General features: G+C 43.9%; 6 protein-coding genes and 3 long non-coding RNA genes across 12 annotated transcripts; 2 read left to right on the forward strand and 7 right to left on the reverse strand.

Annotated features, from left to right (window-relative positions):
* Positions 1-16009: 16009 nt before the first annotated feature.
* On the reverse strand, positions 16010-16728 carry LOC134071191 (uncharacterized). Its single transcript, XR_009937027.1, has 3 exons — positions 16551-16728; positions 16117-16258; positions 16010-16030 (listed from the first exon to the last, which is right to left on the reverse strand). It is a non-coding gene; the product is annotated as an uncharacterized LOC134071191 (long non-coding RNA).
* Positions 16729-30941: 14213 nt separating this feature from the next.
* Positions 30942-37266, reverse strand: si:dkey-1h24.6 (uncharacterized). Its single transcript, XM_062527784.1, has 4 exons — positions 36935-37266; positions 33869-34174; positions 33235-33392; positions 30942-32723 (listed from the first exon to the last, which is right to left on the reverse strand). Exons 1-4 carry the CDS (start codon positions 37035-37037, stop codon positions 32613-32615), a joined length of 678 nt encoding a protein of 225 aa, XP_062383768.1. The 5' UTR covers positions 37038-37266; the 3' UTR covers positions 30942-32612.
* A 7385-nt stretch (positions 37267-44651) lies between these two features.
* Positions 44652-60762, reverse strand: rcbtb1 (regulator of chromosome condensation (RCC1) and BTB (POZ) domain containing protein 1). Of its 3 annotated transcripts, none has more exons than XM_062527948.1 (13): positions 60370-60758; positions 60250-60282; positions 58725-59004; positions 57513-57663; positions 56838-57004; positions 54738-54896; positions 54205-54312; positions 52356-52498; positions 51222-51412; positions 50678-50804; positions 48967-49118; positions 47383-47513; positions 44652-44961 (listed from the first exon to the last, which is right to left on the reverse strand). In XM_062527948.1, exons 2-13 carry the CDS (start codon positions 60264-60266, stop codon positions 44821-44823), a joined length of 1767 nt encoding a protein of 588 aa, XP_062383932.1. In that variant the 5' UTR covers positions 60267-60282; positions 60370-60758; the 3' UTR covers positions 44652-44820. The 3 variants fall into 3 exon arrangements, with proteins under 3 accessions (XP_062383932.1, XP_062383934.1, XP_062383933.1); XM_062527949.1 differs by having other exon boundaries at positions 44900-45031; positions 60370-60762; XM_062527950.1 differs by lacking the exon at positions 60250-60282 and having other exon boundaries at positions 60339-60755.
* Positions 60763-61304: 542 nt separating this feature from the next.
* On the forward strand, positions 61305-62526 carry arl11 (ADP-ribosylation factor-like 11). Its single transcript, XM_062528310.1, has one exon. It carries the CDS (start codon positions 61330-61332, stop codon positions 62068-62070), a length of 741 nt encoding a protein of 246 aa, XP_062384294.1. The 5' UTR covers positions 61305-61329; the 3' UTR covers positions 62071-62526.
* On the reverse strand, positions 62520-64612 carry ebpl (EBP like). The gene is made up of 4 exons (XM_062528311.1): positions 64321-64612; positions 64166-64235; positions 63649-63787; positions 62520-63035 (listed from the first exon to the last, which is right to left on the reverse strand). The coding sequence occupies exons 1-4, from the start codon at positions 64507-64509 to the stop codon at positions 62795-62797; spliced, it is 639 nt and encodes a 212-aa protein (XP_062384295.1). The 5' UTR covers positions 64510-64612; the 3' UTR covers positions 62520-62794.
* A 1524-nt stretch (positions 64613-66136) lies between these two features.
* On the reverse strand, positions 66137-89723 carry kpna3 (karyopherin alpha 3 (importin alpha 4)). The gene is made up of 17 exons (XM_062527438.1): positions 89303-89723; positions 84737-84781; positions 80481-80570; positions 80183-80212; positions 79864-79916; positions 79468-79563; positions 76779-76864; positions 76104-76190; positions 74218-74387; positions 72299-72343; positions 71831-71962; positions 71296-71424; positions 71068-71172; positions 70206-70277; positions 69446-69608; positions 69079-69173; positions 66137-68716 (listed from the first exon to the last, which is right to left on the reverse strand). The coding sequence occupies exons 1-17, from the start codon at positions 89369-89371 to the stop codon at positions 68618-68620; spliced, it is 1566 nt and encodes a 521-aa protein (XP_062383422.1). The 5' UTR covers positions 89372-89723; the 3' UTR covers positions 66137-68617.
* Positions 89724-90359: 636 nt separating this feature from the next.
* spryd7a (SPRY domain containing 7a) lies at positions 90360-94256 on the reverse strand. The gene is made up of 5 exons (XM_062528269.1): positions 94002-94256; positions 93582-93698; positions 92691-92857; positions 92240-92342; positions 90360-91510 (listed from the first exon to the last, which is right to left on the reverse strand). Exons 1-5 carry the CDS (start codon positions 94105-94107, stop codon positions 91413-91415), a joined length of 591 nt encoding a protein of 196 aa, XP_062384253.1. The 5' UTR covers positions 94108-94256; the 3' UTR covers positions 90360-91412.
* Positions 94257-98080: 3824 nt separating this feature from the next.
* On the reverse strand, positions 98081-113983 carry LOC134071394 (uncharacterized). 2 transcript variants are annotated; one of them, XR_009937062.1, is made up of 3 exons: positions 108333-108992; positions 105237-105352; positions 98081-101839 (listed from the first exon to the last, which is right to left on the reverse strand). It is a non-coding gene; the product is annotated as an uncharacterized LOC134071394 (long non-coding RNA). The 2 variants fall into 2 exon arrangements; XR_009937063.1 differs by lacking the exons at positions 105237-105352; positions 108333-108992 and adding an exon at positions 113598-113983.
* On the forward strand, positions 113876-115610 carry LOC134071393 (uncharacterized). The gene is made up of 2 exons (XR_009937061.1): positions 113876-114420; positions 114540-115610. It is a non-coding gene; the product is annotated as an uncharacterized LOC134071393 (long non-coding RNA).
* The last annotated feature ends 10142 nt before the right edge of the window (positions 115611-125752 follow it).

Below are 125752 nucleotides of genomic sequence, written 5' to 3' on the forward strand. Positions count from 1 at the left end.
GGACAGTCACAAACAGATACAAGTTAAGACTTATGATGATGACTTGATGACTTATCAACCTATCATCCATTCTTCGTTGCATTCATAGATAGCATATTCAGAGGTGGAAAACAGCTTCAGAGAGTGAAAGTACTGCATATCTGTGTCAACCATTCACTCAAACAAGCTGATTCTAATTAGCACAACTCTTCAGCCAGAGCCATAGAAAGAGAAAGTTGCGATCAAAAGTTCCTTGAATCCTTGAGTCTTGAATGGCTGAATCGCAGGTGGGGTGTATTTCTGGACGCTGGAGAGTGTAATCAATTAGCTCATTCACTACTGACCAAGAGATTGGCTGTTTGAAAGTTCCAAAACTCCCATAACCCGGAAACTGGCATGGCAAAGCCCTGACATTTTCACCAGTCTCCTATGGGAGTGTCACCACTCTGTTTCCTCAACTGCTCTGTCTTCAGCCAGGTAGAGAACAGGTAGGCTAGCACAAGTAGAACCAATACATGATTGGACTTTTACTGTTTGAAGATGGAGTTTTGCACCTCTGGGTATAGTCCAGTGTTAAATGTGTGTTGGTACAGATTCATTGATTACACCTGGAAGCAGTAAAATAACTTAACCATTACATTAATTTAACAAAATGTGCTTAAGGCCCTTTAGAATACAGACCTTCACAAACTCCTTCAAACATGATAAAAATGCTGTTCACTTGACCACTGGAGCACTGGAGACCTTGGTCAAGTTCCACCAGCGATGCCGCCGCCACAATTCTCATTCTTCTGCTTGGCACAGGCAGTGCAACACCCACAGACGGCAGGCTCCTGATTTGATATATTTTACATTGTAATGCAGCTTCACATTAGTGTCACATAGCACTATGAGCATTGTCTGTTTGAATGAACATTTATGTACTTGCACACACAGGAATAACTGACCTTTGACCCTTTCTGAGTTGTGCTCAAAGCATACCCTGTACACTTGCTTAATATGCAACCATTAAGGGAACGGACAATGGTGGAAAGGCTGACACTGCTGATGCCTTCAAAATGTGCATCGTCTTCAGCAAATTTGAAGGACCATGTCAACTTTGACAGGCTCTTGCTGTTAAAGGAACATTGAGTCCTTCGGTTCTCATGTCTTGCGGCTGTCTTGCAATTCCACCTTGACTTTGAGAAACAACCTGAGTGAAGAACGGTGGACATTTTTCGTTGTCTGGCTATCACCATACTAAGCTCAATCTTTTAAGATTGAACATTAGTATGGGGAGGCTACGCTTTGTTTCTACTGCACAAGAGCAACGATCCAGTGTGTCTTTTGGATAAGCTAGTTTCTGATTGGAGCCAAAGGTTCTTCTGGCAGGGAACACAGGAGATAGATGTGCAGGTTTCCAGCCTGAGCTGCTGGGTGAAATCCAAATTCGCGGAAATTCAGGCAGGGTTCACCCAGCCAACATTTTTCGCCCTCAAAGGACGCCATCTTTGCAACATAGCGAAAGGGGAGAGAGCATTTTTCAAACTTGTGATAATCACAAGGAAGCTGGAGTTGGAGTTGGTTTTTGATTTGAGGCAATGCTATTCTGTTGAAATGTACACAATACACGAGTAGGAGCACAGTGCTTCTTGATATGCTTTTCCTCCTCTGCCTCTAGTCTCCATCCATAGGTAACACCTTTAACTCACTCAAAACACCAGTGCAGTCTGAAAAACTTGTATCGGCTTTGTCACAATCCTAAGGGCAGGCATGTGTGATGTCTTGGGTGGAGTGGTGGTGGAACAGTTAAAGGGGGGGGGGGGGGTGTTGTATGTATGTGGCTTAATAATGCTTAATGCTGGTAAGGGGCAGTGTGTGTGTGTGTGTTGGGGGGGGGGGGGGGGTTGGTGGGCTGTATGTTGTCTGTGAGTAGTGTGGCTTTCTATGATGCAGTGAAGTGGGGGAGTTAGGTTAAGGTCGGGTAGGAGGGCAGTCAGGTGTGTGTGTGTGTGTGTGTGTAATATCTGATGTGAGAAATAGGTGGAAACATTTAGATATTAAATTAACAGAATACATCCAATGTTCCATATAAACAAACGAAAATGTGAAGAAAACATATAGCTTTAATTTTAATTCAATTCAATTCAATTCAATTCAATTCAATTCAAATGTAATGAATCAAAATTTAAATGTAATCTCACTTATAGAGCGCCAAAACATTACACATTACACACGTGTTAAACATTCAAAGAGAGCCCATGAGTAACAGGGGCAAGGAAAAACTCTAGAATTGGAGATACATACAGCAGGAAGAAACCTCAGACAGATCCACGACTCAAGGGCCCAACCCATCTGCCTAGGGTCAGTTACATAGGACTTTAATAGGAATTATACATGGATCTAACCTCAAACTGGCACATTTTATAGTCATTTCATTATCTCATTAATATCTTCACTCATCACATATACCTTTTACATGTACTGTAAGAACTGTTATATTATATGACCCACAAATCCACTATAAGATGTTGTGCACCTTTTAGTATGAGAGTGACCATAGTCTCTTTCCTTTTTATTGTTTAACATGTATTGGTCTTATATGAAACATAGAATGTAATTTTTCCCAATTTAATTAAGGAAGACATAGGATCACTGTATACAAACCATGCATTTTCCTTCCACTGGCTCACACTTTATTAATTTAGTTTTTTTATTGTGTACAACAGAAGAAACAAACAGACAGTTTTAAATAGTTGGGAACAAGTTTACTCCTGATTGCTGGCTATGTAAAATTCCTAAAATTCCTAAAAAACCCCAAAACCCAAAGCCTCTGTAGGACTTCACGGGCTGTACACTCGTCTCAGACTCAGAGTGGTGGTGTTGGGTAGACCATTCCGGATAAGCTCTTCTTGAAACTGTTTAAAGAAGCGTTATGGAATTATCAAATGAAATGTGCAACAGATTATGATTTCTGACATCACACACTGTGCCGGTTCGATCCCCGACCAGTCCACGGCTGAAGTGCCGTTGAGCAAGGCATCTAACCCCTCACTGCTCCCCGAGCGCCGCTGGTTGGGCAGGCAGCTCACTGCTCTGGGTTGTGTGATTCACCTCACTGTGTGTTCACTGTGTGCTGTGTGTTCACTAATTTGGTTAAATTGGGTTAAATGCAGAGAACTGAATTTCCCTCACGGGATCAAAAAAGTATATATTCTATTCTTTTTTCTATTCCATCAGAAGGGCGGTACAGAGAATTTGAGTCGCCAGATGACTATGGCACTATGGTAACATATTGAGTCAGGTACGACCTGTTTTTTTCTCATGTTGTAGAGTGTGCGAAGCGGCATGACCAAGCAACTGAGGCAATATGATCAGAGAGGGTTAGTTGGTCGTCAGTTACTCTGGTAGGGGCAAGAGATCAATTTTGATGTTAAAGTCATGTTGTATAGTTGTTTATAGCTGAAGGACACAGTTTAGTTTTTGAAAGGTTCAGTTGAAGGTGACGTGCCTTCATCCATGAAGATATATGTCTGAGAGACATTCAAACATTTTGTAAAGACAGAGGGATCGAGTAGGAATGACATAGAGCTGTGTGTCATCTGCATAGCAGTGGTATGAGAAGCCATGTGAGAAGCCATAATCTGACCCAGTGAAGTGGTGTAAATAGCAAGGAGAGGTGGTCTCAGCATTGAGCCCTGGGGCACCCAGTTGTTCCGCATCTCACTACCTGCACGCCCGCATACTTCAGCGTTGAAGACCACCCCTTATGATTCAAACAACGAAAGTGTAGAGCCATAGATCAAACAATGATGGCCTAAACAGGTTTATCTGTTCGGCTTGCACCAGAACTATTATGGAACTGTAATTAATGCTCCTCACATTCACCCAGGGGCGTAGCGTGCGACGGTGCAGCCGGTGCAACGCACCGGGGCCCCTGAGCTTCGCAGGGCCCTTTGCATTTCGGAATTTGCCCCGCACCTCCTAGCTTTGCGACACAAAGTCAACTGTTGTCATCAATGACGCCATCTCTTCCTATAGAGGAAAGTCGGCGAACTGATTGCTATTTAAATCCTTCACTATCTCCTACAACTTGGTCTCATGGTGGCACCTATCCATTCCCCAATTCTTGTATTTTCTCCTACTTTCCATATCATTTTGATTTTACTAATGACATTTCAATGTTAGAATCAAAATTAATCAATAAAACTAATACCATTAATGATTATTTTATCGTCAACTTACAAGATGTTGTAACATGGCCTGCTGGGAAATCCGTTTGTCCAGTCATAACATTTTTACGTCATCTCTGATCATAGGCTGCTGCACATGCTAGCAAATGTAAACAGGTAGGCTATAGGCTACTACTCTTACTAAAGTCGTGGAAAGTCAGCAAATTAATAAAGACAAATCTGAGGAGTGCCATGGGTCTGGAGCGACTGAGTGGATTGGCCATAGGCTACTCTGCATCGAAAATGACAGGGCGAGGAAATTGGATTTCACCATAATAGTGAACGAGTTTGCTGAGCAGAAGACACGCAAAGTAGGCCTACACTTCTGACGGGTGAGTCCAAGGGTTTTTGCTTATACGGCAACTGATCGGCGAACAGGTTAGTTAAATGGCCGCTGTGCCATAATTTGTGTCTGTTTGTTCTTTGATGAGTTTGCAGAGAGAGGCGCGCTCAAACTCCAAGATATCTCCTTCTTCGGGTGCGAGTTAAATATCGTATTCCAATGTGCAAAAGAACCGCACTCACTAGCTAATTATCTTATACTTTATTGTAGCACCATGCCTATAAAACAAACGCGTTTCGGCGTCAAGCCGTCCTCAGTGTGTTCTTTGATGAGGCCATTGTTGTGCTGCAAGGGAACGTGGTGTGTTCAGTTGAATGAATTTGTATGCATTCTGTTTTTGATCGTAGGCTGTGTGCAAGTTACGCAAATAGTCGCTGTCCATGTAATAATGACCGTGCGTGCGTTCTTTCCCTCTGTGGTCGGTCGGTGTGTGTCTTGAGATATACAGGGATGGGTCGAGATAGCGGGGGGGGGGTCCAGCGCCAGACTTGCACCGGGGCCTTGCGCAACTACGCTACGCTACTGCATTCACCAATGTTCAGCAAACCTAATGTTCTGCACACAATCACCAAGAACTCTGCAGCTCATAGCGTCTTTTTTAAGTTGAAAAAACCTTCTCAGAAAAAATGTTTTTTTTTTTTTTTTTTTTAAGGTTTTTGCCCTTTTGTCTTTATTATGATAGGATAGTGAAGAGATACACAGGAAGTGTGTGAGTGTGTTTGTGTGTGTTCAGGCAAGAAGAAACACTCACCTTAATGACTTGTTCTTCAATTTCTGCCTCAGTTAGTGCATCTGTCGACTCAACTACCATCCTCAGGCCTACCACAGTTTCTGTCAATAGCAAAACACTCTTAGGGCCTGTTTACACGACAACGTTTTTCTTTAAATAAGTTTTTTTTTTTCATCAGTTAGGCCTTGCATTTACACGACGACGCCGTTTTGGAGGCTGAGAACGATGGTTTTTGAAAACTGCTTCCAAGGTGGAGGTTTTTGAAAACCCCGTTTTCGTTTTGCCGTGTAAAGGCACCTCTGGGGTTTTTATGACGACATAGCCCCACCTCGAACCTCTAGTCCAGCCCCCGCGCTTGACCTCACCTGACTAGACCCTTGGCAGAACAACAACAATGCTGGATCGCGGAGCCATGTGTGTGCTGCTGCACTGCTGCACTTGATGACAATGCTGGAACAAAACGTTGCAATCTGCATGATTTCGACGACCAGCGACAACGCATTAACAATAACCTGTGCCAAAATAGTCCAGTCTACTTTTAAATCCACCACCTCCCCCTGCTAGAACTAGAAGAGTTAATGAACACATAGCCTACTGTAATCAACTTAATGCAGAACTACTCGCACACATTTTTTTTAGTTATAGTCTAATACGCACACAGCAACTATAACCTACTTGTGGCAATTAACTCCGTTTAATTCAGCACAGAGCATGTTCACCGAATTCTCTCACAAACAGCGGGTGGAAATCCCGACATGAAACTTAATAGTGAACCATCAAATATCCCCCAGATTTCAGTGTTCATCAGTCCCAACATTTAGCGATATAATCAGACCGTCTAAAAGTAGGCTAAATTAAATCCCAAACCATACCGATTTTTTTTGTATAGCCATTCCAAGCGAAACGTTTCACAAATGCCTCGAAATACACTGCCCCACAGACTGCCCTGTGCTTTGCGTAGCCCAAGTAAATAAAATAGCCTACCCTAAATCATTTGTAGTGTCTGATACCACAGCTACTGGCACGCTGGCCTCCTTTACATTTCAGTAAATAATGTAGGCGAATGTCCGTCGCCTATATTAACCGTGCATGCGAAATACAGGGTTGCCAACTTCAGGTGTTTGGCGGCGGGCAGTTCTGATAGACATTCGATATTATACTAGGGGGCCATATACAATAACATTACAAGACAGAAACTGAAAAGCAATACTGTGCATTAGCTCTCAATGGTTGTGCAAACATCCACGATGTAGAGTGTGCTTGACAAATCTTACATTGCTGCTTAGATTTTAAGCGCGCTCATTGACGAGGAAAGGCATTTGCATAGCTACTGTCGGGAACACCCACTGGCATGCTTCTTCTGGGCAACTTGGCGTTTTCACCTGTGTGTGTAAACGCAAATGTTTTTTTTGAAGACAAAAAACACCCAGCGTTGTCATGTAAACGGGGCCTTACTGCTGAGCTATAAAAACACATTGGTTATTTTAAGCTATTACAATTACAGTATATACCGCACCGTGGTCAGTTTTCAGAAAATAAATGATTATTTGGCATGAAATAGCTGAAGTGGTCTATATGACAAACATAACCTATAGCTTTCCGCTCTTTTCCTTACTACGACTACAAAGCAACCTATAGCTTTCCGCTCTTTTCCTTACTACGACTACAAAGCATAACCTATAGCTTTTCCTACCTTCCTTACTACTACTACAAAGCATAACCTATAGCTTTCCGCTCTTTTCCTTACTACAACTACAAAGCATAACCTATAGCTTTTCCTACCTTCCTTACTACTACTACTACTACTACTACTACTACTACTACTATTACTACTACTACTACTACAACTACTACTACTACTACTACTATACTACTACTCTACTACTACTACTACTACTACTACACATAGTCTCTCCAGTTAGACCAGGACCTGTGGGTGAAGGAGAGTGTTACTGAATATGAAGTAAGGAAACTGTAATACTCAAATACTATTTCTAAACCAGTGGAATATACAAGTACAATCCTGACTCCCTAATTGTACATGTATATGTGGCACTTGGGTCACTATTATTGATGGCCACTAGAGGGGATGAGCGCTCATTATGGCCCTTCCCTATATAAAGTGGGGAAGGGAAGGAATAGGGAGTGCCACTGATTGTCAGCACCTGTGTGCTGCTGCTCCTCAGACCAGGTGTGTAACCAGCCAAAGGAGGTTGTGAGTTTTCTCCACGCTGGGAGGTATGTACTAGGCCTCTTTTGTTCTCTGTTTGGAGGGGTTGTGACTGTTCTTAAAAGTTGTTTTATCTTGTAACAGATGTAAGCAGATGTACTTTGTCCGGTGGTATGTATGAGTAATTTCAGCGTCTGCAGGTAATGAGAATTTCTTTTATTTAGTTTCTACATATTAACCTTTGTAAGAATATGCTGGTGATGCTACTTTTGTCTGTTGTAGAGACTACGGGGATCTTTGGCCATTGCTTCTGGGAGGAAGGCCGCATAGAGGCTTGGGTGTGGCAATCGCTGTTCCTTTTGGTTTTTTTGTCTTTTCTTTTGATTATGTGTAACTGTGTGTTTATGCTTGTATTTTCCTTTCTGCTAGCCAGCAGCCGTGGTAATTGCTGATCCATGAATCAGCTCGTGTGTATTACGTGAATGAATTGCTGTGCTGGTTAGCAGGTTTATTTTGTTTGTTTGTTTGTTTGTTTTGTTTTGTCCAACCATTCCCTATAAGTGTCTGTGTCTAACCCAGCGACTAGTGAATGTATGGGGTTGTTGGGAGGAGGAGCAGGGCTTATGTTTGTGACACATGTGCTTGAGTTTGGAATCTTTTGTTTGGCACTGTGAGGCCTGGAGTGTATTTGATCTTTTGGTTTGATGTGAGTGTTGTTTGGTTGTAAACCCCTGCTCTGTCTCAGAAAGTGGACGATTAGAAGCTGTGGTGGATCTAGCTAACTGTGGGGAAGGCTTACTAAGTGTTGCATGTGCTCTCAAACTGTTCTCCATGAAATACATGTAAAATAAATTATATTTTTATATTTCCAACCGCTATCTACCTCTGTGGTATTATTTCTAGGATGTTAATAATTCTCATTTAACACTGGTCAGACTACAATTGGCGTAATCGGCAGCACGGTTTGAGAGCAACATTTAGTTTTTGGGGAATGGTTTTGATATTGTTTTAAAAAGGAACAGCGGTTGTTGCAAACGACAACACCTGCGAGGTGAAGCGAAGTGGATCTATAACCTGCTCTGCTCTACTCTGTTCAGTTAAGCTTCCTGGTGAGACAACAAAGAGAAACCATGACTGAAGAGCTACAGGACCTTCGGGAGCAACTACAGAGGTTAAGAACTGAGAACGAAAGACTGAAAGGTAATGAACCTGGCCCTTCAGACCCCTCTGATCCTAGTCAACCTGCAAGACCGGGACAAAGACATTTGCAAGCTGTTTATATTCCAAGAGAGCGAAAATGTTCCATGTTCTCTGGTAAAGCCAGTCCTACATCTCTGTCAATAGATGACTGGGTAGAGGAAGTAGAAAGCTGTATTAGAGGTAGACACATGACTGACGTGGATAAAGCAATGTTTGTGTATGACCACCTTGAGGGGGAGGCACGTGCTGAAATACGGTTTAGACCTAGTAGGGTGAAGGAAGATGCAGAGGAGATTTTTAAGGTATTGCGGGAAATGTATAGGCCCTCCCATTCTTACGTAACATTACAACAAAAGTTCTTTGACAGAAAGCAGAAGGAGGGCGAATCACTGCAAGAGTTTTCTCATGCTCTGTTAGATTTGATGGACAAAGTGAAAAAGGCTAATGCAAATGCTGTACCTAATGCTGAAAATGTATTACGTGACCAATTTTGTGAAAATGTTAATGATCACACACTTCGTCGTGAGCTTAAGAGGGTGGTGAGGGATCATCCAGAACGGAGTTTATTAGAGCTACGGAAGGAGGCCATACGTTGGGTGGAGGAGGGGCTTCCCCATAAAAGTAGATCAGTCCGCCCCCCCTCCCTTGCTTGTGAGGCTCAAACGGTCTTTACCTGTGAAGAAAACACTGTAATTAAATCAGAGGTTGCAGAGTTGAAGGATATAATAATGAAACAACAAGCTCAATTAGACATGGTTCTTAAAACCTTAAGACCAGATGGCTCCCAAGCGATGGCGCCTAGGCAGGCACGCTATAGTAGATTCCGTCGGGCACCAGATGGACAGCCTATATGCATTAAGTGTAATAAGAGTGGTCACATCGCACGCTATTGTACATCAAACACCCACCCACCTAGCCTCAGGTCTCAAATGCCAGAGGAGACAAATAATCATTCGGGAAACTAGGTCCCCCCAGTGAGCAGAGCCACTCATTGGAGGTGGGGCCTCGAGGCTCAACACGGGTTGCAAAACCAATTGATAATTTGATAGGGTCTTGTCCTGTTTTATCAATAAAGATGGCTAATGTTGATGTTCCATGTTTACTTGATACAGGATCAATGGTCACAACCATTACGGAAAGTTTTTTTAAACAACACCTGGGTCTTTGCAGTGGTGGGGTTCAATCTTGCGGGTGGTTGGGTCTCAAAGCTGCAAATGGTTTGGATATTCCTTGTGTGGGATATGTAGACATTAATGTCACTGTATTTGATGTGTGTCTTCCTAACTGTGGAGTACTGGTGGTTAAAGATTCCATCCTTGCCTTACGAGAGCAGAAGATTAAAGTACCAGGTGTTTTAGGTATGAATGTAATTAAAAATTGTTATTCTGTTTTGTTTGGGAAGTATGGGTTAGAGTTGTTTCAGGCCCCTCAGGTGTTATCGGCGACCCCGGCCTGGAAAAAAGCCCTCCGCTGTTGCCAAAAAACAGAAGCCATCTTGCAGTCCCAAAAAGCACATAAGGTGAGGGTGCAGGGCAAGCGTTCCGTTAAGATTACAGCTGGTACACTCACTATGGTTCCTGTTACCTGCCCGCAGGGTTCCACACATCCAGTGGAGTTCCTCTTGGAACCCTTAGGACCAGAGGAGAACCCCCTTCCTGAGGGGTTGTTGTTGTCTCCTTGTTTAGTGTATGCAGAGAAAGGACTGGTGCATGCTCCCATCACTAATGTGGGTACTGAGGATGTATGGTTAACGCACCGCCGGGTTGTAGGGACAGTCCAGACCGTTAAGTCTTTGACAAAAACAGGGCCACAGTTAGAACTTTGTCCCGAAGATACTTTTACAGCATATGTGTCTGCTCAGACAGTGGCGTATACCCCCCCAAATGAAGGTCAGATGTCCTTTCCAGAGTTGTCAGGTCTTCCCATGTCCGAGAGGGAACAGGCACTAAGTCTCTTACGCAAGTATCAGTCTTTATTTTCTAAGCATGACGGAGACTTGGGCTGTTCCAGCCTAGTGCAGCATGAAATTCCTTTAACTAATGAAGTGCCTGTGCGACAACCCTATCGGAGGATTCCCCCCTCTCAGTATGATGCAGTAAGAGCCCACATCCAACAGCTCCTAGCCAGTAAGGTCATTAGGGAAAGCAGTAGTCCATACGCATCCCCCATAGTACTGGTACAAAAAAAAGATGGCAGCCTTCGGATGTGTGTGGATTACAGGCAGCTCAATGGCAGGACAAGGAAAGATGCGTATCCACTCCCGAGGATTGAAGAGTCCCTTGATGCCTTAACGGGAGCAAAGTGGTTTTCTACCATTGACCTGGCTAGTGGCTACAACCAAGTGGAGGTTGCCGAGAAAGATCGTGCTAAAACTGCTTTTTGTACCCCGTTTGGCCTCTTTGAGTTCATACGAATGCCCTTCGGTCTTTGCAATGCACCAGCAACCTTCCAGCGGTTAATGGAGCGCATGTTTGGCGATAAACGTTTTCAATCTGTTTTACTGTACTTGGATGATGTCATTGTTTTTTCTAACACTGTCCAGGAACACCTGCAGCGATTGGAGGAAGTGTTTTCTAGACTCCAACAGCAAGACCTAAAGGTGAAACTGAGCAAATGCAACTTCTTTCAGAAGCGGGTGAAATACCTTGGTCATGTGGTGTCCAACGATGGCGTGGCCACAGATCCAGAGAAAGTAGCTGCAGTGCGGGAGTGGCGGCAACCTGAACATCTGGCAGAACTCCGCGCTTTCCTTGGATTTGCAAGCTACTACCGTAGATTTGTTGAAGGCTTTGCAAAATTAGCGGCACCTCTCCATGCCCTAGTGGCCAAACTGTGCAGCACCCGTCGAAGGGGTAAGACTCCTCATCTTTCTCTGGACGGCTTGTGGGATGGTCAATGTGAAGAGGCTTTCCAAGCCCTGAAAGAAAGACTTGTAACTGCACCTGTTTTAGCATATGCAAATTTCCAGAAGCCCTTTGTACTGGAAATAGATGCCAGTTTCCATGGGCTCGGAGCAGTCCTCTCTCAAGAGCAAGAGGGTAAGTTGCGCCCAATTGCTTTTGCAAGCCGTAGTTTGAGGAAAGGGGAAAGAAATATGGACAATTACAGTTCAATGAAGTTGGAGTGTCTTGCCTTGAAATGGGCCGTCTGTGAGAAGTTCAGGGAATATCTGCTGGGCAATTTTTTCACTGTATACACAGATAATAACCCCTTGTGTCACTTGCAGACCTCTAAGGTTGCCGCACTGGAGCAGAGATGGTTGTCACAGCTGTCCTCTTTCAACTTCACCATAAAATATCGTCCTGGACGGGTCAATGGAAACGCTGATGGTCTGTCACGGCAAGTCATTGCGAAGACCTTTCCTGGGACTGAGGTTCCACCATGTCTACGGGAAGGATGGGTATGGCCCCCACATGAACAGGTTGAGGTGATTGGGGCAGAGATATCAGCTTTTCCAGAATGTTCACAGACAGATTTAGCTTTGTTGCAGGCCCTGGACCCCATCATTGGCCCCATCTGTACTGCGTGGAAGGAGGGCCATCCACCAGGCCCTAGAGATTTGGATGGAGCCGGTCGAGCGGTGAGAGAGCTCGCCCGGCAATGGCCTCGGCTGGTGGAGAGAGAGGGATGCCTGTATCGGCTAATCTACACTCCAGATGGTCATCAGGAGGTGGCTCAGTTGCTGTTACCCCAGTGTCTCCAGAAGGAGGTAATATCCAGCCTGCATGATGCACACGGCCACCAGGGGGTTGACAGAACGGCGGAGCTGGTGAAGAGTCGCTGCTATTGGCCAGGTATGTGGAAGGATGTGGAGAGGTGGTGTAAGGAGTGCAGACGGTGCATCCTGGCCAAGGCTGTCCAGCCTAAAATAAGGACCTACCTCGGGACACTTCAAGCTACGAGACCCCATGAAATCTTAGCAATGGACTTCACCATCCTCGAGCCAGCAAGTGATGGTAGGGAAAATATACTGGTGCTCACTGACGTCTTCTCCAAATTTACACAGGCCATTCCCACTCGAGACCAAAAGGCCTGCACTGTTGCAGATGTTCTTGTGCGTCATTGGTTTAGTGTGTATGGGGCACCCTGTCGACTGCATTCGGATCAGGGTAGAAACTTTGAAAGTAGCCTGATACAGCAATTGTGTCGGACCTATGGGATGGGGAAAAGCCGCACCACTGCCTATCATCCTCAGGGAAATGGGCAGTGTGAGCGGTTTAATAGGACATTACACGATCTTCTCCGCACCCTCCCCCCAGAGAAGAAAAGGCGGTGGCCCCAGTATCTTCCGCATTTAGTATATGCTTATAACACCACTGTGCATCAATCAACTGGTATGACGCCATATTTTTTGATGTTTGGATGTGAGCCACGATTACCAGTTGATTTTTTGTTAGGGGGTGTTTGCGTTCCTCAACAAGAAGCTCCTGATTCCTGGGTGCAGGAACACCAAGATCGTCTGCAGCAGGCATATGCCCAAGTTCGAGAGAGGCTGCAAGAAAGGGTGTCACAACGGGACCAGAAGTATTCCTCTAAAGTGAACGACAAAGGATTTAAAGAAGGTGAGCTGGTTTACTTGAAAGACCATCGTTCTCTTGGTAGGAATAAAATACAAGATGTTTGGAACCCCTGTCTGTATAAAGTGATGTGTGCTCCCGAAGATCGAGGAGTGGTGTATTCTGTTGTACCAGTGTCTCAGGAGGGTCCCGTGAAGCGAGTGCACAGGACTGAGATGAGAGCAGCACTGCTGCCATTGCCACCGAACCCCTTGCTAAACGGCGAACCATCTACCTGGGAACCAGAGGAGGATGAAGGTGAGCCCACTGTCGCAGTGCTTGAGCACCCTTATGAGTCTGTCGCTTACTCTGCCCCTACCAGTCCTGGAGGTGTGCCTGAAGCTGACCCGCAATCAGAGGAAAGACCCCCATTGAGACGATCCGGACGGGACACGGCGGGTCAACATTCAAATCCATTTAGGCTCCCTATGCCTGTGGTATCTACTATGGGGGATGGGTTGGGCCTAAGTGAGGGTGAATAAGTTGGGTATGGGTAGCAGTCGGGGAAATTGTCCAATTGTGTCCATTCCTCTAGTTCATCGACGGGGCGCCGATTCATTTTGGGGGGTTAAAATGTGGCACTTGGGTCACTATTATTGATGGCCACTAGAGGGGATGAGCGCTCATTATGGCCCTTCCCTATATAAAGTGGGGAAGGGAAGGAATAGGGAGTGCCACTGATTGTCAGCACCTGTGTGCTGCTGCTCCTCAGACCAGGTGTGTAACCAGCCAAAGGAGGTTGTGAGTTTTCTCCACGCTGGGAGGTATGTACTAGGCCTCTTTTGTTCTCTGTTTGGAGGGGTTGTGACTGTTCTTAAAAGTTGTTTTATCTTGTAACAGATGTAAGCAGATGTACTTTGTCCGGTGGTATGTATGAGTAATTTCAGCGTCTGCAGGTAATGAGAATTTCTTTTATTTAGTTTCTACATATTAACCTTTGTAAGAATATGCTGGTGATGCTACTTTTGTCTGTTGTAGAGACTACGGGGATCTTTGGCCATTGCTTCTGGGAGGAAGGCCGCATAGAGGCTTGGGTGTGGCAATCGCTGTTCCTTTTGGTTTTTTTGTCTTTTCTTTTGATTATGTGTAACTGTGTGTTTATGCTTGTATTTTCCTTTCTGCTAGCCAGCAGCCGTGGTAATTGCTGATCCATGAATCAGCTCGTGTGTATTACGTGAATGAATTGCTGTGCTGGTTAGCAGGTTTATTTTGTTTGTTTGTTTGTTTGTTTTGTTTTGTCCAACCATTCCCTATAAGTGTCTGTGTCTAACCCAGCGACTAGTGAATGTATGGGGTTGTTGGGAGGAGGAGCAGGGCTTATGTTTGTGACACATGTGCTTGAGTTTGGAATCTTTTGTTTGGCACTGTGAGGCCTGGAGTGTATTTGATCTTTTGGTTTGATGTGAGTGTTGTTTGGTTGTAAACCCCTGCTCTGTCTCAGAAAGTGGACGATTAGAAGCTGTGGTGGATCTAGCTAACTGTGGGGAAGGCTTACTAAGTGTTGCATGTGCTCTCAAACTGTTCTCCATGAAATACATGTAAAATAAATTATATTTTTATATTTCCAACCGCTATCTACCTCTGTGGTATTATTTCTAGGATGTTAATAATTCTCATTTAACACTGGTCAGACTACATATATGACCATATTTCATTTTAATATGTTGATCTTATAGTTCCCCTTTCTTTTGTTCCCTTTCTTTGGGGATCAAAAAAGCATCGGTGAAGTTTTGAGTAAGACCACAACATGGATTTACAACTGAATAGCATATAATGCAGTAGCTATTGAGTTGGAACATTCATATTCAGGTCTTTTGCACCAAATGACATTTGGCCTCGAACAAAAAATTACATAATTGGAAAAATAGACCAGACTAACCACAGTTTCTATTGAGCTGTTTATAACTAAAAGCGTGTGACAATTGCTTTATACTCCACACAATGAATCACAGATGTACAGATTCAAAGCTTTTCTGGAGTAGGCTATACCTGTATTTTAAAGTAACTCCATTAAATCATCTATAATATTGTAGTCATGAGACCAAGACATCATTTTTAGGTTAACAGGTTCACTATCAATTTTGTGTGCACTCTGTTCAGAACTTTGCATATATATATATATATATATATATATATATATATATATATACAGTATTCAATAAGCCTTGTTTGCTTCAAAGAAAAAAATAGTACCTGCACAAATAATTGAGATCCATGTTAAATGACAGCACAGAAATATTTGTCAAAGAGTAAGATAGAATGTAATGTTATACAAACCGGGAGGATTTCCAACTCTAACAACGATGCATCTCATGTTGGACTGATAACGGATGGTGCTGAAAATATTTACACCACAGTGTTCAAATTCTTTCATTATACAGCTATTAGCTATTATGAAAGTACTCATTTTGTGAGGATTAACTTTGCCCTTAAATCGGTGCTTTACCTGTTGTAAATTGTGGAAAACTAATGCATATCATTCAGGAGAATTTCCCTCATTTTCCAATGCTCCACCATTTTACAGTGTAGAATAACATTGAAATTCCTGTATTTGTTTCTGAATGTTCCCATATTAAAATGTCTTCTTTCAAATGTGACATTAAACCACATACATTTTTAAATGTACTGTATGCGGTTTAATGTAACCAGATCATTTTTTAAACGTGTACTTCTTTATAGACTTACTTTATTGGATCAGTTTCAGCAACAAAACAGATGGGAAAATATTCGCCAAGATCATCACTCCTTGGAGTCCATTTCAGGATGTGTTGTTCAAGGCCATCAGATATTTCTGAGCTATATGTGATATTCAAGGGTCCACTTATCAAAAGACCACGAATTCTTCAAAATAAAAGACATCATAGAACAGTCAGACTAAATACAACAAATAAAATGTTTTAGAGGCAGTTTCAACAACAGTGTCTTACCCTGCCATAGAGGCTGTTGCATTTATTATGATCTTCAGCTCCTGGTTGACCACAGCTAGAATTGTCTCCCCATTCTCAGGGGTTGGAGGAACGAACTTTGGCAAGTATTCTCCCTCAACACAAGAAGCAATGGCAGTTTCAACTGGCCAAATTAATCATAAATCACATATCATTACACATAATTAGTAATTATTAATAATTACTAATTATGTGTAATGATATGTGATTTATGATTAATTTTAAGATGATTTAAGATGTAATTTACAAATGCCCCAAATGATTTTAAAAAGCTAGCAAGATGTGATCTGATGTCAGTGGTAGATGTATGAATTTACATGCTGACCTGTGTTCTTCATAGAGGGACCAGAATACTCACAACCATGTACCATCAGAGGGCTGCTATATGTAAAGAGAGATGTATCAACAAATCTTACCTTTGATGGCAAATTGCAGAGGAAGCTTGCTAAGAGGACTGCCTTCTCGATTAAATGGACTTCTGAAAACGGTGGAACCATTTGTGTAGGAGAGACTGATGCTTTGTTGGGGGAAATCCTCCACAACCAGCTCTAACCCATAGACACCAGCTGTGGCACTGTTATAACTTAGTAAGCAGAAATCCTAAGAAAGGAATGTTTATAAATGTGTTGAAACATGTTAAAACAAATCACATAAAATATATTATGTATTGTGTCAATAGAAGTTCCCACTATATTCCCGGACCACATAAAAGTAGGCTATCATTAGTCTTACACATTTACTCTATTGCTACATAATGCATTAGTCATCGTTGTTAATGAAAAATGAAGCGCAAGAAAATGTTGAGTCCCAATATTGCCAGTGGTGCGTATTACCAAAGTGAGTTCACATTTAGTGTATGAGGGAGTGGCTACAGCAGAGAGGCAAAAGCCAATGTGTCCCTATCTTTTGCATTTCTTATCCAAACAACGTCAAACTTGGCACTGCACTCATGCCCACAGCGAGACACCTGGTACGTTTCATATCAATCGCGCCAATGGTTCCACAGATATGTGGCACACACACACACACACGCACACGCACACACACAATAACAGATGTTACTGCAATTTATAGATAGATAGATAGAAATCACTAGCCTATATGTTCCCTATCAACACCTTACCAACTGTTTATGTGCTTATATTATCTGCATTTGACACCTTGAATACCCTACTTTGGACTTTGAATAAGCAAACAATTCAGACTGCACATCCTAAATTGAATGCCACTCATGAAAAGCATGACCGGTGGCAGACACAGCCTGGCAGAGATAGAGTGTGATGACACTTCTACCCAGACTGTTTTTGTTGTCACACCAGTGCAAATTTCATACAGGTGTGCGTGTGTATGAAGATTGAAGAATGAGGAATTAGAATGGTTATTTAGATGAGGCACATTTTCCCCCACTGTGGTGGAATGTAGAAAGGAAAGGAACTCAAACACACCTGTCACCTTGCCATCTATTAATGTCATTATAATGAAGGGTTAGAGTTAGTGTTAGAGTTAGGGTTCATGTGTTATTATGACAGCTGAGATAATGTAAAGTGGAGAATGTCTTGATTCACTTTGACAAAGTTGTGTTTCCAAAGAACCGTATAAAGCAGTAGAAGAATATATACTTTGTCTTTGATTCTGTTTTGCGTCAGGGTAAACCCAGCAGGAAGCTGGCAGGCAGAGCATTCTTCATCCACGAGCAGTAGGGGAGCGCCTGGACGGATGAAACAATTTTCGGTTAAACGTTGTTTTCAAAGACGACGTTGCAAAAATAAACATTTTTTTTGTGTGATCAGCAACTCACATGTGTGGTCTCTTAAAATCTTGTGATATTTGGTAGGATATGTATGACGATTGTGGTGTAATCTAAGTTTGAACAGAAGTGGTCATTTGTTTCAAATGTCCCGAGTGACAGCCTGGACAGTTTAAACGCTGGGGTAGGACAAATGAAACATTATCAAATCTAAAGAAACTGTAAACATTATTCACGTTTTCATGTAATATACCTGTCAAGGGACATGTTTTGTAAGTGCTGTTACATTTTTAGGAGAATTCTCGCAATATTTAAGTAATTAGGCTATCAAATAATATTTGCTGCATTCAAATGCACATTTGGACTAATGAGGTCGGTGGGAGTCATAGCTATATCTATATAGCTATATCATTAATATACTGATTTAACTTCATTATTTCACAGATTTAAGTCATGTTGAGTGACGAGCACTTGATCAGCCTAACATATTTGTTTAAAAATACAAGGTCAACCGGAAGACGACGTCATGTTACATACAGTGGCTATAGTAAGTATTCATACCCATGCTAAAGTTGACTAAAAAGAGGAATATAAAATCATCTTTTGAGAATTGATTGTAATGCCTTAATTCAAAAAATGAGTAAAAATCAAACCGCTAAGGACACTAATTTTCTTTGTGATTGAAGAATGTATTGTAAATAGATAAATGTTCTTCCTTAAATACAGGGAGCATAAGTAATTGACCCCTATGTTAAATTCCCATAGGAGCAGGAGGATTTTTTATATGTTTTTATTTTTAAAGGCCAGCTATTTCATGGATCCAGGATATTATGCATCCTGATAAAGTTCCCTTGGCCTTTGGAATTAAAATAACCCCACATCATCACCAGAGGAGGCTTCTATAAGACTACAGGTGAAGCAGTGCTTCACCAAAAAAAAAGTAAACATAAAAAATAAAAAAAAACCTTACAATAATCCCATTTTCACTGTTTTGAAACAGAAAGACAGTCATTAAGACGAGTTGTTTTCCTGAATTCAATTCTGTGAGTGACAACAGCGCCATCCCCACACCCGCGGTGAAACAGACAATTGCAGTGAATCAGACGATTTTCTTGCTTCACTACCATCGATATCTTTTCCCATTGACTTCAATGTAAATCGAGTGAAACCCCCCGCGGCTCGTGGATTTTTCCCGTTTCAATGGATCCTTATGGCAGATAAGTCCCACCCGTGAAGCAGTGACCGATAGGGTAGAATTTTGCACTTCCGTCACTTGAATATGATTGACACAATACTCTGGCCAGTCAACGCCTTCATAAGGCAACTATCGTTAACTGACTTTGACAGCGACGATTTAGGAGAGCTTCATAATCAGCAATAACAACACATAATTTGTTGAACAGTCATTTCATAAGACATATCTTTATTTTTCCGTGTAGATGAGGATTTTGTTACTTAGGGTTAGTGAATATCTTTTTTGTTTCCTAATATAATTTGTTTAGCAAGAGCCCTTACAAGCTAGGAGGGTATTGCTAGGAGGGTAGCTAGCTTCGTTTCCAGTCATAATATCAGGACAAATTACGAGTGGAAGCAGAGGGCAGACCAAAACTTTCTGTGGAAATTACACAGCTCGTTGATGCTACGGTAAGGAGACATTTCAATTGTAGAATGTGAGGAAGAACCGTGAGTAAGGCTGAACGATATACCGTTATGTAAGGGATAATCAACGACGCGCCGTGCGTCTATAGGAAAATAATGCACGTTCGAAGTGGTATAAGGTCCCAACGCTGCAACCGCTTCGGTCGACGGGGTTTGCTCTGGGTTTGCTTCACCAAAATTTTTGATGACCAGCCGCCACTGATCATCACATACCCTTCACCATAGCTAGAGATTGGCATGGTGCTTTTTCCAGTTAGCCTATTAGCCTGTTTGATTTGCATTGAGCTCAATGAGCATCAAACACTTGGCAAAATGAGCATCAAACACTTGGCAAAATGCTTTGACGGGTCTAACTCAAGATCAGCGTGACATATCAACATGATTTTTCCCTGGTCTGGCAAGGCTTGCGTGCTGTGCTTGGTGACAAATTTTGACGTTTCAATTTTGAACGGCTTGAGAAAATCGCGATGTTTCATTTGTCCTCCGTTTCATTCGTCCAGGCGCTCCCCTAGCGTGCGGTGGCCGTACGTTTTGGTGGGGCAGAAACATAAAATTTAAAAATTTCATATTTCACAGGAGTTTGTTCTATGCTTAAATCATGACACAGTCAGAAATGTAAGTGGAATATTGTGTAGATCAGCCCAGTTGCTAGTTCTAGATTAGTCTAGTTCTCTTTCGGTCGACTCGTTCGACACAGACCGTGACTCTATGGGATAGCGCCCTCGCGCGACCGCTCTTGAAGCCTTTTTAAACACGCCTATTGGCGGAGAGAGCTGTCACTCACAGGTAGCCCCGCCTACCTATAATAAATTACAGTGACACTCGCTCCTCATCACATTTTTCGCTCTTCAAGACTCGCTAAGAAGCCGTAACTGAAGAGTTACTATCCACGCCAACGAATCTTACTTTGAGTGTTCCGGCTAAACTGTTTCCTTGGGGAAGAGGCATTAAGCCATGCATTCTGCGGTACGTCCCAAACTTCGACCTTGCCCTAATGCTTGTGGCCACTCGATTGAGAGGAAGGATACCCATGCCGCCTGCGTCTTCTGCTTGGGGCTCCAACATGCCCGAGAGGCCTTGGACAACCCGCAGGGATGCACTGCCTGTTCTCGCTTCGGGCTCAGAACACTACAGCACCGGTTTGACGATATTGGACTCAATCTCCCGACTCGGGACGGTTCGGACCCCCTGCTCTCCGAACTCGTAATGAGCGAGGAGGACGAGGCTCAGCTCCTCAACCGGTCTGGGTCGCAAGGAGCCTCCTCCACGGCGCGTCCATCGCCGATGCCACTCCCCGCTCTGGAAGCGCTGGAGTACTCTTCTGAGGAGGACGTAGCAATGGAGGAGTGTGTGGACGGCGAACTGTTTTTCCCCCTCTCTCAGCCCGCACCGGCCTCGACTGCTGCGTCGGTTATGGGGGAGCCTGCTACGGCGGAGTCTCACACCACAGCGGGCAAGCTGTTCCTTGCCACGTGCCAACGTGCTGCTAGCCGGCTTGGCGTCAAGTGGCTGCGTCCGCCGCCGACGCCTGTGAACAACAGGCTAGATGGGAATTTCCTCCCCCCTCCATCACCTGCTCCCAAGCCTTCGGTCCCCCCGTTCCAGGACTGTCTGGACGACGTGGCGAAGACCTGGGGCAAGCCGTTTTCTAACCGGGTGGTCATCGGTTTCGGCTCTCTAACGGAGATGGAGGGCGCCGCTGAGAGGGGGCTGATGGATTGTCCCAGGGCTGAACAGTCACTGGCGTCCTACCTGGCTCCGGACACCAACATGGGCTTGACCGTGTCCTCCCAACTGCCGCACAAGCAGCCTAAATTCACCTCCCAGCTACTGGAGAAGAACTACAAAGCTCTTGGTCAGGCAGCCCGAGCTCAAAACACCGTGTCGCTGCTCCTCGCCTATGTGGCTGAGTTGCAGGCTGAGATGGGTGTAGCCCTCGAAGAGGGCAAACCGGTGAAAGACCTGTGGACTGAAATCCGCACCGCGATGGACTTCGTCATGAGGTCCACGCGCTGCTCCAACCAGGCTGTCGGGAGGGCTATGGGGCTGACAGTGGTAGCCCAGCGACATCTCTGGCTCAATCTGTCTAAGGTCCCTGACAAGGATAGGCATGCCTTCCTGGACGCCCCTGTGGACCCCAGCGGGTTGTTCGGTTCAGCGGTCCAGGCCATGCAGACCCGCTGTGAGTCTAAGAAGAAGGAGAACGAGGCTTTCAGCTACCTCCTCCCCCGCAGACTTGCCCCGTCGACCTCGACTTCGGCTGCTGCACAACGCTCTCACTCGCCACAGCCAGCTGAGCCCGCACGCCAGTGGCCGAGCAAGCGTTTTCAGTCGACGACACCCCGCCAGTCCCAGCCACAGCCACAACCATCCCTCGCGGTGGTGCAGGGCGCCTGGGCACGACGTCCGTCGATCCAGCTCGACGCCGACACTGGCCGACCGCCACGCCGTGGCCCAATGGCTAAGAAAAAGAAACCGGCGTAGCGGGAGTGCAAGCCCCGCACATACATGCGAGGTGTCGGGCCGGCTATATCACGCCTTGCCCGACACTCATGCATAACCCCCCCCACGCTCAGCTCTGGGGGAATCATCGTGTGTCACACAAGCACATGTCCCTTGTACGTGACAAAAATAAAGGCTTCATGCCCACAAGTGTCCCCTCACTCAGATTATCTAAGTCCCACGGTTACTCCTCTGGGTTTAGATCAAACACATACTTGTCAGCCCACAAACACAAAATCCCTGTCTGTGGTGAGAATAAAATCAGCGCACCCACACGGTTGCTCTGTAATGAGTCCCGTAGCCTTAACTCACTTGGGACAGTCGAGATATTCGGCCGACTTTCAGATTACCGCCCCCCTTCGCACTTGCCTTCGCCTCTTAGGCTTGATGGCATCAATAGCCGGCTTCAGACCGTCGGGCCAGCTTGGGCCGGGCTAACTTCGGGCCAAACTGGTGCTAATAGCCCGGGTCCACAAGCCTCACCTTTGCGTTCAGACTGTCAGGCCATTAGCCTCTCCGCATTACATCTTGGCACGCCCTCGCTTGTGAAAACGTCACCATTACCACACCTTTTCAAGCAGGATAAGCAGAAAGTCCCGTAGCTCTCTTTCCTATGCTGTGCAGTCAGTCACCATTTATTGTCCGTTTGTGTCCCTTATTAATTTCTATAGGGCTAACCATGACGGTGAATTCCTAAAGAAACGCATGGCACAGACACATACGTGTATCTAAATGAGTTATGTAACATAAATGACATTTTACCTGACTGGAAGAGCAGTAAACTTTTGTAAGGCTGTGTGTCGGTTACAGTAATCCATAGACAGAAAAATCCGCATGGAGCTCCAGTGGAATTAGTTTCACGACGATGCCGCGAGTCCACAGCCTAGCACCAAACTCCGAGCGCAGAGTGCTAACGAAAATATTTTGAAGGCAGTAGTAGACGCTCCTGCTAAGAACCAAACGGGACTTTGTTCAAATCCACAAATCTATGGCTACTGGAAAATGTAAGGTTCATTTATTAAATGTTATTTTGAAGCATTAACAAACATAGTTATTTTAGAATTTCCGAACGAAAGGGGTCAGAGCATAGAATACATCTATGGGTTGGAGTGCGTGAGTGAAAATGTCCTGTTGTCCCCGGCAACGCGATTTCCTGTTCCAAACAAACAAACGACCTGCAATGGTATTTTCATAAGCGGTGAAAATCTTTTAGGTCTATGGTGAAAATCACTACATGTCCAGGCGTTTATGTATTCTTCTGGTGTACTAAAAGGAGAAGTTTGCGCTAGCATGATAAAGTTTATAATGTAACGTCAAGCTGGGCTAATAATATTTAAGGATCTTTGGTCGTAGAAAGCACACTAGCAGGAATAGCCTAGCCTAAATTAGTGGGACGCTTGTCTATGTTAGTTAGTTATGGTAGTTCACTTTTTACTGTGCTAATGGTGATCTCTGGACGGAGTTAGCCTACTGACAGACAAATATCTTTAACATGGACATAACCGCTACTATTAGATGTGCATGTTTGTCGACTCCACACACAGCAACGGGTTGACTCCACCTTCACCTTGACACCGCCCCTGGCCCGACCATAGCCCCGGCTGGCCCAACTATTTTGTTGGGCCAGAAATCAGGGGCTAGTAGCCCCGATTTGGCCCGCAGTTAGCACCGCACCAAGAGGTGTGAAGGCAATTAGCCCCGGCACGGCACGGCTGGCTCGGCTTTGGCCCGATGGTGTGAAGCCGGCTAATGATAGCAGTAATGCCACTGGGCCAACTGTTTATGAGGGATATGCAGAGGTGGGTGTTCTCCCTGGGCTTGTGTGCGGAGCAGGGCGCACACATGAACAAAATGATATCCGTCTCGACATTGTGCATGCAAGCACTGCGAATGTGGCGAGACCCCTCGCTGCTGTCGCGGGGTGCTTCAATGGGCCTGATAGCTGTGCGCAAAGTGTTAACCACGGATGCATCGTTGACCGGCTGGGGCGCCACTCTAGAGAACTGGGCTGTGGGCGGCTCATGGTCAGCTCTGCAGAGCCAGCTTCATATAAATGTTTTGGAACTGTTGGCAGTGTTTCTGTCTCTAAAACATTTTCTCCCAATTTTATCGCAACAACATGTATTGATCAGCACCGACAATACAGCTGTGGTGTCATACATAAACCGCCAAGGGGGGCTACGGTCACTTCGCCTTCACCGTCTTGCCTATGCCGTTTTGACGTGGTCAAACGCTCATTTGAAATCGCTCAGGGCCACTCATGTCCGGGGACGATTGAACATAAGGGCGGACAGACTGTCGAGAGCCTCCTTCTCCAACCAGGAATGGAGGGTTCATCCGTCAGTAATAGAACACATATGGGCTCGGTTCGGACGGGCGGAGATCGACTTGTTTGCATCGAAGGAGAACACGCACTGTGAACTGTTCTTCTTCATCCTGGACTGGGACGCACCGTTGGGCACGGATGCGCTGGTGCATACGTGGCCGAATGTCCTTCTCTATGCATTCCCCCCAGTTCACCTGGTCCCGAACGTGCTGACGAGGGTGAGGGACGGGGGCCTCACCTTGATGTTGATCGCCCCGTGGTGGACGAACAGGCCATGGCTGGCGGAAATCTTCCAGCTCTTGGTTGGAGTGCCTTGGCGCCTCCCCAACCACACGGACCTCCTGTCTCAGATGGGAGGAGAGCTCCTCCATCCGAACCCGTGCATTTGGAACCTGTACGCCTTCCTCGTGAGCGGGAAGCGCTGAGCTCCGCAGGGCTGCCGCGAGTGCCAGAGCCTCCTCTACGAGGTCTCTATATGACTTAAAATGGTCAGCATTCGAAAAGTGGTGTGACCATAGAGGCATTGTCGCTTTCCAGTGCTCAATCGCGACAGTGCTTACGTTCCTTCAAGAACTGTTTGAACAAGGCAAAGCTCACTCGACGCTTAAAGTCTACTTGTCAGCCATTTCAGCCTGTCATGTAGGCTATGACGGCGTCTCCCCTGGAGCACATCCTCTTGCGAGCAGGTTCCTTAAGGAACCTGCGTCCTCCGTCCGGCGGCCAGACATAATTTTCCGACTTGGGACCTAGCCATGGTGCTGGCAGCAAGCGGACATAAAGGTTGTTTCCTATAAGACAGCGCTCTTGCTTGCACTCGTTTCCACCAAAAGAGTGAGTGAGATTCATGCCCTCTCCACACATCCATCATGTTTGGAGTTCGGTGCAGGTGGCGACAGTGTTACATTGCGTTCATGCCTAAAGTGCCTATGTCTTATGGCTGCTCTGATCTGCGGCTCTCTTCCTTTTGCCCCCCTCCGTTTTCTTCGGAGGAGCAGGAGAGACTTCATGCGCTATGCCCTGTCCGTGCATTACGCGTGTATTTGGAAAGGACCGAATCTTTCCGACGCAGTGAGCAACTGTTTGTGTGCTTCGCAACTGGGGCTAAGGGACGCGCACTCTCTACACAGAGACTGTCCCATTGGATTGTGGAGGCTATATCTATGGCCTATCGGGCCAAGGGGAAGGATCCCCCTGGTGCGGTCAGAGCGCACTCCACTAGGGGTGTGGCTGCGTCCTGGGCTGCCTTTCGAGGTGTGCCTATTCAGACTGTATGTGCGGCCGCCGGCTGGGCTTCCTCACATACTTTTGTTAAGCATTACCGCCTTGATGTTACGGCGCCGGTTTTTTGCGCACGCTGTACTCGGGGTGAGTGGGCCGGGGCTTACGGACACTGCTTAGTGCAGGACTCAGTTGGCTCCGGTTATGGTCATGTTGTACCGGCTGGGCATCAGGGGCGTTTTTAAAGCTCCCATAGAGTCACGGTCTGTGTCGAACGAGTCGACCGAAAGAGAACGTTAGGCTATTTCATAGCCACGGTTCTCTGAGGGAGATGAGTGAGACACAGACCAACGATGCCCCTTCTGCATGCTCGTCTTGAAGAAGCTGGTCAATGTGATGAGGAGCGAGTGTCACTGTAATTTATTATAGGTAGGCGGGGCTACCTGTGAGTGACAGCTCTCTCCGCCAATAGGCGTGTTTAAAAAGGCTTCAAGAGCGGTCGCGCGAGGGCGCTATCCCATAGAGTCAGTCACGGTCTGTGTCTCCCTCATCTCCCTCAGAGAACCGTGGCTATGAAATAGCCTAACGATTTCTTTCGGCACCGTTCTCATCACGTTAAACCAGCAAAGCATAGCAACGTTGTTGCTATGGGTAAACAAAACTAGTTTTCTGTGCTCTGTCTAGTTCTAGCCTAATTTGCTAACTGATGTAATACTGTTTTTAAGTAGCCTAGTTTGGTTTTTGTAACTGCAACTCAATACAGTTGGGTGTCATGAATCATTTTTAACTCGTTGCAGAACTATAGCCTGTAGCTCAGTTTAAATGCAGGACGTGGCCAGAGACGGTTCATAAAGCAACTAGACAATCTTTGACGTGACTCTAGCTTACCTTTGAACGTTGCTTTCTCGTTTTTTGCGCTGTCCATGAACGTTACTAAATCCACTAACTGCTAAGCCAAGGAAGACACCAGGGTTAGCTAACTTATATTCTCATTTCAACCTCTCAAATAGTTTTTAACAGAAACTCAACACGGTTATGCACAGGTGCAACTGGCCAGTGGCCATGCATCTGGAAATGAAACGACAGCCTGTAGGCTACTGGCGGAATAATTTGACCACCGTTCTAGAATATGACCATACGTTAGACCGGCACATCCGGGAACTTGACTCGCGAGAAACGTTCCAGCCCCTTCTTGGGGGAAAACAAACAACGTCTCTCATTAACTCCAATGCAAATTAGGGTCAATAAACGTAATTCGTACCGAAATCGTAGGGGTAAATAATAACAGAAAACACAACGAATCAATAGGACCACTCAATATATTACCACTTTGCCGGTCGTTGACCGTGAAAGATACGTTCAAAAGCTTAATTCAATCAAAGTAAAAATATGTCCCTTCGGTCTCCCGTACTAGCAGCAACAACCCCACTCACAGTGGCCAGTGTCATACCCGAACATACGATCTCATTGAGTCTCCAGTTAAATAACTAAATTGTTTTCCTGTATTTTTGGCCTCTTATTAATGTAGTGTAGTTGACTCACAGGCTCGGATGTAAAGTATGTTCGTTAGATAATTCCAAGATATGATCATTTCTGTCATAGCCGATAGCTTAATGTTAGCCAAGTGTTAGCCTAGATTTCCGTTTTCGTTGGTCTGATTAATTTTTGGTATAGCTAATGTTAGGGGTTCTTACCTTTGTGGATAGTACACCCAACCACACAGCAACTTCTCGGCATGTCTGTCTACCGTGAACACTGATCTATAAATAATAAGTTATTCGTTATCAGTGACTTTGAACAACACCGGTTCACTTTGGCTTGTTTCAGGCTTGTTCTGAGGGCTTGTTTTCCCCTCAAAAGGGGCGTGGCGCAAACAACCTGCTCTGTGTGACGCGGGTCCGGTCTAACGTATAGGGCAGTCTACTTGACGCCCATTCGCGTGTTTTAGTGCAGGTTACAATCCTTATTGAAGCCGCCAGGGTTATGCTATAAACATACGGAGGAATGCGGCCGTCGAGGTGTCCCGCCCCAAGAATACATGACTACGTTAAACTCAACTAGATCGCCACCATTATCCAAAAGTTGATGTCAACAGACCAAGATTATTTGGAAAGCCTAAAGAAACTAGAGATAGTTAATGTGACAATAATATTACTAAAAAATAGACTTGATTGAAGCAGTGATTTACTGAGGAACTAGTGTTTGTGGCAGATGCATCTGGGAGGTCGCTGCCCCACCTGCCAATATGGACGGCACGCGCCTAGTGCCATATCTGCATCTGCCTTGGTCGTTGTCTGGATCAAACGTTACAAGCGCATATGTCCGTGGGCAGTTCTGAGGGACACTAGTGAAGAATCAGTAACATTACGATTTTATATCATATATGTTATATCACCATTAATCACGTTATATTGTATATCATATTTAAACACATTAACTCAATTTATCTTAATTGACACAAATATAGTAGGCTATTCAGTACCTACACATGCATACAATAAATATTTCTTAAAAATGAATCTAATAATTATGGACTGATGTTACCTTAGAAATGATATGCTGGTGGTGATTGGGGATCTGTTGGCTTTATTTGTGTCTGATCGTTTTCCAAGATCAACAACTGTGATTAGCCTCCAGTTTGAAAGGCTAGGATTATTTGAGAGAGACACCCAAGCGAAGCTAGCTTCTCTGTAACCAAGAGCAAAATGGTGAATGCTACAAAAATCTCATCCTACTGTAGTTTGACTGGGACAGAATGGTCTGATATCAAGTTACCTCAAACTAAATGTGTTAGCTATCATTACACATTTACTCTATTGCTACATAATGCATTAGTCATCGTTGTTTAATCAAAAATGAAGCGCAAGAAAATGTTGAGTCCCAATATTGCCAGTGGTGCGTATTACCGAAGTGTGTATCACATTTAGTGTATGAGAGAGTGGCTACAGCAGAGAGGCAAAAGAATGAACAGAATGGTCTGAAACTAAGTTACCTCAAACTAAATGTGTTGGCTGTGGGTATCACTCTTGTCGCAACCCCTTCTGTCTGGCACCAGTTGAAATGATCTGCATTCCTCCCAGCTGTGGTGTATATCTGACCTCTTTCGACGCTGACTTGAGTTCCACAATCTCCACTGAAGCAGGTACTCCAGAATAAATATCCACAACTTCCAAACGTTTGTTTGAAGCGAAACTCCACCTGAGATGAGGAATCACACCAAAATGATTCTGGTTAGAGAAAGAGAGACTGAGGGTAAAAAGAAAATGAAACTTTATGCACTGTGGTAGAAATTCACCAATTAGGCCAGATCATACAGTAAGTAGGCTAGAACATTTTGCTCAGAACAATGTGTTGAAAACAAAGACAAGACTTCAAGTAGGCAGAACTGTTTTTTTCTCGCCAGTAACAGCAACAGCATTAACCAGAGTGTACTCCTGAAGAAGTGGCCTAGGCTACTGCATATTCAGTGATATAGATATAACAATATTAATGATATTAAAAGGAAATCAGAATAAAATATACTTTACCTTGTAAGAACCATTTGGGTACAGCACTTTAGGAGAGAAAGTCATTGATCCACCCCAGAAGTGACTTGCAAAAGTGGCAGAAAACAGCATTTGCAAAGGCAGAACAATGGTGAAGAAAGACATGGTGTCTGACTTCTTTTCTGTTCAGTGGAAATGGACTTACCGGTATACACATTCTCTTTTTATACACATTCTTCCTTCCTTGCTTCCTGGTCTGACACAGACACACCCAGGTGAAAATCGTTAGATGAATATTGCTTTCACTCATAATACTGTTCATTTGTATAGGGAGAGGGTAAGTTAAGCATAGGGACAATATGAGCCACCTCTTTATTTCTAGGAAACCGTAAACAAATTTGATCATGTGACAGCATGGGGACTGATATGTGTTTAACATTGTCCCATTATCGAGAATAAAGCTGCAGTCACACACCTGTCATGGAGTCATTTTGACCATACTGTAAGTGGACCTATTTATTATACTTTACTATAGATCATCTTTTTGTAATGAATCATTATGGAGAGTGTTAGATTGAGTGTTTTAGTAGGCCTATCAATTATTCTGTACAGAATGTGAAGGAATGGAATGTTGTTCAACTTGCAAGACCATTTGTAATGCTTTTACTGAAGCATAGTTTCACAAGCAGGGTAAGTGGTTTGTTTCACAAGGTCTGGAAATTAAAAACTGTTTGAAAGTTCCAAAACTCCCATAACCCGGAAACTGGCAAGGGAAAGCCCTGACATTTTCACCACAGTCTCCTATGGGAGTGTCACCACTCTGTTTCCTAAGCTGCTAAATCTTCAGCCAGGTAGAGAACAGGTAGGCTAGCTCAAGTAGAACCAATACATGATTGGACTTTTACTGTCTGAAGTTGGAGTTTCCCACCTCCTGGGTATATTCCAGTGTTAAATGTGTGTTGGTGTGGGCATCTGGAAGAAATGTAGATTTTAAGTTAATTTTCCGTATGCTATAGGATGTTCTTGTTCTCATGACTTCCTGATTCAGACACTGCTTTGACACTAGTGCAAATCTTGCAACTCTCTAGAAGACAGGGAAAGCCATCATTCCCGTCACAACATTGTGTCTCGTCACAACATCACAATGATTTCTAAATTGTTTTATTAAGTTGAAAATGTTGCATAGGCAACATAGGCAAAATGCCTTTAATTGCAGAGAAATGGGGGGGGGGGGGGGGGCATGGCACAGATTCATTGACTACACCTGGAAGCAATAAAATTACTTAACCATTACATTAATTTAACAAAATGTGCTTAAGGCCCTTTTGAATACAGAACTTCACAAACTCCTTCAAACGTGATAAAAATGCTGTTCACTTGACCATGGAGCACTGGAGACCTTGGTCAAATTCCACCAGCGATGCCGCCGCCACAATTCTCATTCTTCTGCTTGGCACAGGCAGTGCAACACCCACAGACGGCAGGCTCCATGCCCCCCCTTAGTCCTTTGGTGCCTCACATGTTGACTGGCATGGCAGGCATGACAATGCCCGTCTGGTGGTCAGATATTATGATATTTTGATAGAATATGCATCGTGGGGACCGAAGCAGGCTGTTACACTCCTGGAGCTTATTCTCATATTTTTTCCAAGATAACTTTAATTTCTGAATTCATATGCATCTCTCTCCCTTTTTATAATCTGGTTTACCAGATGGCAATATTTGTTCAACCTCTTGGACACACCCCTGCTTCACTCGTCCCTACTTCCCAGTAGTGGGAATAAAGCCTCCACTCTACCTCCACTCAAGCACAACCATGTTTTTTTCTTTGACGTGTCCATTTTATGAAATAGATGGCTGCATAAAAACCTGAAATGGCAAAAGTTGTTTATTTCTAGGATATTTCTACAAATGGAACATCTGGGATTAATGGCACACAAGACATTGGCTTTATAGTACATTAGGAATTGGAATTTACTATGACTATCATCAGTGCATAAAAAAAAGATATGGCAAATAAAACTGGGCACAGCAGAGAACACATACAGTAAAAATGAAAAAGAATACAATGAAATACTACAATGGTAAAATAAAAAGGTAAAATAAATTATAAAACAAAGACAACAATGGTAAAATAGATCAAAGAAGAGGGTAAAATGAATTAAAAGGGCACATGAATAAATGGATAAAAAGTTTAGGGGAAAGGCTAAAATGTAGGGTATAAGCCTTAAGGTTTCCTTAGGTTTTCACAACTTCACTGATAGTGGCATTCGTAGCTTGGGGGGCCTGGTCTGAAGACAATCTATGGTAAATTTCCTGAAAATTGGACAAAATTTGTTCCGTTTTCAGGAAAATTGAATATGGTGCCCAAAATCGGTTAAGTCAATGTTACAAGTTTGCATGTCCCAACGTTGGGGCCTCTGATAATATTACCAGACACTGCTGGTAAGTACCAAATACCAACACATGGGTAGAACTGTGGAGCAACAAGCTACGGACTACAGCGTCCATACCATGATTGGGTCCTAGCACCCACGGGGACCCAAGTCCGAGTCTGACCTGTGGTCATGTACCGGTCCTACCCCATCTCTCTCTCCCCTCTCTTCACTGTCCTGTCCAAGTAAAGGCAAAAAACACCCAAAAAATATACAGTTTAAAGAAAGAAAAAAAAAAATCCCAACACACCATAAAATTTGACCTGTGGGGTGCAAACATGAAACTTGGTGAAAGGAATCATGGGACTGTCCAAAACCAGTGTGCAAAACTGTGCAATTTTTTACCAGAACAAATATGTGTAATGATAGTAATAAAAAAAAGTTAGAAACATGAGTGCCTTCGCTACTTGGCTGCTTGGCCCCCAACGAACTGGGCAAAATATGGTGGTGGTCGGAAGAGGAGGAGGGGAGGAGTCCCCCTGCGTTGAGAAAGCTAACCAACAGACTTCCTTTCGTGCAATCATTCATTAACATCGTGAGCTAAGCATTTTCAGTTTTAACCACACTGTTGCAGCAGTAGATTGTCATATTGCACAGTCTGCTCAGTTGCCCTCAGAAAAATAGCAAAATGCAATAGCCAATAACAGTCTACATGAAGGCCATTTAATACATGAAACCCATGTCAACTATTTCTAGAACACACATAAATGATCACACTAACCCAGGGATAAAACACTGGTATACTGTACAGACATACACATGATGACAAGGCTACTTGACCATTAGCTCAGTTCCTCATCCTACCGACACATTAGGCTTTCATTCTCAGGAGCAGTCAGATTATTATTATTATAGCACATTATTTTTTACATTATATTTTTATTAAATGTACAGATACATGACCTCAGCGTGTTGTAAAGACAATTTTTGATGACAATTACTGAGCAGACTCACCCACCGAATCAAATCAACACACCACAGACAGTGGTCAAAAAGTCACACCAAATTCTTTAACAGATTGTCCTTTGGATAAGGCTTGTACAGATTACGGAGGCTTCTGTCTGACTGATTGCCTTCCTCACGCTTTTCCATGCATATGTTACATGTTAATGCTTTCCTGGGTGGACTGGGTGCTGAACCCCATTGTACTTGCCCCGGCCAAACAGTCTCATGTTTATGTAGTCGTGATCCTGAAATTGTGACTTTCTCGATGCTCTCTGTTAAAAAGGGAAAACAAAGTTGCTTCAGTGAGAAGAAAAAAAACTCTTTCTGTTTCCTAATGTTCATACACATACTCTACTCAATCCCTCAGTTGAATATTGCTACAGCCACTCTGTTTTCTCAGTTCTATGTTCCTCTTTTCCCATATCTTGTATCAGTTCTTGGATCTAAACTGAAGTATTTCTAAACTTAACTTAGTATTTCTAAAACTGGCATGTTTCACGATTTCGATGTTCTGGTGATTTGTTTTTTTGACATTATATCATCTGCATCACTTAACTTTCTGAAGCATTTATTGCAGTGCTAGTTGAACAAAAACAAGGCTGGTGTCAGTGCACAGCTGGATGGCTGTTCAGCTAGTTCAGACATAATAAATAATTAGGTTTGAGACTGAGTTGTCAACATGCCTGCTTTCTTCTCTATTATAGGTTGCCTGAACACTGGGCGTGTTTAACTGGACGGTACACAAGTGTGATATATTATATTGCTTGTTTGTGCTTCACTCACCCAGAATTTGAAGGTGACCGGGGTGAGGAGGAGACCGTAGAGGGTGACCAAGCCGAGAGCCACCAGGAGAGGGATGTGTCTGTGGTCAGGGATAAGGCTTGGGCAATGTGGCGGGACGGTCCCTTCCACAGGAGGCTTCTCAGAAGGACAGCTGTTCTCTGAGAACCAGTCAGACAGCAGGGTGAAAAAGAGTAGAAAAAGAGACTTTGTTGCCATTGTGTGATAAACATGAGGGAGTGTGAATTACATGGTCGGGTGACCGTGAGATGTGTAAATGATGATTATCTGTTATTAACTGTTACATTACGAATGTTAATGGCATGAATCACATGTTTAAGATTCAAAGCTAACCCTCCTCATGAAAACCTGATCAAAACAATTATGTACTCATAACCACTGTAATAAGCCTGGAGAGGTACAATGTAGAATGATAGTACATGAGAAACAGTTTTGAATGTTAAAGGGACTCAGTCTGCCACTGACAAGTCTATGCCAACAGAGTATCCCTTTAAAACAACATCCTTTTGTATCCACAGTGTTTCTTAAACTAGTTTCTCAGACTCCCTTATCTGAGTTCTCTTAATTTGACAAACAAATACGCGGATATATGCGCCGAGTAAATTGGTGTACATACCTAGGAACACAACGACTTCTGAGTTGCATTTACAGGAGGTTGGTGGCGGGTAGAGGATACAGACCTCACAAGCGTAGAACCCGGAGGAATTGATGTTCATTTGCGAAATCGAGAAGTAAGACGTTTTATCCGATTTGTTTATGTGCTGGATGAACTCTCTGGTGCTGAGGACCGTAGTGGGCTGAGTCAGAGTCTGATTAGTGCTGCCATAGTTCAAAAAGTGCAGACGTTTTCCGTTTCTGGTGAGATTGATGGTCCTCTCATCACCGCCCATGGGAGGGCATGGCATCGAGAAGTTCCTACAGCCTGAGAACGTGGAAAAGGAAGTAGGCCTACAGGTTAGCTAAGGCAGGGATAAATGGGCAATAATAAATAGGATATTATAATATTATCATATTATAATGCCTATTTTGAAAATGTCCTTATTCATGTGTTCTAATTAAATCCGTAAACCTCGAAACCGAAATCTTCACTCAAGTCTAGATCCAAGTCAGTTACCTAAGACGTGTTTGAGTCAAGTCACAATTACCTGAGCCACAGTTAAGTCCCCATTACCTGAGCCCAAATTACAATATCAAGCTGTTATTGTGGCTCCCACAGCCCCTTACACTTGATAACAAAGTAAGTGTGAATCTACTTATAAGGTAAGTGTTAAATATTATAAAGACCTTTTATAGTTTGGTGTAATCCAATATCCAAACATGCCATGGATGAAATTCTAATAGAATATGCATTCAATGTCAGGAATAATACTAGGCTATATGGAATGAGCATACGGTAAAATGGGCAAGTTGTCAATAGAATAACAATTATTATGGACAGAGATGTAAGTCTGATTCAGAATCAGAAAGTAAAAGTCCTGCCGTGTATTGCTTATTCCTGTAAGTTTAACACAGGTGGGTTCACTGATTACCTGATCAACCTGGCTTAAGAGCTGTGTTAGTTAGAATCAACTTATCAAATTATTAAAGTGGGGCTTTCTCTTTCTGAAGTCGGACTTTTACACCTCCGATTATGGAGCATAAAACACTGAAGAGATGAAATGTACTGTACATCAATCAATATCGTATCCAAATGAACCTGACCCTATTAAAAAGAAAACAAATGTGAGGTATTCCAACTTCCAAAATGTCCAAATTGGATTGCAAATTGGATCGCAATTGGTATACGTACAGTATACTGACTGACTGTTTGACTGTCTGCTAGGGTAGAATGTCCCCCTCTGATCTGAAAAAGTGAAGTGTTCAAAAATGCTAAATTTGACCAAAGCCGTGGACATAATTTAAAGGGAAATAAATATTTTGAGTGCATCAACGTGTTAGGTCAAAAAGTACTATTAGTGTACTCAGAGTAGTATGATAGAGACATACTGAGAAGCCCAATTCACGAGGCACACCTAGACATACATGAAGCAGTCTTTCTTAAACTAATCTTGGGCTTAAACCACAGGGCAGTGGTGCCATGCTGATGCAGCAACATTTCTTCACGTTCAGCAAAAAACTGTCGAAGGAGAAGTCAGCGAGCAGATTTATCTTAGATTTATTTTATCATCTACAAAATGCATGCAAAACCCAAGTGTGGTTATGAGAATACTGTAATCAGTTCATATCTCTGGATACAATTCTGCATAAAACAGACAGTGCAGTGCATGCATGTGGGTAATGGAATGGAACACAGCCGTCTGCCACTGCACTGAGTCTGTGTCCTCTTCCTCTGCAGTTGCATTTGGCACACACAAAGGTATGCCGCTTTAGGACGTGAAGTGTGGAGGTTCTTTCACTTATCTTTAGCTTTGAAACTTTCGACAAAAGCTTTCCGTTGAACTCCAACCCACTCCTCTTTAAAGGCTGCATAACACTCAGATGGTTTCTGTATCTCACATTGTTCAGTTCTCTGAACTGTCTCACACAACAGAAGGAATACTTGAATCATCAAGTTCCTTTGAAGTTGCACAAAAGATGAGAAGACCTCATCTACTATAGAACCAATGGGAGATTTTTAAAACATAGATAACACCATTGGCAATTGTCCAGTTAACAAACTGTGATCCACATCTATTGAAGACCAACGTGACAATAGAGTCAATAAAACTCTAAATGGCAATATCAGAGATATTAGATATTAGAGATTAAAATACTAACTGCTCTGGAATATATCTATAGATGGAGAGATATACCGCACAGTAGGTATAAGACTGTCACTCAAATCCCAACAGATCCCAAAAATAAATATAATATAACTTTTTGACTGACTGATTACATTTCTTCATCACATGAGTAGGCCTATCTAGAAATGAGGAGCCACTGTGGCTTCATTACGCTGATTACACTCTGAGCGCTGGAATGTTCTTTGTATATCACATTTGACCAGTTCTCTGAATTATCCAACATTACAGGAGAAACGCCTAAATCATCAGACTTCTTAATAATACAAGAATATGTAGCCTACAAGAAAAGGCTTTTGCATTTGTGTAAAAAGGCTTTTGCAAATTGTAACTGTGTAATTACATGATTGGATCCTGCCTTACAAAAGTCTGCAGATACAGCCTATTGAGGTCTAAGTGTAAAGATGAATTTGGTTCAGATGTCAAATCTGCGTATACTCTATTATGTGATTTAAAGGAGAATTCTGGTGATTTTTCACATATCACAGATCTCTGTTTCTCAAAGGCACTGAGTACGGTTAGTACGGGAAAACAAACGGTTTTACCTAGCTTACGTTGCTGCAGCCGACAGCTAAAGCTGCATGGTAGTTACAGCGCTACACTCTGGGGGCATGTTTATGAGTCCCTATGTTCATGCCCCCAGAGTGTAGGACTGTTGGCTCTTCAGCCAAGTGCGCACAGATCTAAGGGTCAGTTTTTGGATATGTCAGGATACAGCCAAAATGGAAAGAGTACAAAGACTGACCAGACCATACACCAGGTTCACAGATTTGTAACAACAAAAAAAACATAACATTTAACTTTTTTTTTTTTTCATTTTGTTGACCAAATTCCTTGTCATCACCAATGCATCCAGAGATGTTAATAACCTTTTACACCATTATGCAGAAGAGAGCACTAACCTTCACATGGACGGTAATCCTCCGTTTTAGCCTGGCAAATCACATTAAGACAAACGTGAACAGCAAAAACCCAGAGCCTCATGGCAGCCATTCCTCTATCCATGTAGCACGGCAACGGGCTGAGGCCCCGACAGACTCCCTCCAAAAACTCAGGCAAGAGATGAGGTGTGTACCAGTCCACACAGCAAGCTCCAGCGGTATATCAGCAATAAACTACAGTACACACAGACGTGTACAGAGATATGGTGTGGCTGAAAGCAGAGAAGCAGGGCATGGCAGGATGGTTGTGGCGACCGGTAGCAGATTGTGCAGAGACTGCTCGATTCTGTCACTTGCTTCCACCTACTCAAAGTAGCGGAAGAATGACAAAGAGACATCAGCTCCAGGTGCCAAACAGGAAGCTTCCACGCATGTCTTCCATCGTGCACGCACTTCTGAAGGGCATATTCAATTAACCCCTTCAAATACAACAGTGCATAAAATACAGATATTGGACAAAAACACTGCCGTGACCCTTGACCCTAACCCTTATCTGAACCCTAAAACCTTACCTGCTCCAATCACTACATTACCTTCACATCTATCAATTTCTGCATCAATTAATATATATGCATTTATACAATAGAATTCAATGTAAACAGAGTCAGTTATTCTTCTTAATTTGTGAACATTTAGTTCAAGAATACAAGCAAAAAGGGATGTCTAATGCTTTGATTTCACATTCCATGTCTCACTTCTATTTTCAGCTTCCTCATTGGTATAAGCTGTGGCAAGTGTTTGATGTCATTCTGTTACACACAGCAAATATGTTCAAGTCTATTTGGTTGGCACTTGCTACCATGGCCGACCAATAACCATATCTGATTAACAACAGGATACAACAGCAACATGTATAAACTAGGTACAAACTAATCTAAGTCCAACAGCACATCTAAATTGTTGAACTCCATCAACAGCAAGGAGATATTCCCTGATGAATGAAGTCAACATTTCAAATGCAGTCTATCTTTCACACTAATACTGTATATAAAGTAAATCCATACACTATGTCTGTATTTAAATTATTCATATTTATTTGACTGTAAGGACTTGTGACTAGACACACAGTCAAATAGTGAATAATCAAAACCTGAAATTAAATCACAATTACAATTACAGTTAGTAGTAAATTATATTACATAAATATAGATAGTGTGTTCTTTGTTCTTTAATTTGTAAATCAATATTGTAAAATAAAATAATTTAAGGGTACGCTATATGGCAAACAAACTTTTAACAGGCAAATCATTCACACAGCATTGCTATACAGCACAGACATAGTGAGTCCCTACTGAGAAAACCAGTCATGCAACTTCCAAGAGTGGCGGCCCACAAAATGTCATGAGACTCGTGAAACATTACCTTGTCAGTAGATATAGCTCTTTGGAGATCCTTCGCCTCCACAACAAAAGCATTTGCATTGTGCACAGGGGGGATAAGTCACAAGAAACTCGCTATTTACAACAGCCAATAACATATAAATACATCACAACTCTAGAGTGAGCTCTACAGGCGCCGAAAGTTCCTAAAGCTGCATAGTGTCCTTAAGAAATTAGACTAGGCTACACTCTTAAAATGAATGTGTTGAAAACAACACAACTTGCGTTGTTTTTAATACTGTACTGTACATCCCTATGGGCAGATAGGGACAACAAGTTTGTATTGTTTCAAACAGATTTATTTTAAGAGTGTATCAGAATAATCTAGTGGGGCAAATAATATTGCTGGGTTGCCTGTTGGCGACCCATGTTGTTAAGGTATAGAATTAGCTAAGATGCAAGACTGGGTAAACCCAGCCTGCGATTTCGCCCTGCAGCTCAGGCTGGAAACATGCACATTTATCTGTCCTGCTCTCTCCAGCTTGTCCACCAGGCACACCCGGATCGTTGGTCTGATTGGTTGAAGGACTATCCGAATGCGTACAGAGTCATTTGAACTACAGTTCAGCCCAAAATTATTAGCCCCCCTGAAATTTTGGAACATTACTCTAAAATTCTCCCTACATTTTTCATCCCTGATCAAAATTTAAAAATCAAACATTCACCAGTGTTATTATGTAGAATCTGGTGCATTTTGGAGTGTTAATATATTATTAGGAATGCTTAATCTCAAATTGTGTGAAAAGTGGAGTGGTCAAAATGAATAGCCCCCATGTGATTTTTTTGCTTTTAAACACACACGACCAACCTGTCACCTTTCAAGCCACACCTTTGCAGTTAGTTAATGTCCAGACAACACCTGAACACCCAACCAGCATTGATTGTTTAACTAAAGGCTTCAAGGAACAGGCCTACAGGCACTTGAACACCTGTCTGAGAGGGGACTGCCTTTACAGGCATACTGAAGATATAGGAAATCTGTCTGGACCTCAGAAAGAACATCATTTAGGCCTATAATATGGAGAAAGGCTATACTGTAATCTCTAGATGCTTCACAGTCTGTAGAACAGCCGTGTAAGGCATCATTACAAAGTACAAAGAGTTCCAAGTTTGTGCATAACAAACCTAAGTGTGGATGAAAATGCTAAATATCTCAATCTAGAGAGAACAATCATCAGGGATGTTAGCGAGCAACCCTGCACATCCGCCAAAATGATAGTTGCTGACCTTGAGACCTCTGGGGTTAAAGTCTTGAGGAAGACAGTAGCGAGGGATTTTTATTGTGGAGGCCTCCAAGGTCATCGGCTGAGAAAAAAAACATTACTCCAAAAGGGGCGCTTCAAAGTCAGACTGAACTTTGCCCATGCACATTTAAAAGCTAAAAATGAGTTTTGGAAAACTGTCCTTTGGTCTGATGACATTAAACTGGAGCTGTTTGGGCACATGGATGTTGCCTATGTTTGGCGAAAAAAGGGAAGGCCTACAACCATAAAAATACAGTTCCCACAGTGAAGCATGGTGGTAGGAATATCATGTTATGGGGCCGTTTTGCTGTCTCAGGCACAGGGAGCCTTGTTTGGGTGCATGGGATCATGAAAAAGAAAGATTATGTTGACCTTTTGAGGGATAGCATCAAGACGCCTGCTCTAAGTCTAGGCTTAGGTCACCACCAGGTCCTTCAGCATGATAATAACCCAAAGCATTGTGAAAAGTGGTCTAAAACACCCTAAAGGATACCAAAATCAAGGTGCTGGAATAGCCTACACAGAGACCAGACCTCAACCCCATTGAGAATCTGTGGCACGTGCTTAAAGCAAGAGTTCATACAAGAAAACCATGCAGTTTGGACGCGCTGGAGCTAAAGAGTGCTTAAGAGATATGTGCCAACCTAGTAAAAGACTATTCAAAGAAGTTGTTGTCAGTTGAAGCAAAGAAAGGCTACACTATTGACTATTAATGGTCTGGGGGCTAATAATTTTGAACATGTAAATTCTTGCTTTTTTTGTCACAAATCAGAGCATGAGTAAACGATGATCATCAAACTTTGTGGGCATACTGTCTTTGCGCTTCTGTAATCATATAAACTAGGCACATTTTTGGAAATGGTCATTTTCATGTATAAACAAAGGATTATGTCTGAATTCATAAGGGGGGCTAATAATGTTGGGCTTAACTGTATGCCCATTGGTCATGCCTCTTGTGCAGTAGAAATACAGCGCAGACTCCCAGACTTAATGTTCAATAAAAGATTGAGCTTAGTCTGGCGACAAATGTCCTAGTTGATGCTCATAATCGACAAAGTTACAAATGCAAAAATTGTATTGCCCATGTGCAAACACTCTCTCTCACACACACACACTCACACACTCACACACACACACACACACACAAAGTGGGTAGCGTAATTATTGTGCATCTGTATCTACATCCGTTTTTGGCATCTCTGGTGAGGAATTGAACACAAACATAAAAGGCACAAAGAAATCAAGATGTCAGCAGTTGATTGAGATCAAACAGCAACCACATGGACTATGCTGCAAGAATTCAGAAACACCATACACAAAACTCACTGGACAGAGTTTCTTCTTCAGAAACAGTCAGTTCTGTATCTGGTGCTTCAGCATAGAAGCATAGCATAGCATAGCATAGCATTATTGGAGGGTGTAAAAGTGTTAAACGGAGATTGTAGGCATATTTCAGGTAGACATCATAGAAAATACACAGAGCACTGGAGCAGAAGAGGGAAGCGTTGGATGTTTCTTTGCATGTGATTGCTCTTTTGTGAGGTGTGAAGTTTGCCATGTTGGTTTGTGCTGTTCTAGGGGTTGAACGTCACTCCGCAAGCCTACACTCAGCCGAGTGGTGAAAAATCCATTTGCATCAGTTTCTGCACGAATAAGATCAGAAGAATCTTTTCAACATTTCAAATTGTTTCAAAAAAGAACTCCACAATGCAGTTGCTGGCTGACTCTGTAACAGGTCTTTTCTGTTGCCATTTACAACTACCTGGACCATGCAGGTCAGAAGCTTGTCTCCATGCAAGAGCCCGAAGGGCCCAGCAAAAGCCTGCGTTCATCAACTAACCGTCTCTTCTCAACAGGGATGTTTCCTGTAACATGACATACGTTACAAAAACATAAATTTTAGGGTGCTGACTAAGTAAGCCACTGCCATTTCCTGTTTTTCATTCAGCCTGCCGTTGGGTGGAGCATTTGACCTTTGAGGTCAAGGTTGTCTTAACCACACGGCTGAACAAAATATATTCATATTCATAACAGAAATTCCCCAATTTACATCAATTTGTGTAAAAAGCGGCACGTTTTTTGATGGAAATGACTGAGAAATGGCCTGTAAACGATCTGACTACCTGCCTGAACGTTCTTTGTGTATGAAAGAACTGTGGTTCTGCCAGAGCAGTAGCTGGTGGTTATATTTAGCTGTGGTCGGGGACCCTGCACGCCCCCTGAACTGATTTTCACATCTTAACCACAAATGTGAAAATTCATTTCCCTCTCCCGCGTCAGTCAGCAATATGAGTTACAGTAAACTTCTCGTGAAACGTGAAACACATGCTTGATGTTCCATTACCTTTTCATCAATACAGTTCAACATTTTATAATACATGGACTTCAATGAGTGAAAGCATTATTGGATACATGTTGACAATCACCTAAATACATAAACAATACAATACAGGCAGGTCTCCCTAGCAAGTACACTACACAATTGTACATTTCATTTCAGAGATACACAGGAGAGGTGTTAATCTCTGTGTCTTATAGGCAGGTGATTTCCCATCATTGCCTATCAACAACTAACCCATTTACCATCAGAAAGTACCCTTCCCCTCCTTTTCATGACGGTGTTGACAAAATGACTAGCAGGCGAGAGCGCACATGTCCTCATTTCTGATAGGCTAGTACGGTTGCTGTACACTAGAATGGTGCTGTGGACATTTTCCTTGCAGATTGCACTATACTACCAGAGAAAATACTTCAGTTAGGAAATTAAGCATAAGTCTACAGCACCCTCCAAAAGGAAGCCTAATGTGTGTGATAAGATCTGTAGACCAAGGTGCTAAATTGAACTGCAACAAACGTCCTACTTCTACAAAGTTGATACAGATTTATGTGATTAAACTCACAAATCCATTTATACAACCACAATGCAGTCTGACTGCAGACTACCTGGCAGACTTCTTGTGTTTAACCCTTAAGCCATATCATCACACTGGTGGGACAGGAATGATGGAAACATTAACGTTCGAAACAATATCAGAATTTACTGAAATCAACATGGCAATTTAGAACCTTACACCAGAGACGGTTTAAAAGCAACCAGACAACTAGTAACTACAATCTTTGCTTGCACCGTTGTGGAATAGAGTCTTCTGTTAGAATGTTCAAAACTCCCCTGCTGAAAGCTGGTTTGAAGTGGAGATATTGGAATGCATTTTCTTTTGGATCAGCAGCATTCTTGGAAGTCATCAGCACCGTCATCAATCTCTCATTTACTGCTCTGCTGTCAGTGTCAAGCCATAAAATCCCAGATTTAACCTCGTCTCAGTAAAAGACTGAACAACATTCTCCCAGTTCAATCTGAACGCCACCAGGCAATCAGGCACTCCGCAGGAATAAGAGCAGCAGACAACAGGAGGGGATTTTTATACCTAAAATAAACCGTAAACAGAACCCATGTACCTACAGTAGCATCTGAAACCTTTAGACTGTTCACAGCCTCAGGCCATTGCATTGGGTAAATACAAGATAGAATCTTACAGGGGAGCTAGACCAGAAGCGTAACTGAAGCATTCCGTTCGCGACGCGTAAAATCCATTTTAGAAGATGGGTCTATGTTTTTCGAATGTGCGTGCCACTGTTGCGTCTGGTGTAGCTACTTCCATTGATTATCGTGATTATTAACTGCTGTAGCATACGCTTTGCAAACGGAACGCCTCAGTCACGGATCTGGTGTAGCTCCCCTGTTACTTGAGCACAACCCAAGGCCTCCTGGGATTCCTCATGATAAGATGCCATTTGTCAGAGGTCAGGACTAAAGGGTTTCTATGCACATTACAGTGTGGTAAGCAAAATACACACTATACATGCGAAGAACAAAACTTTTATTTTTTTTTATTTTTTCCTTTTATAAGAGGTCTTGATAACATAAAACTTCATACATTTGTAAAATAGATTATATTTTCAAGATAATGCAAAAACTATACAGTATATACAATGATTTTTTTTCTTCTTTTCCAAAAAGCAACTATACACTATAATATGTATTAACTCAAGTGTTCTCCACTGCAGCTGACAGCATTGTAACAAAATGCCGCAATATGTTGGCATTTATTGCAACAAAAAAAATACGTAATTTCAAAATGTTCATTCCAAATCCCACTGGGATTTGTTTTTAAAACCATGTCACTAAATTTGAAAATAATGTAACCATTTCAAGAGGAAATGCTGCACATTTGCTGCAAAAGTATACGAGTAGTGCAACCTTTCCCCCGGAAAAAAAGACAGGGCAGAGTTGTTTTTCAAAAACTGGATTAGCTGAAACAAACTTCCAGCTGGCCAGGTTTGCTGCTAAAGGAACTCAAATTCTCCAATGGTCAACGCTAGGATGGTCCACATTATCTGCATCTGTGTCCAACTCAGATACAAACACAAACAATTCAAAGCACTCAGCATTTCAATAAGACTGTAAAGCAATGGCTACAAGTCCTTTTTGGTCTTTTTTTTTTTTTAAGTCAAAAGAATGTCTAATTGCATCTTGGCAGGCAGGTAAACCACATGTTTCCTTCACATTTCAGAAAAAGGGAACTTTTGATTGGCGTAACATTCACCAAAAAAAAAAACTAAAAACCACTTAAGTGCAGAATGGAAGGCTCAGAAAGCTCTAGAAGGTGTGAGACCTCCTCTAAAGTGGCCGTGACAGAGGAAAGAACACCACCCTCATTCAAATCCTGTGACAACACCATTCCACCAAAATCCAGAGTAGAAAAGCTACCAAGCAACTACTGGTTCTTAGCGCTCCCAGCTAAAGCATGGTCCTTGTAATGCCTGTAGCAAAGCCGAAAGCCATGATAGCCTCGCTATCATATGCACTCTCTCTCTCTCTCTCTCTCTCTCTCATTCTCTCTCTCGCACGTACAAAACACACACACACCCCTTACGCTGCCAGTGCCAGTATGCATGAGCACCACTCACTCAGAATACTATAGTGGTCATCACAAAATAATGCTGCCACCCTTTAACACCCCCCCCCCCCCCCCCCACACCCCCCCAAAAAAGAAAAGTGGTCTCTGGTGTGTGTGTGTGTGCGTGTGTGGAGGAGAGTGTGGACAGTAACTGGCAGATGATGGTGAGCGAAGTGTTATTGACGGCAGGGCTCTCAAAAGGGGCGTGGCACGGCGGCCCCGCGTCTCCACGGCAGCACAGCGGATGTTGCCACGGCGAGCAGGTCCTAGTTCTTGAAGGCTCCACAGCGGCTGGCGCGGCTGATGAATTCCTTGAGCATGTGGCCGTCGATCTGCCAGAAGGCGGCCGTCTGAGTCACTTCCGTCAGGTGGTTCACGCAGAACTTGAAGCAGAACTCTTCCAGGTCCTCCACGTAGACACACACACACACACAGAGACGCGCACGCAAACACAAACACACATCAGACAGAAACATTCTGCTGCAGTTAACCATCAACAACAAGTACTTTGATGTGTTCCCTGCAAATTCCCTCTTTAATGTCAATGTGAAAGCAGATTTGTATACAAAGTAATGTTAATTAATTAAAAACATAATGCCAAGTAAGCAATTGCATAAATATTCACCCCCTTCAAGTCAGCATTTAGTTGATGCACCTTTGGCCGCAATTAAAGCATGGAGCCTGTGTGGATAGGTCTTAATTAGGCTTGCATCTAGATACTGCAATTTTGCTCCATTTTCTTGGTTACACGGCTCAAGCTCTGTCAGGTTGGAAGGGGATCGGGTCTGAACATCCCTTTTTCAGTCCAGCCACAGATTTTCTATATGATTGAGGTCTGAGCTTTGACTCAATACCTTTGCCCCAGGATCCCCCAACTTAAATTCAAAACACGAGATCAAAACTACATGGAAACAAAGCACCCCTGTCAAAGACGAACCTGTGGAGAACTTTGAAAGGTCACATAAGGAGTTGAATACTTCACAAATGTAATGCCAAACAAGTAGGCCTGCAGGCACTTCACATGCATTACCATGCAGGCTAGCTCACCATATCTGTGCTGGCAAAAAAAATATGGGTCACAACTTCATAAACACAGGACATTTTGGATCCCAAAGACAGACCAATTAAGAACAACTACTCTACATGAGGTTATTTTGAAAGACTATGCACAGCTAAGCTAGCTGGAATCCGTTACCCCCTAAACCTCACTCCTGATCTGTGTCACGGCGTTAGTGTTGTTATTGGTGGCCTAGTTTAATTTTAGTTTTAGTCTAGTTTTTGTGTCAAGCTGTCATTTTAGTTTCTATTAGTTTTAGTCACGTTCATAGTTTTCAGTCTAGTCAAGTTTCAGTCTACTGAAAGTCTAAGCATTTTAATTTAATTTTAGTCAGAATTATCCATGACTTTTCTTCTAGTTTTAGTCAATGATTTCAGTCACTTTTTAGTAATGCAATAATAGGAAATGATAGATTTTGGTTCAATATCCTTGGTGGCCTCCATTACCGTGATTGTTCTAGAACAGTCATTCAGACACATTAACTGTAATAACGAGCCCAAACCCGACAATTTTTTAATACGTGAGCCGCTATAATTGACGTTCCAACTACAACTCCGAGTTGTTTGAACTACAGAAATCTGTTTAGAATTAATCTTAATGAATAATGCAACAAGGACCAAGCATGTAAACCTCGTTGTTTGTTTATTCTAGGCTACACAATTTACCGTATACAACAGAGCACGGAGACGCTGCACATGACACGTGTTGCATTTTGTAACTTGTGCATCTTTGTACACATCTTGTTACAGATGCAATATGAATATGCAATACGAGTCTTGAATTGGATACCATGCAGGAATTTGCTAGGATCTCAAAGCTGGATTATGTATGTGCCTTGCCATAGAGAATTTTGCGGTCACTTCCTCTGTTGTATAACCTAGAAGGATGTATTTGGTATCAATGGATAGCTCTGTGTCTCCTCGTTCATCTGCTACGCGTGCCATATCTGTTCGATCATGGTTTGTGAGTAATTCAGAGTAATGGGTGCACGGGTGACTGTAAATATGATACACATTTTCACACTTGTTCATACAGGCAAGTGCCTAGTCTCGTTGGAAAGCCCCACTTGCTCTTTTGTGCATTAAAGGCCTCATCTTGTTGCAACTAATAATCGCAGAGCAATGTAACAGAGAAGAATGGGCGTGTTTTTTGATGCACTTTGCATCAATCGGGCTAATAAAGTGCTTATAAAGTAACGTAAAAAAAAAAAAAACACAAATGCTTGATCAAGGGCCCGGCCCTGCCCGAGGATAGATGCGAGAAATATCGGCCCGTGGGTCGGGTTAGGGTCGGGCTCGGGCTCGGGCTCGGGCAGAGAATCTAACCTCTAATCCATCCTCTCACTTATGCTTTTCAATAATACTGGAATACTGATTGATCATTGACTGGACCTTCCGGACACAGGTGTCTATATTTTAAGAGGGGTGAATATATATGCAATCACTTATTTTGCATTATGTATATATTTTTTATCAATTAGCATTCATTTGTAACATTTAAGAGTGGATTTTTTGTAAATTATTGTAAAAATAAACAAATAAAAAAAAAAGGCCAAATTAAAATTGTTCAAGATTCCATTTATAAAAGCAGTAAAAGAGGAAATATCCAAACTGTATAAAGTGGGCTCTGTAAAGCGCCTTTGCATTATTATCACACAATATAAATAAAAGGGAGTTGAACTAAACTGAATGAACGTGTTGTTAGTGTGCTCTGGATTTACTCCTGTGATTGTTCTCAGTCGACTCTGGATCAGGTCGTGGTGTGGACTCACCTCTGCATCGTAGCGGATGGCGGCGGAGAGCAGGGAGAAGGCGTTCTCCACCGTGATGCCTCTTTTGATGATGTGTTGGCACAGTCGCTTCAGACGGTTCTCACAGTAGGAGGTGGCCAGATCCAGAAGCCCTACAGACACAGACAGACAGGATTACACAAACGTACGCACGCACGCACGCACGCACGCAGGCACACACGCACACACGCACAGGGTGTGTGCTCTATTTGCTTGCTACACTCTTCCAGTCCCTCAGTACCAAAAGGTGAACTCTGATTCACGATTGCCTTCACAATAATAGGTGTCAGCTCTGCCCCTTGTGTGCGATCTTAGAGGGAGAACCATGAAAGACTGAATATTATGTGCACACAGGGCCATCATCATTCCCAAAGCACACACACGCTCGTTTACGACCTCCATCAGGAATTAATTCCTTAATTTCACACAGCCTACAGGAGAGGTCAGAAGCTCATGGCAAGCGTGACTGGTTGGCACGTGAGCTCATTTATGACGGCACCCACAATCGTGCTTCTATTTCACACTAATTTGTGATTTTCTGATGAAATACTTGGCCAAATTTCTTCAACATAAAATTATTATGAGGCCGATTAAGCCAGCAAATGATGAAATAATGCTGCAATGATGAGGTTAATAAGGTCTCTGTGCTGTATTATTAAAAGAACACCAGTTGGTACCCTGTCATCTAGTGCCAAATAGAATTTAAAAAAAAAAAAACTTATTCATAATAGAAAATGTTTGACAAATGTAGCAATAGTCCTTTTCAATCAAGTCCAACAAGGGCGCTGTATTTTCTGTGAAAGCACGGTGCAAGTATGAATATGATCTGTCAAAGATATGCATGTTTGTAGGTTGTAAGCGTATGCAGACTGCAAACTGCAAACAAAGTGAAACACAAGTTCACAAACTGGAGGAAAAAAATGCTCATTTAAAATGAGCCAAGGTTGGCCCGGTTATCCAAGGCAGTTGCACCAGAGCACTCGAGCACTTGAGGTTAACTCAGGTCAATGAGAGCTTCTAACTCCTCTGATCTCAGCTTCCACATCAGGTAATTAGACAGCTCTGTGGAACACGGCTAAACAAAGCGTGGGACTGGGACATAAACTTTACTGCCAACCACAGTACAATGTCTCAATCCTCCCACTGCTAAAAGCCTTTATGACTGGTTTGAGGTTGTATGACGTAAATAACTCAATGTACTGAGAAACAGATGATGGATTTCTGAAGTTCATCGATTCCCAAGAGAGTAAGAAAACTGAGCCTGTGATGTTCTCACTCCCCTTCAGTGTCTATCTTCAGTCTACCACACTCACACTCACACTCACACTCACACTCACACTCACACTCACACTCACACTCACACTCACACTCACACTCACACTCACACTCACACGGGTGTGTGTGCACAGCACACAACCTGCAAGCTGCAAACATTCAGTTTAGCTAGGGAATCTCCCCCTCTTCCTCCCTCTCATCCACACACGCACACACACACACACACACACACACACACACACACACTCACGCGCGCACACACACACACACACACACAGACGGAGACCTCACCAATGGCATCCTCTGGTGGCAGATCCACGTTGTCCGTGTAGAGGAACTCCAGGAAGGAGCGGTACACAGGGTAGGAGAACTGGTCGATCTCAATCACCTCCTTCATGTCCTCATTCCAATGGGACTGGAACATTGACCGGAAGTGCTCACACCTGCAGACAGGCCCGACGGACATCACTGCTGCAGTCTTCACTTGAGAGCATCATCACTTTTCAAGACGTCAATATTACCATACGGACTGAAGGTAAGTGATTGCGGTTATCATTTACCATATCTATTGATTGTTGATCTGAATTCCAGTGTCTCTATAGCCCCGTTTACATGGACACTTCTATTCCGTTTAGAAATGGAAAAACAGCTCAATCGGAATAAAAATCGTCATATAAACACCTCAATCGGAATGAAAATCCTGATCCGATCAGAATTGTAATCGGAACAGAAGAGGTGGTGTAGTCCGTTCCTATTCCGAATGAACGCTCATATATACGGTCATTCGGATTTACCGTAATATCTTCCCAATGAAAAGTAGCAAACAACGGCTATTCCGATCAAAGATTCTTAAAGGGATAATCCGGAGTGAAATGCACTTTAGATAAATTTTTCGGACTATTGGGGGTACATACGTTGAGTTGACACCAAAATCATGTCATTCGGATGTATTTTGAGAAAGTTCGAGCTCACCGTTTTTAGCCCAAACTCGTTAGCCTGGAAGTGACGCGGGCATGTCCTTTCGCCGCTACAAAACGCTATTTTTATACCTCTTCTACTGTTCCAAACAACACTACACTTATGTGGTAGTGAGTAGAGGATCCCTAAAGCCAAACCGAAGTATCCCCACGTCTTTATGTGGTCGGATAGAGAGTCCAGAATGAATTTAATCGAGTCCGTACCTTTCCGGAAATGTTAATAAAGTGTTGAACAAACGTTGCCAGCTGCAGCAGCGACATTTCCGGAAAGGTATTGACTCGATTAAATTCATTCTGGACTCTCTATCCGACCACATAAAGACGTGGGGATACTTCGGTTTGGCTTTAGGGACCCTCTACTCACTACCACGTAAGTGTAGTGTTGTTTGGAACAGTAGAAGAGGTATAAAAATAGCGTTTTGTAGCGGCGAAAGACATGCCCGCGTCACTTCCAGGCTAACGAGTTTTGGCTAAAAACTGTGAGCTCGAACTTTCTCAAAATACATCCGAATGACATGATTTTGGTGTCAACGCAACGTATGTACTCCCAATAGTCCGAAAAATTGATCTTAAGTGCATTTCACTCCGGATTATCCCTTTAAGCGCTTACAAGCGTCTGATCGGAACAGAAAATAGCCCATGTAAACAGACGTCACAAAAATGTTCAATCGGGAATAGTTTAATCGGAATGACAAAAAACTGTCCATGTAAACATGGCTTATGTGATCATAATGCATTGAATGAAGCTAGAATGTGTTAAAACATTATGTGTAATGAATTATCTACATAATTCACAGTTCACAGGAATGTTTGAATTGCACAGTGTGAAAAACACCGCTTGTGTTTGGCTGATTTGTTTGCACGTGGGCGTGTGTGCGTTTGCATGTGATCCCCTGACATGTGAACACAGCAGATTTATTCATGCGTGTGGCTGTTTGGATGGGGATACTGTAACCAAGACTGCTTTTGTAACCTGTGTGTGTGTGTGTGTGTGTGTGTGTGTGTGTGTGTGTGTGTGTAGTCACCTTATCTTTAGGACAGCTTTGTGTACATGAATGTACTTCCCATCAACACTGAACTTCAGGTCGGACGTTTCAGGGCTGTCAAATTCCTTCTTCAGGGATTCCGCCACAGTCAGGAAGTCGTCGTGCTCTACGGACACACAGACAGGAAGTGATGCCACCCCTCAATCTGGACAGAGCGGTCTACTGCACTGACCACAAGCATGCAGGCATGAAGTGTCCTTCATTTAAGCCATTTTTCTCTTTTCGTTATATATTACATGACAAAGGGTGTGACAATTAGATAAACACTATTTTTAGAAGTCAACAGGACCATCCATTCAAGCTGAATGACATATATGCTCCCTGGATTACTTTGCCACATAAACATTGGGAAAAAAGCACCACACATAAACACCACATGTAAACTTTGGAAAAAGAACCCCCCTGTACTTAACACATATACACACAAAGAAAAACGGACTTATGCCTCCTCCTCCATATACAGACACAGACACGGGCACAGAAACGTAAACACACACACAGACACACACACTCTCTCCCTCACCCATGGCGAGCAGCCTCCACATGACGGAGGGGGTGGCAAAGCATGCGAAGACGTCGTCGGTGCAGGTGAAGTGTGTGAGGTAGGGCAGGACGATGGCCTGGCCCCGGCACTGGCCCCACATGAACACCTGACCGCTCTGGGTCTTTGCTGCCGACGTGTGTGTGGAGTGGCATGCTGCGATCTCCACGATCCTACACAGAGAGCACGGACGTCAGTGGGGGAGTGGAAGTGCAAGTGCGAGAGATTATGTAAACAGAGCAGTCATGAGGTCATAGGGGGGTGGCACAGCACAGTGTGTGTGTGTGTGTGTGTGTGTGTGTGTTTAAGTAACAGAGTCAATCTAGAAAGGTCTCAATATTCATAAAATCACACATTAATACAGCCTCTTTTGCATTTTGTTAAAAAAAAAAACACACACATACACAAAGCTGTTAAAATGTATGCAAATACATTTGAATATAACATCACATTGGTGTGCACGCGTGAGTTTAAATTGTGACTCGGCACCTCCGTGTCATACTGGGTCATTCCAACACCCAAACACCCCAAAACAGGAAGCTGCTGAACAGGAAACGCCTCACTACAAACAGGAAGTGGTCGCTCGCACACAACAATGCAGAGCTACAGTAGTTCATCAGGTCACATAAACATTGTCTACACACAAACAGTTATTCGGTTCTGGCGTGCCTTGAGAGGGCTTCAACGAGTTTAGTTTCGCTTTTCTGGATCTCAAATCTGGTCTATGTGGGACTGACAAAATCCGATTTTTTTTGTTCGCCCCCTCACTCACTGTCTTTCAGCTGGGTTCCACCAAAAAGGCCTCTACTACCCACTGTTGCCTTGGGCATGCTTGGGAAGTGAAAGTAGTGGTCAGGTCTTTGTGCCAGAGACAAGAATTAGAAAGCTACTGTAACTACCTAAAAGGCATGCAAACCTTGACATGCTGACTTGTGCCTATTGGTAATCAAACTGGCAATTATTCACTGCAATTATTAGATTTTTTGACATTTCTTACATCTTATATTCTAGAGTCATAACATAGGGGCTCAGCATTCAAACATTCCACTCAAACATTCTTTCGTGACCTTTGACCCTGAGGGGGGGCCCCTGTGGCGGTCCCCAGTGATTCCTCACCTCTCCTTCTCGGTCATGATCTGCACAGGGCTGAGCTGGTTGCTCTTGTTGCCAGTGCCCAGTTGCCCGTAGGTGTTGGCCCCCCAGGCGTACAGCAGCCCTTCGTCCGTCAGGGCCAGTGTGTGAGCGTAGCCAGAGGCAATCTGAGCAACAGCACAGACAACAATCGCACACATCAGACACATCTGAACACATCCGTTCCTCATTACATCATCCAAAACCTTGGCAGATGCTCCTAATGTAATAAAGCTACAGTGTGCTCTGCAGACACTCCTAATGTGATGAAGCTATGCTCGGTAGGAGCGGTTGTCTGTATTACTACAAATAATAATAACAATAATAATAACAATATAATAATAATAATTATAATAATAATAATAATAACAACAGCAACAATAATGATGAAGATGATGATAATAACAACAATAACAATTAACAACAATAACAAAAATAATGATAATCTTAATTTACAGAGCACTTCTTAAACAAAGTTACAAAATGCTTTTCAAAGGCTAATAAACAGACTAAATGAACAAAGGTTTTTTTTTGGGGGGGGGGAATAGATGTATAAAACCATGCAAGGAAGGACTAGGAGGCCTCCCACTTTTTAAAAGGTACACTATGCAAGATATTCACCTTAAAGGTTAACTATGCAAGCTTTTTAGCTTAATTTGCATTAACTGATCAGCTTCGGAGTCACTGGAATGGTTATATGACTTATTTCAGGTTGAATGATGGCTGTCTCGCTTCCCCCTAGCGCCTGTGAGCGGAAAAGGCAGACTGACCAATTGAGAAGTGTTGTAAAATATACACGCAAAAGTGGTAGGGGAAGCTCTACAGAGAAACCTGCAAGAGTAAAACGAAAAGCGAAAGTGAAAACTGCATAGTTCCTCTTTAAAGATGCCGTCGGCAGTTTCTTTTAAGTCATATTAGCTTAAAGTAAACTGTCATGGGATTCTGGAGGTAGAATATTAAATAGGCTGTTTAGAAAAAAACCTGAATTCTCTAGCTCCCTCTGCCTGTAATCGTCGGTAATCGTGCTTGCAAAAATCGAGCGCTCCCTATTTTGTTTAAGCGATCACGTTAGGGGGGAGGAATCGCTACCTGTCAGTTACAGCTTGTGCACACACCTATCCAGCCGCTACTACTATGCTGCTCATGTGCACAACCTCTTCTCAGAGGGGGAGGGGTTTGGGGGGCAATTTGGAGCTTGGTAGAGGTTGGGGGAGGGACTTGAAAGTTGTATCAGTTTGAATTTTCCGACTTTAGACTCGGAATCTTGAAGGCTTGCCTACGGCAGCTTTAATATAACCTTTACAAAGCCAATTTGATGCAACTTTAAGAATAGTAGACCCGAAAACATCTTGTGAAAATCGTGAAATATTACCTTGTCAGTGAATAAAGCTCTTTGGAGATAATTTTCGCCTGTTGTTAATCCCTCACCTCCACAACAAAAGCATTATCATTGTGTACAGGGGGATCAAGCCACAAGAAGTAGACTTTTTACAACAGCAGAGTAAAATATAAATATATCTCGACTCTAGGGGTCTCTACAGTTGTCAAAAATACCTGAAAACGGCCCAGTCGTGGCGCGACACCACACACCGGCGACTCGGGTTCGATTCCCGCCCCGTGATCCTTTCCGGATCCCACCCCTACTCTCTCTCCCCCTCGCTTCCTGTCACTCTACACTGTCCTGTCTGATTAAAGGCATAAAAGCCCGAAAAATATTGTACTTAAAAAAAAAAAAATACCTGAAAACTGCATAGTGTACCTTTAAAGACATATGACATGCTGCAAGAAAAGGGGCATGTGAGTAAATCGGCCAGTGAACTGAGGTCATGCTCACCTGCAGTACACAGTAGCCCTGCAGCGCAGCAAGCCGACACGGAGTCAACTGGTTGCCGTTGTTCCCCAAACCCAGCTGCCCATTTCCATTGTAACCCCAACCGTACACCTGCAATGAGACAGGAGGAATAAATTAATGCTTAGTGTCTCTTCTCTGGTACTGTAGATGGCAGACCCTGCAGTGACCGTATGGACACTGGGACATGGAGATGCACACAGACACCAGGCCAAGTGCAACCCAAACCAAGCTGATCATCCAGCCATTATACAGGCCTGAACATGTTTATCTTAAGTAGATTCCCAGTCTCACTCACACACAGAGACACACACACAAAGAGACACACACACACACACACACACACCTCCGTTGGCAGAGTTTCAATTACAGTGGTGAATTAGAGAGCGTGTCTCCACAGCAGGCCTCCAAATTTGGCTGCAGGTAAATCTGACCCAATCAGACCTGTGGGTTGGGTTCCACCGCGGACAGACAACCAACCATTCCTTTTTCACCTTTCACCTGCTCGATCTGCTCACCTCCCCGTTATCCACCACCGCCATGGAGGACGTCTGGCCACAGGTCATGCTGACCACGTGCTTGTTCTGCAGGCAGTTGGACACCTTCCGCGGCGTCGGCTGATTGGCTGTGGAGCCCGAGCCCACCTGGCCGCAGTTGTTGTAGCCCCACGCATACACCTGGAACAGCAGCAGCAGCAGCAGCAGTCAGGGGGACAAGCACACAGTTGAGTAACCGCACACACACACACACACACACACACACGCACACACGCACACACACACACGCACCTAGAAGTGTCACCCACACATGGTGCTTTACCACCAGACAGTAGTAACTATGCTTCTACATGAAAAGCACCAAGCATAAAAGTTATCAATATACAAATGCAGGGTTAAAAGTTTAAAAATTAAAAAATAAACATTTTGTGACCAACCACTTTTGAGAAATCATCCGATCCATATACAGAGACTAAATTGCAATGTCCAAATGACTTTCATTTTTGAAGTTAGGTTCTATCCTAGGTTTTGCATTCACCACATCACACTGTTTTATATATACATATATACATCTTTACATATGTATTTGTACGATTCCAAATGGATAGACTTTAAGTAAACATCAACACACATTGAATGCAATTAAATTCTACCCACAATGCTCCCAACATAAATCAACAACCTTCTAAGAGAGCTCCTCAAATGACAAAAATAACAACTCTTTTATTCTCATCCGTGTTGGTTGACATGAGGCCACAGTGATGTAAGTGGCAGGCAGAAGAATGCGGGTATTTATTGGACAGACAGGGTTTTTTTTTTTTAGATGGGTGGGGGGGGGGGGGGACAATGGTAGTGGATTAGCACAGCTGGTCACATGCTGTCCACTGCTGCCAGGCTAAGCAGCTAAAGCACCACACCAGTCCAAATCTACCTCGAGCCCACTTAATATGCATCTAACCTACATTTCTGCCTTCGTTTCACAACACTTCAGAAGGCTGCCAGAAGAGAAGTGGGAGTGGAGGTGGGCGCTTTCACAAGGCTTCCAAGAAGTCAGCCATTCAATCATTCAATCCCACTGAAAGTGCAGAGATTCATATTCAACATGCAAACAAGGCCTACTTTTATAAAAACAACCCTTTATGAGAGTAGAAAGGATAGATGACTACAATATTGTCACATAAAAACAATTCTGTGACTTTGCAATAGGATAATGTTTGCATTTGCATTTCAACCACAGCCCAAACCTCAGTGTTGAAGTTAGTAGCTTATTTCATACACAATGCACACACAACCTCTGACGAAATTTGCAACAGCAGCGTGGTTTTTCTGCAAATGTACATCAGCGCGCCGTCTTGCTACAAAGACGCCATCTCACACAAAACAACTGGAGCTGCAACTCCCCCTATATCGGAGCAGGAATAAGGTCACATGTCTGATCTCAAGAATCTTGGGGCGTACTGTGTGGCTTCAGCACAGAACACATTAGAACACTTTCGCTGCCTGGGGCAAAGACTGCACTAATCCAGCAGGTCTGACTTGTGCATTCAAAGCCCTCAGTGAGATATAAATAACACTGTAAGAACGCCAACCGGAGCGCACCAAGCCTAACGCCAACACCAAAACCAGCCACCTGCTAACAAATCCCAGTACATGTTAGTTACTTGACTTCGACAAGGCCATGCAGGCATACCGAGCTCAAGTCTTCTAGGAGCTTTACAAAGATCAAACACTCTGATGGAGAAGTGCATGACTCACATGTGTTGGCAATTATCGGCTATAATCCAGACTGTCCATTTCAGTGATAACAATGACCTACTAACGCAGACTTTGCAGCATTTTTACTCTGCAGCAAGAAACAACTGAGCAAAAATGATACAACATGCTCTTAAAATCTGAAGCCATCCGCAAGCTCACACAGGAAATTACCTCAGTGAGCGGAGTCTGCATACAAACAAAATATACTCTCTCTGTACTCCATCTGCACAAGAAGATTTCTGGAAACAATGCATTGTGGACGTGACTTTCTTGAATATGCAAAGAAAACATGTTTTTCCCAAGTGGATGAAGCCACACACACACACACACACACACACACACCAACACACACACCACAGTCCTTACCTCCCCTTCAGATGTAAGAGCCATGGAATGGTGAGAGCCACAGGAGACCTCCGTGATTCGCTTATTCTGCAGGTTGGTGGTCACCAGCACCGGTGCCACGCCCTGATTGGTTGTTCCGTTGCCCAGCTGGCTGTAGCCATTGTGGCCCCAGGCGAACAGATCTCCATCTGCCATAAGAGACAATCATGAGACAGAGCCTCATGTACACACCACTTCAGACCAGCAGGTGACACTAGTGAGACTAATCATATTGAAAGTGTACAGAAGGAGAGATGGTAAACCAGTAGGTAGGTATGTGTACAGCGGGTTTTAATGCTGTTATCAAGGAATGCTTGCAGAGGTACTGTAGCAATGATGTCCAGTCCTCCCTATTCAGCTGGATGTTGGGGTATGAAACTACCATCTACTCAAAGGTCAAGGAAACGGATGATGCAGCTTAGGCACGCTTGCAGCTGACAGGAGGCTGGGCTGAGGGCCAGGTGAGGGAGGGAGGGAGGGAGGAGGAGGAGATGAAGAGAGGAAAGGAAATGGGAGGACAGGAGAGGAAATGGGTGGAAAGGACAAGAGTGGAGGAGATGAGTGGGGGGGGGGGTAGAAAAGAGGAACAGGAAGGAGAGGAGAGGAGAGGAGAGGAGAGGAGAGGAGAGGGACTGCGGGGGTGGATGGGGCTCTTACCCTCGGTGGCCAGTAACACGTGAGGTCCACTGCCGTAGCTCAGGCTGACCAGCTTCTTCCCACTCAGGATGTCCAGCTTTTTGGGCACGATGGTGCTCTGGCTGTCACCAGTGCCCAGGCAGTTACTGCAGTTCAGCCCGAACACAAACACCTGTGGGTCAGAACCACCAGACACGGGGTCAATCATGTCTCATGGAGCATACAAACGCCTGGAAGTCAAAATGACCTGAGATCAGATCAACCATGGGCGCCCCTCATTAGTCTTTATCTTTCATCCCTTCCTTCCTTCCTCGGTCCTCCGGCTCATTTCCGTTGACCTATAAAGAAAACTGGATAGACTACCCCATTGTTGCCGCCCCATCATTATTTAGCTAGATCAGTGGGAACGAGGACCGAGGAAGGAAGGGAGGATAGATAAAAAGACGAATGAGAGGCACCCATTGTCTCATGAAGCAGGTGAACACCTGTGAGTCAAAACAACCAAAGATGGGGCTAATGATGTTTGAGGAACACTTCTCAGGACAGATGCAACTTTGTGGGTCTGTTCAAAATGGAAGGCAGCTGCCAGCTGCCTCGCTGCCTCCTCCCGTCTAACTAGTCACTTGCCATAGCAGACATCAACGTACCAGTCATAAACTTTGTTTCGGACAGCCTAGCAAGATAGCAACACAGAGCATTGTTGCCAGGACACCGACAGCTGACTTAATCATAGGGAGTTGAAGCAGAAACTTTCTAAAGAATCCTTGGTTGAAGGCAGCATGAAGAATACATACACTGCCTTCAAAATTAGACAAAACCAAAGATATCATAGAGGGCAGCATCTTATACAAATATTTGACTCATGCATGCATCGATGCCTTGCTGCCACAGAATGCCATCTTAGAAGGCAGGATTTTCCCCCATTTTGAACACAGCCACTGACTCAGCTCTCCCGGTCACTTCAGCATCTAGGCACGAGTTGCAGCAATGGGAAAAAGTAGGTTACAGCTTAAATCTGTATAAAAGCCCTTTCTGGCTCAGCAGCAAGGTGCAAAGAAACGCATTGTGATGGTGCAACAATACAGGCTAGCAAAGAGTTTAACTGTTTTAACTGTTTGCTGTTTGCCTTATTTACACTGAACCAAAGAAACACAACATGCCAGCCACACAAACAAAAACATCATCAACCACACAGCCACCATCTCTTTTCGCAGCAACAGGTAGGTGACCTACCTCGTCGTCGTGGGTGATGTAGATGGCCTCGTTGGCCGAGGTGCCAAAGACGCAGGCCTGTCGGATGGAGACAAGCTCCTGGGCAGACATCAGCGTGAAGAGAGGCCATTTGCTGACGTCCACCATGACTGGGCGCTTCAGGGACTGCCGGGCGGCCAAGCAGGCAGGCGGAGTGGAGGGACCAGGGGACGCGGGCAGAGGTGGAGGGGGAGGGGGAGGTGGCGGCACAGTCGGGCTGAGGATGGGGGTGGCTCCGCAGCTGCTACCCCTGCTGCTGACACTGAACACGACAAACAATACACAATCCCGGTAACAACACAAACAAGACACAAACAAGACACACACAGACACACACAGACACACACAGACACACACAGACACACACAGACACACACAGACACACACACATATACACATGCACAAACCACTGGTCAAGCACTGTCAGAGGGAGGCTCTAGGCACAGCACAACTCAGCATGACAGCAAGGGGTATAAGATGGACTTCTAAGTCATACAAATCTATGTGGCTGTGTCATGGTAAACTTACAACATATGATGCATCATGACATGAACACCATCACAAGTCCGACTAAAATTGTGCAATTTAGTTGTATATTTGACGCATAGAAAACGAGGCTAATCATTAACGTTATTAATGCAAATGTGAGTAAAGACTACTAATCAATCACAAGTAGTCTCAACAAGAACTTATCGTCTTCATTCTATTCTGCAACACCTTGAATAATAGCTCATGCTTGTTTCGAGTTACAAAATTAGGTGTTGATAAAAGAGTTTAATAAAAACTTTACTAAAAATGCTTACAGTACAAAAGAACACATAAACATGGCCAGCTGATTGAAATAAATGCTAGACTAGCTCATGCCACACTGACAGAAGCATCTGCTGACCTGTCGCTCCAGAAAGCTCTCAAAACATTATTGTGCTCGTCGGATGTATCCGTCGCGAGTGGACAATAACGTTACTACATTGTGACAGTAATGCTAAGTAATGGTTGTTTTTTGGCTATACCACGTTATATTTGTATAGTCAGCCTACTGACGTTACCTATCCATCCTAAAACTAATATGGATATTGACTAAGCTAATTCCGTCGGCTGTCGCTGTAGCTATACATCAGCGAGAGAAAGCCAATGACATATGCTTTAGCTAACAAGTTGGCTAACAGGATTTGTTAGAGATATTAACAGCAAGATTGGGTTATTGAGATGCATGTGAGATGTGTACAAACACCAAAAAAACCGTGGCCGTGTTAGACATTGCTAACACCATCAAAACGAAACAAAAGCTTGCAAACCAGACTACCACCTACAATGTAGCTGTGACACAAGGTAGGGAACACTAACCTTATCTGGCAAGTTAACGTTACGTTAATACTACCTGGCTAGTTTTCTAAGGCATCTCAGCTAGCTAGCTATGTCACTAACGTACATCTGCTTACCATTTCGATGTAAGTTAGCAAGCTAGCTAGCACAGGTTATCGTTACAGCTAATGGTAACTTTACTGACCTAGAGCACCGCTCCATCGCGACACCGGGAAGACTGAGAGAAAAAGAGACAGTTAGCAGTTTAAAAGGGTCAACTACAGGTAAACCTACCCAAGTTACAGTTGGAAATTAGCCGTATTACCGATGCCGAGCTCCCGTTTGTTGACAACTTGCAGCTATCTGCTGCGTCCCAGACTGCACAGCTGCGAATTGTTGATGCTCTTACCAGCCACGCTATGTACTTGAACGCTATGAGACAAGACGTCTTGACGTCACTGCCAAGAGGTTGCATGAACGCACAACGTCCCCAAAAATACTGTATCAATTAGATTTGCCTGAAAAGTTATGAAAAGATTATGTGTTTATAACATGCTTAGCGAAATAATATGTGTAACTTGTATCCTAGTCAGTGGAGTGGTTCAGAAAACCCCAAGATACACGGTTGTTTACTTACCAGCTGAAGTTTAAATTGGCTCCACATAACCCACAAATAGGCCTGTAACCATGAGCATCCATCTCATTTCAGTGTTGTTCTTGCCGGTTGCATAATTGTTCTGTTCTGTTTTGTTCTAGTTACACACATGATCCAAAACCACTAAACAATCTGTCAGGCGAGGTCGTGTTTGTATTTTCAAGTTCATTCACCAACAGTCTGGTGACATGAGTTAATATTTATAGGCTTGCTGTCAGGGACTGCCAATTATTTTCAGATGAAAACAATCTCTTTGGTATTACATGGAACTTACTTGGAAATTACATCGGTGTAGTATACAGTAGGTGAAGTGAGTTAATGATTAGTCAACTGCCCTTACACACTTCTCTATTTTGTTGTTTTGGGTCAAAATGGCAAAAGGTTTTGAAGCACTCCACATACTTATTTTTACTTTCTCATGTAATAATATACCATGTACCATACGTTGCATGATTTTTTATTTGTACTGTGAATCTATGGATTTTTTTTTTTTTTTTTAATGAAGAGGGAGGTTACCTACAGGCCTCTTCAGCAGTTGGCACTCCTATGTAAGGAATGTGAAAAGACAAGTTTGTCAGTCACGTGATGGTTCGGAGAGGGGAAAAAGACCAGCCCCTGAGTTTCATTTCTATGTGTGGACAACAGTGTAGCCCTGTGAAACCGTCTCTCTTCTGTTTTGCATGCAAACAAACAGCCACACAAGGTTATCAGCGCCACTCTCATAAGCTCTCGTCGTGTATATGCAAAAGGAAAGAGGCGAGCTCTGCGTTTGGGGTTATAGCTGTTCTGGTCAAGAAGAGAGGAAGCCGCTCTCTCCGTCATATTCAAGATCAGCTCGTCATGGGCCCACTACTGACCAAGAACCAACAGAAACCAGCCCAAGTGCTGCTGATGGGCCTGGACTCGGCGGGTAAGTCCACCCTGCTATCCCGTCTGCTACAGGGAGTCATTATGGAGACCTCCCCCACGGTGGGCTTTAATGTGGGGACCCTGGAGCTGGACAAAAGGACCTCCATGACCGTGTGGGACATAGGAGGACAGCGCACCATGCGGCCCAACTGGAAGTACTATCTGGAAGGTTGTAAGGCTCTGGTGTTTGTGGTGGACAGCAGTGACCGGGCGCGCATAGGAGAGGCCCAGAAGGCTCTCAAGAAGATTCTGTCCGACGAGAACATGAGGGAGGTTCCACTTATGGTTTTGGCCAACAAGAAGGACCTGCCCAACTCCATGACCATCCGAGAGGTGTCTAACCAGCTGGACCTTCCCAACTACAAAGGACGGACCTGGGAGATCCAGGGCTGCAGCGCAGCTCAGGGTCTGGGGCTCCAGCAGGCTTTCCTGTCATTGGCCAAACTTATCAGGAAGAGCTGAGCTGGACACAGATTAGGTGTGGCTGGCTCAGACTGCTGGTCAAAGAGGGCTATGCTTGCTCAATCTGAAGGTGAGTGTCGTTTCTCATCGGACTGGGGGAAAAAAAACTAGAGGGAGAGAATACGATTGAAGAGATCATAAACATCAACGAAACAGTTAACACCTGTTACGGATTTACTCTTGTGAAGTTCGCTAAATGGATGAAGAACCTCCTTTGATGACTGACAAAGTTACTTTTTCCTGTGAATCGAAATGCCATGACCTCGTTCAACTTCACCGGTGTTATGTTGGGTGTGTTTCACAGATGTGTACGATACCTCCCATCAACAGTAAACCCTGAGCACAATAGCACTGCAGGACAAGAGGTTTAATTTATTGAAAGAATGTAGGCAAAATTAACTAATGTTTGACTAAAATAAAAACATAAATAAAACCTAACCTGTATGTTCAACAAAATTGTTCTGGTATGTAAGAGGTGTGTGTGTGTGTGTGTGTGTCCGCAAAGATGTGTTATGGTGTATAAGTGATTACCAGCCCATAATATTATTTTCACATGTTTATACCAATTTTGAAAATACATCACCAATAAGAAAAGTATCTGTTGGAATGTGCCTGGTAAATGTATCACTGGTCCTCCCATTTATCAAACATGGTCCCCACAATCATTCCATCTTAACACCTTTGATGTCTGGGGGAAAAAATGAAATGTAGTTGACTGAAGTGGTCACTTCTTCTTCCTGGAGTCGTCTCCCATGAGGTGATGGGCACTCTGGAGAGCAAGCCAAGACTGCCAGAGCAGGAGGCCTGGCACCACTACCCACACCCCGTTGAAGAACACCAGGTACACCCACAGGTAGAGCCAGTTGCTGGTGTTCAAGCTGGGGCTTCCCGTTAACCAGTCTGGACAAAAGGTCATCCAACCCCCATAAAGTTCACACACGCACAGGGTGATCTGGATGAAGTGCCTGTTTACCAGAAGCAAAACAAATGCAGATTGCAGAGGTCATTTAATATTTTCCCCATCATTCAACTTAAAAAGTAGATATGTGTCACCACCTATCAGCAAGCCTGAAGTGATAAACAGCAGACATTCAGTGGATCTCTTGCACTGGACTTCTATGCAAAGGAAGTCATATAAGCCTCACTAAAAATGCAGTCAGCGATTGCGCATTAAGTTGCATTTGTTTATATTTATGATTATTATATTTACATTTCTTATAGATACATAATTCATCAAGGACCAAACAAAATACAAAATACACCAAAGGCAGCTCATCCCTCCCTTCAGTATTGCCAGAGAAACTGCCTACAGAGACCAGAGGGTTTTTTTCTTTTTTTTCTAAGTGTATTCAGAGGATGGGCAGCTAGCGGATTGTAAGATATTGTTCTTTGAATGTGACAAGAAATGCTATGGGCTTGAAATAATTTACGGTTGCTGACTGCACCTTTAAGTTCTGCCTGCCAATAGTCACACTATAATATGCAGCAGTTAAGACTGATATCAATGACCCTCTGATGTGACACAGGTAATCCATGACTGTCTGTGTATTCAAATGGATCTAATGAGGGAGAGTTTACCGGTAGTGCTTATCCCTCACTATAGCGTAAACCAACAGCAGAGCCAGAAAGCCATCCAGCACCACTGTCAGCAGCTCCAGGGACACAATGGTGGGATCCGAATGCAGCCAGCGTGAATCTGCTTTCCCATATTCCTTCCCTTAAATAAGAGAAACATACAAAACACACCAATGAATCTGCGTCAAAAACAGAAACTGTTGTTTGTTCTCCAAAGGAAAAAAAGGGTTGTTTGTTCTATTCATATGAAAAAAAAAAAAAAAAAAATACCATTGTCTCTATTGGAAAGATTATGTCCCCATTTAGATTATGATCATTCCAATTATATCCACTAGATGTCCTCATAGGTAAGCTCGATCGGACAATGCATTCTTCTTGAACAGATACATTAGATTTCCTGCCGCTAGGGGCGTCTAGATTTCTAGGAGGCTACATTAATGCCAGTTGCCGCATCTAATACTGTTACACGTTATGTAATTTAATAGCACTATCAGTCACCGCTACAATGTGACCTACTCACACAATTCAGCAAGGATGTTGTCTGAGGTCGCCACAGTTCCGACGAGAGACATGTACACAAATGGGCCCTCCTGAGTGAAGGCGATGCAAAAGACTTTAATGACAACAAAAATAGTCATTTCACAAACCACTGGGTAGCTTATTCAGCGAACTTACCAATGTGATGTGGACAATTGCGTCGTAGAACAACCACACAAGAACCCATCGGTCAGTGACTGAACACTTTTTGCCCCATATTTGCGCAAACAGGTATCCTGCAGCAAACTGCGCAGCGCATGCCAAGAGAGAATATACAGTGACTTGTGTAAATAGCGCAGGGGAGTCTGACTGTATCGCTTCAGCCATTGTGAATTCTACGACGTTGTTCAACTTGGCAGTTACATTAAGACTTATTCAGACTTAATTGTATTTCACAAAGGCTGCCTTCCTTACCACCTCCAGCCGCGCCTACCAGTAGCGATTGGCCCCCTGCAAAATCTCTCCACTTCTGGTCCCGCCCATGCTCACACGTCTCCAATCCAAAAACCGGAGGCAGTGTTGAACATTTGGCGCCAAAGAGTTTTGACACTCGCGGTATTTCGTCACACTACTATGGCCTACTTCAGATGATCTACGAAGTTGCTCGAAATAGATAAGATGTCGCAACGCCAGGACATATCTGATGAGGTTCGGTATACAACACTACGTTCCACTTAAGCCATTTTCCTCTAGATAGCCTAGCAGATAATTTAACATCTACATAAATATAGTGCCATAGATTATATTTAATAACCCTACCCAAGGTATGCCTTAGATAGATAGATAGATAGATAGAGATACTTTATTGATCCCCAAGGGGAAATCAATAAAGTATCTATCTATCTATCTATCTATTTATCTTATGCTAGCCTTATGCTCCTAATTACCTACAACCTTTTATTGGATTCAAGCCAGGGCAATGCCTTCTACTGTACAACAACAGTTGGCCTACCTGATGTGTTCCACACTCACTCAACATCAGAATGTACCACCTTGGCTAAGAAACCACTTGTAGGGCGACCAAGTGGCTGACAGGGTGGGTTAATGTTGACTTGTTTTGACAGAGACAGAATTCCATTCTCTGACAACGCTGACCATCAACAGCACAACTATAGGGCAGGGTACAGTTGAATATAAAGTGTGGAAAAGTTTCTCTATGTAACATTACTATTGTTAATACCATGAGTCTGACCAAACAGTGTCACTGAGAATTGTTCAAAACTTAAATAACATTTATACGTTTACGTAAATCAATGCAGAAACAACACACTAACACACAGGAAATAAAAGAGAAAAGAAGTTCAGAGTAAGAGACCAAGAAATCCAAAGGGAGAAACACAAAATGCATATCTGAAAAGGTTTGGGAGACAGCAAAGAAAAGAGGGAGGGGATTGGGGGAGGAAAACAATTCAGAGTAGGAGAAATCAAGAGATTGAGGGGTAGACTGAGAGAGGTCAATCAGGAGGAGAACGGTCCAAAGCCGATGGCTAACAGCAAGTTTATTTTGGTTAGGATCATCGATACAGAGTATGTCCTGGGGAGGGGGGGGGGGGTGTTTGACGGATGACTATGGAAACCATATGATGATTGTGAAGATGGCTGTGATGGTTATGGGAGGGAAAGGGTTTAATGATGAGTGTGAGCATGAGCGAGATGGTTCTTGAGTTATGGTACGGTGGCCATGGCAATGAGCACGAGAGGGTGGAGTGGGGAGGAAAATGAAGGGAGGAGTCAAATACAAGTCAGCCAATAGAATGAGAATAGAGTAAAACTCCATAGCACATAGTAAAGCCTGGAAGAGTAGCTGTGAGCAGCCCCCCGCACTCAATCGCCAAGGAGACGCCACACCCAATCACACCCTTTGCAGGGTCTCAAAGCACTGCTAAGCTCAAGTGGTTAACTAAGAGACATCTTGGTTAAATCGTTGCTCAGAAATGAAAAACAAAAGGCACAATGAATTTCAACTCATTCTTTTCTTTAATATGCACAGGAGTTGAAAAGAGACAATGAGCCACCTTAAAGAGAAATTGATTCTAAAATTTATAAAAAGATATAAACAATCAGAGGCCAAAATGCTATCTGTCGCTTTTTCATATTTGTTTTTTTTTTTTCTCTTTAGCAAGTAAAATCTTGCAACAAGCATAAGCTTGTATCCGTTTCTGATACAAGACAAAAAAGAAAAATTCTTACCTTTAAAGTGGCTCTTTTCTATGTGTCTAGATATTTGTCAGGAAGGTACACCTGCTAGGAGCTTTTGTTCATCAATTAGAAATGGCTATTCCAAGAGGCTCTGGCTGTTTCTCCAGCTCTCGTTCAGTAGTTCACAGCCAAAACATTACTACATTAGTCCAAATGTATATTTATATATTTATATATAGATCGGTTTTTTTTTTCCAAATCCCTTTACAAAGTGAATGCACAGGGAAAACAAAGAAAATGTCCAGTCACAAACAGAGAGAAAGCCCATGTCCAAAGAACAGCGTTCTGTCATCACAAATACGCATGTTACACCAGCATTCCTGGTGATTGCAGACATCAGTAAAACAAGGTTAGCGCCTGCAAGTGTCCCAACCAAATGACTTGTAGGTGCAGCAGCGGCTTCATAAAAGACCTTACGTGAGCAGAAAGTTGGATAGTTATGTTTACGTTTCATTTTTTTTGTTGTTGTTTGTTTCTTTTTTTGTTTGTTTTGTACAATTAGATTTGTTGCAAATAAAATGTCAGAATTGGAAATAAAAATGTTTAAAAAAAAGCGAAAGAAAAATAAAACGGGAACCCTGCCGACGGGAACGGGTTCCTCCACAGCGCAGTGACACATACCGCAGTTCCACTAGCCACAGGCAATAGAGAAGGGTGGTGGTGGGGTAGGGGTGGTTTGGGGGTTGAGGGGTAACTGCAGATGATTCGGGGTGAGGAGAGAGAGAGAGAGAGGGGAGGGGGGGGGGCAGTCACTGTTGCCACTCCAGACTAAAAAGGGAAAGAAAAAAAAAACTTGTACTAAAACAAAAAATAAAATAATGTAATCCCGATAAATCCAACTGCTGCAGCAAACTCTTGTGTTTGAGCCGCTCTCTCGCTCTCTTGTCCTTACGATGAACAGCAGAGAGTTGAGCTCCCTCTAAGCGAAGGGGGGGAAAAAACACTAAAAAAGTGGTGTGTATGTGTCTGTGAGAGGAAGGGTCAGTCTTCAGCTGAGGGGCTCTTTTCAGTGCAGGTCCAGACAGGAAGGGTGGTGGTGGGGGGGCAGGGGTTCCTGGGTGGGGGGGTCCTGGAGCTCCAGCAGACTCAGCAGTGGTAGGTGTGGAGCAGTGGGTGGTTCTGGGCAGGTGAGGGGCTGGGGTGGGGCTCCCTGGCCCCTGAGGGAGAGGTGGGAGGGGGGGGCCCTGGGCTACCACCAGGCGTCGATCTCACAGAGTTCACTTCCATCCTGTGCGCATGAGTCGGGCTGTTTATGTATATGTTCATGTTCACGTGTGTTCAAAATCAGAACAGATGACAACGCTTTTGAAAGAAAATGATCTCCTCTGTTCAAGTGTGGTGTGTTGTCTTTTCCTTTCATTATTTTCTTTTTGAACGCAACATCCATGGTTCATTTGTATTTTTCATGATGACTCCATTAGATTTGGACCAGACAAAAAAAAAAAAAAATCTGGCATCCAAGAGGGGGAAAAAAAAATGGTGTCCAAGAGGAGGGGTGTGGAGAGAACCTCCTTCCCCAGCTTGAGAGTAGGGCCCCAAAGGAATTCTGGGAAGTGTAGGCCTGTATCTCTCAAGGCTGGGTTATGGGGGGTCTGGCCTCTTGGTACACTGTGCACAGAGGTTTCATATGTTGAGGTGGGGGTGGAGGTGAGGGAGGAGGGTGAGTTGACGAGAGGGGAAGGAATTCCTGCCTTCTTCAAAGTGAGGATTTCACACGAGTCCATCCTTCAAGAACATGAGGCCTGGTTTGATCACACATTTCTTCTTTGTGTGCGTCTCAGATTGAATGTGTGTGTCCGTGTGTGTAACTTTCATGCAAATTGTTTGACTCCGACTCCAGTCTACATGAGAAATTGAGTGAGTGAGTGAGTGTGTGTGTGTGTGTGTGTGTGAGAGAGAGAACAGTGAAGGGGAAAAAAAGGAAAAAGAGCAACTTTTTGGCAACTGCAGAGTGACGGAGGAGGCGGGTGGTGATCATTTTCAGTCTGTGGTCGGTTTCTGTTGTTGTTTTTTTTTGCGTTCATTCGTTCATACGTTCATTCGTTCAGAAGCATCAGAGAGGATGGGTGGTGAAGAGGCTGATCCTTCAGTGCGTGTGTGTATGTCTGCATGTGTGCATGTGTGTGTGTGTGTGTGTGTGTGTGTGTGTCCAGTAGATCTGGTGTGTTGGCGCGATGTCTCGGGGGGGCGGGGCCGGAGTGAGGAGCAGGCCACGCCCACCCACAAACGCGCTCACCTAGAACTTGAACTCCTTAGTCTGCAGGTTAGGGGCAGGGTCAAAGTTGAAGGTTCCTCCCTGAGTAGCATCAGGGATGAGGCTGGGGTCTTCATCGATCTGGACAGACACGAGAGCATTTGATCAGAGGATGAGGACACCATCTGGTTCCTAGATCTACCTACTCAGCATTAGATTGATTTAACACACTTCCCATACTGTAATTTCCCAACTATTAGTCGCGGCTAATACATCGATTTTGCAAAACTTCTTCAGCTGGGAGGTTAATACACAGGGGCAGTTAATATGGTGCTAATATGGTTTTGTTTCGTTTAACTTGCATAAAACACTGTCCTGCGACTTATCCACAATGTGGCTAATACACAGGAAATTACTGTATACAATTTCTGCATGGTGGAGATGAGAGTCATTCTGCTGAACAGGGTAGTGCTTTTCCAGGGATGCAGTATAGAGCTACTCACATCATCTCCTGAGAAGTACTGATCGATGATCTCAAACGCCAGTTTGTAGATGTCTTCGTTTTCATGCTGCTGGAGATGTTCAATCCTCTCCAGACCTGAACAACAGACAACAGAACAGATTTTAAAAATCACGTTTCAGCATCAACCCAGAACCAAACGAGCTGCCTGTTAGACTAAGACCAAAATAAACTGTACAATCCAATCCAACACCGAGCAGAAACATCAGCAATAGCTGATAAACATAATTGTTCTGTTACTCTGATGAAGTCTGTGGTCCTCTGTGTTGTTCTGTGGTTCTATGGTTCTATTAAGCCTCCATTGGCTCAGTCAACATTCTACAGCCTGATGATGGTGGTTCTGTTGGTACCTCCACACTCCTCGATTATGTCCGTGATGGTGCTGGCCTCGTCTCCAGCCATGATGAGGATGTTCTTGAGGCCGTCCAGCACCACCTGCACCACCTGCGAGTCCTTCACCGACAGCAGGTTACAGAAGGGCGGGATCACGTTCTGCTGGACAAGGTACTCCACCTGCCAAACACAGCGCACAACACCAACACCCAATCAGGTCAAGCCATTACAAGTCAGAGGACACACCATAGAAGCACAGCTTTTATGCAAAAGGTTGCTCAGTTGTGTTCAACACAGTAATCACAGTTTTTGTTGTTTAATTTAATAAAGTTGTGCCTGTCAAGGACACAAATGTCATTTTTTCTTAATCCATTTTGGTTTGACAATGTGGATATTCTGCCTTTGTTAACCTATCCATAGAACTCTGGGAAGCAGTCATTAATGTTAGAACGTGCTTTGAGTAGTATAGTTAGCACTGCTCCATAGCTGTGTGTGAAAACTGGGCAGTATTGCTCTCAATGTGCCAAGAGTGCATGAAGCATGGCATTTAGTCAGTTCAGAGAGGGTCTGATCCACGAATGTGGAGGCTCTTAAAATATGTCACACAACAGATTAATTCTCGTTTAAAGCAGAAGGCCTTTTTGAACTTTTTCCATACTTATTCAAGAATTGCAATCAATTAAGATTTTTTTATGAAAGATCTTGGCAATGTAAAAAATGTGACCATGAGAGAACGTGCAAGTGAATCGTGTGTGAGAGAAAAGCCAAGTCACCCACCTGGTCCTTTCGGCCACTTATTGTCAGGTTGCTGATAGCCCAGGCAGCTTCCTTCTGTGTTCCAAAGTCGCCCTGTTCAACACACACACACACACACACACACACACACACAATGAAGACACAACACACGCAGCATCTCCGTTCACTTCATCACAGAAGATTTGTGCGCGAGCAGCTGCAGCCAACAGTGTGAGCAGCTGACATGAGGGCCTGGCCCCTGGCAAAGTGTGAAAAAGTGGGGAGGCACTGGCATGGGCGTCTGGCTCCGGTGGCACATGCAATCGCAAGAGGAATGGGCAAGAGGGATGTCGAGAGAGAGAGAGAGAGAGAGAGAGAGAGAGAGAGAGAGAGAGAGAGAGAGTGTGGTGAGGAGAGAATGATGGGTAAAGAAACACAGGAGGCAGAGAGAGGAGAGGGAGAGAGAGAGAGAGAGAGAGAATGAGAGTAGAGGTGAGAGGAGCAGGTGTGAGTGTTTGGCAGAAGAGGTGGCACAGTAGGCATGACAGTGGCACGGCACTGGGTAACAGTAGTAGCAATGGCAGGAGCATTGCTATTGTTTCCTGTAAACTCTGGTGGCAAAGTGGGCGGCATCACCAGTGTTACAGTGGCCACAGATTTCCCTCTCAGAACGCAATGCAACACTCATGAATGTCAGTATAGCGTACAACACCAGGTCAAGACTTAACACCTGCAATGGTGACAAGTCCAGTCAAAATGACAGAGCGAATTTAAAATAAGCACTTGGCAATGAGACAGGACTGTCACAGTGTAGCACTACAGCCTTATCTTTAGTTTGATGGCAACTCTAGGGGCAGAAGGTGTCTGTGGGGTGGGTGGAGTAGAGGGAGCGAGAGCGCCTCACCTTGGCCAGCTGGTGAATGATCATGGGGATGAGCCCAGCATCGATCACTGCCTGGACCTGCTGCTGGTTGCCCGCGGTGATGTTGGAGAGGAACCACACCGCTTCCTGCAGACCAACCACACACAGCAAATGGGTGAGTGCTTCTTATTTGAAAAGTACCACTGGAATTCTGTATGGTTATGATAGGAGAATTTTTTTCTTCACACACACACACATACACACACAAACCTTGTTGATCTTTTCTTTTGGGTGTGTGAGCAGGTTAGGGAAATGGGACAGGACGTCACAGTTCAGAACCACCTGTGTCTGCTCGTCCGTCCCCGTGACGATGTTCCCCACCGCCCTTAGGGCAGCCGTCTACAGGAAGTGACACAAGCAGGAAGGAGAGGGTGGGAAGAGCATTAATGAAAGCAGGGGGAGGGGCAGAGAGATGTGTAAGAAATAAGTCAAAAACTAATGTTGACAAACACAAGACATAGAGCTTTTTTTTTTTTTAATTGTTTACAAAATACAGGTAGAAATACAGTGAAAGTACATGTTTTAAAGACAGAGCATTCTTGATGTAGTATTTAAAGTTACATCTGAGTGTCAAGTGAGGTGGCCATAACTTTCAACACTTAAAAGACTCAACACTGGCCTTGGCCCATCTGACTCTGAGAACTTGATGAGGAACTTGGGATTCTCTGGAGGTCGAGGGTGCGCATAAAACACAGGCATGTGCATCTGCAAGTGTATTTTGGTGAGGGGGTATATTTATCCTTACCTGAACTTTGACCTCCTGGTGGCTGAGCAGAGGGACCAGGAAGGGCACGACCCCCGAGTCAATGACCATCTGAATCTGCTCATTGCCTCCATCTGTCAGGTAGGAGAGCGCCCAGACTGTGTCCACGAGGATCTACATGAGGACAGACACACACACACACACACACACACACACACACACACACACACACACACACACACACACACACACACACACACACACACACACACACACACACACACACACACACACACACACACACACACACACACACACACACACACACACACACACACACACACACACACACACACACACACACACGTAAGTATACATATTTATTTCTTCAATTGCAGTGGTGAGTGGAGAGACTTAAAAGCATTGACAAGTAACTGGTCACATTGAATAACTGTGCTTAGTAAGCACAGCACATTAGAGTAATAACCCATCAGACAAAGGTAAACTTACGTTTATATCAGTGTGGTATATTAGGACACAAAGGGCTGGCAGGATCTGAAAGACAAAGAGTCCAAAAACAAACAGAGAGAAAGCTCAGGTCAGGCCAAGTCAGGTCAGGCAGGTGAGTGGAATTTAGCAGACGTTTTAATCCACAGCCAAAGGGACTTGGAATGTTTCAGGGTACTGATTTGATGTATGTAAGGTGAAGGGCAGAACTATTGTAAATACACTTTTTTTTTTTTTTTTTTTAATCAAGCTAATCATGTAATTTAGTTACTTCCCTTGCACACATCTTGGCACAGATGTATGGCAAATCCATAGGGAATACCTGCCACACAAATTGAGGCACATTCCTAGAACTACCCTGAACATGCTTCAGAGAGCTTTCCCATTAAGCAGCCCTGCTGAAGTACTGCAAGCCAACAGGCAGAGGCACGAGGCAGGTATGACAAAGCAGAATTATGGAGCCTCTCCCTCCCCTTTTCACACACACACACACACACACACTAAATCTTCCAGTCTCCCTCTTAAATGCATTGACTTATTGAAAACCACACACATAAGCACACAATCACTTGCTCAGTATGGCCAAGCCCAAGACTGCAATCCCATTGGTCACTCTAACAACACAAGCAAGACTATGCGCGCTTGTGTCGGACACAGTTTAATGATTGACCAGCAGGTGCACAGCAGGGATCTATGTTACAGCTGGTGCTGAGTGAGTGAGTGTGTTTGTGTGTTTGTGTGTGTGTGTGTGTGTGTGTGTGTGTGTGTGTGTAGCATCTGCAAACAAACTGACTGAGGCCGAGAGGATACTCTGATGGTGGTGGTGGTAGTGTGTGTATGAGTGTGAACGCAGATCCATCTCTATGCATCCGGTAACACCAGTGGAGAGCACCAAGGCAGACTAACTACCGAGGTTGAGCTCTAGGGTGAGTGCACATGTGTGTGTGTGTGTGTGTGTGTGTGTGTGTGTGTGTGTGTGTGTGTGTGTGTGTGTGTGTGTGTGTGTGTGTGTGTGTGTGTGTGTGTGTGTGTGTGTGTGTGTGTGTGTGTGTGTGTGTGTGTGTGTAGCAACAGCATCAGTAAGAGCTGAGGCAGGTGGAGAGGGCGAGCTCTAGGGTGAGTGAGTGCACGTGTGTGTGTGTGTGTGTGTGTGTGTGTGTGTGTGTGTGTTGCGTGTGTGTGTGTTGCGTCTAGCAACAGCATCAGTAAGAGCTGAGGCAGGTGGAGAGGGCGAGCTCTAGGGTGAGTGAGTGCACGTGTGTGTGTGTGTGTGTGTGTGTGTGTGTGTGTGTGTGTGTGTGTGTGTGTGTAGCAACAGCATCAGTAAGAGCTGAGGCAGGTGGAGAGGGCGAGCTCTAGGGTGAGTGAGTGCACGTGTGTGTGTGTGTGTGTGTGTGTGTGTGTGTGTGTGTGTGGGGCAACAGCATCAGTAAGAGCTGAGGCAGGTGGAGAGGGCGAGCTCTAGGGTGAGTGAGTGCACGTGTGTGTGTGTGTGTGTGTGTGTGTGTGTGTGTGTGTGTGTGTGTGTGTGGGGCAACAGCATCAGTAAGAGCTGAGGCAGGTGGAGAGGGCGAGCTCCAAGTCTCCTGCAGCATATTCCTCATCTGTGAAGCGGCCATAACTCAGCGCTTTAATTACACAAAACACCAACAGGCCACTAGCCTTCTGGCACCGCACTCAGTCAGCCTGGAGCGTGCATTACTAGATTACTCTGGCCAACACTCAAGGGCTGCTTCTCTAGACCAGACAACAGATGTGCAACACGTACACACACACACACACACACACACGCTGAACTCAAGTCACAGGGCAGCCAATTAAGAATCCATGTGCACACACACATTCATCCACCATAGAAATATAGGTATGTAAGCATCTATGCGCACACACACACACACACACACAAACACACACACACACACCTCCTGGACGGTCTCCATGGGTGGCGGAGGGTCCTTGTTCCTGCACAGGTTGACAATGACCCAGGTGACATTCCGCAGGAAGGTGATGGGAATCGAGGGATTGATGAAGGACAGCAGCGGCTTGACCACGCCCAGAGAGATGACATAATCTCTACACTGAGGGCCGTCACCTGAGGAAGCGACACAGGAAGGAAGGAAGGAAGGAAGGGAAGGAAAGGAAAGGAGAGAACAAAAAAAAGGAGGCGTTATTTTATTTGTTAGAGCGCAACCAGTTTGATGTGAGCCTGCCATCAGCCAGACTGATTATTCTACAGGCAGCTGAAGGCAGAGCAAGAGAAGGCCAAATAATCAGACATTCACACAGCGTCCACCTCGTACTGAATCACTTGGACCCCTGGGGAGACCAAAGCTATTTCTTAGTAGCACAGAGGAAAGATGTCCACACAGGCTGTTTTGACCACTGCCGTCCCGTGTGTGTGTGCGAATGTGTGAGTGTGAGTGTGAGTGTGAGTGTGAGTGTGAGTGTGAGTGTGAGTGTGAGTGTGAGTGTGAGTGTGAGTGTGAGTGTGAGTGTGAGTGTGAGTGTGAGTGTGTGTGTGTGTGTGTGTGCGCGCGCATGTGATCACTAGTCTTGTAAGGTAGATTAACAACACAGCATTGCATCCCAATGATTTCTGCCAGATCAGTTCAGTGCCATTTAGTAGTCAGCGGAGGGCAAATACACTTTTTAGGAGTGCGAGTCTAACTAGGTCTAGAACAGGTGGCCTCACATCTACACAGTTCTGATGGAGCACTAATGAGGGGGGGGGGGGGGGTGTACAGTGTACCATGACAGAAAAAAGACAAAAACGTGATGTAGTATTTAAAGCTATATCTGAGTGTCAAGTGAGGTGGCCTTAAAGCAATAGTTCGGAATTTTGGACATAGGACCTCATTTCCAACTTAGTCGGGGTGATATAGGTCGGTGAAGACCATTTTCAGTGAATTTCTGCCCTTCCTTGACTTGCAGCGTTCATCTCGTGCTAACCGGGTGCCGAGATAACGCAAGTCAACGGTAACATCCAGCCTGCCACTGAAAACACTCCACAGAACACCCGAAACAAATAAATTATAACGTCAGACTATCGATGCACATGCCTGTGTTGATAGAACAATGTTAGAAATAAAACTAACCTTGCATCGCATTGCAATAGCCTACTTTGTTCCGTGTATGGCAGTGGCGGATTGATATTGAGAAACTAGTCCCTCAAAATGTAATAAATCATTGAGTTGCAAGGTCAGTTTTATTTCTAAAATTATTCTATCAACACGGACACGTATATCGATAGTCTGACGTTTTAATTGACTTGTCTCGGGTGTGCGGTGGAGTGAGTAAGACTGTTGTTGATGTCAGACTGATGTTACCGTAGAAATGTGTTAGCTAAGAACCAGCGTTAGCAAAGGGGGACGCTGCAACTGAAGGAAGGGGGTAAACGCGATAAAAACAGTCTCCACCGACCTATATCACCTCGGTAAAGTTGGAAATGAGGTCCTATGTCCAAAATTCCGAACTATTCCTTTAACTTGACACTGAAGACAACACTGGCCTTGGCCCATCTAACTGAGAACTTGATGAGCTGATGGTGCATTCCTGACCACTCGGAGTGCAACCAAGTGTGCAAGATGCGATAGTGATGTCTGTGCACAATCACGACTGACTGCAATCATCCGAATCATAACTGAGATACAAAATGAAACTGTTTCTTGTTAAACCAAGTTTTGGAATCAGCCAGCTCTCTGTAATCTCTGTTACTACACACACACACAGACACAGACACACACACACACACACACACACACAGCTGCATGGTGCAGAATTGAATGACTCATCTGAAATCACTACTCACCGATGATGTTGCCGAGCGCCCACACGGCCTGTTCACACACGTTCTGGTGGGGAGAGTGGAGCAGCCGCAGAAACAGGGGAACTGCATCTGTACACACACACACACACACACACACACACACACGATTGGACAGTAAGATGACAGTTACTATTAGGTACATGGTACTTTCTCAAGCCAAATGGTACGCAATAACAACAACAGTAAGAACGTTAATAGAATCCCATCTGCACCTGGTGGTTACTGACTCTGATTTAGTCACATGATGGAAAAACGGTATTATATTGTCCCCACTGAACCATAGGCTCACTGTACCATGGCAGCCCTAACTACTCAAAGAGAATCATCAAAAAGTGAGAAAAAAACAGAAAAACACTAATGCTTGCTTCCATCCAGTGACATTTTTATATAAACCAGTTGAGACACATGTTCTCTATCAATCATTCCCAATGTCAGTAACAAGAGTAAAGTGGCATTCATACCAAGAACGATAACGATAAACAAACAAGCCATCACATTCATTAAAACGAGGAGAGACTAACCGTTATCGTTGGTCAGTGTGGGCGCTTTTAATAGTCATTGTTATCGTTCTTGGTGTGAATGCCGCTTAACAGTAACCAAAATGACCTCCCTCCCCTTCACGGACACACTAACACACACACGCATACATACACTTACTAGACTTGACCACGGCCTGGGTCTGTGCGGATGTGCCGGATGCGATGTTGGTCAGGGCCCAGGCTGCCTCGAACTGCAACGAGGGACTGTAGAGAGAGCAGGAGGTCAGACAGGCTTTCAGACCAGACTCCCACAGGGCCAAAGACTAATAATCAACCAACACACACACACACACACACACACACACACACACACACACACACACACACACACACACACGTCTCCATCCAGGATCAATATTGGTTTAACTAGAGCAACCCCCTCCTGCATCCCTTCCCGGCTGACTGCCTCGTCTGGGCCTTTCCCAAGATGCACTGGGGCGCCATGCAATGAAGCTTAGGACGGCATGGATTCTGCTTCCAAGCAGAGAGAGAGATAGAGAGAGAGAGAGAGAGAGAGAGAGAGAGAGAGAGTGTGTGTGTGCGTGAGTGAGTGAGTGAGTGAGTGAGTGAGTGAGTGAGTGTGAATGTGAGTGAGTGTGAGTGAGAGAGAGAGTCTACACACACACGTCTGCACCACACCTAGCCAACCCTAAGGAGCCTAAGGAGCAGAGCAGCCCGTAGCATAAGGATATGACTAATCATCACGATTACTCATGATCACTAGGGGTGTGCCAGGCCAGCCCATAATATTCAGCATCAGTATCAGTTCAATACATGCCAAAATGATTGGACTGGATACAGGACAATAAAACAAGCAATCTGATCCCATCCATAAAAGATAAAAGTTATCACAAATAAAATTGGAAGAACATGCCATGAGGACATATGCATGAACATGTGAACAGTAGCTACAACATCACTGATAACGCCACAACCCCCTAACTGTAGCCAGCATCATACAAACAATTGCAAACATGACAGAACTCAAACAGAAATATTTCCCTACTTAGCACTAGAGAGCCTAGGAAACGTGCTATTATCCTGTGTCCATGTTGTTTTTCCGATTTGTTTTATTTTTTAGAGATGTATGCAGATACTCAAGGTTCTGATATATCGTTATGGGGCTTCCCCCATTCAAACTCTAACCACCATAACCAGTAGGGGTCCCAGACAAAAAATGGTGAGGGCTGGACAGGTCTATTCAAATATACTCTCAAAAAAGAACACTAGATTATAATGGCCCAAATTCAAGCTCGCAGTATCTGAACTAAGACCAAAATTAGCAAGGCCAGTTCTTGAAAATTCTGTAAACAGCGAAACGATAACAGCTGTGCTGGACAGGCCGTTTCCACTCTGATCTTTCGAACTCCGATATGGACAGACAACACGGTGAACTGCTGACATTTTTTTAATCCAGATTCTTGGGTGAGCCAGACTGAGAAAGCCTTAAGTGGCCAACGGCTCCTTCTCATAACAAACAGAGGCAGCTTTATATGAGCAGAGGCTTGTTAAACGTTGATGCCATTTTTTGTTTTTTTTTTCAGTTGAGGAATGAGGCATTTCAGCAATGTCTGAGAGCTCAAGTCCACTGTTCCTGGCGCTCAAGCCCTTTTCTTCGGCTACGTCCTGCCTCCTCCTCCTCCTCCTCCTCGCTCCTCCCCCACTGCCTGCTGGATTAGTCACAGGGGCCTTTGGCAACTGCGTCAAAACAGAAATCTCCCTCTTCTCACGTCACTGGGCCCAGCTCAGGCCTAAGGAGTCCCTCCTGTCTTCCCTTCCCCCCCACACCATCACCACCACAACCACCACCTGCAACCCACCCCCCCCCCCCCCCCCCCCCCCACACCACCACCACCACCACAACCACCACCTGCAACCCATCCCCCCCCCCCCCACTCGCTCACTCACGCTTTCTCGCTCACCCTATCCTTCACTCACGCTCTCGCCCAACCTATCCTTCACTCACGCTCTCGCCCAACCTATCCTTCACTTTCTTGTTCTCACTCTCTCTCTCTCTCTTGTTCTCTCTCTCTCTCTCAGTGTCGGTGTGCGAGGAACGACTGCAGGGCTGCCAGAGCAGCAGGGCAGAACCACAGCTCTCCCGCGCTCTCACTGAAGCAGTCATGCAGAGGAGGTCAGAGCGAGGGAGAGAGAGAGAGAGAGGGAGAGAGAGAGAGGAGAGAGAGGAGAGAGAGGAGAGAGAGAGAGGGAGGGAGAGAGAGAGAGAGAAGGAGAGAGAGAGAGAGAGAGAGGAGAGAGAGAGAGAAGAGAGAGAGAGAGAAGGAGGGAGAGAGAGAGAAGGAGGGAGAGAGAGAGAGAGGGTGGGAGAGAGAGAGAGGATGAGGGAGAGAAAATACAGGACTTTGAGTGAGGGGTTGAGAGAGGTAGAGAAAGAGGAATATAGAGGGAAAGAGAGAGAAGGAGGGAGGGTGAGCAGGAGGGTGAGAAAGAGAGAGAGACAGAGAGGATAAGAGAGAGAAAGAAGGAGGGCGAGAAAGACAGTTTTAGTGTGGGGAAGAGAGAGACAGAGGGAAAGAGAGAGAAGGAAGGAGGGAGGGAGAGAGATTTTAAGAGAGGAGTAGAGAGCACGAGCGTCAGAGAGCATCAGGCCTGCAGGAGGATGGGCTGCCACTTAAGGGGCTTCGTTGTTCTTTTCCCACTCGTTCCATTCTCTATTGAACGCTCTCAACCACCCTCGCATTTGGACTTGGACACACACACACACACACACACACACACACACACACACACACACACACACACACACACACACACTAGGTAAGGTCGATCTCATTCAGCATACTCACTTGTCATCCCTTTCCAGGCATTTTACTAGAATGGGGAGGATTCCAGATTTGATCAAGTCATCAATGGGCGGGTTTCTATCACTGGAGAGTAATTTTCTGCAGGGGAAGGAAAGGCGATTAGCGTCACACCACATCGACAGCAGTCAAATAATCTTTTTTTAATCATCTTTTAAACATAGGAAAACAATACTGCACTTGCAGTCAGTCAGTGAGTAAATGCATAAAAACCCATTCACATCATTTTAACTGAGAAAGCATTTAGGTCATTCCTTGTGATGGGGGACATGTACTCTGAAAGCGGCGGCGCTCTGTGAGTGAGTGAGAGAGTGTGAGAGTGTGTGTGTGTGTGTGTGTGTGTGTGTGTGTGTGTGTGAGTGAGTGCTTTAGGCATCTTACCTGGCTGCCTGCACGGCACTGAGCTGTACGACTGCATTGTCACTGGTGGCGTTCTAGAGACCACAGAGAGCAGAGAGAACAGGAAAAATGAACGACTACATACAGCGGGGAGAGCGAGAGAAAGAAAGAAAAAAAAACACACACACCCACGCACATGCATATACAAACACATACATAGCCGTCGGCCCTACAGTGGTCACTTGTGCATTGCCCTTCACCCTCAACTGGTCACCCACAACTCTCCTTTCACACACACACACACACACACACACACTCACAAACACACAATGCAGGAGTGTGAAGAGAGAGCTTTGCTGACCTGTAGGATGGCGTCTAGTGTTACATTTTGCTGAAATAGAAAAAGCAGAAAGGAGCTGCGTTTAGACCACACAGACTATTCCAATCTCAGTCTTGGACATCCTGTCTGACATTTTTAAGTCAGGCTGCAGTACAACACGCAAGGCAAAAACAGGAAATCCCATCCAGACATGTGTGACAATTAAGGTGTGAATATGTGTGTGTGTGTGTGTGTGTGTGTGTGTGTGTATATGAGTTTGGGAAGTGTGTGTGTGTGTGTGTGCGCGTGTGCCCGGGCGTGCGTGCGTTCTCTCTCTCACCCCTTTGAAGTCCGAGTCGACGTCTGAGTCCTCGAGGCTCTCCTCCTGAGGAACGTTGCGCTTCTTCAGCAGGTGCTCATCTCGTTTGTTCTGCAATGAGAACACAATTTAGATTAGGACAGACACACACACACACACACACACACACACACACACTCACACTACACCACAAGAACACTTGGAAAGCCAAGGCTCCCACTGCTCTAGGAGAAAAGAGAGATGAAGAAGAGCCAGACTTCTGCTTTCGTTGGTGAGCGGTAGTGAAGTCTGTGTCTGACATCCAAACAGCAGAAACAAGGGGAGGGAGGGAGGGAGGGAGGGAGGGAGGGAGGGAGAGAGAGAGTCCCACCAGCAACCCAATGCAGTGATGTCACATTGATGCCAGACAGGCAAAACTAGCCCAGTCTTAACACTGCTAAATGTCAGGACTGCAATGAATACTGCCGTGTCTGTGTGTCTCTGTGTGTGTCTCTGTGTGCGTGCGTGTGTGTGTGTGTGTGTGTGTTGTTAAGGGTGGATTCAGACATGCACACATTCAGACCATGAGTCAGCTTACAGGGAGAGAAAGAGCGCTGAAGAAAAGAAGAAGAAAAAAAAAGGGGAAAATGAATGCGGGACGACTGACTCAGGAGGAATGTGTGCAGGAAGGAATGTGCTGCTCTCTCTATCTATTTTCTTCCTCCCCTCCCTCTCCACTTCCCCTTCCCCCTCTCTCTCTCTCTCTCTCTCTCTCTCTCTCTCTCTCTCCCGCTCTCTCTCTCTAGCCCCCTCTCCCAACCTCTTTTGCTCATGTAAGCCTGCGTGTGTCTGACAGCCAAATAAGGCCAGCACTGCTGTGTCACTGACAAAGACCCAAAGTTCCCTGGACCTACAGCACAAGTTCCCTCCCGTCCAGGCCCCTCGCTGCACCACACCAGCCAAACTGGAGCAATGCCAGAGTCAGAGACATAACTGGACGCAGCTAAGTGCCAGAGTTGCTCCATCCTTCAGCCTGCCAGAGAATGCCAACTGACCAAGTCAGGTGCTACGGATTGGTCGGGGGGGCTGTGAGTGACAGGTGGAAGGCTGTGGCAGTGGAGCAGAGGCGTACCTGTGTGCGGTGGTGTACAGCCCCTGGCGGCAGCTTGTGATGCCTGTGCAAGAGGTGACCTGCTTGGCTGGGAGCCAGCTCAGGGGAGGGAGGGAAACCCTTCGGCTAGGGTTGCTGGGGTACAGCCAGGACCCTTCTGACGGGGGCCGAGGTTGAGGGTGTGTGTGTTTGTGTGTGTGTGTGTGTGTGTGTGTGTGTGAGAGAGAGGGGTAGAGGGGGTGACCCAGATCCAGTCAGCCCCGGCCGAACTTCCTCCCCTTCAGCAACTCACTCTGGCTGCGTGCGTCAGCCCCAGCCCCAGCCCCATTGTGCATGGAGCCAACCCACTCTGCAATCCCTGCACAGCGCCACTGAGCCGAGTCAGGGGCTATTCAGCTGGACAGACAGCACCATGCATCATATTGCAGCTACGCCACTCAGGGCTGGGGACCCACCAGCGGAACAATAGCGGGAGCGGAGATTCAACCCGACAGGGGGGGCCCGGCATAAACACTCTGCTTCTCCTTCAGCCTCCATGGCAGAAACAATCACACAAGGCCGAGGCGTTAGAAACAGTTGAACTGTCTGAAATAGCTGGTTTAGGCTAGCTAGAAAGCTAGGCCAAGGTAAGGTGATTTAAGTATGATTTAAAAATCTGTGAACTGTCCGGCTTAATTTGGATTACTCGATGTGGCCACTGATCTCTTCAGCCCAACTGGGGCCCAATCAAAAACTGCTGCTCAACAGACACACAGAGCCAAAGATTCAGTGAAGCACCAATTTGAAAGACAGGCGCAGATAGGCTGATTTTAGGTCGATGGAATGTCTGTCTGAGATGAGATTTGGGGCATTGTCCACATTACCTGGTCTGGCTGTTGAGTGTTGCCAGTCTGATGTGGTCTTGGGACCGCGCCAGCCTAAACTGGCCTTTCTGTAATCCTCACCTGATGCAGGCATAATGCTAGTGTGAGCTGGTGTTTTGTGGATGAGTACGCCTAAGAGCTTGGATGATACTGACCACAGGGGCAAATTAACATTACAGTTAGCATGCGCATTTTCGAAAGAAAACAAAACAAGTTTAAAAACTCGCACAACAACTCAGCCAAGCTCATCCAGATGGTCTACTTTGCCGGTGCGGGCAGCTCACAGCTCAATTACCATATCATGACGACGGTCTTGAAATAAACACATTACACATTCACACCTCACCCAATACAGACCAGATACCATTATGGCTTTGGATGACCAGAGCTGTGTGACAGATCACTTGATAACTGCCATGGTGCTATGCTACAACTGGTCTGCCATGGAAAGCTGGGAGGAGCATCAAGTGCAAAGCTCAAAAGTGACATTTAGTGTCCAGTGTTTGCCTATATGCCACATAGGGTCAAGGGTGAGTGGGTGACTCAGATGGGAGGGGTCTAAGGGAGTAAAGTGGACGAGGCCAAAAACGTTGCACCGTGGCCAGTGCAGAAGCCTGTGGAAATGACTCACCCACAAAAGGGGAACTGGCATGGCAACAGCCTCCATTTGAAGTAGAGCGGCCTCCGATGCTCAGACGGCCCTTGGTTTTGTGTGTGTGTGTGTGTGTGTGTGTGTGTGTGCGCGGTGTTGAACATAACATTTCTGCATTTCCCATCTGCCATTACTCCCGCCACTGGCGTTTGATGTGAGCGGCGAGCAACAAACACTAACTGCTGTCGGACCACGGCGTCCTGCGGTGCCGCAGGCAAAGTAGCAGGCGAGATTAAAGCGCTTCTGCCCCTGCTCGGTCCTCCACAGTCCCAGAATGCTCCGCTTCCCTCCCACGCTCTCGCAACACCGAGCCGCCCACACACTGCAGCCCTGATACCATCAGAGAGCCACGCAACGCAACGCTCCCAACAAGCCTGGCCTCTATCTCTCCATCCTTATCAATCTCTCTCTCTCCCCCTAACACAGCTACTGATTTACACATGCAGCACGTGTGCACACACACACACACACACACACACACACACACACACACACACACACACACATCACCACATACCTCCACGGTGGGTATTACACTGGAAATAACAAAGCAGCAGCAGCAGTATAGTTCACCACTCAGACCATATTATTTGATGAATTCAAACAAAGTCATGAATTTGATGAATTCAAACAATTCTATCTCATTGCTGAGTGATGTGATAAACTTGTTTCTGTGCAACGCACAGAAATATCCCACCCATGTAAAGAATTGGATCACTTGGGCTTGAAATGTTCCTTGGATACATCAAACTGACATTGATGAGCCTCATGTTAAACCAAGTTTAACGCTCAGCAACCGCAAGCATGTCACTATATGTTCAAGTGGTTTTGCAACATCGCTTCATGTCCACATTCCTTAGCCACATGACAAGACAACAATGCAGATAATGCAGTCCCACGGAGAGCGGCAGGATGGAGAACCCAAGAGAACCTCCCCAACACAGGATGTGCTCTGGATGGAGAACCCAAGAGAACCTCCACTACACAGGAAGTGCTCTGGATGGAGAACCCAAGAGAACCTCCACTACACAGGATGTGCTCAGGACTGGAGTCACATCTCCGTCTCTATCTCTGTCCGTCACAAAAGCAGCAGGAGGAGGTCATCAGGGCAGGGCACAATTGGCTGAAACTAGGGGGAGTGTGTGATGGGGTCAACACTAGGTAGTGGTGGTGTGTGTGTGTGTGTGTGTGTGTGTGTGTGTGTGTGTGTGTGTGTGTGTGTGTGTGTGTGTGTAGGGTGGTGGGGGGGGGTGGTGGGGGTTTCTCTCAAAGCAAAACCAAAAGCCTTTTGAGGGCCTCTCGTCACATGTTCCTCTATATTGGTGCTGTTTGACTACTTTCTCTGTTAGTGTTGTGTGCACATAAAAGACTCAGGTTTAACACATTCTAGGCTGGGCAGGAAACTAATGACGCATCTGGCTCGTTCTTCACAGAAAAATCTATACAAATACATGCATCATATGCAAACTGGCAGCAGAGAGGCAAAGTCCGATTTGTGTGTTTTTCTTTTATGAAAATTAAAGTTTTTTTTAGGTGAAACTAGAAACAATCTGACAGGCTGGGCAACAGCCAGCACAGCACAACTTACTTCAACAAATACAAAATCATGTGCATCATCAAAACACACACATCTTTCACATCCACAGCACACACACATACTTGGGCTACTTACCTTTCTCAATTCTACTGTCACTTCATTACGGTGTCTTCGCATAGTCTGAAAAAGAGTAAAACACAAAGTTAACCTCCAAAACCCAGAACGATAATTAAATTATAATAATTACGCACAGAATCAGTCTTCATAGATAAACATATTCATAACCCCAGGATACTAACCAAACACAAACCTCTACCATGTCCATCAAAATATGCTACTGGAACCTAGTCCCGCAGAGGAACCAAGAACCAGCAGGAACAAATGGCCTGCACTGGGGATGCCTGGCCACCACCAAGAACAAAGACACCGAGCGGCTGTCGCTAAGGCAACCATAGAGGCCAGCTGTCACTCAGTTGTATTCTGCACACTAGTGCATGTTGTGATCATGTATCCACACACAGGAGAACATAGCACAGTGACTAGTTACTGAGAAGAGGTGTTTTATGGAGTTGCATAACAGGACAGTGACAGAACACACAGAAGAGTGTGTAATATGCATGGTCTCTGTCTGTGTCTGTGTGTGTGTGTCGCAACAAGGCAAAAACTCCCTTACGGCTAAATTCTATCATGTGCTTAAGCCAGCCTTGAACGCTACACAGCCCATGTGCAACCAGAATCCGTAGGTACATACGCGTGTGCACGAGGACACAGACAGACACGGACGCGCACACACACTGTATCCAGAGCTTTCCACAAGAGCTGGAGGTAGCGGGGTTGAGGGCCCAGTGTGGCTGGATCGGATTAGACCTTGTGATGGAGCGGCTGGGTTCTTATTTCAGCAAGAGCTGCAAACAGCCTTTACGCAACCAGATAGAGGAGAAAAATATCACCTATGCCAGGGGGTGGGGTGCACAGGAGGGGCTGAGGAAGGAGGGTGCCACTTGGGTCACCATGAGAGGGGAACCCCACCACTCACCAGGCATACCAGGAGGGGCTTACTATCCGCAGGAGAACAACGCTTTCCAACAACGTTCTGATGAGAAGCCTTTTGAATGAAGGGATGTTAAGGACGCATCAGTGCGGTAGACATCATGTGTCGGCTTACTGATTCTCTCTAAGGCATTTGTATCGCGGCAGCTGCCCTTGGTGTAGATCATGCATCTCAGAGCGATAAACGGAGATTACTTCTCTGTGAGAATGTGCAGTGTTAAGTAGCCTATTCCATGGATGGTGTTTATATACATATTAATTAGAGTAGAGGTATGTGTGTGTGTGTGTGTATTGCTAATCTTGAATGCAGATGTGTGTGTTTAGTCATGATCATGTGCACAGCACTGCTGTGTATAAAGAAGAGTAAAGAAGATGAATCACATCACAGCAAGCACAGAGGGACAACAGCTTGGGATTGCTGGGAAGACAACTGCATGTGTGTGTGTGTGTGTGTAACCACATTAATGAGTGCTAATCATGTGTAATAATGGCGTCTGCATTTAAACACAGGATTAGATCCATCGTCAGGTTGTAAAACCAGCATCTCAGGGGCATTTCCTGCACTGAATTTGTGGGCTCTGGTGCCCACCAATTTAATACCCCATGCAGAGAGAACGCCTCACTTCCACAACACTCTCACAAACCGTGTACTTAATCTAAAGTAAAGTACCGCACATCAATACTGCACTACTATCTGACTGCAAGTGAGCACTTCGGTAATCCCAAATAACTCAGCAATCCCTCTGTAGGCGTGCTGCTAGCCCTCTCGCCAACTGTGCTAAGCTCTGCCCTGACTGACTAAAGTCCATCCAGAGGGCCAGACACCCTCGAGGCAGAGCTCCGTAAGCTGACTGAGCCCCCGGGACTGCTACCCCAGCCCAGAGGCCCGCTGCTGGGCCAGAAACCTGAGTCTGGGCCCTTAAGATTCTTGGAATAACTTGCAGCGGAGCTGCTGGCTCCGTCTGGTGCCCCTGTGTGTTCCAGGCCATGTGCAAGTCACACTGCCCCAAAACAACCACCATGAAAACCTAGACCCCTCCCAATCAACATTGCCCAATATAGCGCACACCAAACAAACTTCGGCCTCTTTTCCCACCCCCCATCCTCCAAGGAAAGGGGACACATTATGAGATATGGAGCTGGGGTGCCGAGTTAGACAAAGCACACAACGCGAGTTTTAATGCTTAGAGTACAGCCACAATACCTTGAGTAATCTATATGGATGCAGAAGCTCCCATATCACTCTGCGCAGTTAACATTACATGAAGTGTATGGATAGACTGCAATGTTATCCTCTGACCTTTTGCGCTTTGTTTACTTACCTGTAATCACTCTGACTCAATTTCAGTCAACCAATCTAACTCGCCCTCGCACATATTTACACTCACACACAGCGGGCATACTTATGTTATCGGAGGTGTCGCCAACTGTGGTTCAACCTAATTTCAGTTATCTGAATGATCAGCAATCAAAAGACTCTTAGCTGCTGAATGGCTTTTGCACTGGTTCAAGGGGTTTTCATTTGATACCCAAGACAACAATTCCATTATACCTGAGCCATCAATCTGATGAACTGTCAGGGGTTAGTCAGTCAGGTCTTTCACACAAAACACACCATTAACAAAGATCTAAAAGGAGGTGCCATTACATTCAGGCAAAGATGTGTAATATTGGGGCATGTCTGGGTCATGCTTCTTAAGCTGGGAGAGCTTGCATCAGGACAACCATAAGCTTCACCTAAAGTTACACTAAAATTCTAACGTAGAGATACATACAATATGCCAAACATGGCATTCTGGACTTCTCTAAGGTGTTATTTTCCCCCTGAGGAGCCATAAACTAAGACATCTGGCGCATTACACAGAAATGCCGCTTACTTGGAATATGAAACTTAGCTTGTATTTAATACAATAATAATATTTTCATCATAATAATGTGAAAGGGGCAGAATCCGAGTTGTTCCTATGGCGGACACTGCGGCTCCTTCCATCAGGCATCGAACACCACTCCTCAGTGGATTAAACGACGTCCTCATTTTTTGATGAGTCGCAAATGATTTGGGGTATTTGGGGCAAAGATACATAGCCCAAGTTAACGTTTGAAATAAGTTATTCAATGTCTTCTCAGCAAGTGATCAATTCGCAAGATTGGCCTGTCGGAACATCACACAAGCTGCTATAACGTTAGTGCTAGCCATAAGAGCTAACGCTAAAAGAAGACAGCTTGTGCTAACTATCATAACGTCAACGTTAGATTACATGACTAGACTAACGTTATGGCAAGAATTAACACGCAAACGCTAAGGCCATGTTGAGAGAATGTCTCTCTGTGGCTAAGACATGTGATAAATTAAAGTTAGCTAACTTACATGATCATATGTTACATTACTATCATCACACATCTTAAGATCTATAACATATGGGCTAATATTACGTTAACGTTAGCTGCTGTCGAAAAAAATACAAGTTTGTAATGTCGACGAGAAATATAACGTTAACGTTACCTAATGTTACTTTAGCCAAAATATTTATGCAACACTGCCATTGGCTAGGTACGGTGACAGAGTGACATGTCTTTTCCTCACTACGTTACATACAAAATGAGATTGTTTGTTATAACGATAGTCAGCCAAGCTAAATTCAAACAACTAGCTGCTACACATGATAGCTTTAGCAAACGTAACCGAAGTCGTTATGGGTCAGACAGCTAACTGGTTTGCGAGGTGGCATTAGCTAACGCTCCATAGCAACACGGCGATTACAATTTTTAGATGTTAGCACAAGTAACCCAGATTTTAAAAAACAGAGAGAAAGACAGACAGTCGTTTCTATAAGCACTTTGTACGGCCATCAACACCGAAAGGTATTCCACATACCCATGTTCGGCTGTGCCTATGATCTTAATTTTCAACTAACGTTAGGCTCTTTAGGGTGTTAACGAATGATAAAGGAGGTTATTTAGCTACACACATATGCTAAGGCTATAGCAGCTACTGCTGTAATCCTAGTTAGCTTGCCAGCATTAGCAGCCCATCAATAAGGAACGTGATGTGAACACACAAATTACAGCTGGCAGTGTACATTACACATTCAGCAAATAGATTTATTAATATCATAATGTCAAAGTGGTCACTGTGGAAGACTTCAACATTATGAAGGTTCACAAACCATATCGCTGACTAAACAAGTGGCCTTGCAAATACCACACTTAACTCACGTTAGCTAATGTTAGCTAACTAAATTGCTAACTGTCCGAGAGGCTGCACAGTTTGAGTTAACGTTAAAATACTGCAGCTGATTATTTTTGAACACATCCAAAGCCCCTCTTTCTGTAAACCTGGGGGTGATTATGACCGATGGTCACTTAACCTTATCAGCTACATGTGCAAAACGACTTGAGAAAGGCAGCTAACTAATTCTAACGTTAGATCACTTCGATTAAAGAAGGCCTCCAGGTAGGCCGCACCCGCTCCGCATGATGGTGGCAGCTGGTGGTGGTGGTGGTGGAGTGTGTTCCGGAATCAGGGTTTCTCATATTGTAGCCAGATAGCATCCGAGACACACTTGTTAAAAATCGAGAATCCTCTTCTCCTAAATCTACCAATCCACGTCACTTCATCACGACCACAAACTCAATATTGTCTTCACTTACCTCAACATCTCGCCCCTTGTTTTTAAAGCTCTTAATGCGATGGTTCTCCAAGCCGGCGTTTTCTGCCATGGCTGTGTTCTGTATCTATTCCGACGCTCAGAGCTCCGGCGAGGGAAGGGAGAAGCTCTGCTGTGAAGCCGAGAGGTGGACGACCAACCGTGACAGAGCGTGGTGGGGCAGGAGCAACCAGTAGGAGGAGTCAAGCGATGGAGCTCAATCTGGGGGAAGACCCAAGACCTAAGCTAACCGGTTACCTCTCATTAAATTCTAGGCACATCTGTATCACAATCGTCACCCATAACACAGTTACAGATGATAACACCAATGTGCAGTCCTTTCACTGTGAATCGGTTATACCCTAAAACCTACTCGTAGTTTCACGATTGTAGATCTGCAATAACTCTGTTAGCCACGACGCTAATTTGCACCAAAGGGAAAGGAGGAGTTCTTCGCAAAGTGTATTTACGTCAGTCTACGTAAACTTGCGCATGATCCACAAACTGACCCACCCATTCAGAGACATCATACACTAAAAACTCAACGTGTTGTTGCGCCAAAGGACACAGCTCCAAAAAACTACTGCCACAAAAACCGGGACAGAGAATTTAAGGTCTCCGGCTACCCCACATATTTTCGTCAATTAATCCATATAGTGGGCTAATGGTTTTAAATGCAGCATTATGTCTTAAATCACTGTAGCCTTTTTGGTCCATTTAGATAGAAACGTTTGCAGTATGTATAATTCTATACAAGCTGACCTACATTCCTATGATAGCAGGCATTTACACTACATTCAGGTATTGTAGGCCTACATACATTACAATACATTTCAGGTAACCAATCCCCTTCAAACTGAAAACTAAGCTACCCATCTATACAGGTCTACACAGTGCTGGACAATACAGTTGGCCTATGGTGAATTTAATTTATGACAGACTCAAAGCCTTTAATTTAGAGCAACGTGTTATATTACATGATACAATAGTGTTACTATTTGGCATGTCCTTTTAGTAGAGTGATAATAGTTTCATCTCTCCATATCCAAGACCAAACAAAATTAAGTTTTACAGTTTATTAAGCCAAGAAAATATACAGTAACAATACAGTTATACATAAATATTTAGTGTTGATTACATACCAAACATAATCAAGATATACAGTCAAATATTTGTGCCAGAAAGCACAAAACATTTAACACCTCTGTGTGATCTAAACACACAGAGACATGGCTTTAAGATAGAGCCAATAAAGCATAGCATACTGTATAACCATCGATAAACGATTAATGAACACGATCCAAGATTATTCCTTTATGTGCTGAAAAGGTACAGTTCAGTACTGTAGTTATAACAAATTAAAACAGCTTTCAGATAGGACCTCAAATCCAACATAAACTGACAGACAGTATGTCAAACATTGCAAAAAGACTGTTCACCCTTTAAAAATTAAGTTTACCTTAAATTATTTTGTTCACCAATGACTGCCCCTTAAATTTGTTGGCCAAATAATCTCTTCAATTTCCACCATTCTAATCACCCTTGACAGTAGGTGTCACATCCCAGGGGGAGTGCTTGACTCCACCAGTTGTAAGCATCGTCACAGATGATGACATCAGCAGCTAATCCTGCAAGGCCCGTCACACATGAGGCATCATGAGCATAACAACTGCAACACATCATAGCTGTCTCAAAACAAAACAACACTGTGCCACACACATTCATTGGAGAGACACAGACCACAAGTGTGTGTGTGTGTGTGTGTGTGTGTGTGTGTGTGTGTGTGTGTGTGTGTGTGTGTGTGTGTGTGTGTGTAGAAAGAAGTTCATCTTTGGGAGTCAGACGGTGTTTTGCAACACACATACTGTGAAGGTTGTGTCTTAAGATCACAGTAGTTCCAGCGTTGGAAGAAAGAACAAAATATTTACTGTTAGAATTATCCTGTGGTGGAAATTTGTGATTGGATTAAGCAACACTGGAACACATGGCTTTTATATCCTGGAATCTCAACGTTCCCAGATGATTGACGGAACACTTGATCAGAGAGAGCTGAAGTGGAGTAATCTAGAATGTTTGACTTTATGGTCTGGAATCTCACACAATACACATAACACTTAGAAGATCTGCTGCTCAAACAAAATCTTCTGGAAGCCAGCTGGAGGAGTGTGATAGAAGTCACTGAACTGGCAGTCAAGGATTGCACTGTCATCCACTGAGGAAAGAAGGAGAGAATGACTGGAATTCAAAGAGGCAAATATAGGAATACATTGTCATGACTGGCTGATGGAATTCAGGAGGGAAAGGATATAACTTATTTGTTTAGAAGCATGTAAACTTGTAAAGCAAGTGTTTCAATACCCATTTGAAGTAACTACATACATCAACATATAAACTAAAAAATTATAAGCTCTATGTTGAGAGGAAAGTATACAAAAGGTTCATTAAAATATAAGTCAAATTACAAACCAACGTAAGTTTAACAAGATGGGGGGCATCATGATAATGCTTTTTCTATTATAAATTGTGTGACAACATAACCATTATTATACCTCCTTTAACCTCACTGAAACATCTGCAGTTCTCATGAAAAGCTTAGCCTGAACGATATCATTGATATTTATCTGTGAATACTGCAGTGATGTGACTTTCATTTCATCAAATATGTTGTAGACGACATCTGACACTTGAATGCAAGTTACCTGTTCATCATAACCTATTTATTACCATCTCTGTTCAACTGTACCCTGCCTCCTAGTGGTGATATCATAAAAACACATTCATGTTCAGGCTCCAGAGCTCACCTATAAGTAAGCCATGGTTCCTTTCCCATATATATATATAGATAGATAGATACTTTATTGATCCCCAATATACACATACCAGTGATCAACACAACACAGTCAGTAGTTCATGTTAACATAAACTGTATCAGCGAGCTCACCAAAGACGAAAGGGTAGACCGTCCCTCGTATCCCAGAGGCAGGACAGTTCATATTCTTCCCGTTCAGATAAATGTTCATTTCCACGTGATCATATGTGATGCCCTGAAACAGACCCAGAGCGTTTTTATAGGACAATAAAGGTTATGGCAACTCACAATGAAGACAAATTAGCTATCAAATGACTTATCTTCTATTTAGTGATGGCATATCAATAGCATGGGTCATGAATGTAGTTAACTCACAGGCTTTCCAACCAGGTTGATGTTAACCACATCACTTGACATTTACAGTTCAACTCTTCATAGTACTATGTTCACAGAATATACAAACTTTCACCACCATCTCATCCAGCTAGCTGCCATTCTTCGCACACACAAATATATAAATTCAACCACATAACCACAAGACCATAGCATATTCTCTCTCAAACACACACACACACACACTCACCACTATATCTCCTTCCTGTGGCAGACTGTTTGCAGGCAGTCTGTTCTTCTCCTCATTATTGTGGTATATGGTGCCATCATATCGGAGGACCAGACTGTGAATATCCCTTCCCATGGGCACTTGGTTTAGATTTGCTTTCTGAGTCGCGACTCCAACGCCCCATACCCCTGTGAATGCACAGCGCCTTATTCTCATCATTTATAGGCTACGAAAACAGCTACAGCACATAAGGTCAGTGGCAGTATACCTTGACAACCAATGGCAGAAAACAGATAGTAAACCATGTAATTTATGCTGCATTTCAGACTATTTGGATATTTCTGACCTTCCCAGATCCAACTTCACAGTTGGATGGGTTTGCCCCAAATTTACAGGTAGGAACTCTGACTTAGAGTTTCTCTTGAACACAACTATGGCATTTCGAGATGGAAATATCCAACTTCTGAGATTTCTGGAATGCAGAATTATCTACAACTGTGTGGTTAACAAAGGCTGAGTGTAGTGTGTATGGATGCTGAGGTCTGCTTTCCACAATTATCAATTCCTAATATGCATGACTACGACTTTTTTTTTTTTCGTATAAATTCTTAAGACAGGTTTGGCTGAACACTCAACCGGTCCTTCAGGTCAATATGACTCCTTTCTTAACCTTTCTTGTGGCTCCAGCCGCTCCACATACCATTAGTTGGTCAGTGCTACATTTGTTTAACTGAACACACCATCTAGAACATTTCTAGTCACACTGATTTCATTTCAATCAGATGACCAGCAGTAGACAATTATGTGTGTGTGTCAGGGTCCTCAAAGAGGAGGATTGTAATAACACAAAATGTGCCCATTTTTTTGTGAGGGAAAGGCATAATAATGGGGGGGTCATGAGTAGTCACTCACCTGAGGATTGAATTTTTAACTCGAAATAACTCTTATTTTGATGGAGAGGTGCGTTGGCAAGACAACCACCAGTGCCACATATCCTCCTTCCACTTTTAACGATGACAACATCTGTGCCTGTAGCAAGCAAAGTGTAGTCTAGTGTGAACCTCAGTAAAGACTCGTGCTTTATTATAGCCCATAATGCACATCTAGCAGAGCAGTGAACGTTAAACAGTACCGGGTTTCAAACAGAAAAAAATATAGTTATAAATAAAGGAATTTAAAAAAAAAAGAGCTGAAGGCTACAACAATACACTGATGTCTGTCGTTATTTCTTTCTATAAACAAGTCCAAAATGACTCTGTCACTGACAGCTCGCCACGACTCATGTTCAGACAAGTCAGTAAGCAGAAGGCAGCTAATTTAGAGTCATCTTACCCATGTGATGGGTGTCCAACTGAACAGTTGGCATCTCCTTCAGGGTTACGTGGCCAGAACCCGAATCCCCGCACCATCCCATACAACAGGAGAACGCAGACGTCATGTTAACTTGTTTAGAACTTGCCTACTCAATACCAGAAATATCGCCAGACTATCAACTGGGCCAAGCTTCTAGTTACTCTTATAAGGTTACATTGTCAGCGTTTCTCCTGTGACACAGCTCCACAACACAGTCAGGATATGACATCACGAAGGGACTTCCAGCTTGGAGGAAGGCAAGGGATCAGTAAAATAAAGGATAGGAAAAATCAAAAACGCCCATTGGCGCCACCTGCCGGAATTTGTTATAACTATGGTTTCAGCTCAGTCGCATATGCGCATGATGAAAGTTCGGCCCAAGAATTGCGCATCTGGGTGCGCTTCCATACACTGTTAAAAATGGACATTCACCTAATTAATTCAAGGGAAAAGTTCTAAACTGTTGAATCAAAACGCAGGATCATCAGGGCAGTGTAGGAACCCGTAGCCTATTAAATACAAGAAATGCATTAAGCCTATAGGCTGTAAATTGCAAGTCAAACCCTGAAAGTGTATCGAGTTTATGGACAATAGAAGACTGAATGCGCATTTCAAGAGTTCATTGTAGGCCTACGGATTTCTAATTTGAATGGCCAAGCAATTTATTAAAATGGAAAATTGAATGGAAACTGGCTTGTGTGAGAGCTGAATGACCTACCTACGTCCAAGTGGTGCAGATTTTAGGCTAGGCCTACTCCAAAAAATATAGTAGGCCTATGAAGCGCAGTACCAGGAGGCCCGACATAAATATAAAATTAAGGTTACATGATCAACATATAAAAGATTCTGTAGGCTACGTATAAGTTGTTCCAAAAGAACACGGTTCTGAGACCTGAAAATTGAAATATTTTCGCTAGTCCGGCCATCCTCAACACACCCCATAACTGCCCTCCACCTTTTGGTACCAGTTCCGAAACACAGGCCTATTATATAAAGTAACTTAATTGCCACATTTCCCCATAAAGGACTCTATAATGTAGCCTATGTTAGCCCGCTAGTGTCACTGAATCGGTGTAGGCCCATGAGGGGTCGGCTTCTCAATATGCCTGCGAAATCACATACAGCTTTTTTTTTTTTTTTTTTTTTCACAGTAGCCCTAGGCTATAATCAAGAATGACTCGATTACCTGCATGGCTAGATTGACAATGGTCCTGCCACTGGCCATAAAGGCCCATGTTCACTAAGCACACTTTAAATGAAAAGGTGTGGATCTCACAAAATGCTGTACAATTTATTTACATCAGAAATCAATGCCTTATGTATGCCCTACAAACTTAGACATGCTGATGGTGCAGATGCAGCAGACTGCAGACAAGTAGCTGCTGTTGTTGCCACTTGCCATAGAGTTTCAGAAGGTTAGAGGTCAAGGTCAGGGCTATCGTCAAAATTAGGCCTCTTGGGGCCAGTGCGGATTATAGCCTACTTAGACTCCCTTGTTTTAGGCGAAAGTATGCCTGAAGAAAACAACGGGGTTGACCATCAGTTTTAATCAATTTAATGGCACATTCAGAGGAGCTACGCAAAAGTTCAGGAACTGACACTGAGGTCAGATTTAAGGATGTATCTGCCGTTATGCAGCATCGATGTCAGGCACTGCTGTGTTACACTGGTTGGCTATTCATCTTTTTTGCAGACGAGGGCTGTGCAAGACTATAGAAGACACTTTAACATCCAGCTCCGTGCCCCAGTCCTTTCAACATGCAGATTGATTATTTGAACTGTGGAATATAGCGAATGTGTATGTGAATATCAGTTTAAAATAACTTGCATGTAAAGCCAGAGTAAAAGCACTATTTCAATATAAAGCCTGGTACGTATTCTGTGCGCATTGGCTGCTGTGGCGGTTGAGACCGTGGCGGTCAATTTTGGAAACTGTCTTCTTTCTCATGGCAACAGCGCTTCCTGTCATACCGCTTAAGGGACCCTCTGCATCTTCTGTGACCACGACAAAAACGAAATCTTGCGGGTGAAGTTAGTGAACACGGACCTTGTTTCTGTTTTTAAATAGTATATTATGACCCCCTTCCATTCTTACTAGACAGGTTAGACTGTGTATTTCCATCAAATATAAGGCTTTGTGTTATTTCATAATGATATCTCCAATGGATGGTTGTGAAATCTGCACAGCAACAAGAGCCAGGATCGCACTTAACTGTGCGCGTCAGCCGCTTGCGCGCGCGGTTTTTGGTCCAATTACAAGGTGCTTGTATGGAGACACTTTCACTCCATTTATTTTGCATCGCATGGTTATTTTCCAGCTTTTCGGCGCAAATCGACGGGTCTTGGTAAGCTTGGCTACCGCGATTTTAAGTTTTGCCTTGATTGTATTCAAAATAGTTTTGACTGTGACTCCCAAAGTTATATTGTAGCGCCTTGGTGATGCTTGGACCGTTATCGCCAATGAAGTCAAAGCCTATACTTGCAACAACAAAAAAAGATAACCTGATCTGTGAGTGAAGAGTGTGATTAGCATTGCAGAGTGTACACTCTTGTGCGTCAAGTTAATATTCTATAGCCTATAACACTCGGCGAGAAGCTTGGGGACATCAGTGGTGCATTCGCAAATCCAACAGAATTTCATGTGCACCAGGAGTGTATGGGGCACATATTGGCTGCATGTGAACTTGTTAATTATCTTGTGCTTGCATCTCGCAGTGACCTATTTGAGATTTGCCTTCATTGAATGTTTCTAAGGGAGTATTTCTAGGGTGTGTGTGAAGGCGCAGAGTGTGTGTGTGTGTGTGTGTGTGTGTGTGTGTGTGTGTGTGTGTGTGTGTGTGTGTGTGTGTGTGCGTGCGAGTGTATGTGTGTACGCGCGCGCACGTCATTGTCAAAATATGGCTGGCATGGCTAGAAAACATGTTTTCTACCTTTACAAAAGTAAGTTAATTTTATGGGGCAAGAACTACAATTTATGCAGAAACATGAATCAGCCTTATGGAAAAAAAAAAAAAAAAAAACACTTTCAACAAATGCACTCTGGCCTTACCACTATTAGGCAAAATTAAATTGAAACTATAAGCAAGTCATTATTTGGCCTCTGTCGCCTAATTATCGTTTAAGAACTTTACAGTGCATCTGCGTCACACACGCACGCACTTGCAAAACAGGGCCGCTTGTGGCCGGCGGTAGAGGTCAAGGCGCTTTTTTTTTTGTAAGTCAGAGAACTCCGAGAAGACTGGTTCAGCAGTTAATCTACTCAAACAGCAGTCAATAATATAATTAATTAAATAAATAACATCGAATGTGCATGTTAAGATCACCTTGAAGTGACTTCCCAATGGTGATTTGGATATAGCTCACCTTTGAGGGTGAGCGCAACCTCATCAGGAAATTCCACCGGATTTTAAGTTAAAAGAGAAAAATGAGCAATAGGAGAAATACGCCTAATTGAATTCAATGTCCATGTCTTTCACAAATGCTGTTAGGGCCTATGTAAGGCTGGACCCAAAGAACACGTGAGACCAGTTAATAGGCTACAAGACCAACAATTTGCCGAAATAGGCCTACCTCTAAAATGATCAAACTAACATATTTTGATTAATAGTTAACAGAACTGTTGCAAGTTACACAAAAAGAAAACAACTACTGCGGGGTAAATTTCGATTACCCGCAGTGGATTTTCATCTGTAACCCCCAAAATATCAAGAACAAGTCCGTCCATTTTTTTGCGAATCCAAGTAAACTAGTCGATACACCAAAACAATTTGCTGTAGGGAATGGAGTGAAATATAAAACTGACCGAACTCGTCTCGTCAGGGTAGAATTACATTTGGACTGAAGGCGATTTGAAACTTCCCAGAAGATGGCGTTGAAGCATTGTTCTTAGGGAGAGTGCAAATTCAAGATGAGCCAAGCACTAGATGGGCAAGTCCTACAAGACTAGTCCACTTTATACATATTCAAAGAACGCAGTTTTAACTTAATATGTAGCCTAAATATGTTACTCTTTAGTATTAATAATGAACAAGAATCAGGGAAAATGTGAAACACTTCCATAAAATAAGTTCAAGTTTTATTTGTAATTGGTACAATACAAAACCTTGGCAACAAACTTGCATTACATTAACATCCAAACAATTTCCAAGACATTCATTTTCATTCATGTAAATTCCTGAACAGCGCTAAATATCTGGACAAATGCATATGTAGTGAATGTAGTATACTGTTGTGTGAACTATGGGGGACCTCAGAAGCCTTGTAGGTGGTGGTTTTCACAGTGCTGCGGGCACCGAGTCTTTAGTTAGGAGCAAGTCTGAAGAGAGAAGCCAGCCTTACTACAGCAGCACGATCAATACTGGAGAATTCAGTACACGATTAACTCCAATATTTACGTGCTGCTAAAGCAGGACCACCAGAACCAGCGCGCACGCAGACACACACACACTCTCTCTCTCTCTCTAGATAGCAACACACCAACACAAGGACACACATAGGTCTGTTTAATCATTTTTCAAGAGAACGAAAGGACACCCTCACGCATACACAGACACTCACTCTTTATAATCACACTTCCGGGTCAGACACTCACCTGCTTTGCATGCTCTGAACTGAAGTCAGCCTTAAACAAACATGCCTTGAAACAGAGAAGTTCATCTTCCAGAGGTCCATATGCACGTACACACACACACACACAATCAAGAGCACACAACTCACACACCCAAGCACACCATCTCACATACAGACACACACACACCTTATTCCAGACGTTACTGCCGCAGCACAGTACGGCCTGCACCCCCGTAAAACCCACAAACCATTCTGTGCTGCTACAGCACCGCAGGCCACACACTCACTCACACACACACACACACACACTTCATTCTGAGATGGCAGCACTGACGGATGCACACCTCACTTACTGACACATACTCACACACATACACAAACAAACTAACAGACAAACAAACGAGACCGCAGCACTGACGGGTGCCTCACGCATACGCATACACACAATCACACACGACCACTCCATCTCCATTCTCCTGGGGGGGGGAAAGAACAATAACAGATATCAGCACAAATAGATTCAACATCCTGGAAGAATCAAGGAAAAGTTAATACTTTAAAAATAAAATTGAAGGGATTCAAACAGTGTTAGCATACATTTAATATTGCATTCATTTATCTGTACTGTCCGCACTGTCACTTCATGAAACATCTACATATCTTCAAATAATGGATGCTCTGATTCTGTTGACATGTGCAAAGCCTAAGCTTTTATCCGAGAGTGGAGCTTCTTTCTAGGTTTTTTTTTTTTTTCATTTTCCTAATTCATAGGATGTTGGAGCATTACAACAGCTGAGCATGGCTTGCATGCCTGATCCTTTAAATAGGTACTTCAGTTAGGCCACTTGGCATACACCTCCCGGCTTCCAGGGCTTTTCGTCACTGACAGCCACAGCCTGTGTAGGCCGTGCACAAGTAGCTTCATGCAAATATTTTAGAGAGCACGACACGATATGACAGAAGACAATGACACAGCTGATCTGGGGGGGCAATCGAAACCACCAGGGAGCAGCAGGCAAAGGAGGACAGTTGGACAAATATAAAGTTGAGAGGAGAACAGCGACTGAAGGAAGCAGTCGGAGCCAGAGTCACAGAAAGAGAGCCACTCTGATGTTGCCGCCACACGATCAAAAGTTCCACAAAAAAAAAAACTCTGCTGAATGGCTGAATCGCAGGAGGGTGGGATGTACTTCTGGATGCTGGAAGGTGTAATTAATTAACTCATTGACCACTGACCAAGAGATTGGCTGTAAATAGTTCCAAAAGTCCCATAACGAGGAAATAGCACTGCCATTTTTTTCCTATCGAGGTCTATGGGAGTGTCGCCACTGTTTTATCTACCGCTCTGGTCGGAGCCAAAACTCTGGCCCTGTCCACCCCCCTAACCTCTCTGTCCAACCTGATGATGACTGAGTCATGGGTGCTCCTGTGTGACTCAAACCGCTGGCGTGTTAGGAGATGGGTGAGATTACACACACCCACAACTAGTCACCTGTCAAGAGCACAGATGGGTTTTTACACTTCTGCCAACCACACACAGCGCACTTAACATGCATCTGTGTGGCCGGAGTCTGGCACAGCTCCGGCCCGGGACTGGCTGTTCACACACTGCGGGTCAACATGACCAGAAGCAGAGCGCCTCACACCAGCAAACTGACTCGGTGTTCTAGACAGTCTAGACACTGGATCTCGGCTTCTATGAAGCTTCTGAGAAACAGCATCGCCCCACTCCGAACTGAAAGACAAGACTAGCCAAGTCACACGTGCTACATGCAAAGTCTGTTGGTGCGAAGTTTGTCACCACAGGTTCAGAATGGTCAGTTATAGTCGCTCCTACTTTTGAAAGATCAACATTCAATGAGCACAAATTTGCAGCACAGGCATTAACAGACAATAACGTAGATCACATCTTCTCACTATTCTTCTATTAGTTTATTCAAACTACCAGAAAATGACAGAGGTAGAAGAATGACTATTCCCTGCTTCCACCCATCAGATCTCTATCAACTCATATTGCTTTATTAAGCAGCAAGTTAGTATCTTCCACATACCATTAATTAATTAGCAGAGCTTGGTGTCAAAGGGTTCAGTTCAGTTGAGCGAAAAAAGAAGGTATTATTTTCTTGCACTCGTTGCAGCTTCTTCAAGCACGAGGTCTAACTGTGACAAATCAAAGGTGCAGGAGGTCGGTGCCTCTACAAACTACTGGGAATTTCTCTAGCATTACATTCACTACGACAAATAACGAAAACTTTCATGGAGTTGTGCTGTCTGAAATTAGCTTCAGGCAGGTCAAACACAAACAGGTTCCACAACTCTGTATAAACAGCTGCAGATGAGTCTCAGGTTGAAAGGCAGGCAGGCAGAGTGACTTGGTAGTAAATAAATGTACAGCCAAAAGTAATGTTGAGAATTTTTTTTTTTTTTTTTTTTTTTAAGTATTTGCCCATCCAAAAACTAAACAAGACACTGGCTGACAATTATAGTTGTGTTATCATCATTACAAAAACGATGCATATTAATGCTTAACATTCATTGCAGAGACCTTAAAAGGTGACAGTGGATTTCCAGTCGTCTCATCTGTCAAGACATTTACTGCAGGCGCAAAACCAAATATCTTAAAATCACACAAATCACACAGTGAGGTGAGCAAAACATGGGAGAGGTGTCTTTCGATGACCAATTTGCTGCTCTGTTATATGCTTACATGTGACAAGTGTGTGTTCATTTTAAGTGTTCCGAAGTGCAATATGCAGTGAAGAGAGAAATGTTTATACTCCTAAATTCTATGTTACTTTAAACATTTTTCTTTTTCATGTGGTAAGACACCGAAAATAATCTGTGTGTATTATTCATTTGGAGCTTAATAATTTGACTTGTATCCACCCACCTTAGGTTTTTGTTTTCCCCCAAAGATACAGTAATTAGTCAGAAATGTAAGGGACTTAAGACTATATGATATCACTGCATTGTATACCAATTACTGTCGAACCATTAGTATCAGTACGCCGTACAAAATGTCACTCCATCGCTTTAGAATTAAATATTGATTTAATTATTCTGTTTGAACTACAGTAATACTGTAGTAATAACACTACTATACTGAGTAATCCCCACCATTACACACATACAGAAATTAAACTAAGCAAAACACGTGGGCTAATATGCAACTGCCAAATTCCTGATCTTACCTAGATCACTTGCTGCTTGAAAGCCAAGCTCAGTTCCTCTCTCCTGTGGCAGGATGACTGGTAAAGAAACAGAAAGAAGCTAAATTAGCAGAGAAATGCTGGGTGGCTTGAAAGGCGTCTGAGCGTTTGTGGTCAAATTCTGTAGTTTCTCAGCAATCGGTAAAGATAATAATGTGAGAAGAGAGAGAGAGTTGGATCAGTTGAGACAAGCTGTGGATTATAACTCCATGATTAAAGAAACAACGATAGCTTAAATATTTTCTGGACTCTCCTAATAATTATAAAAAATATGTATATTTATTTGAGGCACCATTTAGATTACAAAAGCTCAAAGGACACTTCTCCTCTCCCTCTAATATGCTGCTGTAGTGTGTGTGTGTGTGTGTGTGTGTGTGTGTGTGTGTGTGTGTGTGTGAGTGAGTGAGGGAGAGAGAGAGAGAGAGTGACTGACTGAGTGTGAGAGTGAGTGAGTCTGTTTGACAGCAAGAGAGACAGAAGTAAAGGTCTAGTGCTCGGGGAGGGAGGCAGCTGGCTATTAGGTGACCCCAGTATGCGGGAAACCTCAGTATAAAAAGCAAGAGGTGAAAGGTCACAAAGCCAACATATGACCCCTGGTCTGCTTAAGGGGGGGTGGCAGGGAGGGGGTCAGTTGTCAATTTACTAGAGGTGAGGGAACACAAAACTTTCAACAAGGGATGACATGCCCTGCCCTCCAGCGACTATAAAAAAAAAAACCAATATAACCAAAATAATTAAAAAGTAATGATTAGGTTATCAATCACCAAAATCAGTAAGATACATACAATGGCACTCTAACGATCTGGGTAGCAATTCTATTAGGTACTATTAGGAACTAATTAGGTACAAACTATTCCATAGCTTGCTCAAATTCAAACTTCAACCAATTAACTCACAACTACACCAAAGTGGAAAAGTGAAGAGGGGGAATTGTAAGGGAAACGTTTTAAAACCCAAATGCTGATGTTTGTTTGCCATTTTAACAGCAGCTCGATCTACCAAATGTCAGGTTTCCTACTCTCATGAGTTAAGTTCAGTGTCCACTGAATATCATGAATTGGAACATGGGTGCACAATCCCCGCGTGGAAAAGAAAATACCCTCTTGCTCATTAATTATTTTTTTTCTTCTTCTTCACGGCCAGAAGTAGCCACTCAACCATCAGACAGAAATGTCCAGCTATGAACACAAATGTTCAGAACATTTCACAAAACTGTGGCACTAACATTGCTGTCCCACAAAACTGCCTGCCAACAGGAACTGCGAACTGAATGCTTCTCAAGAGGACAGTAAACAAAACCTCCTACCCAAGAATGTCAAAGTTACACTCCTCTTACATGAAACCCAACACACATATTGTTGATGCAGGTTCCGTCTATGAGTGTGTATGTTCACATATCTGTCTGAAGCAGCCAGACAACGGGTCGCCTATTAGAGACTAAAAGTTTAAAAACTATTCTAGAGGCAATAATTTGGAAACTCCCTCTTTGCTGTCCTGATTTAGTATTACTAATGAAAACCCTCACCTGAGCTTTGAAAAGCAGCTGACAAGTTTACATCCAAGGTCAACCATCATGTGAACAACAGAAAGATAGTCACACCCTGACAGCTTGCAAGTTTTCAAACCTTAACATTTTATGGAAAACAAAAAAAAAGTATTATTTGCCTGTAGCCTAGGAGGGAGAGGGGGTCTAGACCTCCATACGGTGGGGTTCCCAGTTAAAGCCAGCACCCTTTGCCGGGGAGCTTACTGTAAGTGTCTTTGACCCAGACATTGACTGCACCAAACGACACCCAATGGCAGGAAACCAGGCCTTAGATGTGTACCGATAGGCAGGAGGGACTATAAATATAATCATGTATATGCAGTGAATCAAGCATTGCAAAAAAAAAGTCAATGTATACATTTGAGGATAATGGTCACTCATTAATCTATATCGCCATGACCGCCAAAAGTGTAGTCCAGACAGAGCTGCAGTTCAACAGCAGCACGTATATTAAGTTGGGTCATATCAATCCAAGGCAACCTAAAGTATAAATCCACGTTTTATTTCGTATGTTTGCTTGCTTGCTGGGAATAAATGTTTTATCACCCACTGATAGCATTTTCAGTTATTTCATGCGTCATACTTTATTCTATAGATTAGATTACGAGCAGCACATTTTAAAATGGGTAGATATCACAATTTTGACGAGAGCAAACAATTAGAACGGTGCAGAGATCTAAACAAACAAACAAACAAAATAAATAAAACCTACACACATTCAGAGTGTGTAGCGATATAATTTCAAGCATCAAGATTGAGCTTGAGTGCCATGGCCGTAGCAGCAAAACAGTATAGTTGGAGACGCAAATGTGCGTATACACATGTTGCACGAATGCTGACTTTTCAGACTATACTTAAGCCCTTAGATAGCGGCTGTGAGTACCTCATCAGGCAGCAGTGAATTAACACACACGTGATGCCTCAGTCACTAACTGCATACTGTGTGGGTTTATGCATGTGATTGTATGTGTACTTATCCTCCAACCCTGTGGGTGTCATTAGATACTGATAAAGTAAAGAAAACAAAAAAACGCCACACACACACACACACCACACACTCAAAATATAATCTTAACTGAATCTGAAGTGCTACACTGGACAGTACACACAAATTGAAATTCAAAAATAAAATCTGACAAATAGAGCAATTAAATAGTACAGATATCATTTTTACCTATCTGTAGCTTTCAATTGCTGCAAAGATGTTCCATACTTTAATACACTTCGGCAAAAAAAAAAAAAAAAAACCACCGTGTGCAAGTTTTTCCATATACCACTGAAATGGTAGGCCATAGTTTTGATACATTTACATTAACACCGACAACAAATGTCAACACCACTGTGAGTGTACACATTTTTTTTTTTGCTATCTTAAAACACTTGTAACACAAACAAAATCCATTAAAACAAAATAAAGGGGGAAAAAATCAGCTACTTCATTTCATCAACTAAACAAGCAACCGGCACACCCTTACAATCACAATTTAGAAGGTGGTGGAAACAGAAGTACCAAAAATAACTATGCAAGGCCTAATTCTGCAAATTGCTATTTTTTACATTACGCATGAGAGAAAAATAGTAAAAGGTCATGATGACTCTAAATACTCTTACGTGAGTCACCAGGAAGCCTAGTAGGTGCTGCTATTCACTCCCCTGCATCAGGCATAGTGCTGAGAGTATTTTTGTGAAGAAGACGTTTATGTACTCTGTATGAGTGTGCAGTGACACTGGGGTGAAGTGTGTGTGTGTGTGTGTGTGTGCAACTGCATGAGAATATGTGTGCATGTGTAATTTTGTTTGATGAGTGCATTTGTGTATGTCCTAGAGTGAATGAGTGTGTGTGTGTGTGTGTGTGTGTGTGTGTGTGAATGGTCAAACTCTTGCACCTACAAGGCAATCCCAAGTTGACGTTCTGCTCCGGAAATCGCAGAGAAACTTTCACTTCTGGATTTCCCTCAGCAGCATCCACCCACTTCTGAACGGCCCCCTCACCTCTAGTGTTAGCACTACAGCACAAGGGGAAAGACAGAGAATGAGGCAAAGACCCAACACAACCCCACAACATGACCTCAGCAGCAGTATTCACAGATCTATTGGCCAATTCTTTCCCTTTTTTTGTTTGTTTTGTTCAGCAACTTGCACAAAGCTGTACATGCATTTATTTACATTTCTTAAATAAGCTCAACTCCAACCAGGGGTGAATCGGTGGCCTAGCCACCACAAAGGATTCTGACAACAGGTCGGAGTGTGTGCATTTTAAGGCAACGTTTAGACGTTTAGAATTACACTTCAAACAAAGTGGGATCTAGAACATCCCCAGTACAAATGCACGACACACAAACATACAAATGATACCTGCAACTTCTTTCCATGAACATTCCTAAATTTTAAGATTCTGGTCATTCACTTTTTCTTTTTACTCAACATAGTTGTGTAAAGACATTTTATCTGTATATTAAGAGAAAAAATCTGTGTATAGTAGAAACTCAGACTGAATGCTTCCTGTCTATTTTCTAGACTTATGCAACCAAAATGTCCCTTAACACCACCTTCCATTACAACAACCGGAAACTTCGCAACAAGAAAATGAACACAAGTGGGATAAAAAAAAACAGAAGAATTTGTATCAATTAAAACAGACTAAGATAAAGAGTATAGAATAGATAGAATCTATAGAATATATCATTTATATATGTATAATATTTTTGAAAATTAAATTGCTGTGAAAGTTCTACAAACAGAAGCCTAATTTTCAGAAGAGCTAGGCATTTACTATTTTGTTGTTGTTGTTGACCTTGTTTATCATTTTAACAACAGAACTTGTTTACACTTGTGCATTTCACCCTTTTGTCCTGGCCATTTTAGACCTTACACCCTCACACCTTTTTTCCTCCATTTCAATATTTCTGCTGGGGTTTGAGGAGAAGGGTAGGGTGTGGTTTGTCCAAGTTTTAACATTTCTCCACTTATCAATTAGAACACCTGGAACAATTTCAATGTATGCCCGAGGATGTTGTGACCATGGGTAGTGTAATTGCATCCAAGCATGTGTATTAACATGATTGCCCAAACACTACTGTAATGTTATATAAAAAATATAACATAACATACAAAACATAACATACAAATGATATAGAGGAACCAAAGCCACAGGACAGACATTTCCATGTAACCTCTGTGTGTGTCGTCTCTGTCTGTATTTTTACTGGCCCCTTCAAGGGGTTCAGTCATCACTTCTATTGTTGATTAAAAAAAAGTAAAGTGCACTAATATACACTCCTGAATAAATCATGAATTATCAGGAATATAACTTCCACTCTTCTTTCATCATCTCTCATGTATGCTACCAAACTATACCTGTTCAACTTCTTATTGTACACATCTAAAGCTGTCCTACATACAAATTGTGCATACAGTGCATGTAGGAATCTTAAACTAAAGTGCCTTAAAGATTCCCATGAGGATTTTTGAAGACTTTAGGCTCAATTTATGCATCTTGAGCATATAAGTGCACAAATCTCCATTTTCAGATCAACTGGCTTTTCCTCACCTCCACTCTACCAATTTATCTGACGATGCACATGAGAACTAAGACTTGGGCATAAAGACAATTGAATAGAGAATATGGTCACAAAATATGCCACCTTTTTTTTGCTTGTTTGTTATTCGATGTAACAGCTAGACACATACATTAAACAAGGCATCTACTGAACACAACTTGGTTCGTAACTTCAGTATTGAAAAGTAAAAAAACCTCGCTAATTGCGATAGGACAGCTGGCACAGATTCTCACAGTAAGATTACATATTAGTACCTCTGTCGCACTCCAGTAAAAACTGAACCGAGTGTGGTTTCTCTTAACTCACGTCACATCAATATTCTCAAGCCGAGGAAAAAGGCAGACGCCACAGAAGCCCACACGATGCAGTAGCTAACGAGTAAGCGGGCCCTTTCACGATACAGTCAGCTGGAAGAAAGCCTCGCTAATGTGAAGCACGAGTTCAGCCCTGCCCGGACAACACTCTTCTCGTCTCTCCAACGCGAAGCACCAGGTACGGCACGCCCTCCGGAGCATCCAGCGCACACAGGCCATCCGACCCGGGGCCCACCTCACAGCACAGGCTACCCGAGCACGTCTAAACTAAATCTTCACAGACCAAACACATATTGGAAGCCCCACTCATATCTATCAAATCCTAACAACGTCCATGTTCAGCACATATTTTGGCAGAGTCGCTGAGTGTTCTAAAGTTACTATTACTCAATAGCCTATTTGAGTGCTGTGCTAGCTGGAACTTTTGGGCCTATCTTGTATGTTCATAAGAGAAATAAGAGGTCACATTATTAAAATCTAAACCAACATATATGTGAAAAGTTGCTTCTTGAAGCAATACTTTTTGATCTAGATATGGCGAATGACTCGACAGAAGACAGGCCTCAATGAGCGTGGGTGTGAGAGGGAGGTTAAATTACGAGTGTGCCCCGAAATTAGGCCAACTAAGTTAACATATCAGGCTAGCTATAAAAAATCCTCACTTGTCTAGAACAAGACTATTCATAGTATCATCTGTACGCATTGATGCTGATAAGACGATGGTCATTTTCATATGCATGACTCATGAAAAGCTATGGTTGAACAGTACGAGTGAGTTACTGTAAATGCACGTTGCCCCCAAGTTTCCCATCTGTTAGCCATTTTGTTCGAAGAAAATGCCATAACGTTACACATCAGGCGTTTTGCATACTTTCATGAACAGAATTTCCAAATTTACCCTAATGGAAAACAGAAAAACTAGCTCTACTTAAAGAAAAAAAAGTGCATGGAATGGACGTTGCGCCACGGTAAATGCGAGGGCTGTGCAAATAACCAGAAGTAGCAGTCAGACAAATGAAATATTGCACATTCAGCAGTACACAGCCAACTTAACGTTCACATAACTTGCAAGAACAATGACAAACAACATGAGGAAATAAAATGCCCCATACCTTTTCTGAAAATGACGCACAGCTTATTTTGTGATTTTCTTTTCTTCAGAAGATACAGGTTTCAGCCATTTAAAAACGAACTGTCACTAAAGTAATGGCCGTTATTTCTAAAACTAAATACAGCGAGTACAGATGGCTAGCTGGTTAGCTTGGGAACTTTACATAATGCTAACAGCAGCTGGCTAACGACAACTAGCCCATTCCTGAAGACGCAACTAAACGGAGCTAAAATGGCGCAAATCTCAGAACACGCCAAATTGTCGAACGAACGCTAAATACTCGACTTACACAGCAAACATACGTGATACCACAACGCCGCAATAATTTCAAACAGACAACTCAGCTAGAAAGTCTAAAGACGCAGAAAGACAAGCTGTAAACCCGTCTATGCTGCACCGCTGTCAGACTTGTACAAGAAGCAGCCGAGTGGAGCTCCAGCTGTAACGTTACTCCCGCTCAAAAACGCTGTATAAAGATACCCGACGAAGACCATCGAAGATGACCCGCACATCCGCTCAATCGTGATGGTGTGCACTAATTTTTTGTTATTTTTTCACAATTTTATAAGATCTACGTAGATTTTTTAGATATTTTTTAAAAAATATTCGCAGAGGTTGAAATACAGGAACCTTCCTCCTCCGCTTCTTTTCGTCCACTTCAAGTTCGCGTCAATCGCTCGTTCGACAATACATTTTGATAACTTTGCAATAAACGTAACTATTTCAAATGATACAATATATTTTAGTTATTAAATTAATGATATCTAACCTCCCTGAGCTCTGTTTGTCGGTTCGCAGCTGCTGTTCATAATATCGCTGTTGACTCTCGAAAATGGCGCCGAAAGTGACTCTCCTCATTCAAACGGGTTAGAGACGCCCCCTCCCAGCGTGAGCATGCCGGGAACACGAAAAGCGATGGGGATTGGAGAACACAGCTAGCAACATACACGGACGTTTCTAGTGGACAAGAAACGGTGGCAAAATTATTATGATTTAAAGCAAATGAAAAACAGGAGGGATTTTTTTCCTAACAGAGAAGAACATACTCAGAACAGTGAACTACAAACTTGCGGATACATTTGAATAGAGCAGCCCATTACTCCTTCGATTTAAACGTGTCATTCTGTACTTGCAGTCCTTAAAAAATAACAAGTAGGATAGGTTATAGCTCAACTAGGCTATAATGAAAGTGTTGCGTTTGATTTTATGCTCAGTTTTGTACAGAATAAAAATGATACAACTACACTTACCCCATGCACCAGCCAGGAGCAGATCTCTAGTAGCCTACTCTTGGGCAAAGGCATTCATTCAGACAGTAGCTGTCAGAATCAGCACCGAATGGACATTCTACACAGAGGAAGCTGACCTGATTTTAATTTACAGAGGTGCCGTGTGACACACTTTGTGGGCCAGAATTCACATTTCTATTTTACAACTCTGTTCCTTGCATGCAGATAGCTCGATATGATTAAGATAAACCTTGAGCTTCATGTGACCACCACCTATTAGGTGTAGGCCTGGCCTCTGTATAAAAAGGTAAATTTTCATTTTACCCCCCTGTGGGCTAATCCAGTTCTCCACAGATGACATTGCCTGAGCCCCTCCTCTACAAAGGCAGCCACATAACGAAGCATATGAATAACAAAAATAAGGATATTGCAAAACAGGAAAACCTTTCCTGTCTTTTTTACTGTTAGTGTCCTTCAGTTTGGCGTAGCATTTGTTTATTGTAAAAAAAACATATCTGTGGCTCTAGCCACAATAAAGACCTGTGAAAGTTGTCTGCTCAATTATTGCTGTGAAATCAAAGTAACCTCGCAGCATGAGGACATTGCTGTTCAAAGTAATATTGCAGGATAGGCCTTGTTGGTGCTGACACACTCCCCTAGAATAAATACATATTCTGAATACATTCAGGAAAGACTTACACAAAATAAGCTAGAGTATATTTTCAATATAATGCATCTCTTTCAGCAGAGTGGAGAGAGACTGCTAGAGACATTCTCTTGGAGAGGGAGTATCAACACACACTTACAGCTGAAGACATGGGGAACACTCTGTTCACGAACACTGGCTGGCTTGCTACAGGAAGTGTTGAGTCAGACAGTTCAACTTCAGTCTGCACAAAAATATAATAAGAAAATGGCTCTTATTTTAGAGGGCAACTTCAGAACGCACTTGCCACTAATCAAAGTTTGGGGTTGGGGCAGGTAAGTAAAAAAAAATACAAGTGGTGTAAGTACAGATAATGTAAAAAGACAATGTTAAGAATGTTAAGAAAGTAGGAGAGAACAACCACTTGTGTGTGCTGTGATGTACACAGACATATATGATCAGATGTGTTTCTCAGTATACCTTTATTTGCATTTCGAGTCTGCAATGTTTCCCTTCCCATGCATTCAGCCATAGGCCACTGTGGCTTGTTGTTTCAGGAGTATGTCTGTTTAAATAATTTCACTGAGAGCAAGTTATGTATTGTTATAATTATGATCTTGTTCAATGTGTTACTTGCATTACATTTTTTCTCTCTCTGAGGTAAGAGATATTTAGATGAATTGGCAATAAATTATGCTCTTAAGTTTCATTAACTAAAAAACCTGACAACAGCCGTAACAGTTAGTGTAAAGAGAAAGAAATCACTAACAGGGGATCAACTACTTTGTTCAACACACCATGATAGCAGTGCAGACCAGATGACAACACTGTGGGTTAACCTAGCTGCACAAATGTAGCTTTCATTGTCAGGCTTATTTGCATGGGACTATCATGCCAGAGATAAGTTTTAACTGTTATACTACTAAACAAAGTACACTTTCTCACCTGTATTTTTTCAGTAACTCTTGTTTGTTTAATTACTAATTGCCATTTTAGCACCCTAACAAAAAACATTTTCAAGGAGACATGATAAAAGCCAGCTTCTTATCAAATGTCACCAGTAAAGACAAGACACTGTCGCTTCTTTGAATTGTAAGTGTATTTTCCATCAAAATGTTCCTTTGGTCTATATGATATAATAAAATGAACATGAATAATCTACATATTATATAAAAAACAACAACAAAATATACATTTACCCAGTTACTTCATTAAAATCACACCTCAACATCCACACATGAACATGGCCCCACTGGATAAGTTGCAGTAAAAGCAGCTTAGTGCAGAGCAAGAATTCTCCGGGGCAACTTGCTTGCACCCCATCACTTGTCAAAGACTGTTTTGTTGTGGTGTGAAAGTGGGGTAGCGGCAACGGGCTGGGGATGGGGGCACAGGAGGGGGGTGCGGAGAGGGTTTTGTTCTCCCATTCAGGAGTGGCAGGGGCTCCTCCCCCCATGCCCCCAGACATCTGTAGCAGCTGCGGCCCCTGGCCCCCGCGCCTCGGTCCGGGTGCGGAGAGTAAAGGGGGGGTGTAGCCTCTCCCTTTATGGTGGCCAAAGCCTGCACACTTAGGCAACAACATCTATCAAAAAGCCAACAGTAGCCGTGAGGTCACCCTGAAAACACAACAGTGACCTTTCGACCCCCTAAGTGAGCTGGTCTCAAAAGCTCCTGTCCTCTCGTGCTGGTTTACTCACCTATTAACCCCCCCACACACACACACACACACACACACCCTGTCAAAAAAGTAGGCCTAAAATAAAAATGACAAGACACATTTCAGACTTTAATTGGTCATTTCTGATATGATTCTGTCCAAGGAGCTATAGCTAAGCTCTCATGACACTAAATTTTGATAGTCAACTGTACATGCAGGCTGCCTACCTAATGCTTCAGTTTAGTCGGATGCTAAAGCAACATGGTAGGCTATGATTTTGAGGACAGGAAGGTTAAGGGGATTTTTGTCTAGTGACATATTTTGACTTGCGTCACTGACCTCTTAAACTTATTGGTTGACTCATTCCTTTACTGCTACATTCATGGTGCAGCTTTGTAGCCTCGGTTGGAGGAAATTGTCAGCCTCCACCATACATGAGATGACCTTATAGGCCTAATATTGTAATAGCCTACAGTATCCTACCTAGGCTACTGTATTTCAAACCCAGCCCGTTCAACTGATGTCATTGTTTGCTGACAATGACAAACATAAGCTATCTTCGTTACCATTTCAAAGAAAATAGGCAATGAAACATATAGCCAAATATTTGCATAGCCTACTAATGTTAAATCGCTATTTGACAGTCAGTTTCAGTTCAACTTTAGGACATGACCGTGTGAAGTAAAAGCTACAATAGAATAGCGGCACTTGCCACCATGGTTTCACAGACCCGCTGTTTCCAACATAAACGGAAGTCCCGCCCCTAAGCTTTACTCCGATGATGTAACCCCTGTCCAAATTTAGAATGTTGTTGATGCTTCTGAAGTTTTTTCCTCTGGCTGAGACTGCTGTCTATTACTCGACGTCATAACTATCCTGTTATTATTGTAAACAGTCTGCCTGCTTGCTTTGCACTGTCGCCCTCCACCTAACCAAATTCTCCGTGGCTCTTTGTTCACAAAGTAGAGGAATCGACACCGCACCAGCCGCACACAGAACATTTGCCCTTTCAATATTATAAATGTAGTCTACGCAATCATAGTAAATGTTCTAAATGAGCAACATGTGAGCGTGGATTCTATGATATCGCAACAGAATTAGGCTGTATCATTTAGAGCTGCGCCTGGACAACAAATCACACAGCTCATTGCAGCCGTAAGGAATCACATCAAACCGGCACTTCGTGTTTGGGCTTCACAAAGCATTCCTTGAGAAACGGCTAATTTTAAATAAGAACCACAGCGAGATATTCCTCGTAGCCTAGTCAAGTGCAATGCGCGTTATCAATCTAGAACAATGCAATATTTATTTCAAAATTCGGATGATAAAGTGAAATAAACTGATTGATGCCTATTTCATTCAAACAACATAGCCTAATCACGCGCAACTCAACATAAATTAGGCTACATTCAGTGTCCTAGACTATAGCGCCATTCTTTGTAGTTTACACTCAGCAGCCCGTGAACCGTGGTTTGATCACTTGCTTCCCCATGGTGCGAGGAAATAAGCTACTGTATGATAAGCTCAATAATGTGGACTAACGTAGCTCGGTTTGTTTTTGCCCGCGAAAAGCAGTGCACACCAACTTTAATTCTCAGTAAAACGGCCTCGAAAAAAAAACCCAAATGTTGTTCACGCCAAAAATTGGAGAACTGGATATAGGACGATGGATGATGAGTAGGCTATAGATGGAGATTGCAAAATAGCCAACTACGAGTGGTTAATGACACTTACTTGAGTCTCCGAAACCTGGAAAGCGCCGTTCATCCCTGCGAACATGTCAACAAAACGCTCTAGAGTAATTGTATTCCGTGAGGTAGCAGGACTCCCATCAGTCTGTCAATGCCGGACCGTGTCTGTTTTTATTGCAATTACGGCAAGCTTCAAGGAAGTTGTCCTTTTGTTCCAGTATTTATACATTGCGTCAACGTTGCGAGGAGAGAAGGCGGAGCGGTGGCACTTGGCGAAAAAAAGCAAGCACACGACCTTATGTACACAAAACTAGACCCTCCACCCTAACCAAATCGACGGAACAGATTAGATCACGTGTCCTTGTACAACTAACCTATCCACCAAACAACAGCAGAATGATAGGCTACCCAGGCGCTTGGAGAGAGATACGCACGCTGGTACGGGAATGGGTCTGTGTTGACGGGCCATATGGATTGGTGAGAGGAGTTCCAAGTGCCAAGTCTTCTCTGCTCCACACTGCGCTGCCCAGGCGCGACGCGGAGCTCCTATAGACTGCAGTCTGCTCAGCGCACACTGCAAGTCGGAAAACTGTCATGACGGAAGAGTGGGAATGGGAGAAAAGAGAAGGAGAGGAGAGCGAACGCTTTGTACATTGTTTGACATTAGTTATTATCAGTGAGTCTGGCAATGTCCTTGTTACTGAGACTCAACAGTAGCCTAGAGACTCGGATAGGTAGCTTTGTCTGTTTAATTGTTGCACCCGCTGCCCCGCTTACCACAGAATTGCATCACGAAGTTTGCGTATTGTTTGTGTGCCATTCTTGCACTCCCATTTCAACCAGAAAAGGAGCCAACTGTACCTCAGGTAATTGCGATTATCTCTACAAACACCCCATGCTCCAGGGTTTTAGACACAATTTAAGCAAAGTAGGACTACCCTGACTGAAGAACAGTGAAAGTCTACTTTTTTTTATTATTACACAGGTTCCGAACTTCTTTCAAGATGAGACGTGGACACCTTGACGCAGAGGCCTAGATTCAGTGAGAATGCGTCTTTAATGACTGCAAGCCCTCTGTTAAGATAATAAAAACGAAATAGGCTTTTATATGTTTACGCATTTGATATGTTGTGTTTTACACCTCCAAAGGTACATCTTTGTCTGTTGCTAACCGTTTTGATGTGCCCATGGGACCATTACGCCATAAAGTCTGTCACTCAGTGTCTGTCAGTGGTTACATTCTTAGGCCTCCAAATTAACACAACAAGCTAAATGAATTAACGTTTAACTGTGATACCCTAACTTTGTAGGCTACACTGCGCACAAGGAAGGCTTTGCTGATAAGGCCTACTGTCACTTGTCTTGCGTTCAGTGGTGCTCATCTCAATTTATGTCCATAGTCAGTGGAATTTGTGCGTGCAGAGTCAAGCATAGCTGAGCCAAAGAATTGTGTCTCATTTGATACTGCATGTGCAGATTTTGTATGTTAACATCTGTTAAAAAAATGAGTGATGATTGATGCACCGAATTTACGGCCTGCTGCAACAGGTAATGTGCCATCTAACAGCAAATTACCATTTTGGCAACTCTGATTGACGGCCGATTGCATTTCGGTTTATCACAGAGGTGAACTTTTCAACAGCTGCTGCGCAGTTATGTTTCAAGCGATTAAAAAATGTAAAACCTCATAATTTGTCCGGCACAGATAGCCTAACCTACGGCGACCATTTCTGAAATCTGTAACAGGCACCTTATATGATATATCACTCGTGATAGATTGTTTCACTTCTGCTGATTTTCCCCCAGAATCACTTATTGTGAAGGTGTGAGCACGTGTTTTTCTATTAAAAGATAATAGCCTGTGTCTGTGAAATCATACTTAACATAGATTACTCAGTTTGCACACAAGTCGTAAACTAGGTTACTGTGAATCGTGTATTATTGTAAAAAGAGTACTCAGTTTATGTCTCCAGCTTTCGAGAGACTTGGATTCTGTAAGCTTTGGTTTTTATTTCTTTTCAGACAAATTAAATCTCGCAAACTCGTGGGCACCCATGCATGCTTGTAAATTGGCATTAATTGAGCGCTTTACCTCCATTACAAAAGAGCAATAGAAGATGCACATGTTGCAGCACAAACAAAAGCAGTAGAGCAGAGACATCGTGGACCTGCCAGAAATGTATTTATCATTTCAGTAAACGAATTCAGAAAGAACGGCCCAAACCACTGAACAAAACTCCAAACCCGAGACGGAACCAATTAGCACATTCGGACACAAAGGCAATACAATTTGCCAGACCATAAATACGCCACAGCAGCTCTTATTTCATGCGTTGTTACACATAATAAACATTTTACCTCTTGGTACTCTTTTAGGTTCGTGTTCTCCGACAGTCAGTGTTTCTAAACATTTAGATTAGGCTACAAAACATCATTTAAAACGGATGGACTCGAAAATAATTATTCTATAAAACAATGAAACTACTTAATTCAACATCACCCTTTTTTACATTGAAAGCAACATTTTTAAATACTTAGATTTGATTAAGAGATTATATGCCACTCATCTGAATGACGTGATTTGTCTGCGTATTTTCCAATAAGATTTTACCTGCGTGTGGAAACATCTGTATAGCCATCACAAGATCACAAATGTTAGTCAAATAAAACACAATAATAAATATTACAAATGTTTTTTTACGCTCACAACCAAAGGCATATCCAAAGACGACCCTTTCACACAAGCAAATTTATGGAACCTACCTGCGATGTGAATATCAGAGTGCGCTCCCAACTGTTCCAAGTGACAATACCTATAGCCTACAGAGAAAAGTTTTTTCTTAAACAAAGGAAACATCCCGTTTTAGTTGTAAATACCAGCACTGCTTTTATTTAGCTCAACTTCATCAAATAAAACGACTTGGAACGGACAAGACAAAATAAATCCCTGTCTGACGTCACCATTTGAGTATAGGCTAAGCATGACTCACCCTCTCAGTCTCGAGTTGAATGGGTCATAAGTAACCCAATTCGGACAGTAATTACCTTGCTAAGGCACCCATGCCAAAAATGAGGACACAGGTATTGCTTCTCGACACATCATCCGTATATGTGGCTCCGATTTATGCCATTTAAGTTAATCAGTGGTTGATAACGCTTGGGCCAGAGCTGAATTTTGAGCTTATTTTAAAGTATCTTAATTTGTCAAATTGTAAGAGAAGACTATAAATATATTATATGTAAAAACTGAGTTGATCTTCTCCTTTCCTGATGTCGTCCTTAAAACGAGCCGATTAAGCATGGCAGGCTAGTCTTCTTTAAGTCATATTGTTCCAAACCTAAACTTGAACTGTCTGGAATGATATGTCTAATGATCCATGTTAGACAAAAATCCCCCAAAACAAGTTTATGTACCTCCTTTTTGACCAAATGTAAAACCTGCTGCTAAAAAGTTGCGCAGGTTGAGCAACTTGCACGATTATTAGGTCTGAAACGGGCAGTTTTAAAATGTTGAAGAGGCAGACACCGTGAAGCTAAATGCAATGATGCCTTTCATTTATCATTATTTACATGTATGTCTTGCTATTCACCATTGAGATGTGTGCTCAGGTGTCAGGAAATTATTGAACTTGGATGACTCAAAGGTCATATCTGGCAAACACGAATCTGCAGATTTGTAGAATCTGCTGATTCATGTCTGACATTCATGTCTGACATTTTGTGATTTACATGTGCAGTTTCTCACTATGAAAAACCCCCATAATAACATAAATGTAAAGTTTAAAGTTGGTTTAACTTTACAGCATGCAAAAAGCTATTCTAAGAAGGTGGACTGCTGTGCAGAGCAAGACAGACAGACAAAGTGAAGACAAACTGAGAAATAGGATAGATGCATGAGCATGAAGTTAGTTACATTAGAGTCATTTAAGGGTGACATTTTCCTAATTGGAAAAAAAAAAAAAAAAAAAAAAAAACACATGACAGAAAATGTTGCTGCTTTTCTGCAACTCCCCACGTCTGCAACTGGCGACCTGAGCGGCCAGACACACTTACAGATAACAGAGGGCCGAGGTGTCTTGTGTCCGCTCGTCTCTCGCCCTGGGGCTATGTATATCCCCGCTTCATGTCCCGTCAAGTTAAATGGTTGCCGGCATTTCTGAGAAATCATCCCAAGTGTGTGTGCTTCCCTCCTATTTATAAAGAAGTTGCTACCCTCTACGATTACACAGGGGTCACACTCCACTACAGGCCTAGGCAGTGCAGACTGTATCCAGGCCTCCGTGTACCCCCACCTGACACCTCCCTGAGTGACTGAGCTACCCCAAGCACCCCCCCCCCCCCCCCCCACGCCTGCAGTCCACCCAGGAGAAATATGGGGGGAAATGTTATCAGGGAAATAAAACAAGACCAAGTTGTCGTCAACTCCTAACTCCTTAGGGACAGCATAGGCCCATGAAGAGCAGAGTAGCTGACTGTGTGTCGTGTACACCCCCCCACCCCCACATACTTGTACATACTGTACACACACACACACGCACACACACACACACACATGCACCCTACACTCCATCTGCCGTCCATGGTATCCGCCCACTGTGTTTTGTTTTTCCTTTCGTTTTCATGATTGTCCTGCTTTTCCTGGAGTAACTAAATCTGGAACTGAGTCTGGATTCATTGATAGTGCTGTTTAGACGGAACCAGGAAGGGAAGTGGACTCCAATAAAGGAGAGACTTCCCCACAGGCCCCTCCTTCAGCATTGTGTGGGGAGAGGAGCAACGAGCAGAGGCACACTCACTACTAGGCCCGAGCCTTTAGTTTACTCCGGGGATGACTGATTCGTTTGTAAAGCACCGCAGGCTTTACAAGCTCATTACAGAGTATGTATTTAAAGACACCATCTGATCAAGGCGTCAATGGAGGAATAAATCCTGTCGATGTAATGAAGTAAAATAGAGATCACTTTTGTGTGTGTTTGTATGTTACTCTGCGTCGAAGTTGAATCTAAAGTCAAAGCTCAGTAATGTGTGACAGTATATGGCCTAATTGCATGGTGTACTGTATGCAAGGCGATTTTTAAAAAAAAGTATGACCCTTGCTCTCCAAATTAACCACCACTTCCTGAAATGCACAGGAAACAAACAAAAAATGTGGAGCAGGGGTGTAGTGGTAAAATAAGAGGTGGGTAAACTACTGTATGAATTTTGTTAGCATGGTAAGGCACCATGTGGTATCAGTTTTTTTTTTTTTTAAAAAGGCATTAAGAACATGCTTCATGGTGGTTATTTTTCCAATGTTGATAACAATACCAGTGGTATTAAATGGTTTGATGAGTGTGCATATTGTGAAGGTGGATAATACAGTCAGTGTGATTTTCTTTAATGTTAAAAGTTGCAGTTGGCGAATAAACTTTTTCAGAGGTGGACAAACTTTTTCAGAAGTGAATAAACTTTACTTGCATTCAGCCTCCACTCCACTCCACTCCAGAGAAGCAGAGAAGCAATGAGCAAACATTCGAAATTGCTCACATCTGATTACAATGAGTGCATGTGTGTGTCTCTCTCTTTTACAGTAGCTTTTATGACTTGATGACAGTGAGATCTTATGTATGCTTTGCCTGTAATATGTGAATGATGAGGGTGTTGTGTGTATGTGTGTGTGTGTATTATTTTGTGTAAGTTAATGATAAAGCCGTCTCCTTACACACTAGGCAGCTGCCGCCTGTTGACTACTCAGAAGTAGGTCATCTGTAGACAGGGGTTGGTGAGTTGGAACGGTGTTCAACTACAGAAGCCTCTCTCTCTCTTTCTAGTTCACTCATTCACTGTGTCCCTTTTCATGCTTCCTTTTCGTTTTTAATCTCTTTCTTCCGGTCTATGTCTATCTCACGCCCTCCATTTAATCTCACATGCACTTTATTCTCTCTTTCATCATTTGTCTCTTTCCCTCTCTCTCTCTCTCTACCTTTCAGTCCCTCTCCTTTTCTTTTTTCCATCCATCCCTTCCCTAATTCTGTCCCCTCTGTTGATTCTTGCAGGAATGATAATTAGATACTGAGTTTGACCTGGTTGCGTCTGTAATAAGTTGTTTGCTGCTCTTAATTTAAGTGAGAAATCTCGCCAGTGCGGTCAAGAGAAGTAATGGCACAAGTCTAGCTAACCATGAGCGTCTAGGCGTAGGTGGACTGTCCACTCCCTCCCTCCACCTGGAGAGCAGCACGGCGACGTAGCGGTGGAGCCGTCCGCAAACCTGCCGGCCTGTACATTAATTCACAGACCTGAAGACCATGATCTGTAATCGCCAAACGGAAGATGAGGAGTGGATTGGCTCTGTGACATTAGTCATGAAAGAATCAAGAAACATAAACATTAACAAACCGACAACTTCCGAGAACACCTCCAAGGGTTAATTACTATTATTTTACATGATTGTGTGATTAAACAGGTTGTTGTGCTACAAAGCATTCGGGAGAGCCAGGTATGTCCCCTTGTATGTCTAAGTGATGTTTGTCACCAAACACCAGCGTTTAGTGAAGACCCACACAGCAGACTGTAGTTCACTCAGTTAACTGTGTGTGTGTGTGTGTGTGTGTGTGTGTGTGTGTGTGCCCAGATGTTCCTGGGCCAGTGTCATCTAAATCTAAAGCTGGAACATCCAGCATAGGCAGTAAATATAAATGTTTTTAATATAATTTGCCGTTATTTCTTACACTATTGAAATCAATACAAAAACAACAACTATGGACAGAGAGACCTCCCATACCTTTTAATGAATATTTCACTGTAAAAGTTCTCGAAAAAGTTCAAATAAGCACATGGTGTCCTTAGCACAGCTATGTAGTTAGCAGGCATAATTATTTAATATAAGAGAACAATGTTCCCTGAGGCAGGTCAAATGTTTTAAGAGGCAATGCAGTGAGTATACTTTGGCAGTCACCATAACTCCAGATTTGACACTGCTTTTATGCACAGTTATTATATTGTGATGTGATGTCAATGGGGAAGTCATTGCGATATTATTTGAAAGAATAATATTGCAGCTTGTCCCCATATTATTCGAATGAGATCTTACAATTACAGTACAACAGTGTTGTTGATCTACAGATCACTTTTTGCCTTGATCACAGGCCACACTGCATCCCACAGACATACATGAATTACTGTAATAGCTCCACTACTTATATGTGTGTCTGTGTCGGTAGAAACCCATTTAATCTCATTTGATCTTGTGTAGGATGTCTGTCAAGTCTCATGTGTAGTCTGTGATCAAATGAAAGGAGCAATGCAAACATCAATACTTTTTTTCTGGTCTCCCAGTGACATGCTATCGCTTCATCATGGTCTCTGTGTTTTCCACTGAAGTAAATGACACCCAGGAAGTGATTGACAGTCTGTCTATGTCTATTGAATTGTTAAGCTGTTTGCTGGGCGCTGCCACCACTCTCTCTCTCTCTCTCTCTCTCCCTCCCCACTGGCATGTGAAACACTCCACCATACTGACTGGGGTGAAAGGGGGCATCAAGCTGACCTCTCGCCCATGTATTTGATGATCGCACGTGTCTGGGAAAAAGGTTCATTGGAACTACACGTTTTACAGTACGCACTGGCGTGTAATATATTAATAAGCCCCTGTTTATTAAGTCTTTGGTAAAGTCCTGGTCCGAAGCTGTGACCCGAGGAACCGCATGACCACCAGCCCTCGTCCCCTGTCCTGCAGGCACCAGTGGGCCTGCCACTTTGTGTGCTGTGCGTGATCAGTGTTGCCAGATTGGGTTGACTGATTTCCGCCCAATCACCCTGCCGTCTTCAGCAAAAAAACGCTCGATGACGTTTTTCACATAGAGAACCATTGAACTCAAAATGATATTTACCCGCCTACAGCTTATTTTCCCCCGCCGAACGACGTAAAAAGAAGCCCAATTGGGCGGGCACCCGCCCAATCTGGCAACACTGTGCGTGATGCCCCTGGTATAGCGGCGGCGGGCAGGGGCGGGACTGAGCGCTGAGCCGATGGGAAGATCAATAGGAGCCGGTGGCCACGGCTGGCGTGTTTATGTGAGATTTATCGGCGAGTGAACCGACTGAACCTGTTTGCATGGCACAAATAATGGGAACGCCATTGTGTTTGTTTAAGCTGATATTTATTCGCAAAGTGTCAGGGAGACGGGCAGGGCTGTGGCTGTGGCTGTGTTGCCACCGGCACCCAGAGGGCTGTCGATAGGGTAATGAATGGACTGAGATTGGACAGTTTTTTCAAATTGGAATCGGAAAATAATTTCAATTTTACAGGACTAATATAGGCTATACTTGAATACACCCGAGTGTAGAAGGGGACTAGATTTATAGCAACGTCTCTTAACTAAGGCATTCACTAAAGCCAATTTATAATCCAGGCGACAAGTGTTGCTTTGCAAAAAAGGAGGAGGATCTAGCAGTGGTGCATCACCTACAGACTTCTGTAGTCCATCACTGAAGACGAAGCACAGAATGCCTTCAAATCACTTCTCATCCAAATACATTAAGTGACTGAAACTTCAGTGTCCAGTTTTCTGTAAAAAGCTCCTGCTACTGAAAATAATGTTTAGTTCAGGACTAGACCTAACAGTTTAATTAACCTAGTTCATTTTTTGACACTTATTGGTCTTAACATACCTGGGCCGGGTTTCCCAGATTCTTTAAGAAGCTCTTAAGTGCTAAAAACTTCCTAGGAGCGCTCTAAGAACGTTCTAAGAACGCTCCTAAGAAGTTCTTAGCACTTGAGAGCTTCTTAACGAATCTGGGAAACCCGGCCCTGATCTCTTCAGCTATCCCCACCCACTTTCTATCTATTCCCTGGGATTCCAATTACTGATGATGACCTTCCAGCTGCATACTCCATTAGCTATTTCCCCTGCCGTGAATAGTGTGGCCGTGTGTGTGTGTGTGTAGTAGTGTAACGCTCTTCTGTGCTGACTGTATAACATCTACTGCATATCCGACGCACACAGCGTGCACAGACACACACACACTCACAAGCAGACACACGTCCTCGTAGGTCAGCACAGAACAGAAGCTAAGGCGAGAGCCATCATCGTGTGTTGGCAGGGACAGCTGCGTGTCTCTCTCTTGCAGACAGACACTATCCTCCCCCCTCTCCCAAGCCCATTGGCACTGTCTGCTCCCCCCCCCCCCCCCCCCACACACACACACTTCGCCTGCCGCCAACACCACCAGCTGCTCCCAGCGTGCATGACAAAGGTGCCATGTACAACGAGAGTGGCGCGGATGCCCAGAAGTCTGACTTTGGACACACTTGTGCCACACCCCGTCCTCAAAACCCCCTTCTCAAACCAGAGCTCTCTTTGCGATCCCCCAATGTATACCCCCCCCCCCACCCCCACACACACACACACACTCTCTCTCTCTATCCGCCTGAGCTGGCTGGGGGTCCGTGGCGGGTCGGGCACCCGGCTCATGGGGCGCGGGCCGACGGGTGCGGCACGCTCGCTTGGCATCCCAAACATGCGCACTTGTGCAGCAGGCTGCCAGTGGCGCGCAGCGGAGAGCGCTGGCTAGGAGAGAGAGAGAGAGAGAGAGAGAGAGAGAGAGAGAAAGAGAGAGCGAGAGAGATAGAGAGAGAGAGAGAGAGATAGCGAGAGAGAGAGGGAGAGAGAGAAAGAGAGAGCGAGAGAGAGAGAGGGAGAGAGAGAGAGAAAGAGAGAGCGAGAGAGAGATAGAGAGAGAGAGAGAGAAAGAGAGCGAGAGAGAGAAAGAGAGAGCGAGAGAGAGAAAGAGAGTGAGAGAGAGAGAAAGAGAGAGCGAGAGAGAGAGGGAGAGAGATAGAGAGAGCGCACAGAGCCATGTACAGGGGAGGGCAGCTGTGACAAACGGCTTCAGCTCCTCGGCCAGTAAATAGCTCAGCGAGAGTTCAAATGGCGAGACAGACATCGGCGTAGCAAAAGTTATATGGAAGACAGAGAGAGGGGGGATCTGAGGGAGACTCAAAGAACACAGAGAGAGAGAGAGAAAAGCTAGCTGCTGACCAGGCAGCAGGCTGGAGCTACTAAAAGATTTTCTGATTTATGAACATATACATGTTGAGAGGCCCCATATTATTACCTCGGCCAGTAGGCTCTCTCGCATCTCTCTTTTCCTCAAATCTCTCTCTCCCTCTCTCTCTCTCAAGCAGACAGACAGAGTACTGTTTATTGGACACACTGGCAGGCATGCAGGAGGGTGTGCGTTCCAGACAGTCTCTTCCTCACACTCACACACACACACACACGCACACCTGTGCTGACACGCTCCATCTCAAAGTGGAAACGCCGCGGTCACACTGGACTTCTGTCTCTCTGGTGTAGCACTTGAACACGTGTGGCCCTTTCAGTCGCCAACCCCTGCTCCAGCCCGGCACATCTCTGCCACATCTTGTTACAGTTTAAATTACCCCACGACTGACATGGTGTACTTCCTAGCAGTTACACTATCAGGCAGCGCGCAGTCCCCCAGCAATTAAGGTTCGCACACTCACTGAGTAGCAGGATCTTTTAGAACTTGGCGTGGCGAGAGTTCTCATTCTGGTGCTATTGGAGCGTTCACAGGGCGGTTCTGCCAATCTGATATTCTCTTGTGTGCTAGCAGTGGCTCTCATTACATCATATATGACTTGAATGTGTCGAGTAAAGCCAGCTTCTCTGAGATTGCGTAACAGTTGGCTCTTGCAAACCAAGGCTCCAGGGAGGGGTGTGTGTGTGTGTGCGTGCGTGCATGTGTGTATGCGTATGTGTGTACGTATTGTATGTGTGTGTGTGTGGGGGGGGGCGTGGGTGTGGGTGTGTGTAGGGTTAACACAGAAAAGCTGACGGTGTCGGAATGAAGTTGGAGTTCAGGGGGTAACGAGCGCCCCTTTTCTCTATCAGCTGCGAGGCCAAGTGGGGCAAAGCTGCCGGGGCCTCGGCAGAGAGAATGCCCCGGCCCTAATGGGGCTGAATCGGCCGGGACGCCCCGTCACAGAGCCAGCAGCCCTAATGGGCTTACGGTGTCTTCATTACCTCAGAGTTTCCTGGACTTTCCCCATAGTAGCACTAGCACCTATGGAACATGTGCTTATGCTATGTGTCCGTGTTGCTTATCATCTTATCACATGGGTGGAATGCTAACGGGCTTAGGTAAAGCCAGAGAGGGCTTCGGGCTTCGGCTGGGACACGTCAGCCCTGAGCTGGAGCCTTCGGTGTGGAGGAGACGTCAGCCCTGATGAGAATTTTCCGGAACGCGATCACGCTGTGGCGGGCGGACTGAGCTGGGGAGGATGTGCTCACCCACGGTGAAAGGTGTGGAGTGAGGGGGCGGCATGGGGTTGGGTAACATTGATCCAGGAGGTTAGTGTGTGTGTGTGTGTGTGTGTGTGTGTGTGTGTGTGTGTGTGTGTGTGTGTGTGTGTGTGTGTGTGTGTGTGTGTGTGTGTGTGTGAAAGAATGAATGAGTGTGTGTGTGTGTGTGTGTGTGTGTGTGTGTGTGTGTGAGTCAGTGAGTGTATGTGTGTGTGTGTGTGTGTGTGTGTGTGTGTGTGTGTGTGTGTGTGTGTGTGTGTGTGTGTGTGTGTGTGTGTGTGTGTGTGTGTGTGTGTGTGTGTGCATGTGTATGTGTGAGTGCACGCTCACACATGTCTGTGTGGGTGCGCAAGATTTCGAAACTGGAGTCTTGAGTCAATCTGCTCAGGCCTTAAGTGGGAAAGAGTGGGGAGTCTGTTCAGGTCAATCTGGTTCCTCCATTTGTCACGCCTATTTTTGATGGAATATAAAACAATAACTCTACAGGCCTAGTTGGCTTAACATCTCACCATGAGAACTTCATTGGCCGTGTGTGTACCACGTTGCAGGCCCAGCTGGGCAATACATGACCCGGGAAAAGGTTGATGAAAATATGGGATGTTTTGTTACACTTTCTGACAGTGGACCTGTAACATAACCTGGTTGACACTGTGTTTTTAAACAAAGATTCAACATGGATTCCAAGCGTGTCCTGTGTTTTGACATACAGGCGGTGAGACACGGAGCAGCAAATTATTTCTGCACGGTACAATGTCGGTGTAACACCACCGACTGGAAACAAGACAAGACGTAATGCTGAATTGTGTACAGGTTGCATCCTGAAAAGGCACTTAAAGAAATAAGCTGCATCCTTTCCCTCTATTGTTTGACACTTAGGATACCAGTGTCAGTT

The sequence above is a fragment of the Sardina pilchardus genome, chromosome 23 (assembly GCF_963854185.1).
Source record: "Sardina pilchardus chromosome 23, fSarPil1.1, whole genome shotgun sequence".
NCBI classification, from domain to species: Eukaryota; Metazoa; Chordata; class Actinopteri; order Clupeiformes; family Clupeidae; genus Sardina; species Sardina pilchardus.

Excerpts from the sequence above, each read along its gene's own strand:
- si:dkey-1h24.6 (XM_062527784.1), bottom strand. The coding sequence starts at position 37,037 with ATGGATAGAGGAATGGCTGCCATGAGGCTCTGGGTTTTTGCTGTTCAC. Across the intron at positions 34,175-36,934 it reads GGATTACCGTCCATGTGAAG|GCTGTAGGAACTTCTCGATG; the intron begins GTTAGTGCTCTC and ends CCACGTTCTCAG. Across the intron at positions 32,724-33,234 it reads CGGTCACCTTCAAATTCTGG|AGAGCATCGAGAAAGTCACA; the intron begins GTGAGTGAAGCA and ends CCTTTTTAACAG.
- rcbtb1 (XM_062527948.1), bottom strand. Across the intron at positions 57,005-57,512 it reads CGTGTTACTGGCCACCGAGG|ATGGAGATCTGTTCGCCTGG; the intron begins GTAAGAGCCCCA and ends CTCTTATGGCAG. Across the intron at positions 49,119-50,677 it reads AAAGCTGTCCTAAAGATAAG|GTGTGAGCACTTCCGGTCAA; the intron begins GTGACTACACAC and ends GCCTGTCTGCAG.
- arl11 (XM_062528310.1), top strand. The coding sequence starts at position 61,330 with ATGTGTGGACAACAGTGTAGCCCTGTGAAACCGTCTCTCTTCTGTTTT.
- ebpl (XM_062528311.1), bottom strand. The coding sequence starts at position 64,509 with ATGGCTGAAGCGATACAGTCAGACTCCCCTGCGCTATTTACACAAGTC. Across the intron at positions 63,788-64,165 it reads CAACATCCTTGCTGAATTGT|GGAAGGAATATGGGAAAGCA; the intron begins GTGAGTAGGTCA and ends CTCTTATTTAAG. Across the intron at positions 63,036-63,648 it reads GTGAGGGATAAGCACTACCG|GCACTTCATCCAGATCACCC; the intron begins GTAAACTCTCCC and ends TCTGGTAAACAG.
- kpna3 (XM_062527438.1), bottom strand. The coding sequence starts at position 89,371 with ATGGCAGAAAACGCCGGCTTGGAGAACCATCGCATTAAGAGCTTTAAA. Across the intron at positions 80,571-84,736 it reads TGACAGTAGAATTGAGAAAG|AACAAACGAGATGAGCACCT; the intron begins GTAAGTAGCCCA and ends TTCTCATTGCAG. Across the intron at positions 69,174-69,445 it reads CATAATCGAGGAGTGTGGAG|GTCTGGAGAGGATTGAACAT; the intron begins GTACCAACAGAA and ends TCTGTTGTTCAG.
- spryd7a (XM_062528269.1), bottom strand. The coding sequence starts at position 94,107 with ATGACGTCTGCGTTCTCCTGTTGTATGGGATGGTGCGGGGATTCGGGT. Across the intron at positions 93,699-94,001 it reads GTTGGACACCCATCACATGG|GCACAGATGTTGTCATCGTT; the intron begins GTAAGATGACTC and ends TGCTTGCTACAG. Across the intron at positions 91,511-92,239 it reads GGTCTACCCTTTCGTCTTTG|TGGATGACAGTGCAATCCTT; the intron begins GTGAGCTCGCTG and ends TTCTTTCCTCAG.